At 44.7% G+C, this 144,179-nt stretch overlaps 5 protein-coding genes across 6 annotated transcripts; 1 reads left to right on the top strand and 4 right to left on the bottom strand.

Moving 5' to 3' along the window:
* Positions 1–34,040: 34,040 nt before the first annotated feature.
* LOC126541331 (transport and Golgi organization 2 homolog) lies at positions 34,041–52,288 on the bottom strand. The gene is made up of 8 exons (XM_050188082.2): positions 52,065–52,288; positions 51,700–51,842; positions 50,580–50,705; positions 45,453–45,567; positions 45,282–45,355; positions 42,214–42,370; positions 36,678–36,785; positions 34,041–34,425 (listed from the first exon to the last, which is right to left on the bottom strand). Exons 2-8 carry the CDS (start codon positions 51,839–51,841, stop codon positions 34,296–34,298), a joined length of 852 nt encoding a protein of 283 aa, XP_050044039.1. The 5' UTR covers position 51,842; positions 52,065–52,288; the 3' UTR covers positions 34,041–34,295.
* A 283-nt stretch (positions 52,289–52,571) lies between these two features.
* LOC126541324 (protein HGH1 homolog) lies at positions 52,572–64,500 on the top strand. Its single transcript, XM_050188068.2, has 5 exons — positions 52,572–52,791; positions 55,596–56,022; positions 58,816–58,937; positions 62,861–63,051; positions 64,220–64,500. The coding sequence occupies exons 1-5, from the start codon at positions 52,707–52,709 to the stop codon at positions 64,454–64,456; spliced, it is 1,062 nt and encodes a 353-aa protein (XP_050044025.1). The 5' UTR covers positions 52,572–52,706; the 3' UTR covers positions 64,457–64,500.
* A 4,244-nt stretch (positions 64,501–68,744) lies between these two features.
* On the bottom strand, positions 68,745–79,943 carry PIG-L (phosphatidylinositol glycan anchor biosynthesis class L). Its single transcript, XM_050188094.3, has 7 exons — positions 79,459–79,943; positions 74,949–75,048; positions 73,795–73,885; positions 73,636–73,703; positions 72,832–72,863; positions 72,609–72,739; positions 68,745–69,130 (listed from the first exon to the last, which is right to left on the bottom strand). Exons 1-7 carry the CDS (start codon positions 79,688–79,690, stop codon positions 69,008–69,010), a joined length of 777 nt encoding a protein of 258 aa, XP_050044051.1. The 5' UTR covers positions 79,691–79,943; the 3' UTR covers positions 68,745–69,007.
* A 110-nt stretch (positions 79,944–80,053) lies between these two features.
* On the bottom strand, positions 80,054–132,385 carry LOC126541350 (Fanconi anemia group J protein homolog). Of its 2 annotated transcripts, none has more exons than XM_055076158.2 (22): positions 131,763–132,385; positions 130,378–130,481; positions 126,955–127,136; positions 124,092–124,181; positions 120,178–120,277; positions 115,466–115,564; positions 112,790–112,885; positions 111,860–111,995; positions 110,643–110,689; positions 109,355–109,507; positions 108,128–108,288; positions 105,956–105,998; positions 105,331–105,414; positions 102,860–103,000; positions 99,216–99,335; positions 95,771–95,842; positions 92,296–92,422; positions 90,182–90,288; positions 90,067–90,102; positions 81,288–81,418; positions 80,962–81,068; positions 80,054–80,630 (listed from the first exon to the last, which is right to left on the bottom strand). In XM_055076158.2, the coding sequence occupies exons 1-22, from the start codon at positions 132,337–132,339 to the stop codon at positions 80,416–80,418; spliced, it is 2,928 nt and encodes a 975-aa protein (XP_054932133.2). In that variant the 5' UTR covers positions 132,340–132,385; the 3' UTR covers positions 80,054–80,415. The 2 variants fall into 2 exon arrangements, with proteins under 2 accessions (XP_054932133.2, XP_050044067.2); XM_050188110.3 differs by having other exon boundaries at positions 81,004–81,068; positions 131,763–132,384.
* A 1,870-nt stretch (positions 132,386–134,255) lies between these two features.
* Positions 134,256–142,290, bottom strand: LOC140216525 (regulator of telomere elongation helicase 1 homolog). The gene is made up of 5 exons (XM_072286875.1): positions 141,638–142,290; positions 140,728–140,843; positions 139,803–139,914; positions 135,310–135,354; positions 134,256–134,392 (listed from the first exon to the last, which is right to left on the bottom strand). Exons 2-5 carry the CDS (start codon positions 140,836–140,838, stop codon positions 134,256–134,258), a joined length of 405 nt encoding a protein of 134 aa, XP_072142976.1. The 5' UTR covers positions 140,839–140,843; positions 141,638–142,290.
* Between the last annotated feature and the right edge of the window lie 1,889 nt (positions 142,291–144,179).

Below are 144,179 nucleotides of genomic sequence, written 5' to 3'. Positions count from 1 at the left end.
TGAAATAAAATGGTCATTCAATAATATACGTAATTGTGCTGTCTCGAAGTGCGTTAAATTACAAGAGAAATAATTATACAAACAAAGAGATAAGTCATAAGATAATAATTAGATAAACAATGACGCCAGAAAAGAGAAAGTACGCTCACGCGAAATATGGGTTCACTTCGTGAAACGAGAGTCGTCTTTTTTTCTTTCAATTTTATAATGTTGAACAAAAACATGGACAAGGATCCTGCTATTTACATTAGTTCTAACCGTTCTAGGGAAACGCATCACAAGCATGAATTTAAGATAACTGAATACTCTTCTGTTAACAACATATATATCTTCTCTTTCTTCCCCCGAGCCATACGGGAATGGAGTGCCCTAGATAAATTCACAACTTCACAGGAGACCTTAAAAAAGTTCATTGAACTCACGGCTGCATCAGTCATGTAAACTATAGTCAGACTTGATGACCACCTTTAGTCTGTTATTGATTTACATCATTGCTTCATTGCTCGATGTGTATTCTTTGTATGAATGTATGAATGAATGCTGTGCGATTTGTATGAACGCTAGCAAAGTTGGCGGCTCTCTTCGGTCTATCGTGTTCCGCCTCGATGTGTTTGCTGATGAATGCTTTGATTTCTTGTCTTTTTTACAGCTGATTGCCAGCTTATTTTATTATTGATTGTAACTTGTATTTTCTTGTATATAAGCCCACTCCTGTAACAGTCCCAAGTGGGACTAGCAGTATATTCAAATAATAAATAAATAAGAATAAAAATTCAAGGAACACTTAGTTATCCCTACGTGAATGGACGCGTATGCATTGCGACCACCGCACGATGCTTAGACATTATGCCACAACGCAAGGTCACATGGGTTCGAGTGCATTAACTCTGCGTTAATACACTGTGCCTTAATTAACTACGCCTTAATTAATACCAAGGGTCGTGGGTTCGAGTGTTTTCACTAAATGTGTCGTAATTAACTGTGCGTTAATTTACTTCGCCATAATTAACACTAAATGCCGTGGGTTTGACGTCCACCAAAGGTCAAGAGTTCGTAGCCTTTTCGTACATCGTGTGGTCACGCCGCCAACGCGGAGTTTCCGCTTCATGAGCCATTTAATGCTTTCGCATTAATATAGTACAAAAATATAAAAAAGAGACAACCTAAAAAAACCTGCAGCTTAATGTCCCTATATATCGTAACTTCTAAATGAAACAAACTACGTGATCAAATTCGGTGCGATGAATGCCGAGCAAAATTACTTTTTCAGTTTCCATCTATTAATATAGAAGGAAAGCATCGACATGGCACCGCACGACGATGGGAGGCAGCGTTGCCTAGCTTCGACTCGACCAGCTGGACAAGACGGACCAGCTGGAACTGGTCCACTGAGCGAGAAGGGCAGTTAGAAGGCCGCTGGACTCCTGGACTCAAGGGAGCACCCACTGCAGAGTGGAGGAGTTACCCACGCTCGCGTGCTGTCCTGGATATTCTCTCTTTCGTCAGCTCGTTATTCGTTTCCAGGCAGGAACAGCGCTACAACGACGAGGACGATACGAAGGCACGCATCGAAAAGCAATCAACATCAACAAAAAGACGTTTTCCTAGCCAAGATTAGACTTTTTCTTATTTGTTTTATCGTTATTCCTGCAATTTCTCTCTCTATCACTCTGTCCTTCTCTGTCCTGCTTTTTTTTTTCTTTTAGGCCCTTTTACCTGCCCTCCTCAACTAACCGCCAGATTCTTGGGACATCCTCCCGTAGTAGGTAAAGGTCATGCTCGGAGCAAGCGAGCACGTGTGCGCGGGACCTTTCAGGGGTCAGCGCCAGGCGGTCAGAGCTGGTCAGAGCTAGTCAGTGCGCTCGGCACATATGGCACTGGAATGCAGCGTCGTCCGGTCACAGCCGCCGTTGCCCGTACTTCCACCAGCGACGAAACCGCGCGACTCGCAGCCGCCTTCGGCTTCGAGCTCGCTTCGAGCCAGACCGAGCAGCCTTCGACGCAGTGCCTGCTGAGGCTCAGTCGCGACCTCGCGCACATCTTCGACGACCCGCCGCCCGGCGTGTTCGTCGAGCCCGAAGAGAACGACATCACCAACGTGCACGCAGTCATCGTGGGACCCGATGACACGCCTTACGAAGGGGGCTTCTTCCACTTCGTGCTCAAGTGCCTCCCGGACTACCCCGCCAGGCCACCGCTGGTACGTCTCATGACAACGGATGCCGGAAGGGTGCGCTTCAACCCGAACCTGTACAGCAGCGGGCTGGTCTCGCTCAGCATCCTGGGCACCTTTCCCGGACCATCGTGGTGCGCGGACATGACCCTCGAGACCGTGCTGGTTTCGATCCAGTCGCTGCTCAGCGTGGATCCCTTGGCTAACGAGCCGGGACTCGGGCACGCTTTCGGGAGCTGGCTCGAAAAGGTGACCGGCTACAACGCCACCCTGCGCTACCAGACCCTCAGGGTCGCGGTTTGCGACGCGCTCGAGGCTTGCCTCCTGGGCAACTCGTCGTACCCGCGTGTCCTGCAGCAGGCTGTACTGAAACACTTCGTCGAGCGCTACGCCAAGTATGAAAACGCAGTCAGGGTTCAGCTCGGCACGGACCCGAGCGCTCTGTGCGCTGGTTTGAACGGCGCGCACCGGTACGAAGCGCTGCTCAAGCGACTGCAGGACTTGTACGACCGGGTCTTGAGAAGTGAGGCGATATGCACACAGACGAAAATGTGACAGCGCGAGTGTACCCTTACTATATAGGGGCACTTTGAACAGCAAGACTTCATATGCATGGTGATTCCGGCACGCCTCTTTGGAGCGTATGGGATTTCAACGTGAAAGTGCGGGACGATAGACTTCGGGGGTCTATTTTGAGCACGACAAGGCCAAAGTATGCATAATGAACTCCGAGACAACGTGGAAACGCGCCGTTTACCGCGTCTTATATCCACGGAGATATAAATGCATTTAGAACCATTCCCAAACTGCATCACTGTCACCGTGTTCGATCTATGCCAACAATGTGGCGCCTGTAATCTGCCTTCGCTTTTTGTCTATACGGTGACCTTCGCTTAGTGGTCCTGTCGTGCCTCTGGTTGCCACTACGTGACTGAAGAGCGAAGGCCTCGGTTACGGCGGTCAGTGCGTCTTTGGTAGTGTAAGGTCTGGCGTTAACTTGACAGTTAACAAGCTGGTAATTTGACTACTTTCCACAACAGCTGCCGGAAAACACGTGATAGATTGTTCGTATTCATCGTCACTGCAGTTTAAATTGGGACTATAGCGACACAGTTATCAATAGTATATAATGAGAGAAGCATTTCCCAGATATATGGTCGCTCAAGTGCCTGGGTATCACATATGACAGGAAACTTAATTGGTGTTCCCACATAGAAAATACTGCAACTAAAGAGACACGAGCCGTAAACAGGCGTTCGGGTATGCGAAGTGACCCACTAATCATGATTTACCGTATCTATGTACGAACTAATCTGGAACTTGGCTGTTCTTGTCGAAGGGCAAAATAAAATCCCTTGTTCTTTAAAAGAGGGAAGTTTTTCGACTATGTTTAGGCCTTACTAAATTTCTTGCTAGCAATATGTTATACCAGGAAGCTTGTGTATACCTTCTCTTCACACAAGATTCCGCATGCTTACGGTTGAAACCTACTTAAGAACTCATTAATCTCGTGTGCGAAGTACACAATATGCATTTATTTGTGAACCAGATTCAGTTTTGAGAACGCATGGTCATGGTCACATACTCCATATCTTGTATTCGTGCATAAAGAATTAGCATCTTAATTTAAAGGTTTGTATTCGGGAGATCATACCATTCGATAGGTCCACGTCGTCACTCAAAATTTGATTCGCAGGCATTTTTCCCAGTAACGCACAATTGCTGACCCCAACATATTTGAGTGCTCTTTTACAAGACTATTTGGCCCATTTCCCAATAAAAGTAGTAGCGACTGATGCTCCCCTGTTTGAAGAGAAGTCAGGCATGGGAATCTGCTCACCATCCTTCGACTTGTTTATTTTTTTTACTTCGCCTGCCAGATTATACATCAGGTTTTCATGCCGAACTACTGGCAATAGTTCTTGCTTTATGCTACATTATGCTACAAGAGTAGTTATTGTACACGTAACTGTATTTTCTTTCTGTATGCAGCGCACTCAACGCGTCTACCAATTCGGTAGCTTTGAAAACATTTGATGCATTAGTTCCGCCCCATTTAGGTTTAGTTCATTTAATATGGGTACTAGGCCACTGAGACATTCATCTTAGTGTAATAGCTGATTCCCTAGCACGAGCCTCTTTAGGTGGCCCAGTGGCATCTGTGCTGCCGGCAACTGCGCATATCACTGCGTCTAGATTTAGGCAGTTTTCTTTGACCGAAGACAGAAAAAGCCTCTCACTGGAAAAATTCTGCGGACTTCATGCATTTCAATTATTCTTGGAACTGACAATGGTGTCCTAACCGGCAATTTGAAGCATCATTTAGAAGGTTGCATTGGCGTATTCCACCACTTAATTTTTACTCGCACAGATGTGTTCTGGCGGTATCCTCTTTATGCTACGTCTGCAACGAACCAGAATCCGTAGATCACTGAAAGGTATCTGTAATGCGCAAGAAAACAAGCACACAAGAAAAAACGAAGACGATGACATGCGCTTGTCTTCGTCTTCGTTTCTTCTTGTGTCCTTGCTTTGTTGCGCTGTACAGATACCTTTCAATGATGACCGACTAACAAGCCCATATCACCACCCTCGCCGTAGATGACGTTTTACTATCGTTCTGGCTGTTTTCAACTCAACCAAAACGATGTTTAGAAGTTCTACTTCGTAATCTATAACTGCCTTTATGCACTACTGCTCTACTCTCACGTGGTGCATCGGTATTAGGACACAGCCAGAGGAACGTTTGCCGAGTCATATATGATTACGTCTGCATCGCAAAAAGATCAGCTTATTAATAGCTCAATTTTCCATGACTGGTTTATTTCTTGTTCAATAAAATGTAAAAATTATGAAATTCACATAGCAAACAGACACACTGACAATAATATTAAGGATAATCTCTTTGGAAATTTAACTTACTTTTATTTTACGTCGCCATTTACTTTAGGCATTCTTAATAAGTTCTTGTTACTCTAACAGCTTGTGCATGGCTGACTACTTTATTACGTACTATTTTATTTCATTTATTATCGGTTTTTCACGTTATCGATTGCTTTCTTTCCCTTACTTCTTTTTTTATCATATTGCCACCCGGTTCGAGGCCAGTCCCTCACAGTGAGTTTGTGCCATTAAATAAGGGATCATGATCATCAACATTCGCCAGCGATTCATGAATTCACTCCGCGTTCCTGGCTCACAAAGCGTAGGCCGCGCAAAGTACATTTCTTGCCGCAAGCTTCTCGTTCCGTGCGCCATTGCGGTGCCACTCACCGTTGCCCGGACAGCCGCAGTCATCGCCGCCTTCGGGACTTCGTGACGACCTTACTACAAGACGTGCATCCGGACCATACCGCGTCACCTCTCTTGCGCTACTTCCTTGGCCACTAGTCTGGTGCGGTTAACCTAGAAGCTGCTCGGGAAAATTGTCTCACGAAGAGCCGTGATCTTCAGCACGGTCGCGTCCTTAAAGTACACATTCCTGTCGATCATCCGCGTCTATTGCAAAGGACACAGACTCTTGCAGTTAAACTTCCTCTCAGTGTGTGAATTCAATTAAAAGGAGCCTTTTCGCACTTATACGGCCATCGCAACGGACGCTCTCGAGAGGGGTACGAACATGAGGTCGAGCAAATCAGACGCTGTGCGACCACTTTAAGAAGACGTATACAAAAGATGGCTCAGTACCATTTGCCAGGTAACTACGCAGTTTTCAGTCAGGGAGTTTGGGACATATACACTGACTTTATTATAGTATGGCTTCTCCCTAATAAATCAAGCTGTGGGCATCAGAGTCCAAGGCGTTCACGAAGTACGGCTCCTGTATTATATGTGCCCCGCAAAACGCGATGCTGGTACAAACGCCTTCTCTGGCAGACCGTCATGAACGGGATCACAAAATTCGAGGTCTTACGCAGCGCCTGCTCTCCTCGCGTCTTCGAAGTCTGTGCGAAAAGCATACTCGACCTCAGTGAACTCTGCGACAGCTTTCTGGTCGAAATTCTTGCCACTGCCGAAAAAGAAGCTCAAGCGAACCTCTCATTTTCTTCCATAAAGAACATCGCGAGCGACGTGTGGATGACCCTTCCTCCATTGATGCTGAGCACGTCTCTACAATGGACAGGTTCTTCGCTAACCTCAAAGCGTTGATTCATCGTGCGCCGAGCGGAACCTTCGGCCCTGTGTCAGACTAAGGAAGCCTTCGCGGAAAGCCCGCTGAAAGGCCGCACGTATACACCGTTGCGGTAGCTAGCGCCCGCTCGACGAGCACGCTTTCGAAGGGCAATATAATAGAAAGTAATAATAGCGGAAGACGGCTATATTGTGATGTCCGCCACCTATGGCACAGATTCATCGATACCGGCCCAACAAGTTCACAGCTGGTTAAGAGGAAGCTTTAGCTCGGGCCCAACTCCGACGCGGCCTATTCAAATACATGTAAAAACGCAAAAACGTTTTTCTGAGATAACCCCTGGACCGATTTTAATGAAATTTGTTGCATTTGAGAGAGAAAGTTAAATTCTAGTGACTGTTGGAAGCGGAATTTTCATTTAGGGCTTGAATTTGGTAAAAAAAATTCGAAAATTCAGAAGTTTGAAATAAATAGAAGCACGAAGTTTACAAACTAGTAGCTCTGCAACAAGAACAGATATCGCGGTTCTGTAAACGGCATCCATTAGACCATTTAAAGCGGACATGTTTGATATGTCATTTTACATTTTACATGAATTTGTTACGTTGTTTACAAGGGTTCTGCAAAAGTTGTAATTACGTATGGATAAATTTTTTGAGATTCATGTGTAAGATGTCAAATTTGTCCGCTTTAGATGTGCTATCAGATACAATTCACAGAATTGCGATATCATTTTTTCTTGCTGAGTTACGGAGTTGTAAACTTGAAAGTTTCGTTTTCTGAAAATTTGCGATTTTTGCCAATTTTTAATAAAAAATTGACAACCTAAATCGGCAATTCGAAACCGACAGTCACTAGATTTTAAGTTTTTCTTTTAAATACAACAAACCCCGTCAAAGTTGGTGCAGTGGTTGCCGAGAAAAATGAATTCTCCGTTTACATGTATTTAGATAGGAGCACGCGAGCTAAAGCTTCCTCTTAACACGTGGCCCATTTGGGTCAGCTGTCGGCGGATTGCCCCCGGTGGATTGCGGTCTACGCCATCCTTTGGAAGTCAAGACACGTACCAATATCGCTGATCTTAGAGCTTGCTTCGCGGACAGCTATATGACCAAAATTCAAGATACATATGATATCAACATAGTTCTCATCAGGGCACTCGGTCTACTGTCTGTTCTCAGAGCAACGGACTCTACAGAATGGTACAACGTTAACAGCGCCTGGAGTCTCTGAACCATGGCCGCGATGTCTCACGCGCAGTTTTTCCACATCTACAGCAGCTACCACAGTTGCCGACGAGATTCGTCGCCCGAAGCTGCCCTCGCATTCAACCTGCTAAGGATGCACGCAGGGGATTTCGTCAAGGCATTAGGCTGTTCGGCTACCCCATGGCGAAAGATGGGATTTGCTTCAATCGCACCATGTCTCGGGCGTATACATATAGACTTGCGGGCATGCTAATTTTTCTCTTCACACGTACAGCAGCGTAAAATATGAGCTGCAACACAGTCCCCGTGGTCGAAGGGGCTCCAAGACTGCACGGCGGCGCCGACATATGAAAAATTCGTTAAATAAATGCGAGTAATCGGAACGGTGCCTATAGTTATCTAATTTTTGTATGTCGGCACCGCTACGGTGTCTGGGTACCTAGGGCACCCTGTCGCAGGTCACATTGAACGTTAGTTCACCTCGCCATCTCGAAGCGACGAGGCGTCCTTTGTTGCCTTTGTGTGCGTATCTGACTGATGATCAAGGTTATCTCATTTAACCATTTCAATTTCTTAGTCATTCTTGCAAATTTTTCTCATTCATGATAAACTGACTAGTGATATGGGGCAAATGGGCTGTATATATAAACATTTAAAAGAAGAAAGAATCTCTACGTCGACCTGTAGATTGTGGAGCTACCCGAAAGAATCACCTTGAAGTTGGCAACAATAGAATATGCGCGCTACAAAGCTTAAGATAATTCGGTGTTATTTTCGATTCTTTCATGAGATGGAGTGATGTGAAAGCGCATTCTGAAAAAAGAAAAGTTGTGTTAGTCAATTGCTTTCTTTTCTAGATGTGGATATGCTTTTTCTATAAGCAACCAAAGCTAACAATTTATAACGCCTTCTCTCAATCTAATCTTAGCTATTGCCATGTTGTCTGGCAGGGCATCAAAAACGAACTTTAATCGACTACTAGTAGTGCTACAAAAGAAAGCAATGAGCCATATAGCTTGTGTTATTTATTCGAGCACGCAGTAACAAGTATTGACATATCGGCTACTACTTCCGCGATGATGTGCCTAGCAAAACTGGCGTAGAAATGGTCACTTGGCCAACTACAGGGCGCGTAGTTGGTCAAATGACCGTTTCTACGCCCATATTACTGGCCACATTATCAGGGAATTCGAGCCGAAGGTAGCTACATAACGTGAACATCACGCCATGCCGCCGTTCCGTCGCAACCAGAAATGCCACGGTTTGGCATGTCGGAAAGTTTGCAGATAGAGGCTATGCAGCAGGTTTGCCGGAGCAGCGAATTGCCGAAATGACCGGGCACGCCCGCTCTTCGATTAACAGAATTGTGCAGGCGTACCAAACGGAAGGTCGCTTGAAGAACATATGCCCCGCGAGGACATCGACCGAAAGCGACAACGTTCTCCAACGACGAGCGCGTCGTTGCAGCCGCGAGACAGGACCCGAAGCTGACTGTAATAGCAATCCGCGATGACTTGAGGCTCGCGGCCAGCACGCAAGTGCATCCCCAGCGTGTTGCCAGCAGCGGCCGATGTGGTGTGAGCGTGTGGGGTGCCGTCTCCAAAGAAGGCATGGGCCCACTCGTACACCTGGACGGCCGGTTCTCTGCTGCAGCTTACACAACAGACCTGCTAGGCACCGTCCTATAGTGCCGTATGCGCTCAACCGTCCACTTCGCGACGGCATCTTTTTCTACCAGCACGACCGCGTCCCCATCCACACTGCTGCATCCGTTACTCGTCTCATGGAAGAGAGGTGCATGATGGCGCTGGACTGGCCTCCGCAAAGTGCGGACATGGACATTATCGAAAACGTCTGGGCGGAGATAAAGAAAGCCCTTTCGCGTCAGCCGCTGCAGCAGTGTTCATACACGCAGAATCGCAGAGATTGGCGGCGTGCTCTACCTCTGCCACCACCCTGTACGACAGTTTGGCACGTGGAATGGCTGCCGTCGTGGCTGCGACAGGACAGCCGACAAAATACCAATACTTCGTACTTTACGCGAACGTGTCCACGACTGAGTTTTCTTTCTTCTCTTTTTTTTCTAGAAGTTTACATTCTGGAATAAAGTTTGCTATTCCTTCGTGCAGACGTTCGTTTTATTCAGATGAACGTAAGAGCATGCCTTACTTGCACATCATATGTGCCGCACCGGAAGGGCACGCGCAACAAGGGCGCGCGAGCAGACGATGCTGCGAAATCGGCGGCATACAAGCGCGGTTCAGCGCGCCTAAATTGCCTAAAAAGTTCCACGCTTGCAGCGCCCCGCTGGCGTTGCGGGGAACAACTGTCCCGCTCACTGGCAACCGGAAGCAGTAAGCCTACGCTCAAAACGCTCTCGCCCTCGCGGTATAATATCGCGGTATACCACAATGCGACACCTTGCTTCCACGGGCGGCGCTGCATGTACCAGCGGCCACGCACTCGCAATTTCGCGTTTCAATCCGTGAGCACTGTACGTCTGCTCCCATGTCAGTACAAGAAGTTCGACTTATCTGCACGACGACGACCGAGAGGTTCGGTTCATTTTCCAACCTTCGCTTAGAAGGACAGAGACCTAGGACTACCCGTTAGCGTAATTTCACCATATGTCACATCTGAAAGATGGGCAAAATACCGCGTGTTCCTCATGAAAGCACACATAAAAGCGAAACCAAAGTTGCGAGTACGGAGAAGTGACGAAAAAATTCTGTCCTTCTAGGCAAAGGTTGAAAAATGAAGCGAACCTCGGTCGTCGTCGTGCAGGTAAGTCGAAGTTCTTGTCATTCTAAACGCAAAGGGTGACTGCTACGTAATTGATTCCTTTTTTTTTTCTTTTTCGACTTCTGTGGTGTTAGGTGGTAGTATCGCAACAAAAATCTGGTCACCGGAATGCTCTCCAAGATAACCAGTTTGTCCTGCAAGTATTAAAATACCTTCGGCAAAAACAAGTTCGTCTACTCGCGGGAAAAATGAAGCGCAACCACTAACATATACCGAAGCGAAATTTCCATCTGTGGGCCAGCTAGCATCAATCGGCTCATGAGCAAGTGTCTAAAAGTAGCTTCAGTTTCTCACAACACCGCAGAAAAATGCACCGTGCCAAACCAAAAAAAGTATTAACTTGAGAACAACCGTGGAAGGTATTTCCTTTCGTCCTATAGCTGTCTTGATGAGCACAGCGATTGTTTCTTCATAACGACTGCAGAAAAAGTGTGCCTACCTCTCGTTCGCTGGGAAACGGAAAAAAATTCGCCCTGTTGTTCCTCCCCGAATCGCCACACCACACAGCCGCGCAGGGAGACTTGTTTCCTTTCTTCAGTTTTTCCGAAATTGCCAGTACGTTCGCGGGCACAGAAAGCAAACTTTTCACTGCAGAGCGTCCGAAAAAATTGGCAGTGGCTTAGCTCGGCTATGCCAGGATATAAGGATATACGTAGCGAAAGCTAAGGCATGGTATGGTTAGCCTTGGTTAACTTTGATTGTAAGTTAAGGTTAGTCTGGTTGTCTAGCTATGTTGCGGCGTTTAGCCAGTCGTTCGGCGCGCTGTTCGTCTGTTTCGTGGACGATTCGTTTCCTCTTCATCTCGCTCCGATGTCGATTCCAGGCCTCCTGCTGCTTATCAGAATTGTCGCCGCCCATAGTGCCGCCTCAACTGTGCGTGCGGCGCACGCGAGTTTTCCTTTTTATCCTCCGACATGTATCAGGCATGCGACGCAGCTGGCCAAGCGAGCGGAGGCGAGCGCAACGACGAGGAACGCGGTGTACCGAGGAACGCGGTCTGACGTCATGTGCCTCCTCGGAGCACGGCCACGGCGAAATCACAAGTTCGCGGCCAGTAATGTTTTCGCTTTAAAAACGTGCACGCGCATAAAAGCGGCTCGAGCAGACGAACAGAATGGCAGCCGAAGCGACAAGAGCGAGAGCGCCGCCCGTTGGGGCAATCAATGAATCGACTAAATAAACATGTAAGACGCCGAAAAGGAAAATAGCCGAAAGCGCATTTTATTTATACACAAATTGTACACTTTATTGCTATGTAGGTTGAAAAGATGGAGCCACGCATGCAAAAGTTATTGAATTTTCCTTTGGCTACCTGCAGTGTCATGGCGACGCTTTATTGCCGCTACCGAAACTAGCCCCACTGACCTCTGGTGACGTTTGCACAAGCACCACTACCACAAATGACGCAGGTGACGCGCGCACGCACGTGTGCGGAAGTGCAGCATACATCCTCATTTTTCTAGGCCGTCCGCCAAGCTCAAGTGCGTTATTGAACCAAATTAATGTTTAAAAGTAAATTGGGTCAGAAAATGCGTTGAGTGCGACTTACGCACAACCTGCAGACATCATAGCATAGAATTGTAATTCGAATATACGATAAAACATAAATCTGTGACGTGAAAACTGAAAGACAGAGCCCTTTTCCAGTTGCCGTTTGAGGTCTGTCTGAGTGTCAGTTGCTGTTAGGTGGCGGTACCGGGAGCGATCTTACAATTTTTTTCTTTTTATATTAAGTAGAGTGGCGAGTGTCCCATGTCCGGAATCCGCAGCCGCTTGTGCGCAGGCACGAGTACGAGCAGGTGCGAGGGAGAAAATTTGGGGGCTTTTTCTCCTTGATTGTCTGAAGTTGCCTAGGTGCTACTGATGAGAAGTTGCTTTAAAGGAGGTTATATTTTGCTTCTTTGCTCGTTTTGTATGCGTTTGTCAATAAGCATGTCGAGATTGCTGCTTGAATTCGCCTGTGTGTGTGTGTAGATCGTCCAAATGTTATCATCGTGCTCCTTGGATGTTGCTGGCGAGTTTATTGTGTTCTTTTCTTCTTCTTCTTTTATTATTCTTTTTTTTTTGTAGCAGCGGCAACACAGGAAATTGTGTGATAGTCGCGAGGGCATCACTGAACCTGTGAGATTTACGACGAATCGAATATATTAATGCTTTGGAGCCAGAGCATTACGCCGTGCCCAGTATTGGTTATCAGTGCGTGTGTACATGTGTTGATGCCGTGCTTCTGCTTGGATGTTGCTCGCGCAGTGCAATAGCGGGGACAACTGTTGACAATATTGCGCGCGCTGACCATGCCGATGCGCAGTTTGTTTACGCTCCGACGCTGGCTGCCGGCATGGTGAACCAGATGAAGCAGTGAGCACTGACGCCACATTTGGTGATAGGAACACGCATCACTTGCATTTCGTCGTATCCGAGGCGCGAGAAGCAATTTACATTGCTTCAGGAAACGCTGTGCAAGGGTTGTGCAGAGGTTGTGCGCATGCCTTTGACAACGCTGTGCCCTCGCTGCCGTAAGCCGCTTCGCTCCGTTTCCGACGACGATGGAAGCATTCACGCGGAAAGTGGACACGGCCACAGCGCAAAGGGAGAAGACGACGGGATGGTGGAGCCATGTGGTGAGGCCACAACAATAACGACAAAACGGTAAGTTTTTGTCGCAGTTCAAAGTGCATACCTCCGAGAGCGCAAGTACGACTGCGTAATACTTACGCCGGAAACGTTACGCAGTGCGCGCACTTATCCGAAGCAATTCGGAGACACAGAGTCACTGAGCATATGCGATGCGGAATGAGAAGCACGCATATATTTGCAGATGTGTGACCTTAAGAGGAAGCTTTAGCTCGGGCCCAACTCCGACGCGGCCTATTCAAATACATGTAAAACGCAAAAACTTTTTTATGAGATAACCCCTGGACCGATTTTGATGAAATTTGTTGCATTTGAAAGAGAAAGTTCAGGTCTAGTGACTGTTGGAAGCGGAATTTCGATTTAGAGCTTGAATGTTCTTAAAATGATTTTCAAATATTTGACCGTTTGAAAAAAATAGAAGAACGAAGTTTACAAATTCATAGCTCTGCATCAAGAACTGATATCGCGGTTCTGTAAACGGCATCCATTAGATCATTCAGAGCGGACAAATTCATTATGTCATTTTACATCTTACGTAAATTTGTTACGTTGGTTACAACGGTTTTGCGAAAGTTGTATTTCCTTATATTTAAATTTTTTTATATTCATGTGTAACATATCAATTTTGTCCGCTTTAGATGTACTATTGGATGCAATTCACAGAATTGTATTATCATTTTTAGTGGTTGAGTTACAGAGTTGTAAACTTGATAGTTTCGTTTTCTGAAAATTTGCGATTTTTACCAAATTTTTATAAAAATTTGACGACCTAAATCGAAAATTCGAAACCAACAGTCACTAGATTTTAAACTTTTCTTTTAAATGCAGCAAACCCCGTCAAATTTGGTGTTGTGGTTGCCGAGAAAAACGAATTCTCCTTTTACATGTATTTAGATAGGAGCACCCGAGCTAAAGCTTCCTCTTAAGCACTTGAAACCATAAGCACTTCCTGCTGTCACTTGCGAGGCGTGATGACCATGACGCTAGGCTGTCATTAAAGGAAAAGCACGTGGCCATCAAGTAATTGTCTCGTCTCTAGTTAGAACAAACGTAGAGCAAGGGAGAAACTCTACTAGATCACAGAGCTTGCTGTGGTTGTTAAAAGTTATGGAAAAAGGCGAAGCACCGATTGCGATAGCAAATTAGTAGATAGCTGTACGAAGTAAGGATAGTAGATTTATCGGCCGTATAAATGGGTAAGCATTCGCTTACTAACTAAATTCGCATATCGCTTCCAAGACACACGACAGCTGGTGACGGGTCCCTACGGCGCCCGCCAAAGGTGTCTACTACGGCGTCCGCCTTTTTCATGGCGTGACGGCGCATACGCCCTGCCCTCTAGCGGATTAGTCTCGAAACGTTTTGGAAGGGACGCGCGGCCTGATATCGGGGGAAAGTGCTCCGAAAGAAACGCGCGCAGACGCGCACTGCAGCAAATACTCGTGCCGTGTACCGCGTTGGAGCTCCACTGGTATATAGCTATACGGTGCGGTGCATGCTGAAAACGTGCTGACGGTAGCTCCACTTTAAAACAAGTGGCAACGCCGTAGTAGACGCCACGGTTGTCTCCAACATCGAGAGACCATAGCAACCAGAGGAGAAGAACGCCCCTCCTCCCTCGCCTGACCCCCTGCATCGCGCGCGACAGGAGAGGGCACGCATCCAAGCCGCGGCCCTCGCTCCCGCACGCGAGATTGAACCGCGTTCGCCGGCTCACCCTCACACGCTTTCACTCATACGGAACCTCACGGCGACGCCAACGGCAGAAACGTGCCTGGAGTGTCCATATAATTGCTGTCGCAATGAAAGAAAAACAGTAATTAGTCATGGTTTCAACGCAAAGCAACTGCGTAATGTGGCGAAGCATTAAGTGTATTGCAGTGAAGCGAAGTGAGAATTTTCGCGCGTACAAGTGTAATTTCATCTCAGGTGCCCACCCTAGGTATCCGCGTCAAGCAGACAGCGTATTTCAGTGAGGCGAAGTGAGAATTTGCGTGTGTGCTTGGTGTAAGCAACGTATTATTATCTCAAGTATGCGCAAATTCTCCCGTCGCTTCACTGCAGCTGTATGCTTCAGTGCAGAGGCTTCGGGTAACGCCTGATATGTTGCTTACACTTAGTACGTGCGCAGATATCAGTTCGCTTCAGTGCAATACACTGTATGCTTCACCGCGGAGGCCTCGGGTGGGCACCTGATATAATAATAGTAATAACATGTTGCGCGCACGTAGTACGCGCACAAATGTTCACTTCGGCTTACTGCAATACACTGTATGCTTCATCGCATTGCACAGATGCAATGCCTTGAAGCCATGAGAAATTACAGTTTTCGTTCTTTCCCATAATTTTCAAGAATCACAGCAACCTCTGCGTTTTAGTAGTTTCCCCCATTGGTCTACATTTATTCTAATAAGAGACAAGACAATAGCCTGTTGGCCACGTGTTTTTCGTTTAATCGCAGCCTACAGTCATTCCTCCTTCGGCGAATACAAAGCGTTGCGAGTGGCAGCAGGAGGCGTTTATCGTTTGAAACATGGTTAGAAGACTTATGGACGCACATCTGCAAATATATGCGTGCTTCTCATTCCGCATCGCATGTACACAGTCACTCTGTGTGTCTTCGAATTATTTCGGACAAGCGCGCGCACCGCGTAACGTTTGCGGCGTAAGTCTTGCCTGGTACTTGCGTTTTCGGAAATATGCACTTTGAACTGCAACAAAAACTTATCGTTTTGTCGTTATTGTTGTGGCCTCACCACATGGCTCCACCATCCCGCCGTCTTCTCCCTTTGCGCTGTGGCCGTGTCCACTTTCCGCGTGAATGCTTCCATCGTCGTCGGAAACGGAGCGAAGCGGCTTACGGCAGCGAGGGCATAGCGTTGTCAAAGGCATCCGCACAACCTCTGCACAACCCTTGCACGGCGTTTCCTGAAGCAATGTAAATTGCTTCTCCTGCCTCGGGTACGCCGAAATGCAAGTGATGCGTGCTCCTATCACCAAATGTGGCGTCAGTGCTCACTGCTTCATCTGGTTCACCATGCCGGCAGCCAGCGTCGGAGCGTAAACAAACTGCGCATGGGCATGGCCAGCGAGCGCAGCCTTGTCAACAACTGTCCGCGCGATTGCACTGCGCCAGCAACGCCCAAGCAGACGCACGAGGAAAACTAGTGGATGGCACAAGGCATCATCGCCACAGGCACACGACCCCACATCGCAGTACCGGCACGCCTACAGACAAGCGCATTCAAGACGAGCAAAGAAACTTCTCCTCCGTAGTACCTAGGCAAACCAGACATTCAAGAAGCAAAAGCCCCCACGTTTTCTCTCACACCCTCTCGTACTCGCGCATGCGCACAAACGGCTGGTGATTCCTGAAATGAGACTCGTTATGCTAGTACTTTGCTAGTACACTCTACTACTAAGTACCATTAGGCACCTGAGGTGTGATATTTGCGGAGGCGCCCAGTGTTCTTGCGCAGGCGCGAGTAAGACCGGGTGCGAGAGAGAAATTTTGGGGGCTTTTGCTCTTTGAATATCTGACTTTGCCTAGATACTGCGGAGAATAAGCTTGTTTGCTCGTTTCGGAGGCGTTTGTCCCTAGGCGTGCCGGCATTGCGGAGTGAGGACGCATGCGGGCTAGGCCCATGAGCGAGTTTGTTAACGTTCCGACGCTGGCTGCCGGCGCGGTGAACCAGGTGTGCGCACTGACGCACCATTTGGTAATCGCTGTCTCTGAAGGTACGCTGTACAGACTCTCACGCGCCTACGGCGCTCTACCTTCAAAAATAACATCACTGATTTTCCCGGGCGAGCAGTAGGGACCGTAGTAGACGCCGCGCCCGCTCACTTGGAGCAGTATCGTCGCTCACGTCAGGCTAAAGCTACGTCGGACGTGCCTGCTTTGCTTCCGTTTCGCTAGCTCCGCGGCTTCCGCTTACCGATTTTCGCACATGTTTTTGCACGAATACGTTTACTTCGCTCAAAGGGGACCATTGAAAGATGCTCCTGAAAAGTCACGGACAGCAGCATACGAAAAACCAGGCACGAGCGAAGATTCTGCACCAGGAAAGCAGACCCGGCCTCCATTACGGCCCCTACTCTACGGCCCCTACACAGCGTATGGCAACATCCGTATATACGTATACGTCACGGCTGTTCCTGAAGGCTGCCAGTCGCATTTGCTAGATGTGTCGGTCTGTACGTGTTGTTATGCTGACACATTTCTTAATTCCAGAGAACTGCTTACCTATACGTCAAACGGGAAAGAATTAAGAGACAATTCATTCGCTACAGCAGCACCAAACTCGCTCGTGCAGTTACCAAGGATGTCAACGATGGCGTCCGCGTTTTCGCGAGAGAACTACAGGGCCTATAAGTGAGCGCTTATGCCGAGCACAGCTTTCTCTAATAATACTTCATGGCACACGCAAACTGTAAGTACGATGAAGTTAAAGCAAAGCGATAATCAGTAATAACATCCCGTAATATATGTGTCTGGATAGCAGTTGCCGTTGTTTAAGTGTCTGGACCGCTCATGTTGACTCGTCTCATGATGGAACAACGCGGCTGATATGCGCAGATATGTATGTTTTGCTACGTTCTGACATTATTCAATATCAGTGAGGCGCCGTTTCCACAATATCCGAAGCCAATAACGATCTGTGGCTGTATAAGTCGATGTAAACAAATGCACCGGTTTTGCAAATACGACGCGGAAGGCTGCGTTCGTAGACTTCTTGAGTTTGCGAAATGTGTAATGATCGTGCAAAAGGAATACAAGAAGCGAGGTGCAAGAGCAGACATCAGCGACAAAAAATTCCAAGGCAGCCGCGTTGGCAGACGGAACTCGGCGTATCTTTATCGGCCACGCTGTTAGCGCAACAGCGCACTCAGGCCTGATCACCCAGTCGTCTATGAGGGCTACATGATTTCCAGGAACCAAATGCTGCCCCGGAGAAGCCACTAATAATTAATCGCGAACCACAAAACGCACAACCGATGCAACCTGCGAAAGTCCCGGTACCCTTCCAAAACGTTTCCAGCGGAGTGCGGCAGAGGGCAGCACAGGAACATTAAAAAGAAAGTGGATTGTAAAGACGCCGTACCGGTCGCACAGCATACATGTTCATCCTTGTAGGCCATCCGGCTGGCGCAAGTGCATTATTGAGGTAATTTAATTTCACAAAGTAAAATGCGCGAGAAAATTCGTAAAGTACGACTTACACACAAATTGCAGACATGATAGCACCGTATTGTAATTTGAAGATACGAGAAAACGGTTCTGTTACGCGGAAGCTCGAACACAAACCCCTTTTCCAGCTGCCGTGTTTTGGGTGAGCATGCCACGAAAAATCCTGACCAACTAGAGACTAATAGCTCCGCCGTAAAAAGAATTCTGGGGTTTTACGTGGAAAATTATGGTACAATCCGGATTAAGCTTGAAAATTTCGGCTTCCTTGCCGTGCGCCCAATGCAATGTACACGAGCGTTTTTGCATTTCGCCCCCATCGAAATGCGGCCGCCGTGGCCGGGATTTGATCCCGCGCAGCGCAGCGCAACGGCAAAGCCACAACACGGAAATTTCGTGACCTGTTTGTTGCGTGATGCTTATAAGGTCAATGTCGAGAGCCAAAATGTTTTACGGGCCTCATGTCAGTGTGCATGCGACAAAATGTAAAGCAAGCGCGAAGCACCACGTGAGGCTGTTGGGCACTGTTACGATCACCCAGCGGGGGTATGTGACCTTCTGGCCTCTCCGGCCTCGCTGCGACGAATCGCTTCGTGAAGCAAACAATGTGCCCCCTTCGGACAGCCTACGGCGCCAGTAAGGCGAGACACGTATGGTGTACCGAGTATTGTTAGCTGGTACGCTGTCACCTTCACGGACCAATTGAAGCAAGAAAACTCCTGGAAAAGGGTGTTCTACAGGTGTAACGTATAGTAGTTCGAGTATTGAGACTGATTACGGCCGATTCTGTTGGGAACACACACACATTTATTATGGTGGCTATACATTTATTTCAACGAAACTGCAGCCATCTTGGAAGCTCTCCTGAACCCCAGGGTTGCCTTCCTTCATTCCAAAGAGTGCCATACATGGACACTACATCATCCCCTCAGGGAAGGAAAAATCAGTTTTGCTTAAACACGAAGTCTTTCAGGTGCCTAGGTCGTTGCCTGGATCGTTGGGGGTACCGCTGTGAGACGGTCTTGGGAGCTGCTGATATGGCTTGGCTAGGAGTAGCTATGCTGGGGGTTGGAAGGTCACCGTTACTTGGCACAGCTTCATCATCCAGATATGGCATGTCGGTCGGGTTCTGATGTCGTTCCACTTGAACTGTGCTTGCATCTTTGAAGAAACTTGAGTTGCGACAAATCGACACTCCATCTCTGGATGCTGTGATTCTGGAGCCATTGACTTTGGTGATTGTGTATGGGTGTGGGTCATAGTAAGGCGAAAACTTGTTTGACCTGTCCTGTTTACAGAGGACTTGTTGTCCCACACACAGCTGGTTGTTACTCGTATGCCTCCGAGTGTCGACGTACCACTTGTTGTATGCTTTTCTTTTAGTGTCATTCTGTCTGGCCTCATACTGAGCCGAGTTGTGAGTACCAGCGACAAGTGTCGGTGGAAGATTCTTCATGGGTCTCCCAAACAGAAGTTCAAACGGAGATTTTCCTGTGGAACTATGGGGTGTGGACCTATAAGCCAGGAGGAACGACTGAAGCTCATTAGTCCAATCCAAGTGGCTGACACGACTTGCGAGTATAGACTTCTTGAGGGTGCGCATGAATCTTTCTGCTTCCCCATTAGCCTCTGGCCACCGTGGAGTGATGCGGTGATGCTTGAACCCGAGCTCACTGGAGAACTCTGCAAAACTCTCACTCTGAAATGGTGAGCCATTGTCTGACTTTACAACTTCTGGACAGCCGAACTGAGCGAAAACAGTGCGCAGTTGCTTGATGACTGTAGGTGCTGCAAGAGTGTGTAGGATGCTAACAACTGGGTACTTGGAGAAATCATCCACCACTGCCATGGCATACTTGCCATCAGGGAAAGGGCCAGCAAAATCTAACGACAGTTCAGTCCACGGGCCTCGAGGCAGCTCCTGGATTGGCAAGGGATCTCGATGGTGTACTGGTGTGTTTGCTTGGCATGCCAGGCAACTCTTAACTGTCTGGTCCACCAAAGAGTCTATCCCTGGAAACCACACTTTCTCACGCAACAGCTGTTTTGTCTTGACAATGCCTTGGTGTCCTCGATGTGCAAGATGCACTGCCTTAGTGTGAAGTTGTGCTGGCAGTACTATCCGCGTGCCTCTTAACACAAGGCCTTCTTTGGAAACTGACAGTTCTGTCGCAACGCGAGAGAAGGGCATCAGAGTTGTGGTCTTCCAATCTTTGCTTTGCTGGGGTTGCTTTAGGGCTTTCTTGAGCGAGTTCATCACCGGGTCAGCGAGCGTTGCTTCGGTTACCTCCTCTCTGGTCATGGCACGAGGCAGGCTATGAGACACAATGAAGTTCACATACTGTTCGGCGACAGACTCCATGTACCGATATGGTGACGTGGAGTTTACTGGGTGTCGGGACAAGTAGTCAGATGGGTTACTTAGACCACTAGTGTGTTGCACTTCATAGGTGTATTGTTGAATTCGAAGTGCCAAACGCTCCAGTCGTGCTGAAGGCAGGGAGCGAGGGTTGCCGAGAATGCTGACCAATGGCTTGTGGTCTGTCAGTAGGCGGAATGCTGTCCCATACAAGTAGATGTGAAAATGCTCAATTCCCCACACCACGGCCAGCATTTCCCGTTCAATTTGAGAGTAGCGTGCCTCCACAGGAGAAAGAGCACGACTCCCATATGCTACCACTCTGGTTTCGCTTCCGGATGTCTGCGTGAGAATGGCACCAAGGCCATGAGGAGCAGCATCTACAATGAGTGTGATGTTCTTTCCTGGATCGAAGTAGGCGAGAGTTGTGGCCTCGGAAAGCTTTCTCTTCAGTTCGTCCAGGGCGTCTTGCTGTATGTTTGTCCAACACCAGTCCTCTCCTTTGGCCGTGAGTTTCCTGAGTGGTTGGGTGAGGTGGGCCAAGTTGGGTATGAACCGACCACAGTAGTTAACGAGCCCGAGGAGACTCTTCACTTCAGTGGCGCTGGAAGGTGGTGATGCACCTAAGATCGCAGACACCTTAGTGGGGTCCGGTTGCACACCGTTGCTGGAGAACACATGCCCGAAAAATGTAAGTTCCCGTTGGTAGAACTTGCATTTCTTGACGTTCAGTGTGAGACCACTTGCAAGTAGGCATTCCAATGTGGCCTTCAAAGCCTTATCATGTTCTTTCTCAGTCTTTCCATACACCAATATGTCATCGCTTACGTTGAGCACGTTGGGGATGTTAGTTAGAACCTGACGGATGGTGTCCTGAAACACTTCGGCTGCCGAGTTGATTCCGAAGTTGAGTCTCTTGTATCGGAAGAGCCCAGCATGTGTGGAGAAAGTGGTGATCACACGGGATGATGCGTCAAGTTCTAGTTGGTGGTACCCATCTTTCAGATCGAGTTTAGAGAATAAGATGGAGCCGTTCAAAGTAACAAAGATGTCGTCCACTGTGGGTGTGACGTGTCTCTCACGCTGGATAGCTTGGTTGGCACAGCGCATGTCAACACACATTCGAATGTGCTCGGGGTCATGTGGCTTCGGTACTGCGACAATTGGCGATACCCAGGGGGTTGGTCCTTCAGTCTTTTCGATTATGCCAAGGGCCTGTAGCCTTTCGAGCTCTTTTTTCAGTGGCTTTCGCATAGAGAAGGGAATGCGTCTGTGAGGTTGGGCTACTGGTTGGACACTGGGGTCAACATGGAGGTGCATCTGGAAGTCCTTTAGACAGCCCACTCCCTTGAAGAGGTCTGGGTAGGCCATCCTCGGATCCAGTCTGTTGGTAACGTCTCCCACACTATACGTGATCTGGACTAGTCCTAGACGGGAAGCTGCAGAGAAACTGAGCAGTGGTGCACAGTCTCCAGACACAACATAGAGAGTTTCATGGCCGCTGCTCTCCTTGTAGGTCATGACAACATCAAGCTTTCCAAGTAGCGGTAAAGGAGAACTTGCCCCATAAGCAAATACTTTCTTAGATGTCTTGGACAGCGTTTCCTTGCTTAGATGATTTTTTAAGCTGTTCGAACCGACGACAGACACGGTAGCGCCAGTATCAATTGTAAAACGGACGTCCTCGCCATCAAGTTTGACATCCACCTGTGGAGATCCCGTGACTGCGTGACAGTGAGAGGAGGTCATGAAAACGTGTTCATCACTGTCAGGGCTGCTGTCGCGCACGACTGCGTGTACGGCTTTGTGTGCTGAACGACACACACTAGCAAAGTGCCCAGTTTTGTGACACGCAGTACACCGTTTGCCGAGAGCGGGGCAACTAGAGCGTCCCTTACTGTGAGGCCATGGTTTTCCGCAGTTGTAGCATGTCGCGTTTGCCCGTTGATGGCGCGGAGGCTCACGAGTCCGTGACGGCTCTTTCCCATGGTGCTTCGGCTGATGAGGTCGCGAGGTGCGCTCGGAGTTTACTGCAAGTGTAGACGCTGACGCCGAGTTTTCCTTACACTGCCGGCTTTCTTGCTCGATCACGGAGATGTCGTGCTCGACCTCTTCAAATAACCTGCCTTGTTTGAGAATTCCTTGCAAGTCGAGGTCATGCTGCATGGCATACCGGCGTAGACATGTCGACGTTGTAGACAGCAATATTTGATTCTTGATTTCGGTGTCGTCATCGGCGAAAGCACAGTGCCTAACAAGCTGTCGTAGCCTGGCGTAAAATGCGTCGAGCGACTCGTTTTCCATTTGCTTGGCTTGACGGAAGCGGTAAACCTCGAAGGTAGTGTTTACTCGGGGTGCGAAATAGTCATCGAGCTTCCTACATGCTGCGGTGTAGAGAGGGGTTGCGTTACTGGAGCCACCGGTGCTTGAAATGGTAGACGCAGCTGCGGCTGCGGGAGGATCGGCACAGTATATGTCATACACTTCTTCCCCCACGTAGTGTAGTAGTATGGCCGTCTTCCGGGCATCGGCTGTAATACCGCAGGCTACGATGAAGTTTTCGAAGCGTTTCACCCACTTCAACCACTCGGTGCCGACGTTGTTGGCGTTGTTACGTTTCGCCTACAACGCGCGGTAATGCCGGCGCGGATGCAACGGACGCCGGGGCTTTGTTCAAAGCGGCGGACATTTTGGCCCGTTCAACGCCGCCGCAAAGCCTACCCGCCAAGCGTGTCCAGGCGTGTTTCAGTGCCACGTGTCTTCGTGTGTGCGTGTGTGTGTGTGTGCCCACGCTTGTCAAAGCGCGGCAGCCGGGGAGCGGAGCTCCCCAAGTGAGGGTTGGCGATGCGTCACTACACTCGGTTCAGCAGGTCTCTCGGCTCGACCGTGCGCGCCGTCGTGGGCTCATGCTCCGCCGTCCCGTGACCTTCATCCCGTGACCTTCATCCCGTGACCTTCCCTTTTGGACCGCGACGCCGAGAGTATAAGAGCAGCTGCCCCCGGACGCCAGGAGAGAGGCTCCGATTTGTACTGTTGAGTTACGTGCTCTCCCGTCTCTCCACTTCGGTCGAACTGACCGGCCGCTCTTTTGCTATGTTAGAATAAACAAGTTGTTCTGTTACCAGTCTTCTCATGCTTTGCCGGGACCTTCGGATGCTTCCAGTGCCCCAGGCCGCCAGGCCAACGCTACCCTTGGGGCTTGCGACCCATTGGCAATAACGGGCGTCAGCACCGAGACCCCATCAACTCGTGCCAGCGGTGCGATTACTACAACTGGTTGCCAGCGGTGAGATCGCGACAACGGAGGCCAGCAGCGAAGAGATGCGGTTGACTGTATGCTGAGCAGCACAACGACCATCCGGGAGCAGCGCAACGAGCCCTGTGTGATGACTGGTTGCCTGCAGCGGAACGACTGCGCTGAAGTCTTGGCTGCAAGGTTTGGTGAGTGCGGGACTTTCTTCTTCTGAGTTTTGCCAGGCTTTTGTTAGTGTTAGAAACAGAGCTGGTAATTGTGGTTGTCGTTGCTACCGGGTTAGTTTGCGGCAAGACAATAGTAGGCAGTAGAGAAAGCAGCATTCAGAGCAGCCATGGATTTGAAGTCGTTGCGCAAACCGAAATTGCTGGAGCTTGCGAGAGAGTTGGGTCTGGATGTCTCAGACAAACTCAGAAAACCAGAACTGCTAAGGGCTATTCTTGAGTTAGAAGCTGAGGATGACGAGCTGTCGGAATGCCTTGAGACCATTGAGGAGAGGGAGACGGCAAAAAGACAGGAGCGTGAACTTAAAGAACAGAAAGAGAAAGATGAGCGTGAACGAAAAGAACAGAAAGAGAAAGATGAGCACGAACTTAAAGAACAAAAAGAGAAAGAAAAAGAAGAGCGCGACCGTCAACACGCTTTGGAAATGAAGCGTCTCGAGTTAGAGATGGAACGCGCTCGTAATGGAAGTCAGGCACACGGTGCAGGAGAACGAGTATTGTTCAAAATGACTGACCTGATGCGGCCGTTTAAGCTTGGAGAGGACATTGGTTTGTTCCTGGCTAACTTTGAGCGAACGTGCGAGAAGCAGGGGTTCTCTCGGGAAACGTGGCCACAGCGCTTGCTCACTTTGCTACCCGGCGAGGCGGCCGACGTAGTCGCTCGCTTGGAGAGAGAGGAGGCAGAGGATTTCGACAAAGTGAAATCGAGTCTGCTAAAAAAGTACCGGCTGTCAGCGGAGGCGTTCCGTCGGAAGTTTCGGAAAAATGAGAAAGGCAAGAGTGAGTCATATACAGAGTTTGCGTACAGGCTTATGTCAAACATGCAGGAGTGGCTCAAAGAAGAGAAAGCGTTTGGTGACCACGAGAAAGTTCTGCAGTGTTTCGGGCTAGAACAGTTTTATAGTCGGTTACCTGAGAACGTGCGGTACTGGGTCTTGGATAGGCCAGACGTTAGTACGGTGGCTAGAGCCGCTGAGTTAGCCGAGGAGTTTGTGACGCGTCGGGCTCGTGGAGCTAAGGACGGTCAAAAGGGTGAATTTGGCTCCAAGTTTGAGAGGCCGAAGTTCACGCCCATGAGAAAGCGGTTCGAGACGAGGCAAGCGCGCGTGTGTTATACGTGCCAGAAGCCGGGTCACTTTTCGGCGCAGTGTCCTGTGTGCACCTGAACGTGAGAACGAGGCCTTCTCTGTGCGCTGCGCTCAAGAAACGCCAAAGAACGCCCGACTTCGGTTATGAGCATCATCGAGCGACATCCCTCCGGACAGCGGATGCAGTCCCCTGACCATCGGGATCTCCTTCCCCCGGCGGGGCGGTCTGTTACGTTTCGCCTACAACGCGCGGTAATGCCGGCGCGGATGCAACGGACGCCGGGGCTTTGTTCAAAGCGGCGGACATTTTGGCCCGTTCAACGCCGCCGCAAAGCCTACCCGCCAAGCGTGTCCAGGCGTGTTTCAGTGCCACGTGTCTTCGTGTGTGCGTGTGTGTGTGTGTGCCCACGCTTGTCAAAGCGCGGCAGCCGGGGAGCGGAGCTCCCCAAGTGAGGGTTGGCGATGCGTCACTACACTCGGTTCAGCAGGTCTCTCGGCTCGACCGTGCGCGCCGTCGTGGGCTCATGCTCCGCCGTCCCGTGACCTTCATCCCGTGACCTTCATCCCGTGACCTTCCCTTTTGGACCGCGACGCCGAGAGTATAAGAGCAGCTGCCCCCGGACGCCAGGAGAGAGGCTCCGATTTGTACTGTTGAGTTACGTGCTCTCCCGTCTCTCCACTTCGGTCGAACTGACCGGCCGCTCTTTTGCTATGTTAGAATAAACAAGTTGTTCTGTTACCAGTCTTCTCATGCTTTGCCGGGACCTTCGGATGCTTCCAGTGCCCCAGGCCGCCAGGCCAACGCTACCCTTGGGGCTTGCGACCCATTGGCAATAACGGGCGTCAGCACCGAGACCCCATCAACTCGTGCCAGCGGTGCGATTACTACAGCGTCAGTGGCACGCGCGTCGAAGAAAGGGAACGATGGAAGCATGTTGTGCGCCATACCGCAAAGTAGAAGCTTCGACAATGTGTGTTGGTATCTTCGTTCTGCTTAAAATCGTTGCTTGGCAGCCTTCGCGAAGTTCAGACGCATCCTCGTCGCCATTGTAACGTATAGTAGTTCGAGTATTGAGACTGATTACGGCCGATTCTGTTGGGAACACACACACATTTATTATGGTGGCTATACATTTATTTCAACGAAACTGCAGCCATCTTGGAAGCTCTCCTGAACCCCAGGGTTGCCTTCCTTCATTCCAAAGAGTGCCATACATGGACACTACAACAGGGTTCCCCCACGGACTGAGGTAATCATCACGGTCACTTGACAGGTGCGGCGGCTAATTGCGGAGTCAGCTCAGGAACCCAGACGTGCCAGCCGTTTGTGCGCAGGCTCGAGTAAGAGCGGGTGCGAGAGAGAAAATCTGGGGGCCTTTGCTTCTTGAATATGGGACACTGTCTAGGCTCTACGGAGGAGGTTTCTTAGCCGGTGTTGTATGCGTTTGTCCCCTAGACACGCCGGCATTGCGGAGTGCGGTCGAGTTTGTTGCGCCGCCGCTGGTTGCCCGCGCGGTGAGGCAATGGGCACGGGCGCCCCATTTGGTGACCGCTCTGTACGAAAGGGCAAGGTTCTGACTGGCGTTGTATAAGTCGCGGGTCGCCTATTTCGTCGCGACGATAGATAAAAATTTTTTTACAAGCACTGCTCCAGGAGGGCACATGTAACCGGCAAAAGGAGGCCTCAGGAGAGCACCTGAGGTTATAATAAAGCAGGCGGCGCAGGATATCCAGGGCACCCAAGGGGTAGCGGGGGGATCAAATCTGGAAGCAGGGCGGCCCGTGGGTTGGGGCCGCGGAGGCCGAAGCATATCGGCGGGTGTTCACATAAAAAATTGGCTTACACATACCTCACATCTTACACATCCGTGCCATGGCACGCGCAGGCCTCGGCGAGCCCCAACCCACGTACGGACTAGTCCGGGTTCTAGCTATCGTGTCCTGGAGGCGCCGCCAATAATGCGAAATAATGACACGTTGTTACAATTAGTAAACACACGACTGAGTAAATATAATTACGTCCAAGCGCCGACTTGTGACGATAAGTTCAGCACTACCGCGCCCCGCGACTTCTGCAACACCAGTCAGTTTACCTCTGAACGTACGTCGCACAGACTTTCTCGCGCCTGCGGCGCTGGTTCTGAGTTAGAGTCATCGTTACCGGCGGCCTTTCACCCACTTGCGCTCAACCGCGGTTGCTAATGGCGCCCTGCCTTCTAGATTTTCATTTTATGCGGCCCAGGCACTACTACGGTCGCAAGCTATGATCCGCCACGGCTGACTTAGCCCGAGCGCCGCAGGTGCACGACAGTTTGCCCGACACAGCAGTCGCCAAATCGGGCGTCAGTGTCCGCTGCTTCATCTATTTTACCGCGCCGGCAACCAGCGTCCGAGCGTAACTCGACCCCACTCCGCCATACTCCGCAATGCCGGCACGCCTAGGGACAAGCGCGCCTACAACTCGCGCTAAGAAACCTCCTCAGTAGTGCCTAATTTTATAGCGTCCTCGATCACCCGCACCGGTGCGCACCGGGGCGCCTTGGTGCGCACTTTCATCCTCGATCAACCGCACCGGTGCGCACTGACCATCCTCGATCACCGGAAGCGCACCATGTTGGAGCGGTTTTCCGTTGCCCCGTCTCGCACCGAGAAAATCGGCGGTGCGCCGGAGTGCAATCCCAGCAAGCACTGCGGGACGCGCGACGTGCGCGCGTACTGCCGACTGCAGAACCGCGGACGCTCTGGCCCGATAGCTGCGGTACGTTGCTACGGAGTTGACGGAGTTAGCTAGTGGATTTGTCGACAATGAGAAAGGAAGCGCTGCTAGTTGCCGCAATCGATGAGCATTCTTCAAGTTCGTCTGACAGCGAAGACGACATGCTGCTCGACCTCGTCCAGAAACAGTGTGGTGAAGAGCGGCCGAAAGTGGACAGGTTCATTGAACGGGTCGTCAGGATTAATTATAAAATCCATTGGTATTTGCTTGCAACCAGGTATGTCGGAGCACGCAGTTTGACAAGGTTCGAGCGCTTGCCGCAGATGCTCAGCATCTGCAAACAATAAAATATGCGAGCGCGCGTGTTCGCGCACGCTTTGCGCGCCAGGGGCAAAGTAGCGCTGCATGCAAGCACCCTGCACAGGGTGCAGTTTTGTCCTAGATGTTGACCCTCCGCAGTGCGGCACCACGGCGGGGCAAAGCGCACCATTCTGGTTTCGGGGCAACCCCGGGGCAAGGTGATCGAGGACGCTATAAGCAAAGTCGTATATTCAAGGAGCAAAGGCCCCCAGATTTTCTCTGTCGCTCCCACTTTTACTTGCGCCTGCTCACAAAGGGCTGGCGATCCCTCAAATGAGCGTTCCGTAAGCCTGCCAACCCCTGTCTACGAGGCGGTGTGTTCAGTGAAACAAAAGGGCGGGAGTGAGTGTGTGAACCCTCGCCCTCGAAGGCGGGTCCTTCAACGACTTTGAACGCTTTGATTGGACGAAGGTTGGACGGCAGTTTCCATAACCTAGAGATCTAGGGAGTATAGAGGGGGTTTTAAGCAGCCGTTTTCGGCTTTTCGGTGTGCTTTGTTTTCAGTCATGCTAGACTGATGAAATTTACCTTTCTCTACCCTTCATGTAGATATTGTAAATAAATCCCGTGCTCCTCGTTCTCGAGGAGAACAGGTTCCTGCCTTCCACAAACGTCCTTGGCGTGGATGAGTCGATCGGACGACGGCATGGGCCAGCTTTACCTTTTGACTTGCCCGACCCCAACTCTTACAGCACACACGAATCTGACTTCCTCACGGATAGCAAAGCAGTGCGGCATTGTATCAGACTTAATGAACAAAAGAAGCAATAAGTGTCTGATTCTGGGATCGAATTTTAAGATTCGATTGGTACCCAGCAGAACAGCCAGATGCTTTGTAAGACCACAATCGTTTTACCCCCAGCCTATGTATAAGAACGTCTGAAATTTCGGGTGCAAGAACCCTTGGCCATCTGATTTTCCGAACTTCTTGCCGTGACCGCAAGCCCGTTTTGGCGTTAATCACAACCACCACCAGCGCCATTTTGATTCCCTCGCAGCCTCGAACGGCGCTCTCGCACGCACATCCGCTAGCAGCCGTAGCCACCACCGCGGCAACGCTAAGCCTAGCTGCTTCGACCTTCGCTATTTAGCTTTTTGCCGTCTGTGCCATGTTTTTCATTGAACGAATTCGCCGCTGTCAGCAATGGCACCGACTACGCCTTTGTGGTTCACGCGAATGGCTTCGAAGCTCGGAAAGCACGACGCGTAGCCGAAAGTCAACTTCGCCTCAATACAGAAATGTTAAGTGGTGAAGCATACGCGAAAGTATTGCGGTGAAGCATAACAAGCGTGTGCAGAGGCAGTTGTCGCGGAAAACAGTGTGCATTCCTTCATTACACACGCGTGCACCCGCCATCTCCAGTCGCAGTAAGAGCACCACTATGCCTAATAAATGTACTGGCAGGCCTTCAGAGCTTTTTCGGATGTGCCTGCGGTGAGTTTAGTACTTAAGGGCAGTAAAAGACGTGCATTCATTTTTTCTCCGACTACCCGATTTTTCGGACGTTTTCGCAGCCCCTAGGGAGTCCGAAATAGTGGATGATGACTGTACAACTGACCAAGAGAATACTTCAAATGGCCCGTGGGGCGAACGCGCGTCGGAAAGAGGACGATAACAGGAGGGACCTACGCATTTAGGAATGAACGGGAAAGAAAGCACGCCGCCGCTTCTTTGAAGTGTTGCGTGACGTCGAAATGCAGATGCCCCTAATACAAACCAAAGTAAGCTCTTTAAAGCAGTAAAACGCAGCACCGAGGCATTGTGCACTAGCTGCGAGAGTATGTCAGGACAGTTGAGGTTGATGCACCAGCTGTTAGAGAGAATCTCACCTGTGACAAAGTTCGGGCGTCAATGAGCTTGCTATCCGTTGTTACAAATAGCTCACCTTCGAAAATATTTGCTTCTGTATGCATCTCATTTTCGTTCGTATTTGGGGAATGTTCGACAATGGGTTTTACCTTTTTTCATTTTTTTGCTGTGCCTTTTTGCTAACTCCTCCCTTCTGCTTTCTTTTTGAATAAAATATGCCCTACTCCTTACTATTCAAACTGGATTAGGTCATTTTTTATTTTTTATTGTGCTTACTAAAGAGTGACACCGTCAGGCGACGTGGTGTCAGCCCGTCCTGACATAAAACAAAGTTCTGTGTCACTCAGGAAATTTTGCGAAGGCACGTGGTGAAAACCTGGAAAACTCATGGGATTTGGAAATGTCAACTTGGTAAACACCCTGTAGTTTTATCGGCCGTATGAACTTGTAAACATTCGCTTACTAAGTCAGCAAGCATGGTGTCAAACACGCACAAGCAAACTTGAACACTTCTCCCTTGATGACCGTGCATACTCGCTGTCAAGGCGCTGGAGTGAGAAAGTGCGGCAGCAACAGGAGCAAATTGACCTTCGGCTGCCTCTCACTTCAACGTGAACTAAACGCACATGAAGCCACAGTACTTGTACCCATTCAGTACCCATTCGGCGGACGATGTCCTGCTCGACAGTATATACCAAGTGCACCAAATTCTGTTCGAAACAAAAACGTTCGTCTTGTCCATCTGTGCAAATGATGAACTCAAGCACTAAGCACTAGTCCATCATCTACACAGATAAAGGAACTGCTCATGAAGGCAACACAAACAAACTTGACCTTGAAAGTGAAGTTATGAAGCACCTTCTGGAAACAGTGCTGACTGAGCAGCCCGTCCACGTTTCTACCGACTGCATTTTTACAGGCGTGGAGGTGGCAAAATTCCTCCTCAGAAAGAATGTATATCTTGCCAGCACAGTATTGGCAAATTTTACTGGAGGAACAGCATAAGAAATTGCCAAATAATAGGATATGGAACAAGGTAAATCATGTTCCTTTGTCTACATGGATGGGGAAATGTGTTGTAAAGTGGACACACATTTGTCACATTCCACTTTGTGACACACATGTGCGTCACAAAGTGCAAGCATCGAACATCAGCCATCACTCTTTCGACAGCTTCTGATATTACCCCAGAAGGGGCATGTAGCAGGTGGTGAAGAGAGAAAAATGAAGTAGATATTTCACAGCCACGCTGCATAAAAGCGTATTAAACGAAGATGGAAAGGGCAACATCTTGCGGACAGGTGTGTGTACCATTACAGGACAGCAATCCGTACAAAGAAGTGGACCACTAATGTCTTTGCCCACTTTCTCTATCTATGTGTCACAAACTCGTACATCTAGAACTGGAAGGACTGCAAGTGCACGGATGTTGTAGCAAATGGCACACTCAACCAATTTGAGTTTAAGAACTAAATTGCGGAAACACCCATTGACGCACATGTTGAAGAAACGCCACAAGGGCAAAAATGTAGAGAGCTCGAAGACGACACCAATAAGCCTGTTGCAGTCTCCCAAGCACATAAAGGCGACTTTAATACCACCCAATGAGGTCCAGTTTGACATGCATGGACATTTTCCCGAGCATGTGCCCCTGAAGACTCAGATCAAATGCCGAAACCAAGGTTACAGCGGAAAAACCTGCGTTAGATGCACTATATGCAGCCCATTTTTTTCCCCATGTAAACAGAAACTGCTTTCCAATTTTCACTCGCCTTAAGCCTGATGTATCCAAATTGGCGCAGCCATTCTCTCCTCGGAAATTATAGTTTTAAGTCTTAGTTTATAGTTTAAGTTTTAAGAATTTATATCAAAGAAATTATAGTTTTAGTTTATAGTTTAAGTTTTAAGAATCTATATCAAAGCGTTCCGACGGACACACGCAACTCCTACACGGTTCGCCCGCTCCCGCGGCACATGAACCCCGCGCACCATCAACCCAGAAGGCTGGCACGCGGATCGTTCATCCTGCGCGAAATACGTGATAAGAAGATCCTAGCCTGTTTCGTAGACGCGGCACAGTACCCGACCAGGAAGGCCTTCGTTGCCACCACGATCAATAAGCAAGGTCAAGTCACAAACGCTCTCACAGTCAAGACCCACAAGTCTGAGATAGCAGAACAGGTCGCCATCGCACTCGCTCTCACAGACCCGACCACCACCCACATCTACAGCGATTCACGCTCGGCCGTCAAAGCCTTTCAGAAAGGAGCAGTTGCAAGCCCAGCACTACAAATACTCAATAGATCCGCACCACTGCAGCATCACACCATCTGCTGGTTCCCGGCACACCTTGGAGAGATCGAGGACGCCCCTCGCAATCTCAACGAGATGGCTCACAGGAGCGCGCGAGACCTAACCCTCCGCGACGCCACCTACTCTGGTCGTGACCATCCCAGCGAGAATCGGGACCCTCCCTCCACATACAACGAGATTGCAAAGCACTTCTATCTAGACCGCAGGATATACAGCACACCTCACAATAAGCTCACCAGGCCTCAAGCCCTCACGTTCAGAATGCTTCAAACAAACACGTACCCCACGCAGAAAAGACATCACTACATGCCTGACCTATACAAAACATCATATTTCGAAAATTGCCATAGCACACTAGACGTACATCACTTGCTCTGGCCGTGTGGTCGGACCCATGCAAACAAGGATCAAGACTCCGCCAGGCTACACGAAGCATAACGCAGCACGGACCAGGTGGAGCAGCTCTGGGCTGTCCAGCGAGCCCACGATGCGGCCAGGGAGTTACAACTCCCAGTCCCAACGTAGGAGTAGCCCGCTCTATGGGACCTTCCATCCATCCATCCATCCATCTTGAAAAATTCTTTCATCACCTTAAAATCCCTGCAATAAACTGTTTATACGAGTTTATCTCGACTGTCTTTTTCTCAGGTCAGAAGAAGTTATCAGACGGCAACAGCTGCGATGCACTACCACGCACCAGGAAGGAACGTAGGGAATGCACTCGACCAGGCCACTGTGACGCTGCCGCGTTCGGAAGCACCGACACAACCATATCAGTGCACAAAACCTATACGCAAAATGGCAGTTTCTAGTGGTTAATTTTACGCTCGCCGCTGTCTAATTAGTATTACTTGGTGTTTTCTACATTAGAACAGTTCTGCGGGACATACTGAAGTGATTTGTAAGCATGGTCAGAGTTTCTGCTGGCATTGAGGCACACAATGTGTGCCCGTTGGAACCTACAATCAGCCTCGAAGATCAGTTGTGCACTTCCAAAAATGTTTTTTGCAAGTTTGCCATTGCAGCAACATTCTCACTGTAATTCTAGGCTGCAGTTTAGCAGCCAGAAGAAGTTAAGAAACATGCGCGACGATTGTAACAGCACAGTATACCATTCTGTTACAAGTTGTGCCATTTACTTTGACAAGCATTCTAATTCATCCCCGCAGACACATTGCAACGCTACCTCATTCGTTGGGGGCGGCTTCCGCCCACGAATAAAATACTTTCGATTAGTAATAAGAGCGAACCGTGCAGTGTGAATCACACTTGTTGAGTGGTTGAGCAGCTGGCTGTGTACACAAACAGTGGCGTGCATGCTCAAACATTCGCGACCACCAGTGATCACGCTGGAAATAGCCAGCGCATTTGACTCGTCAATCAGATTTCAACAACCCACAACAGTGCTCATCACCAGTCCTTAAGTGAGAGGCATATAGGAAAACCGAGTGCTTTTGGCTCCACCTCTCGGGGAGACATATTTGTTCCCACAGGTCCAACAGGAGCTTCTGTAACGAAAAATTTTTCATTCAGCTAGACAGTTTCAAGTACAGGCTCCACATCACTAATTTACATTAACCAGCTACGTGCAATAAATAAAAAGTTAGTGGAACTATATTAATTACACACATAACCGTGCAAATTATTGTCTAGAGACTGCCAATCTGTACACTCAAATGGTAACAACCAAGTCACCAAGATTTACATTGCTCCAATTTTAACATTTTCGTAGTTAAAAAAGAAGGTTTGTGCAAAATATAAAAATAAGGGCCTGACCATGTCCAGTTCAACAACACGCATTTATAAAATCTTTAATTGCCAGCATAACAGCAAAGATCTTTATAAACACAGGCTCTCGGCTTCACATACAACACATCACATATATTATATCCTCCCAGAGTATTCAGCAATATCTAAAAAAAGGTGTGCAATTCCACCTAAAAAAGTAAAACACGATAAGTATAACTACGTACACTGGAACACATCCAAGCGAAAAAACGGTGACCTAATTTTGTGTCTAACAAATATCCACAAATTATGCAATGTCGAAGGTGAAGGTCCTTGTCTCCCACACTATTTTAGACTGGATGTCGATAGGCTCCTTCATAGTCTTCTCAATAAACTCGGCCTTGCCCGCACCGTTCACAAAAAGAACAGTGTGTGTCCTGAAAGAAACAAGAAGTGAAATGAACATACATGAACTATGCATTTGTTCACACTTTTCACACATTGTTATCGTTAAGTACCCATAAAGGGTGATCCATAACTAGCAGAAAAAGCTAAGAGCAATAAAAATGTCAGAAAAAGTGAATACCTTATTTTGGCGCATATAACCCGCCATCACGCATAACCAGCACCCCCAATTACAACAGCCTGGAAAGAAGAAAAGAACTATCCCCGTGTATAATCCGCAAAAGTAACTGCATACAACACTGCTCAAATCTGTGCAAAAACAGTCTCCATTCGTGGATGCACGACTTACGTCGTATCTTCAGCCAGCGGCTCTGTTCCCCCCTTCTTCAGTGATGCCGACAAAGCTGGATTCACAAGCCAGATATGACTGCGGACGAATCAGTCACGATATGTGACGTGAATCGGATCACTCAGCAACTAGCCCTCGCACGACCGCGGATAACAGCGTGGACGGAGAAGCCCTCGCGTTGGCAACGCCGATGAAGCAAACACGACCGAGCCGAAAATCTGAACAGTGATTTGGCTTAGCGCCGTATCGCGAAGCGCTTCGCGCAGATTGAGGGAACGCCGCGGAAGTGGGTGACGTATGAGTTTGCCGGTGCCGTGTGTGCTATTCGCTAAGTACTAAATGCAAAATGGCGACCCGTAATGCGAAGGAGAGTGGCAGACCATGACAGAGGGGAGAAGACTGCTTCAACACGCAGGGGCGAGGAGAAGGTGGGGTTCCTTAGGAGATAACGAAACTGAATACCGGAGAACTTTGCCTTTAGCTGTGGCTTCATGGCAGCGCGGCACATGGTGCAGGTTATATGCGCAAAAATATGGTAAATTTGTCACCGGCAGCTGGCGCTTCAGTTGCGTCTCTGTTAATGATGATATGTGGCTCTACCCTTGGAAATGAGTGGACATCTATACGATGTGACAGCAAATGTTGGGCCACAACAGCAGCATCTCTTGGTGACAAAGGGAACTACTTGGGTCATAAGATATTTTCGTTACATAAGAACTGCTGTTCCTCTGTGCATGTCCGTGAAAAGAGCACCTAACAAAAGTACATATATTCAACTTTATTAAATTTTTACATCTGCTATATTTCGGATCATCCGTAAAATACATTTCTGAAAACTAAATCACTTTCATGAAAAAAATTACAGCCGATCTAACAGCAAAGTTCACTATAGTCACCAAAGTTCTCCAAGCCTACACACTCAATACTTCTTACATTGTCATAATAAACTGGTGCACCTTTTTATGCTAATGCCATAGTTCCTTGATAGCTTTTCTTTCTGGTCATAAAACTTCTATGCCAGAGTTTCAGTATTCAGCCTAAAAGTATCCATGACACTGTTCAGACGATGCAAACTTGAGTACATAGTACTCGCACAAGCTGTGTAAGGTGTCCTATTGCATTCCTATAGCATGCATTGGAAAACACAGGAACCACAGCATTCAATCAACTATGACAAATTTACAATTCATTAGACACTACGAACTGTTTGGGGCTCTAATACATGGCAAGATTTCAATTCAGGTCTACTCATGGAGACTAAGTTATACTAAAGTTGGCGAAACATCGTTGCTACACAGCTCTAATACGACATTTACTACTGTGCATTTCGTACTTAGCAGGCAATGAAGTAGAGTGATCACAGGAATTTCACGTTGTGCATTTCGCAGCGCAATTGCTGTTGATCTGCAAGACTTCTTAAGGAATAACTACTCCATATATATATATATATATATATAGTCGCAACTTTTCTTGCAAGGATACTGTCTAGACAGCATAAAAAATTCACTAGAATTGGCTAAACATTCTCACGAATCTGCTGAAAGTGAGCTAAAGAAATATCCTGCAAATTACATTTCATATATATATATATATATATATATATATACATATAAGGAAAATTACTTGTACTTACTGAATGAAATAAAGAAATTATAAATCAATGGAATTGAAACTGGACGAAAAAACAACTTGCAGCAGGTGGGGAACAATCCCACATCTTCTCATTACGTGTGCAATGTACATTTAATTCATGCATAATTTTTTGTACGGAGTGAAATTTGCATGAAGTTTCTTTAGCTCACTTTCAGTAGATTCACAAGAATGTTTAGCCAATTCTAGTGAATTTTTTATGCTGTCTAGACAGTATCCTTGCAAGAAAAATTTCGACATTGGCAGTGATGATGACAGACTACTTTGTTAACGGAGAGGTAGTACCTTGTGCCATAATTGTAGTTGGGCAAGATGTACTTCATCTGGTTCATCAGCCTCAAGTTTGACTCAGGCTCTTGTGACTGCTTTCTCATGGCGTCATCCACTGGGTAGCTAAAAATGAAAACTGCACATCAATGAACTGTAATGTGAACTCTCAAGGAGTGACACAACCTCAATGGCTGAAGCCTAGCCCCAATATCGCCTGCCTTCTGCCCCTCATTCATTTGCACTCTGCTACAATATTTTAGTTTCACATTTCCCACAGAGTGCATAGATACTCCTATTCTGACACAATCTAATGAGTAAAACCTCATTAATATGGATTTCCCAGGACCGGAAGAAAACTGACTGAATTAAGCGAATGCTGAATTATCAAGTGTATTAAGAGAACAATAAACAAATGCTTACTGCATGAACACGCTTATTTACTGAATGAAACAACAAATCTGGCGACCCACCGTGGTTGCTTAGTGGCTATGGTGTTGGGCTGCTAAGCACGAGGTCACGGGATCGAATCCCGGCCATGGCGGCCGCATTTCGATGGGGGCGAAATGCCAAAACACCCATATACTTAGATTTAGGTGCACATTAAAGAACCCCAGGTGGTCAAAATTTCCAGAGCCCCCCACTACGGCCTGCCTCATAATCAGGAAGTGGTTTTGGCACGTAAAAACCCCACAATTTAATTTAAATTTAACAAATCTGGCTTTCATTTAGCACAAGAGAAGTGCGGAAGCTGCAGTTCTTGTCATCACGTAACTGCTTAGGGCTCGCAACGGCAAAGGCCTCGCAACTTCATTTGCAGTGCTGGTGCAAGACCCACACCTTCATTCTGGCGCATGCTTTTCACCGTCGCACGCATATCCAGATTATTTTTTTGCCAGTGAGCGGGTCAACAACAGATCGGCCACCCAACGCAATTTAGCTGGGGGGTGGAATCGCTTTTCATACCCGACAGCTTCCCCGCATTTGTGACATTTGCGCATGCATTGCATTTCAATGTAAAACTATTGCTCGCTGCAACCACTACAGATGAAACCATGGTCATATCGTCGCAATCATGGATGGTGACTACACAGTTCTGCAGGCCCGCAGCGAACACATAGTAAGTGAAAGGAAACTACGGTTTGCCACAACCATTGTCACTATTGAGATGATCACAGATGGTGCCTACGCAGTTATCAAGGCATGCAGCCATTACGCACTGTCATGATGAAAATAAATGAATGTTTGCCACAAGTGCTGCTTTATTATCATGCGTCATTATCAAAGCAATCATGGATGGTGACTATGCAGTTTTGAAGGCTTGCAGCAAACAAGCACTGGTCAACACAAAACACCTTAACCGCGGCAGACAAAACTGTGATTGCTGTTGGTGCTACCGTCACGGTGTCTACCAAGTTGACATATTCAAATTCGCTGAGTTTTCTAGGTTTTCCTTGAATGCCTTCGCAAAATTCCCTGAGTGACACAGAACTTCGTTCTATGTCAAGACGGGCTGACAGCATGTCACCCGATGCTGTCACCTTCTAGTAAGCATGCTAAAAAATAAAAAAACAGAGTTAATCCAGTTTGAATAGTAATGAGCAGTGTTTATTTTATTCAATATGAAAGCGGAAGAGAAGGGCTACTAAAACGCACCGCGAATAAAATATGTTCTAAAGAAGATGCATACAGACACAAATATTTTTGAATATTCCTTTCAGTCACCAATTATGATCGACTGTCAGTACATATGCGAAGCATAGATGGTGCTTGAGACTCTACTGAAAGCAAATCAAGGTGGCAGAATGACTGTTAGAGCATTTTATGATGAGTCATCATAATTACAGAGTAATTAAATATTTCAATATTGTAAAGTCAATCATGCTAGGTTTCTTCATCAAAATGGTTAAATCCCCTGCTCGAATTCAAGAAAGAAAAAATATGTTTCAAGGTTGCTACCGACAGGCCCCACACCAAACATCACGTAGAACATGATAGTGCCTTCACCAGAGTTGTATTCTGTAATGATACATATCACTCAGAAGTAAAATGGAAGTAATTTAGATTATCAGAATGTTCAATTTACCCTAAACTTAATGTCTGCTTTATTGCCTGCTACCACTGCACGGAAAGGGCAAAAATAGGTCGCGTCCACAAATGTGGACGCTGTGACTGAAGGGGATATGAGCTATTTCTATCAACTGACAGCAAGCTCATTGGTATGAGGCCTGAACTTTGTGTGATTCTCTCTCAACAGCTGGTGTGTCAACCTCAACTGTCCTGACATACTCTCAGCCCGCGCACAATGCCTCAGTGTCGCATTTCACTGCATTAAAGAGTTAGTTTTGGTTTGGATGAGCGACATCTGCATGTCGGCGTCACCGAACACTTTGTTTTTTGAGCTCAAGCTCCTTGAAAGAAGTGGCAGCATGCTTTCTTTCAAGTTCATTCCTCAATGCATAGGTCCTTTCTGTTATCATCTTCCTTCCACCGTGCATTTTCCCCACGGACCATTTGAAGCATCCTCTTGGTCAGTTGTATAGTCAACGTCCGATTTTTCGGACTCCCTAGGCGCCGCAAGAATGTCCAAAAAATCGGGCAGTTTGAAAAAATGAATGCAAGTCTTTCAATGCCCTTAAGAGCTCAAATTGCCACGGGCACATCCGAAAAGGCCTGCCAGTAACTTATTACGCATATCGGTGCTCGCACTGTGACAAGAGACGGCGGGCAGACACATGTATAATTAATGAATACATACTGTGTCCCGTGATAATTGCCCATTCCCGTGCTAGTTATGCTTCACCGCAATATCTTTTCGCATGTATCACCGTACAATAAAGCTGTATTGAGGCGAAGCTGACTTTTGGGACCGGCATAATGCAACGCGCCGTGTTTTCCGAGCTTCAAAGCCCATCGCGAGGACCACAAGTCGGCGTCAATGCCATTGCTAACAGCGGCGAATTCTTTCAATGAAAAACATGGCACCGAACGGCAAGAAGCTTAATAGCGAACGTCGAAGCAGCTAGGCCTAGCATTTGCCGTGGTGGTGGCTATGGCTGCCAGCTGATCTGTGTGCGAGAGCGGCGGTTTGAAGCGGCTAGGTAATTAAAATAATGGCAGCAGTGGTGCCTTTGATTAATGCCGTTTCAAACCTGCGGACTGCGAAATGTCCGGAAAATCGGACGGCGAAGGGTCCTCGCGTCCGAAATTTCAGACGTTCTTGCACAATGACTCTATGGGATATGGTGATGCCACAAAGCCGTCCGAGTTATCGGGCGTCTGGAAAGTCGGTCGCTGACTGTACACTGGCAACTCCTCCAGCCGACGGCATGGCATCAAAGACGATTCGTTACGATCCCTATCTGTTGCTTGAGCCAGCAATACCGCGAGTTTCGTTCCCTCTCAATAAAATGACAGCTAATTTTCCCTGACAGAAGCACAAATTCCCCGAGTTTTTTCCTGAGTATTTCCAGACTATTCAAAATCCCTGAGAATTCCCGGTTTTCTCGGTTGGTAGACACCCTGATCATGGATGGCAGAGTTTGCAACTCTGAAAGCATGCAGTCAATGCGGTGTCATGCGTGTTGGTAAACAGAAGAATAAAGGTTTGACAGGCCAAATAGGAACTAAGCATTCCCGCATTCATGTCATTCCCCTACGATTTCCATTGATGGCCATGGTGATGTGGAATCAGCTGCTTTGTTTCGATTTGAACCTAGCGCCACATTTGCTTTTTGGTGTCGCCAATTTCAGGTGCTATAAGGGTTGTCTGAATTAACTGGAGTGCAGCCAAATACGTCCGAATTAACAAGAGTTTGATGTCAGTGAATAACGCATATGCCTGCTGGGACCAGAGGACTACGAATTATCCCATTTTCCCAATTAACAAGGGTCGGATTGACGAGGGTGCACTGTATTTGATTAGGGAGAAAAAACAAACTAAAAACTTTGCTTAAATAGACATTTAAAGAGCATGCATTGAGGTTACATCTGAAATCTTCATTCATAAGATGAGAAATATGGTGTGCTAAAGAATCAACTGACATAGATAAAAAAAATGATACTTGTCCATGCAGCGTCGCTACTAAAGCTCAACTGTGCCAGTCAAGCCCCACATCGGGTGCTGTGGCCCGCATGCGCTGTTGTAATGCATAGTTCACGGCACTGTGGTAAAAAGCCCTATATTAAGTCTATCGTAACTTTTACGTGCTCTTTGTTTTGTGGGCGGTAAAAAGTACCCTTTCACATTATAATTTCGGCATACAAAGTTGTTTAAAACAGCAATACCGTACACTTCCTTTAGGGTGAACCCCGTTCACAATAACAAGCTCTCTGACAAGTCGAACAGTTTGCGAACCCAATGTCATAGGTCAGCATACTGAGTTACCAGCACACTGACATACTCGCTTTCACAGACGTGAGTTACAGCATTATTGAGTGACGAAGGGTGGGAGCATGAATGGAAGTCCATGTTGGTGAGTTTGAGTCGACATTAATATGAACAGGAGTGACCGCTGGTTAATGGGAGTACAAACAAAGGTCAGTGACGCTGATTTTGAGTGAATGCGAGTATGTATGTATGTGAGTGTGAGTGAACATGAGTACAAGCCTGAGTGGGTGCCAGTAAATGCAAATGGAAGCGACTATGAATGCAAGTGAGTGTTGGCCAGTGCGAGTACGCATGAGTCTAACTGGTACATAGCCTGCGAAAAATACCAGTGAGCAAGTATGAGCAATGATCTGCCTTATTCTGCACCCCTATCCCCACTATTCAGTTTCCCAAGAACTTGGACGACTTCTGTATGGCTGACCTTCTTGCAAGATGGCCTTCTCGTGTCCTAAATGAAAGGCAATTTTAAATGATACTTCTCTCAGCACATGATGCTTCCTTCATTCCCCATGTCAGAATGCACAGCAATCTCACTGCACGATGACAGGTTTTCAACTGAGGTCGAGGCTGAGGCCTCGCCACGTAGCTACCCGTCTTCATCACCATTACTCAGAGCTAATATCGTATTTACTCACATAACACTCGCACCCCCCGTATTGGCCATCAAAAATGTGAATTCCTCTTTCCTCTCGTAACCATCGCACCGACGAAAATTACTGCAGCGGCAGTTGGCTGAGTTTTCCTATATCAATATTGGCATCAACTACGTATAAGTTGGGACCGAGCCACTTAATTTATCAGTTCAGTGACTATGTTTACCTGGGGCCTGCAAATAAGGTCCTTCACAATTCCTCCTTGTGTAGAACCTATGCTTGTATTATAAAAGCAAGTGGCTTTTCAATGTAACATTTCGTTTGAGTTTGTAGTGGCTGGTGTGCAAAACCTGACACAAAGCCGCTTCATCTTTTTTTTTTTATATATTCAGCACTTAGAACATCTTACCAAAAAATTTTAGCCGCATAATTATTGCACACCCCCAACTTCACATCAATTTTCCATGAGAAAAGGTGCAAGAATCATGTGACAAAACATGGTACAAGGAATAGCAGCTACAACGTTCACAATTGGAATAACTGCACTGGAACAAAATATGGCAAGCCTCACGACGTTGGGTCGTCCAGGAAATCGTATATCTTCTTCAGAAGTTTATCCTTTTGAGAGAACCGGTTGTTTTGCCTGATGAGCTCCTCAAACTTCTGTTTGCCATATCTGACCTTGGCCCAAAACTGTGGGGGTACGCTGTTGCCAAACGCATAGAAGCCTGAGAAGAAGAAAGGAAGTAAGTCAAGTCAGAACTTGAAAAAGCCATTTCAGGTTTTCTACATATAGTTAATTTAAAGACCTACTGAAATCTAGCTCACAGTACTAATTAGATACTGAACTTGTCTCTGCAAAAATCCATTACATAGTTATGAAGAAGTGTGGCAATATTATCACAGCTGCTATGACTGCTGTACTCAAGGAGGACAGAGTGAATTAGCACCAACACCAAATAATTAGCACAGTGTGTTTAAAATAAATGAAATGTTCCATCTTAATGACATACATAACGTCCTTTTAAAATGAAAATATACGTTGTAGAGCTAAAAACGTCGCGTTGCACGTTTTGAAAGCTGGATGAAATTGTTAACTCTGACAAAAAATGACCGAAACCTGATTGTCATCACAGGCTCGAGAACCAACTTGCACTGAGCAATAATGGGGCATAGATGCTCTGCAGCTTTTCAAGGAGAGAAACTTAAACAAGTGCTCTCTGTTAGCTGGGAATTCTGTGAAGGGAGGGCACTTGCAAAACTGAATACGTTGTTATAGTGCAAAGAACACAGAAAACGTGAGAAAACGAGGATGTGAAGTTTGGGATAGTGGCTGTGGTGTGAAGCCTTAGAAGATAGTGAAATGTGAGGTGCCTTTGTGTTAAGGTCAATGTCCTCATTTCAATGAGGTGTCAAATTAGTCTTAAGAATAACAGAAGCAGGCATAATCTTAAGCTCCTAAAAGAAGTAACAAGAAATTGTAGAATCCCATCAGTGAAATAGAAAAAAAAAAAAAAAAACAAGCGAAGTCCCTCTAAAAGAGTAATGGCACAGCATCTTCTACTGGCCAAATTTTTGCATTAGGTGAAGGTCCAAGCCCTGGTAAAAAGAAAAAGAAAGGCAGGCATCAGAGCACCCAAATGATTTATTTTAATACTTATTCTTGTAAACCAGCTTCAGTTCTGGCACCCAGAAGGCTGATGCAAAGCACTCGTTCATTCTGTCCCTGCAACCCCTGCAGCTGCCATGCGAGAGTGTCGCTATAAGGTGCACTCTGTTCCATGTTTTTTATAGGCAATATCACCATGCCTAGCTTTGATGCTACACTATGTCAGCAAATTTAGCTCTTAGTGTCATGACACTAGGTCGGGCATTTCGAGACCAGCCTTAATATTAATAAAGTGAACATGTCGGGTAGTTGGGTGAATGTCTTGAACTAGGGAATAGCGCAAAAGAAGATGATGCAGAAGAGGCACACACTAATGTTGGGTTGTGTGCCTCTTCTCTGTCTCCATCTTTCATGCTGTTCCCTAGTTCAAGGTTCAATATCAAACTAACATCCTATCTCGCATAAGTGTATCCTAACCTTTACAGTACTTGCTAAGCATCGCACTCTTATGTAGGAGAAGCACATGGTAGTTGTTCAACAACTTCAAGTGTCAGAACTCCTTTGACATAAGTGGCTTTGGTGTCCTTGGTTGTACAGGTTAGGGTGACCATAACTATCTTGTAACTTAACTTACAACTTAACTTGTAACTTAACTTACAACTTAACTTATAACTTACAGTGATACACAATCTCGTATATTACTGTGCTCATCATTTCAACATTATTTGTGAGCCGGCATTGTAAGCTATTAATGCATAAAGCATGGTAAGGAGCTGGCTTTTAAACTAACAACACTGCTTCCTTTCCCACTTCTTCTTCGGATGCCATCTACAACTTACCCTGCATAGCATAAAAAGTTCAATTAATTCCCCTGTCACATGGCACTTGTAATGTCATTCACACTGAATGAGATTACGTCTTAATGCCATTTTTGTTGCTTCTACATGACATTCCCAGATAATGGCATTCGCCCATTAAATGAGTTTCCTGAACTCATGCAGGCGCGACTTGAGTAATGTCAATGACAGGGGCTTGGCAAAAATTACGAAATCGATAACTAAAAATGAAATGTAATCAGAGTAAAGGTTGTCAAAATTGCCGTTATGAATGTTTTAATAATTTTATGATGCACAGCACGATTGTTGAAGTAGTTTGTGCAGCTATATTCTCATTCTCAGTCTCCGACTGGATGCTAGCACCTCTTGTTGGCCATGTTTACAAACACTCATCTGTTTCTTTTTTCTTTTTCATTTCTGCGTATTGTTTTCAAAGTGGAGCCACGCTAAAAAGGCTATCCATCAACCACAGAAGCCAACTCTGCAGCTTTGTCCGCGGAGAATGAGAAGCAAAAAGCGCACTGCACCAACAATGAGACGTGCGCGCTGCTGAAAGTGCGGGAAGCCCACTTCACCGATTTGCGCAAGGCGAAGCGCAACGTGAAAGTATACATGTAGATTTACAAGTGTCTGTATGCGCAAGGTGCAGATAAACATCGCCATCAACGGTGAATGCCATTTTGTATACCCGTGTAGATAGGGAATGCAAGACTGCAACAACGTTAGGTATGAATGTCACTTACTGTGAATGACATTACACATGCCATGTGACAGAGGTATAAAAGTGATCTTAAGATCATAAAGACCTTTTTTGTTAACCACCAACAGTTGTCTCACACGTAGGCTGTTCCTACCAACTCCTCAGTTGTTCATGCATATGCACTCCAGAGCTTTTTCATACATACTAAACAATATAGCATGGTGCTGCTTAATTTCTGAACAGAGTAAGCAGCAAAAACTGATTTTGAGTCACTTCCTTTCTTGAGGCAGAAAACTCAAGTGAAGGCAAACAGCTGCTTGCAATGCATGAGCCTGCTAGTGGTCGTAGGTCTTATTTCGTATATCTTGTTCCCTTCACACTGCTATGTATATAACATGCAACAAAACTATTGAATGGCAACTCGGCTATCTTTCAAGAGACAGCAGCACTAGTAGGGCAGCAGGCACAAGCTCTCCAATTCATGCAGACCTCACCTGGCTCTGTTTTCACCGGTTTGCCCTCTTGGAGGTTGCTGTAGTAACTCATGGAAATCTTCTTCTGAAGAGGCCTGCAACCACAAGATCAAAATGTGGTCGAGTACACTGGGGCACGCATTTTGCACAGAATCTACACTATGCCAATGTGAACAGTACTGTGAAACTTACTTGGCCTCAATGGCGACAAACAGAAATCCGTTGAACTCGTCCTTCTCCTTCATCAGTTTGGTCAGGTACGTGTTCCCATCCACTGCAGACTTAATGAAATCCACCACCAGGAAGCCTGCAAAGAAGTTATATGCCAAAGTTATGACAGTTTAGTTTCTCAACCAATGTTTGCGAACGCGTACCCTCTGGTTGGCAAGCCTTTTTTGGGATTCCTAGGCATAATCCAAGTGTACAAAGATACAAGAGAACGGCAATTCTATTTGACATGTTTGGTGGGAGAGAAGGACATAAGAATAAAACACTTAATTTCAAATATTAACAAAGAACAAAACCAAACATCAAGGAACAACAAAAATGCAGTCAGACACTGCAGCGTGCATCAGGTGGACAAGAGAAAAAGAAAACGTGATGAATGGTTAGAAAATTATAATGGGTCATATCACACTATCACACAAGGGGACTTAATGCTCCTTTAACACTGTCTGGTCAAGAGCTTTTACGTCCACTGCAGTCTTTTCGGTCAGGAACTATCAACACGAGAGTGTTAAAGGCCCTGTGTCGCAGAAAATCTGCCGTCGGCATCCCACGTCTAGCGTCAACTGTCGTTTCAGCAAAAAATCATTCCGAACAATGCCAACCCAACCATGCATACCCACCTACTCAGACCCTCTGTCTAGCACTTAGTTACTGAACTGAAGTAGTTACTGAAGTAGTTACTGAACTAACTGAATTTCTCAAAGTAAAATACGTCAGAAAAATCGCAAAGTATGACTTATGCACAACCTACAGACATGATAGCATCAGCTTGTAATTTGAATATATGAGAAAACATAATTCTCTTATGCGGAAACTCAAAGACAAACCCCATTTCCAGCATTTCTACTATTCATAGACCGGCCACAGCATCCAAGATATGTGCGCGCAAATCTCGGAGGCCACGAAGCAGCACACTAGATTCCTTGCAACATCTCCAGATGGCGTTCGCCTCCATCGCATCACGGCCCATGCAAGAGGCCACGTTTCAACCAGAATGCTCACCTTAATGCATAGCATTCACCACCAGTGTTTTCCGGTAAACATTACGGTTACATAAGCTGCAGTTGCCAGGAAGCATGAGAAGCAGTCAAGGATCTTTGAATGCTATTGCATTCCACTCTCGAAGGTGAAGCTTAAGCATCCTCCAAACTTTTTTGCACATTTTGGACAGCACAGAAAGTACACGTGTGTGAACAAATGCATAGTAAGCAATTTATTTACAAAAATTTTGTTTATTTTTGAGACTTTTGTAACAGTCTAGAGTAAACGGCCAGCACCACCTTGTGGGTGGATCACCGCAGTTCCTCGTCACTTTCTTCGTCAGTTCTCTCATTTGATGTTTTCTGGCCATATGAAGGTGGAATATACTATTCCTCATCAGTAAAAAAAGAAAAGAGAAGGAAGAAAAAAAATATAATCTTCGGAAACTTGCGATTTCTTTATGTATAAAACCTCCGAAAAAAATGTTGCCATTCTTTCTGCACTTCATGCCACAGAAAGTGCACATAAATTTTTTCATGAAAGTGTTGCTGTTGCACGCAGACATTGAAAAGTGCAATTATCAATAGTTGAAAAATATGCCAAAAGGAGCTGCAACAAAGGAAAAAAAACTGCGTGTGCTTGCATCAGGTGCTTCCAATATTCCAGAACCATTATTTTTGTGCATTGGGAGGTGACAAAGCACCACTGCAATATGGTTAAAGGAGAACTTCAATATTAAAACAAAAATAGCATAATCAAACGATACAGTCTGCATTGCTTTTATTTCACATACGTATACCAAATATTATTTCAGACATACCAAATAGCCCTATAGCAAACTTACTTCAAGTAAGGTGTAGTAAGTTGTACCTTTCCTAAAAGCATGTCAATATGTTAAGTCTACTCTCATAAGCACTGTTTAAAACAAAGAACTGGCCCAATCCAGTAATGGCTGACCATCATCAACATTACACTAACCAGCCTATCACAGGACAGTCTAAATGCAGTACAAAGGCCCCTCACAGAGATTTCCAATAACCCTGCATCAGCTGAATAAAATCTATGCCTGCAAACTTACTAATCTCAGCACTCAAGCTTATCCTCTGTTGCCCAGCACAGCATCCCCAATTCCTCAGCACCCATTCTGTTACCGAGACAACCATCTGCTCTATGCATTAGATGACCTGCCCTACTCTACTATTTCTTCTTAGTCTCAGCTTCAAAGATGTGCAACTGTGTCTGACCCATGCTGTTACCTTTCTGTGTTTTAATGTTATGCCTGTCCTTTTCTGTTCCACTGCTTATGTCGCACTGAACTGCGACACAAAAGTGCAATGAACAGTGGGCCAAGATGGAAAACTCCCTTTTAGGTCTCTGTTCTATGCATAGTGCTGAGTCTTCCTGTGCTGAAGTCCAAATGCTGTCACTCTAGGCTGGTTAGTATGGGTCATGTCTGAACTTAATGTTGTGTCATGGCCACCTGCGGCTGACTTGTGAAATTACTCTTTGCTTCATTCTTGTAATCTGCCCCCTCTGCCATTGTTGTAAATAGTATCGTCTCACAACCGTGCGTGACTAGTGGCATTGCTGCAAAGAGTAGTTCTACAAGTTGGCTATAGGTGGCACAACAAAACATTTAACCTCAGCATTGAAACGATCCTTCCAAACTCAAACTCCTCTGCATTGTCAGTAAATACTGCTACATTAGGCATTACTTAGTGGAACAATAATTCTGCAAGAGCAAGGCAGCTGATTCACAATAATAGGTCTCAAAGATGGTTTGCAACAACAGTTAGATACAGAAACAATCATCATTGTCATTTGTGAGAATTGCCAAGAAGGTAAAACATAATGTGGTGCATTGCCTGTGCATATCATTAGACTTATCTAGTTCTAGAATTATAGAAAAGCTTTTTGGAAAGTATGGCCTTTCCTTGTGAAGGCCAGTAAAGCAGCGATTACACATGGGGCAAATTAGAAGCTGTAGTTCTTGACTTTGCATTATTATGCCTGCCAGCCTTGTATTTTTGGCCAGTTTCACTTTTGACAAGAGATTTCAGCCTCGCAAATAGCAGGGGCACCGAGCAATGCTCATTGTATAGCCCTATCCTTATCTCTTGGTTATCAGACTGCAAAGAGAATTCTCCTTCAGCGCGTGAACAATGTTTGCCGACACTTGAGTGGGCTCCAAAGTGCTCAGCACTGAATCAGTAAAGTACACGGAAGTGAAGAACCCATACAAGCAAGCCCCAGTAACAGCACACAGAGGTCACATGCGGTCTCTAAGGCTTTCAGGTGGTAAAACAATGGTAAGAGGGCCACTGCGAAAGCGATTAGAAGAGCATGTAATACATTGCAAAATATGTTTCAATAAATTATGTATACCACTAGACTCACCAGAAAGTGGACTACACTTTTCAACACATGCTGTCAGTGCAAAATTATAAGCGTGATGATTGCACCATAGGCACACAAACAACTGCCACACAGACAATGGCAGAAGTAATATGCTGTGTTTATGACTTCAGCACCTCAACAACATGCATTATTTGGTGTGCACATTTAAAGATGCTGAAGACTGTAGTGAGCAAGTTGAGAACAGCTTCCAGCTCATTCGAGGAGAACAATTTGTCCCGTCAGACTGCAATACAGCAGCTAAGAATTCAATGCCACCTGCAATGTGATGTGCCCAAACTTATAAAAGAGACCATAATTGACAAATGAGAAACTGTTCCAAATTTCACAGTGCAATTTGCATTTCACACTGGACAGATTGCATGAAACAATACAGTGCAGGCAACATATATGTCAATAAGGCTTCTTCGAAAAGATAACTTGATATGTCAACAAATATTGAAAGTCGGGTGTCGTGCGCTCTAGGCACTTCCAGTTACATTGCTACTACTTTAGCTCTTATGGTTCAAAGTAGTGCACCTTTCCTATTTCGATATGCATCTTTGCTTCCTGCAGTGTTTTTATCGGGTGCACAGAGACTTTATGGTCCCCCAGTATATTACGAGAGTTTCTGGCACTAGCCTCCAAAGGATATAACCTCGCCTCTTACGTCAACTTGATGCTAATTTCTCATAAAAATTTATTATAATAGCAATGACTAGTTACACTTATTCTCTGAGGGCTATAAGTTCACTATTTTCAGTTTTCACATGCACACTTCAGAAAGAAGCAATTTACTCGAGAACCCACGGTGCTTGGATAATTAGTTGTTAATTTACCAAGGTTTCCTAACATACCGGCCCGAGCTCAAGGCATTCTGGAATGAGGACGCCTCTCTAAAGCTACATTCACATCATAAAGATGTTTATTTTCTCTCTTTCATAATATATGGACAGTGAGCAATTGACATTTATTGCATCGAAAATTCGGAAAGAAGCTGAATCATCATTTATGGTTATTGATTTAGTTACAACTACTACCATGGACAAACGAAGCAGTAACAGAAAAATACAGAGCAAAATACCTCTTAGGAAAAACAACTTGAAAAGTGCAATTTGCCAACACTACATATCCTGTCGTCAAAGACAGTGCAAGCCTCAAACCCCGCATACAAACCAAAATAATGCCAAAATCTCAAAAAGTGCGAAAGGCAAAATACGAAATAAACCATTCCTGTTAACCACACGTTCACATTTCTTTGTCTGTGACAGTATACAAAGCAAAACAGGCACGGTGCCAGAGTGCTCTCTAACGATCTCTGATAAACGCTCCATGTAATATGTAGGCAGTTCTTTTTTAATCCAGTTATAGATAAAGACAGGAGCATACTGGACACCAATGTTTGGCTATTATGTGTTTCAGGCAGCCAACTTGCAGCCACATAGCTCACTTGCTATGCTGTTGCCCCTTTTCTAAACCACTTACCACTCTCTACATTGCACAAACAGGATGCACAATGTGAAAAGAATCACCTTGCTGTTCTGACATTCCATTATGGCACTCATGCCAGTCCGGCATTTGCAGTGCCCTAGCAGCCACTACCCCCATGTGAAAGCCAGAACTGTAAGCCTCAGCACCCAATGAATGGGCTTTTCTTGAATTCACTGGTAAGCACTCAGGTGGCAGTCACTGTATGTGGCCCAGACGAAGGCTCACCTCGGCCGCGCTTTGTTGGATCCACGCAATGGGCTGGCTGGAGGATGTTGAGCAGCGCAGCAATGCGGCCACTCTTGGACACAGCCATCCACGTGCCTCCTTCACGGCCCTTCTCCTGATCCTGGCCTGAGAGATGACCACAACTGTTTAGGAAAATGCTATTCCATGCTTTACACACGATTCTTAGAAAAGCAGCGCAACTAAAATGCGTTTGTGTTAGTCAGAGAGAAATGAGTAATTTCCTAGACAGCATAGTAAAGTCAAGAAAACTACACTAGATGGCAACCTGCAAAGAGGTAGAGAACATCGGAGGAAAAGGCCAGTATGCTGCAAATACTTAGAGGAAGGTAAATGCATTTTTCACAAGCTCATCTTGAAGCGTAGGCTCTGCACTGGGATTGACAAATACACACCATGTCTTCGACACGCTGATGTGCCCTGTAGAAGACCAGGAGTTTCCCTGACAATGAAAACACCTCGTTTAAAACTTGGTCCTCGCACTGAGGCTCATCTCTTCCATTTTAGTTCTACCCCAGCTGCACGAGTTTCTCCCTTTGGAAGTTACAGTAGCTTACATTTATCTCTTATAAGAGCCATTACGTGAAGGCTGAACTCTAGCCAATAAGCGCGATTGCGATGGCAGAAATGGCTGCCTCTTGGGAAAGCTACTCGACAACAGTGCTTGCATAAATTAACGATAGCCGGGGATTCAGCTTGTCCTGCCTCAACGCAATCGCGAGCAGTTGCCTTTTAGATAAGGTCTACGGCAAAATAATTGCACATGTATACAGGCAGGGTCAGAAGTTTACGGGATGCTAGACCCGAAATAAAAGTACAATATTTTCGGAGCCTGAGCATGCAGCTTGTATTTAAAATGCGGTACTTGTACGGATGTACGTGACTAACATAGTTAAGTACTGTTATAATGGCTGCAAGCGAAAGCTGGGCTGACATTCGACTTTTTTTGCGAAACCTTTATTGCGTAAACTTTTACATATGCATCGAGCATATAACTCGTAGATTAGACTAAATAGGTCGCACTTAAGCGGCTAACTGGCAGTGAAAACGCCGAATGTAGCAATGTCGGCGGAATGCAACATACGTTTCACAATTAATGTACCTCCGACAATATTAGGATCTTCCTCCCAGAAAGACGCTGGCTTCGTGGGACGATGGAAGAACTCGTCCCTGACGTTAACCAGCACCAAGCTGAATTCGTCATCGTCCGGGTCGGGATTAGTGTAGACGAACAGCAGGCACATCCTGAAACGCCGTTAGGGGGATGGTAAATTGCAGACAGCGGCAAAGCACCAGTCATGCAGCCATGACTTCGCGATCGCTAGCTGCCGCAAAGTGTCACGCGATTTGCAAACAGCGGCAAAAGCGCTCCGTTTTCAACACCGAAAGACAGGGTCACGCAACACACGAGATCACATGCCAATATGTGTTCGTTGTCATTGCGACAAACGTCATCCCGCCGCTTACGTGGTAGCCGAGAGAAGACTGCAGCAAGGAAGAATGAAAAGGCCGTGAGGACCAGCGCAAATTCCGCATTTATCACGCGATGCAATCAGCGATACAGCGTGCGACTACCGTTATGCGAGACGAAGGTCGCGCCAAAGTATTGTTATCGTCCCAGAAACGCATCGGACGCTTCTGCGGCAAACCGGCAAGCTTTTTAGAACAGCTGCGACTGACGTGACGGGAGTAACGGGAGATAGACTAGAGGAACGACACTCGCATTGCTGGCTGGAATCAAGATTGTAACTAACGCCAAGCTGTAGTTCTGTGAAACTGATCACTTTACTTTTATTTGCCACATATGAACCATAATGTCAGCCTAATGTTTTAGTTATGTTATTTATTGTCCTTTTAACGCTTGTAAGCAAGCCAAAGGCCTGCTGAATTGATGTGCAGGTGTAGTCATATAGTAATTATTTGTCCTGTGGTTTCTTTGGCGGAAGTGATCAACCGGAAGTCAGTCAGGTGCTGTTGCTTTGCACATAGAAACGTGAGCTGTCGGCATGAGGGCGGCCTTGCACCCAGCCACCCAGCACGTGTTCGCATTTGCTCGTTTTCATTGCCCTGCGTCTCAATTTTCGCGAATGCGATCTATCTGCGATTAGCATGACGCCAGTAAATGAACTGGTTAATTTTTTGGCCAAAAGCGCGCCGACCGAGGCGAAGAATCAAGCCCTTGCATACATAGCAGGTTTGTGTATTCTCTGTTCATAGAGAACCTACCAATGATATCCTTGCTGACGTATTTTGCAGCTCTACGTTTGCTGGAAATAAAGAGTGTCTCCGGTGAAATAGTTACGTGGCGCAATTTCATTGTTGTAGGTGCTTTACGGCCGCTATAAGAATATCCAATTTGTGCTAATTGATATCAATGCTTGCTGCTTGCGAGAATGGGTAGTGACAACATTACCCGTTTTAATGCACGTGTGAGGGAATACAGAAAGATGTCTGCAGGATTGTAAACATTGCCGACAGAGAAATTAGTTGTTTTTGACAAATGACTGCTTGAATAACTAAACCGGATCGCCCAGGATCTTGGCGCAAGCAGAATTAATGCCTTCTTATTCATCTTATTCTTCCTCTGGCTTCATCGGCTTCACGCTCTGTAAATCGCTAATATTGCAGGTATATCTAACGTATGTGCCCAGAAAACTACTTGGCTCTCCTCCACAAAACGCGTAATTTGCATGCCTGGCTGAAATCAGAAGGCTGATAAGGAGCAAGTGAGTGCCCCAACATTTTTGTGCACTGCATTCAGTGCTATATATATATATACCGGGTTATAAGCGTTTTATTGCTAGACACAGCACCACAAATTGCGGCTAAATATGCAATGTTTTCTTTCTTTCCACTTTCGTGAAACCTTACATCCATTAGTTTTGGAAATTTCGATCTGGATGTATCATGATACACCATGCAATAGGAAGTTATGAAAACACAATACAAAAGTTATGTTACAGAGCTCAAAGGTACAAAAAGGTGTTGCTGTGTGTGGTATAAATGGGAACCAAGAATGTGATCCTAGGAGTTTTAAAATCAATTTCTAGAGTGGGAGTGGGCAGCCCCCGATGCTTCTAACTAGCTGAGGTGGAGCCAGTACTTGCCCCTGCTTCTCCTCTGAAAGAGAGCTGTGCCAGCTGGGGTGTTATTCTGTAAGTGTATACATAATAAACATGTCCATTTCGTCTGCTGCTGAAGTTGGGGTGCATGTGAGAAAGAGACAGGTGCTCCCTGCCAATCAGCACTTCAGTAGCAGACGAAATGGACATGTCCACTAGGTGGGCACCTACGGGATACCTCTCCCTGGAGTATGCTCACAGTCCAAATACTTTTGCATTGTTAACGTAATTGCTGGACTAATTGGAGAATAAAACCCCGGCGTTGTTCCTGGCCAGAATATTACTTTTCGCTGAAGTGGTACCGATATCACGGTTTCTCATAAAATTTTTCTGAATGTTAAGGTTTCATATTCTACAACCAGTGCCACAAAGGTATACGTATTGAACAGGATTTGTGCAGCAAAATTGGCCATCTTAAGCTCGCAGGAATTGAGAAGAGCTTCCTGTTCTCCACCATATGCCATTTTAAAACCAACTCACACAACAAGCATGGACACCAGAGATTGGCTGGTATAAGGAAGGAAAAAGCTCGCAGCACAAACACACTTGCAGTAAGAAAAGTTTTGAAAGGTATTCTCACCTTCAGCCACCAAAAATTAATTAATAAATGGCCTCATTGATAAGGCTAGTGCCTGCTGGTGCATTGGCTTATGATGGGGAGGCCAGCAGAATTCAGATATGGAAAAGGGTGGAAGGGAAGGGTATATTGGTCATGCCCCACCACAGCGACCCCCCATGGAGGCACTGATCGAGAGGGGAGGCGGCACAGCAGCCAGGAAGATGTGCCACAGTATGCCGATTTGATACCTTGCAGAAATAAATATTGATTGTAACGAATGAACACTCCTCTTCCCCTGCAGCAAAGAGGGTCATATCACCGCAGAACCTGTGCAATGCAAGGGGACAGAAAATGGACGAGTAGGAATAATAAAAATCTATTGACTGGCACACACTTTCACATTTTTCCCTTTGAGGGGCATTTGTCATTGTGCACCAAATTTAACTATATTTTGCTGTAGTGCAAGCGATAAAAACAAGTTAAAATTGTGGGGTTTTACATGCCAAAACCACAATTTGATTATGAGGCACGCCATAGTGGGAGGCTGCAATAATTTGGACCACCTGGGGTTCCTCAACTAGTGCAAGTGATATTAATAGGCAGATGACAGTGCCAAAAATGAGTGTGCATAGTTTATCAACTCAAATACTGCATTTTGGCGACTTAGATCTCGCATTGTAATCATGGTATCTTAAGAGAATGCCCCAGTAATGAAATGTGAAAATGAAAAGAATGTGTACTGAAAAGTGGTAGTAGATGCTATCCACATAACCATAGCGTGGTGGTACAAATAAAGCGTGATAGAACTGAGACCTCCATCCCGTAGTTTTCTTGGCAGCACATTGCAGCAATTGGCCTGATAGCAACACTTGGTTTCCATGAAAAATAGACCACTTCTGCCTTTCTAATGCACTTTCTGCATGTTTTGCAAGTGTTGGCTAGAAGTCACGGTAGGTATTCATTAAGCCACAATAGATGAGTGGCCGAGCAGTGGTCTTGGAACACGCAGGCCGCACACCATTCACTTTGCGTTCTTATGTGAAGCATATGTGGCCCTGCAGGGTGCTCACAGTTAGTGTCATTAGTGTGCACGCAACTGGCCGGTGAGCACTCGCAATGGTGACAGTTTTTTTTTTTTTTTTGTCTTGGCCTGAACACTTTAGTTAAAGTGGTCTTGTGCCCCACATTAAAAATGAAGAAGAAGAAAGAAATAGGGAAAGGGGTGGGAGTGAAGATGAAAAGTGAAAGTGACATGATAGGATCACATTTGACTACCTTTCACTGTCTCCTACAAGAACAACTAAATTATGTTTGCAGGCCTCCCAGACTCGGAAGATGGGCGTTCTCTCCTGCTCAAAAACTCTGACCTGGTGAAAGCAGTGGCCCTGCTTGTGCAGGATGAAAACACAGAAACCGTCTCAAGAGCGTGCAAGTGCTTGACGAACTTTACGTCTGTCCCAGCCATTTCGGAACACCTTGTAGAGCACAATTACGGCGACCTTTTGGCACACTTGGTAGACCGATTGCTGCTGTCCGAGAGCGAGGACTCCGCGGCTTGGCAGCGTGCAGCCACGCTGTCGAACCTCACCAGAGGCAGGCAGGGTGCTGAAAAGGTCTGGACATTGCTGAACTCGACGAAAAAGTGCGACGACCTCCTGGCGGCGCTTTGTTCTCGCATTAACGAGAGCCACGACCACCTCAGTTTTGTGTTCTCAAACCTCTCTCAGCTGGACGAGGTCAGGAGGTGAGGGAGTCGGGCCAAGCATGTGCAGTGGTCAAAATCGCTGCAGCGAGTGCTTTTGGAACAAAAAACCAAATGAAGCCAACATACAAAGCAGCCTTAAAATGGTGTGCGAGGGTGTATTGGCTGGATCTCTGCTCAAAAGCTCACATTACACTTGCAGTTGGCAGCACGTTTCACATGCTCTACCAATTGAGCTACCACTGTAGCTCAATTGGTAGAGCATTGCGTGCATTGTGCAGGCATGGATTTAGCTCCTGTTGGTGGCAAATCGTCTTCCACTTTCACTACTCTTTCTAAACTTCAGTAAAAAAAACTGTAAATTCACTCTGTGCTTCACTTGGCTTCTTTGTTGGCTTCATTTGCTTGTTACAGTAAATTTACCCTTTGATTCTTTTGATTCTTCTCCCTCATTCTAAAAAGAAACTTGCTAGAGCAAATTTTTGCATCTTACTGTCTGTCACCTTTCTCTTTGCTGTTCATGACCCCGCACTGTCGTAGTGTTTAAAATAGCTCTAAAGAAAAATAACTGTTGAATTCATAATGCATCACCCATATTTCAAATTAGTTTTCTATGCATTTCTTTTCATTACCTCTTTTGTGTCTTCCCGGCTTGTATATCAGTTGAGTGCGCACAGAGATTTCAACTAAGAGGTTCTAGCACACGCAATATAATGGGGCGCCGACTACCCCCTCACATTAATCATTCTTTTGACACACACACACATTCTGAGTGAACATTGTAAAGTGTGACTGGCTTTTGTGGCTACATATTTTTATTATGATTAATATGGCCACCTAGAAAATTCACTAAAGCAGTTGGTGACAACTTGTTGTCCTATGCAAATACTGGTGGCACCTTCCCAATTACGACGCTGACCATGTGAAAGGAGCGCACTTAATGTAAGCGTAGCAGCAGAGACGAGCAGTGGGCTCGAGGTTAGACTGAGAAAGGAAATCAGCCCTCAGAAATGGTAGAAACGTGTTGGCATACACGGTGGCGTTTTGCATTGCTTTACATTTGTATCAAGCGGAGAAAGGTGCTGGCAGTCCCATGTCGGCATTTAGTTGGCAATTGTTCGGACTGTTAGAGATGACCACTGTCGGCTTGTACCAAGTGCTATAATATATAAACAAGGGAGTTACTCCCCGCTAAACCATGGGCCCACTTGTGCTCAAGCTTTGCACAAACACGGTATTTCAGTGTGTTGCACAACCTGCCTATTCTGTACAGGATAAATCACAGCCACCTGTGGTAGGTATACGGCGATGCAGAACAGCCTCAGTGAAAGGAACAGGTTTGCCATCTGTTATCATTATGGGCAGAACATATGTCAGTCCGACGTCGCTGCAAACAGCAGATACTTGTGGGTTAGTCAGTATGGAATAGGCAAGTAGTGCACTTAAACGTGGTACTTAAATCAAATACAGCCCAAAATGTAAAATCTGAGCGTGAAAGAGCAAGTGGTTTAGACGATGGGCCATTTATCCCAGACTCTCGGTTACGCAACATTTGCTACTTTAACCTTCCTTAGAGCTTACACCGCTTGGTTTATTTGACCGCATCAACAGGACCGACAATGAACAGGCAGCCATATTATGAAAACTTCTCTGTGTACACAATGGGCACTTAACGTTATTGGCTGCAGTAGTTCATGTCAGTGGGTTGGTCAAATCAGCGTTGGATGGTGCCAAGCTTAGCAGATATGTGGAGTAGCAATGTTGTCGAATGTATTTGCTTGTACGGCCAGCACGAGTATGGCGCGAGCAACTGCAAACAAATGTTTGTTCACGTTGCCAGTAGTTCGATGCGCCACCAGTTACACCCACTCGGTGCAACGGCTCGTTCGCACTCAAAATTCACACAGACAGCATTTAGCGGTGGATGCAGTTTAATACCATGTCCGCATGTACTTCCTTGCCTGCTTGATCCAGAACAAATCGTCGTTAAATCAGGGTCTGCGCTGACGAAATGGTGCATTGTTAGGGCAAAGAACACCCTGCTGTAGAACACACTTTACGCAAAGCACGCATGCTCTGTTGTCTTCTTGTGTAGGCCATAAATAAAATCACTGCAAACATAATTTTCCACCGTACTTTCGCTACCGCATGAACACAGAGGGTGCATTATACTGTTCTTATTCAGTCATAATAATGGCACAGTGGCATCATACATGCACAAAATCTATGCATCATCTCAGTGCTATCAGTGCCACCTAGGAAGTTTTCTCGGGTGTGCTGACAGGCCCCCCCCCGAGTGCCTCGAATTCCGTGGCATGATGAGAAGCAAGTGAAATTCAGATTTAATCCCAGGAAACTTAGTGCAAAGCCCATAGTAGCGTCTGGTTAACCTCCCTGCCTTTCCTTCTTCCCTTCTCTCTCTCTCTCTTGATATGCCGGACCGAGACTTCAGCTGTGGATAGTTAAGCAAACCAATTACTGATTAGTTATTTACTGTACTAAATAACTTTTTAGTGAGTAGCCTTTCAAAGCTTTCTTGTACAAATGTACCACACTCTATAGCCAGAAACAAAGGTGAACAAGTTCTGGCATTTCTCGACGGTGGAATGGTGTTCGGGCATTGCGAGGTTGGCGTAAAAGCAGCAACTAGACATGCGGTGTTTCTCATGGGGTTAGTGGTTCTTAGCTATTAGAGTTGCGATATTGCAAAATCATTTGGCCACGTTTTCTACTTTAACGTGCACTAAGCTTACTCCTTTGCAAGATGTCCCAGAAGCTTGCTGTTCTCGTTTCACTGGGAAGTGCCTGGAAACTAAAGGTACGCTATTGGTGCAGGTGGTTGCTGGACAAGGCGGCCAGGAGGATACACCAGTTTTTTCCTTTCCTCACCCTGGAGACTTCAACGGTTCGGAAGCATGGTGCGGCTGCAGTACTGCGCAACTGCTGTTTTGAAACCGGTATGCATGCAGTCTTTTTTTTATTTTTATTTTTGCCGTCAGAATTTATGCATTTCAGTTTTTCAAGGCTGGTACGACTTCTGACTGAAACACGGTGTCACCTCTCGGGTACATTCATCAGTAATTCTGCTAATTTGCACTGGCCAAGTAACTGAAGGAATACCAGAGAAAAATTGACTGCTTTAGTCTGGTAGAGTGTTCTTTGGAGATGGGTACACTTGCATTTAATTTGCATATAATGGTCTACGATTAGTGGAAATTGCCAAAGTTTATATTTTTAATTTCTCACTGAGACAAGAGCACCAATGTCTTCAATGTGATGTGATATATTACATGGTATGCAAGGTTTCTTTTTTACCCTATTTTTCACACACACACAAAAAGAAGTTTCTAAAAGCTCCTGTGCCGAGTTTCTCCTTGCTTTTAAAAGCACTGTCATGCGAGTAGGAAAGAACTAGGAGGGATTTCACAAACTATTACAGCGAAATGAGTCGGCCCCACGCATGGTCGTCACGCGAGAGCATGCGGTAGGTTTGATTGCTTGCACTCTGCAGGCAGAGCTGTTGAACAAGTGCACATTCGTTAAAAACTACAGAGAACCAAGCATTCTTTGCCAATGCACGGAGTCTCTGAGATCACCTGTTAGGCCAACTTTCAAGGGAACAACTTCACAAAGAATTGGCTTGCTAAGGCTGGCTGCATGACGTAATGCTCCCTATTAGTTCATTTTCTTCCTCCGTGAGCAATGTAGTCCATCTTTTATTTTCATAGGCAACTAGTAGCTAGCTCCAGACAGGTGCTGTAACATCAGACAGGAATTTTATGGTGGCAGCACCTCCAACCTCTTGCTTATTTCTTCCTTTGTGGCTTATGAAGCTTTAAGAGCAAGATAAGCCTATTTGATGCTCTAGGTATGCTGTCCGACAATCTAGTTTAAGGGAATTACTTTAGTGGTCCTTAGATGTTAGTTACTTTTCATCGACCCTATCTGTTTGGCATTGTTAGCACATCATTCTCGTGTTAAGTTTCATGAAAATTCATACTGCTGGGGCAAGCTACAACAGCACAGTGACAACCATACTCATCTTAAAACAACTATTGGAGCAACTACGAGCAAAGTTGTGTGTGTCCTTTCACACTACAGCACAGTAGTTTACGGGGTGCAAAGCTTTCAGCAAGCTGAAAATCCAAGCTTAAGGAAACAGTGACATCCACAGAATGTTATCTAGGCCTCCCTCTAGGGTAAAATAGTTCATACATATTCCAAGCATGCAAAGACAGACCTTTTGCCGTACTTCACAGTGACCTTAAAGGCTACGCACCTGCCTTTAGAAGCTACTGTCCGTTCATGGATTGTAGGAAGCGTGGAAACAACTCCGTCTGCTCTGTCTTGCCGGGGCGATGGTGTATTGTGCTTGGTACTCAATATGTGGACATACAGAGGCTCTTAATGATCCCCAGCCGCGCACCATTAACCGTGCTTTTTGTGTGTCGTGCAATTTGGTGGAAGGGCATTGGGCCTACAGTGTCCGTGCATGTGTGTGTGTTACCATTGCTGCTACAGTAGTCTTTACGCGGTCCTTTGCCTAATTGCGTGTGAAGATCGTGTGCATTTTCCTTATTTGCATAACAAATGAGGCTTGGCCAGTGCCCCGCCAGTGATGGTAAAACAAAACCAAAAACAGAATGGGGAGCCTGGCTTTGGCCAAGGTGCTGACCAGAAAAAATGTTCACTTGCATGAAAATCCCAATTTCAGATAGCGCACATATAGAGCAGACTGCCGAGCGAAATTTAACATGTGAAAGTACGACTGGATGCGTCACAAAAATGGATGCTTTCTGTGCCAAAACTGGAAAATAACAATAAAAGAAATGCTGCCGTTACCGTTTGCCAGGAGTGATGCTTAGCCCAGAACATTGAGAACCAGCATGAATACTCAGAACGACGTGTAAGAAAATTGCGCAGTTACCATCCCTGGCCGCTTTGGTAAGATTACTTCAGTATATACTGTTGATTTGTAACCAATTTAGCCTAAGTGAAATTTTGTTGCAGTTAGCCTTTGAGCATGAGTTACACATGAGTAGTGCAAGTATGTACTTGTCACGATGGTACTTTACTGTGTCGCATCTTCAAAGTTGTAGTATCATTGTAGCCCTGCCTTCCAGTGTGCAGATGTTGAAGCGAGCGCTGGGATGTACGCTTGCCAACACAAAATGCCTAGTTGTGATGCGGCCAGCACTTTCATTGATTACGGGAAGGCCGAGGGCACTTTGATCCGTGCTCATCTGGTACAGTGACGAGATAACGGGCTGTCGGTCTCATGGCAGTAATGGTGGCAATGAACTTCTGTCAGAGCTGGACACGGTACTGTACGCATCTTTCCAGCAGAGGAAATGCAGAAAGTAATCACATGTAGCAAACACGTTTGAGCAATTCATTGTTTCACACAGACAACATAACAGGTGCACTTCAGTGCAAGTCACAGACGGACGGGACACTGAAGTCGCTGAAGTGTACATGATGCCATACTGACAGTCCAACAGTCTGTCCTTTTGAACATACAGGTATATGCTTAGACGTTGCTCACATGAATGCTGTAGCTCCCACAAATATCAAGGACTGGCTTAGTTTGTATGGTTCAATAAGCAACTAACTAGTAACACGAAAGAAGTAGGGGGCGTAAAGGTCAAGCGAAGCGATGGCTTGGCAGAAAGAAAATCAATTTATGGTTATCAGTGGCAGTTAATATTTAGTTTATTAATGTGCTGTTTTGTTTACAGTAAACATGTATCAGAGGAAAGGTTAAGACAACTTGTCCTCAAACCCACTTATAACAATATTCAAGTGCCAAGAAAATTTAATTGCTATAGCTGATAATTCTCATAACCAAGTTGCACGAAGAAACAAAAAAGCAGGACAGACGTTTTTTTTTTTATTAGACCAAAACAAGTACAGTCGAACACACAACATTACCAGCTTTAATTACTGCCACATTACTGTGAACATTAATGTGTGTTCTGTAGTCGCCTACTATGTACCGTAATGTTTCACTTCCACTTTACTCGTTATAACAATTAAATCTGGCTACTGGGTGTCTGTGCCAAAAGAAAAAGGAACGCAAAATCCTGGAAAAGAAAAAAAAAAGCGAGCTGCCAAGCACACTGCCCATCACATGCCTCTTTCCTATCTCACTTCCACTCCACTGAGAGTTGACTGTGCCCCCCCCCCCCGTCAGCGAGTGTGGGTGTTGGGGCAATTGGCACAGTTGACTCGTGTTTCGGAGGGGTGGAAAAGAGACGGCAGAGAGATGTGCGAGGCTGACGATGCAGCTAAAGTGTGCTGCGTACACAACACCCAGACGGGTGTAGTGGCTTGCTTTGCTTCTTTTCTCTCTTTTACAGTGTTTCCCATTTCTTTCCCTTTTGGCGCAGACACCCAGTAGCCAGGTTTAATTCTTATAACCAATAACGTAGCATGGGAACATTGTAGCAAGCAGTTTCTTTTACCAGAGAACACACACAACAGTTCACAGTGCCACAGTTTCTTCTTGTTGCATACAATATATTGCTTTGAGTGGGTTCAACCGTACTCAAAAGCAAAAATTAACGAAAGGCCATGAAATATTTTCCAACTTCTTACTGCTGGCCACGACGACTTGGTGACTGTGGTGTTTTGCTGCCGAACAAGATGTCAAGAGTTCATTCCAGTGCATTTAGTAAAAGCGGCCTACTGATATTTTGAAACCCTGCGTAACTAGAATTAAAATCAGAGCCCTCTTTTGCACTGTCTGTCATGCCATAAGTGTCATTCTGGTACACCAAATCCCACGATTTTTTTTTCCCCCATTAACGGGCTATTCATTTCACTTAGTGGATTTTTCAAGGACTGCACTTTTCTCATTTTGTACCACCCGTGTCAACAGAAAGCAACGAGTGGCTCTTGAGTCCCGACGTGGACATCTTGTCTCGACTACTCTATCCGCTTATGGGCCCCGAGGAGCTGGACGACGACGAAATGGAAAAGCTGCCCCTTGATCTTCAGTATCTGGGCAACGACAAGCAGCGAGAAGGGAGCCCAGAGATTCGCCAGATGCTCATCGAGGCGATCACACAGGTGCGAGACTTTGTGTTAACCTAAACTATCACATTTTTGCATGATCTCACTGTCACAGCATATAATTGTTTTGCTTAATTGTTTTTTTTTTTTTCTGTTAATTTGATTCTGAGTGGAGGCCCTGGTAAGCGTCCATACATTTCTATGGGCCAAATGTTCAAAAATCTTTTATTTCAATCTTGAAATTGGCTTTCGCTAGGTAATTCGAACTTGAGTAATCAGCGCCCATGCACCTAATGCCTTTGGTGACCCTTGATCGTGACCTCAATAGCTGCAGTGTCTATCTCGGCAGCACTTAGAAGATGCTGCATTTAGCAACAAATCTGTGTTTAGCACCAGTTTTGAAAACCAAGTCCTCAAGATATGTGGCGAAATGCATTGGTGTTCTGGTCACTCCAGTTGCCATAGTGCAGTGTGAACTGAAACATTAGTGCATTATTTCGCCACAGATTTTTGAGGAGTTATTTCTCAAAGTTGTTAACTACAGTATTTCTGCTAAATGAATAGTATTGCTTCATTACTGCTTCGAGAGGCTTCATTAAACCACCCCTGATGTAAAAATTCAGTTATGACCTACACACCCACATTGTGCTGAAATTTCTCTAGACGTTATTGGCACGATAGTACAGGGTATCTAAGCTGCGAATAAAGTTTACGCATGCTCAGACTAAGCCAAAGTGCTGATCCAATGTGATCACACAGATTGCATAGTTGCGCGTTAAAATTGGTGCAAAACACATTTTTGCTGTTCAGTATTGTTCGCGTGCTACGTACCAGCATGCAAGCCGTGATCAAGGAGACCCTATGCTGCCTCATCGGAGGCGTCACATCTGGCATTTCTTTACATAGACCCCGGCACATTCTCATTTTTTTCCCTTCACATTAGTACATCTATAATGAATATAGGATCTCACAAGGGTACCTATATGTTGCGTACAACTGTTATAAGCCAGACTTGTCTGCAATTTCAGCTGATACAAAATTAAACGGACACTATAAAAAAGTGCTAGAACCAGTATACAAGGACATAGACTTGGAACGTCTTGAATGACAGTGTTTGTATAAAGTTGTGTCGGATTTGACTTTGTTGTAATTTAGTTTGACTGTATTAGCTGCACTGTTTACAAATTGCTAATTGCTGTTGCCCCCCCCCCCCTTTCATTTGCAGCTCTGTGCCACGAAAAAGTGTCGAGAGCACATCAAGAACTCGGGAGCCTACTACGTGCTAAGAGAACTGCACAAGACAGAAGGCTGCCGCCCTGTGGTGGTCGCATGCGAGAACCTCGTAGACATCCTCATTAGTGACGAACCCGAGCCTGGTATGGAAAACCTGAAGGATGTCGACATACCCGAGCACCTTGTGAAGAAATTTGAAGCCTTTAATGAAGAGCTGCTCAAAGAGTGAATGACGACTGAGCCTTATTCATTAAAGGAGTTACCGATGCGATATTTCTGACTCTTCATTTTTTGTGTGCACTGGAGGTCCTCAACCTCAACACCCTAGACAGTGCCGAGCTTCGGAGCACCCCAAATGAGTTACTCCAATATCTTTCCAACAACCTCATTTTCATTACCCTTAAGGTGCATGTGTCCCAACTAGAAACCGGATGTTTAGGCCATAAAGAATGCTGTTTTAGGTGCCCATAACAGGCACTAAAGCTGTCGCATAAGGCCACATATAGGCACCAAATGCTATCCTTTAGGCATCCATAGGCACAAGTAGCAGCTTCCGCTGTGCAACTGAGGATTAATTACGATTATATTGAGGAATACTAAAGCCCACTAACCCCCTGTTTACTGAAATTCACTATTTTCTCAATCAAACAAAATGAGGCAAGTTGCGTAGGTTACAAAAATTATCAGAAATTGAATGTGCCTACACACCATGAGAAAAGTAATGAAAGCAGTAACAAACAAGCACATCTTATAATGTTATGGTTTTTTCTTGGGCCTTTTTTTTTACTGAGTATTGGTTTGTACAGCAGAATTCTGTTAATTCAATTCTGACTGAAGGTTTCGGTCGGCGCCCGTGCATTTCTATGGGCCCGAGCTTACATTATTTCGATCCTAATATTGCCCTTCGCTGGATAGTTCAAACTTGATCAGCATGCACGTGCCTGACCCCTATGGTGACCCACATAGCGACCTTTCGCTGGCTGCATCTGTCTCGGCAGAGCTTAGGGGACAGCGATTGCATTGAAACACGCATAAATCTCCCATCGAAAACACCTATTTTTAGCCTGCCCTAGGAAGATTTTCGAACAATAATGGTAGCTCGTAAGGTCTAATTACGGTGTTTACTCAATTCTAAGCGTTCCTTCTTTAATTATTTTTTCCCAAGAAAATTGAGCCAGAAACCGTGTTCGCGACGTGCATGCTTTCCAGCATAACACTGCTGCAGTGCAACAGAACTGACTTAGAAAACTGGCCGCCACTGTGCAACACGTATGAGACCCTTGCCCATTTTTCTTGCTAAAAAATTGGGTGTGCAATAAATTTATACTTTATCCCTTTCAGATGCCATTTTATCCCGTTGATTGAGAACTTGCTTTCACCATATTTATTTTGAGTCTTCAAAATCACAGAAAGTGTACAGCTACAGAAAAGATTATGAATTTTCAATTGTTTAGCGAATTTTGTCACATTTACAGAATGTGGATTCCATGTGAAAACTCACCACAGGAACTTGATATGAAATATGAGAACAAACTGTTTCGTGTTTTGAAAAGCTTGAAAAGCACTTATCCACCCACTTAAAAAATATGCCTGGTGCATGACATTGCAAAAAACAATGGAAGAAGTGAACCCGCTACATAAAACATACTGACAGTGAGTAAAAACACCCAACCTACTACCTTCCCACTCATTTTGCTAAAACATTGCGCACATTGTTCAAAATTGCAGCACGATTCCAAGTGTTTGAACGTGTATGCAACACATTTTAAATATTACTTTCATCAGTGCTTTTGCTGTTGATGCACTATCTTGCTGTACACAATTGTGTACACAGTGTATAAAAGCATTTAGAGCTTTATCTTTAAGTTAGTTTTCTACTTTGGGCAAATAGAAAGTTTGCACACATTTCATTAAGAGGCAGGTTAGATTTGGGCATTTATTGACAAATGAATCAGCAGTGTGTTCTCACGTTCATTTTCTGCAACTTGTTTATGGTGATTCGACCAACCAGATAATTTAATCCATTTCGACGGTTCCATTAGGGTCAAATTAACGGAAGTCGACTGTTACAGAAAAGGAATATTCAACATCCACTGAAGCTAAGAGCCCATATTCTAGGAGTTATTTATCCGAATTGTTGTTAATCATGGGATTTCTGCTAAATGAGTAGTATACTTCATTACTGCTTAGAGCACCTTCGTTAAGCCACCCCTGATGCAAAATTGAATTATAATCTACACACCTACATTGTACGGAAATTTCTTGAGTTTTTCTAGAAGTTATAGGCACGATAGCACAGTATACCTAAGTGAATAAAGAGCAAGCTGAAGTACCAATCAAGTGAGATCGCATCAATGGCATAGTTTCATTTAACGCTGGTGCAAAACACATTTACGCTGTTCAGCAAAACGGGAACTTGGGAACCTTCCATGATCCAACACCCTCTGGAATTCCAGAATGCTCACTGGTCAAAACCTTCAGGTCTTTCATTACCAAATGGGATTTTAGTGCAAGGCAGGTTGAATATTTGAACTATCAGCAACAGGTCCATTGGGGATGGTGGCAGACTTTTCCTGAACGTCCTAAATGAACCCCACATCCCTGGTCAGAGTTACGCCCAAGCATTACAGCTTCTCGATGATGTCAGCTAAAAACAAAGCATGCACAAGTACACAAAGTCATCTTCAAGTGCATTGTCACGTAGCGCCGTTTGAGCCCTTTTCCGCAGCGATGGTCTCATCTACAGCAAAGCTGTTAATAAGAGCCTTTACACCAGCAAAGTGTTTATAGTAGTAATCGGCTGGCTTCAGCTAAGTTCCCCAGCGTTTTGTTGAAAAACTGAGAGGACCAACAGTGCATTTTTACAGCTAGTTTGATGGCGCATCTCTCCAGACTGGTGTCACTTTGGAACTGCGTCCCAAGTGGATAAGCCTGACAATTTCACCAGCTACAATTTGTAAATTGCAATACATGCCGTAATTAGGAAGTTAATTATTGAATTTTTGTTAATTCGTTCAATATGCAATTGATTTTTTGTGCAAGTAATGTCAGCCTCTCTCAGCAATCCAGCTGAAGGACTAGAAAGGAGTATGGCATCTTCAACAAGCGATTTTTAAAAATGGCATAAAACAAAAATGATCACCCTATATAGCCCGATAAGGACGTAAGGAAAAAAAAATAGCCATTTTGCCTAAAGTTCCAGTCTCTGGTCAGAATGTAGAAGGTTTGTCACGTGGGAGCCTGAGACGGAACCTTGGGGCTCTAGCTGTCTGCTACATGGAGCCAGGCGACAAGTAGCAGCACAGAAGACGATAGAGCGAGTGGCAAAATGTGGCGTGTTCTGCTCCCATGTGACCGCCATCTGCAGCACAACTACATACACCTCTTGGAAACAGAACCAAAACACCCCTATGCCCGTACATAGATTTAGAGATAGCAATGGCAGTGTCGCTTGGCTTAGGTATCTATTTCTGTTATGGCCATCAATGATTTGACCTGTGAAATTTTTTAACAGATTGTACAGCCTGGGCCATGTCTATGTGGTATATATATATATATATATATATATATATATATGCGCCTCTCTCGCCATTCCCACAGCTTCCATGGTATTCCACTTTTCCACCTGGCCCGGCAGTAGCTCAGTGGCTATGTGATTGATGATCAGCGACTGATGATCACAAGCTCGATCCCGGCCACAGCGGATGCATTCCAATGGGAGCAGAATGCAAAAACGGCAGAGCACCGTTCATTGGGTGCATACTTTAAGGAAATCCAGCAAGTCCAAATTAATCTGGAGTTCCCCACTATGGTGTGCACCATTAAACTGTGGCTTTGGCACGTAAAACAGAGGAATTTTTTTTATTCGATTCTTTCACTCAGGAATCTTGTGTAGCACATAATATGCCTGGCTGAACTACAGCTTGTGCAAAACAAGTGGATGGGGTGTTTCACTGCTAAGAGCAAATTCTAACGGGGACAAAGTAGCAGTAGACATCTGTGTGCCCAGATTACGACGCTTGTTGTGGAACTAGACATTCATCTGGTTGCGACAAAGCGCCAGGAAGGAAGCTCACTTGTTGCGTCAGTGTTGTATACCGGTATTGGTTGTGTGACGCCATTAGAGATGGCATTGTGATCTGTAGCCTGTGATGTGATGTATATAAGTTCACTGTGCAATAAAGTTAGTCGGTCGTCGGTAGCCCACGGCGGCGTTCACATGTCCAGAGTTTGTTGCTATCGGGCTAGCGGCCCCCCACGCTAAGACACCAAAGTCAGGATTCACCAGTTGATTTAAGTTACTCCAGTCCCGGCTTTCAGTGTGGCAAGCCAATTTCATCAGAAAGCAAGCTTTGCAGTCGAATAATTGATCATGAAGCTTCCTTTGTGAGGAATTGAGGGATTGGGCATCGCTACAACTTCCTTAGCATTTTTTGCATGCAAACACCAACCTAAAACCTTTTTTACAAAGTTACACTAGACTGACATACACGACAGGAAGTTCCTTGAAACATACGGAAAATATTGAGCACTTTATTGTATCAACTCCTTCAAACACAGTTGAACATGATACAGCTCAACCAGAGAGATCAATTGCGTAAAAAAGTAATAACACTAACCTATGGCATCAGACAGCACACAACAGTGCTGGCCGCTTGGAATTCTTGAGTACTAGTATTCTGCGACTAAAGTGGACGCAGCCTCGGTACTTGGTTGACTACGGGAAAAACAGCAGCGTAATAGGACGGAGAGTGTTTGCCTTTCCAGTAAGACTCGCTCATCAATTGTCTTTGTTTTGGTCGACGGTAACTTCTGACAGCGTGTTGACGACCATGTAGCGAGAGAAGCAGCTGTACAGGTGACGGAACCACAGCATCTGGCTCTTGTGCTTGTGAAGCGCAACCTGCGAAACCCACGGCATACATTTGGTTCAATGAAGTCTGGCGAGGCGTACACAACGGCACAGCAGCACTAGATCCACACATCGTGGGTGCAGACAATTCAGTACACGACAGACAGTGGGCCTCGTTGATTTGTCGTTCGGGACTGCTCAAGGCACCACCTTCAGCTAATGAATGCTGGCATATGCAACTTCTAGGACAGTCCGGAACGACAAATTGATGAGACCTAGTGTGAACAGTGATAGCTAAATAGATTAATAACGTACGGTACAGGACAAGTGGAAGGAACAGATGAGTGCACAGGCCGTGTTGCTACATTCCAAAGAAATTTCACCTCTTTCGCATTTGGGAGTGGCACCCAATTTATGTTTTGTATTTTACCCAGCTTGTTTGTTTCTCTGTTCTCCTTTCCAGTGCCTTTACACATTGCCTTATGCACAATAAATGTTTGGTACAGAGTTTCATCCAATCCTTTGGTTTGTGCTGTCACATTTATGGTTACAGTGTTTAGCATGTACCAACCAGTGTAAATGAGAAAATTGCAGAGCAACATGAAAAACTCCTGATACAGCTTTCTGTTCCTCAATATGTCCTACATAAAAGTTTTTCAGAGCGTGAAAGAAGCCCGCGAATAAACACAAAGTGCCTCGAGTGGCCAGTCGCGCGGCAATTTTGCATTTATTCGCAGGCTTCTTTCATGCTCAGAAAAACACTTATGTAGCACGTATTGAGCAAAAGAAAGCTGTATCAGGAGTTTTTCATGTTGCTCTACAATTTTCACATCGACGCTATTCATCTAATTATAATATTTCAGAAATTTATTGATTAATTAAGGCTAATCATGTAATTAGGCAGAATGCAAAATAAATAATCTGAGTATCTCCAAGTGACAGCAAACATAAGCTATGTGACATTTGCATATATTAAAATCTTGGTGCATGATAGTTGGGCCGCACCGTATAACGAAGCTTGTTTGTTGATGGCTGCGGACGTGTCACTATTGCAATCGTATAGCGACACTCTCAAAAGAAGATATCTAGGATTATTTGCCAATGGACAGTGTCCACGGCATAGCCCCTCGGCGAAGTTTGTCATTTCGAGTGTTCAAAAGTCACCCCCAACTCCCAGTTTTCACATGTACCATATATAAGGTGTTTCGAGGGCCCTTGACTCTCTTTTTCCAAATTCAAGGGTTTTCAAGGAGGTGCATTGCGAGAGCTGCACTGGGCCTGATTCAGTGCAGGTCAGCAGCACCGACGCAAAACAGTGCTGAGGCCTTTGATATAAAGGGACCAGTCAGTCCACTTTTTCTGCCACAGTCCCGCTGTCCCAATGTTGCTACATACTGGCCAATTTTCCCATCTCCTGCGAGAGTCAAGCTCCAATCCAGTTAGGCATTGGCAAATTTCTCTATCTGCTTAAGAGGAAGCTTTAGCTCGGGGGCTTCTATCTAAATACATGTAAAAGGAGATTTCGTCTTTCTCAGCAACCACTGCACCAAATTTGACGAGGTTTGTTGCATTTAAAAGAAAAACTTAGAATCTAGTGACTGTTGGTTTCAAATTTTTGATATAGGTCATGAATTCTTTATTAAAATTTGGCAAAAATCAAAATATTTCAGAAAATGAAACCATCAAGTTTACAACTCTAACTCAGCAAGGAAAAATTATATCAGTTCTGTGAATTGCATCTGATAGTACATCTAAAGCAGACAAAATTCATATGTTACACATGAATGTGAAAATGTTCAGTAATACAGAAATAAAGCTTTTGCAGAACCACTGTACAGAACATAACAAATTCACGTGATATAGATTGAGATATCGATTTATCCGTTTTGAACGATCTAATGGATGCCATTTACAGAACTGTGATATCTGTTCTTGAAGCAGAGCTATTAATTTATAAACTTTGTGCGTCTATTTCTTTTGAACATGCTAATTCTTTAAAATTCTTGTAACAAAATTCAGGCCCTAAATCAAAATTCCGCTTCCAACAGTCTACATACATTCTGGGGTTTTACGTGCCAAAACCACTTTCTGATTATGAGGCACGCCGTAGTGGAGGACTACGGAAATTTCGACCACCTGGGGTTCTTTAACGTGCGCCTAAATCTAAGCACACGGGTGTTTTCGCATTTCGCCCCCATCGAAATGCAGCCGCCGTGGCCGGGATTCGATCCCGCGACCTCGTGCTCAGCAGCCTAACGCCATAGCCACTGAGCAACCGCGGCGGGTACTTCCAACAGTCTGTAGAATTTAACTTTCTCTCTCAAATTCAACAAAATTCTTTAATATCGGTCCAGGGGTTATCTCAGAAAAGCGTTTTTGCATTTTACATGCATTCGAATAGGCCGCATCGGAGTTGGGCCCGAGCTAAAGCTTGCTCTTAAGTGCTCACATACGAACCTCTTAGTTGTGCTATCTCCACTATCTTTTTTTCGCAAACGCAATCTTAATGGAAAGGACAATATTAGGAAGGAAGGAGATTGCACATGCTCTCTTCTAGTGTCGGCACCCTAATAGAAAGAGAAAATGTAACCAAGGCAGAAATTTGCACACACAGACTTTTCCGGCAGTAGAGGGGAAAGCAACATGTCACACAAAGGTTCCCTGCTAGTTCAGCCACATGGCCAGTGCATGCGTTTTGAGAATAAAAAACATCCACAGTACTAAATGGTAAAATTGTGGAGTTCTGCCACATTCTGCCATCAAGCCGATGCTGTAGCAGAAACTACAGGTACGATAATATGACAAACACGAAGGACGTAGGAATGGCCTATGAGGCTATAAGTTAAGAATTCTGTTTACTGACAAACTTAAACCTTGATATAAGCCTCCCCTTCAGTGCACATGATCCCTCTTTTAAGCCATTGATGACACCTAAATGTGGTCACTGTGTCAGTGTAACCTTTGCGAGATGCGACATTTAACGTGACATGTGAACACATGAATTATGCACGGTAATAATAGTTTCCTTTCCGACTCTTAACTTGGCATGCTTTGTCACTGCTGGTATTTTTTTTAAAAGCCACATTATGTGCTATACTACATTATGCTTTCCCAAATAAAGCCAACATCCGATATATACACTACTGGTTCTTATTCGTGACTGACACACACTTTATGCTTTAGTGAGAGCTGATACCAGCACTTTTCTATTCTGAAATCTTCTACGACCCGTTGTTAGACTGACAAGGTGCCGCTTCTACTTCACACTGGAACCTGGCATGACACAAGTTCCACTCGGGGCAACAGAAGCCGAGGGCTCAAACAAGAGTGGACATGCAGTGCTCACACCAGTCGCTGAAGCCATCACGGAAGTTTCTTGGGCGGAGGGCATGTATAGTTTTGCCATGAAGTAATGTCACGTTACAATGGCACTGATAACACAAGCAGGCTCAACCTTTAAGTGTAGCTGTGAATTCAGGTTTTCAGAGTAAGTTTCAGAGTTGCATAGTAACCCTGAGATCAAACTCACTTTGACGAGGGACACCATGCTCCAGGGCAGCACGTAGGCGTGCTCCGAAAGGAGGTAGCTGAGTGGCACGTCCAGTAAGCCAACGTACTTTCTCAGCTTGTTCACCGACTCGAGTACGAAAAGTCTGCAGCCTTTGTTTTGGGTATGAAAGAAAGAGGCAATCAGGGAAGTCTGTCTCGACAAACCTTTCCAAATTTGTGACAGTGCATTTGTCAACACCTACCTGCGGGAGCGAGGTCCTTTTTAAGTATGCCCCTAAGAAATAAGAAGAATGATGCATCATTCATCACACAGTTGCACTAAAACCATACAAGATTATGCAATTCAGTGCAAGCTGAATTTTACTGGTTTGGGAATTAACTATCACAGGGCGCTAATAGATGCCAAGGCCATGATAATGTAACAATTATAGTACATTCCAATCCTATTCCTTTTCTGCACTTTGTCAGTGGCTTTGGTTGTGCACTACATTTCTTATCACTACAATTAGCTGGCCATTCAGAGCAAGCTAACGTATATTACTCTTCAGGAATTTACTACCATGAGATGCCAACAGATGCCAATGCCATGGAAAGGATAGACGAAATCAAGGCCAAGATAATGTAAAGATTCTAGTATTTCAATTCTATTCCTTTCTACGCTTTTGTCACAGGTCTGAGCAAGGCTCTGCCTATGTTATCACTAGGATCAGCTGATCGTGAGCAGTGGATGATAAGAAAGGAATACAGATTAGTGAAAAGAATAGTTTACATTGTATCTTCCAACTTAACTTTCGTTTTAACTGAAATAAAATAGTAAATTTGCTGCACTTCTTTTCGATTCAGAGATAAAGGAGCATGAATGCGAAAGGAAACACCTTTCTGGCTGAGGTTTAGACTCGGGCATGCCTTGCTGCCTCGCTACCAAGCCAGAGAGCTAGTACTTTATGCATGATATACTATAACACCACATTACTGCTGCACACCTTTATTGCACATACACTCAATATGTGGAAAACGTGTTTCTGTACTTTGGCATTAATACATACACGACACCCTTATGGACTGCTATGTGATTAAGGTGGCCGCTGACTCCAGACTGGTCGAACGTGATGACCTGCAAAGTGCAAGTAGTCTATAAACGTTTGCAATGATAAGAGGTGAAGTGCTGGCTTCACTACTGCGTCAATACAGCCGACTAGACTTACAGAGTCTATGCCGAGGCACTTCACGTATTTCTGCACAATCCTGCCCACAAGGTTTGAATTCCACATGCACTCTGGATCATCAGGCATGTTGCTGGAAGAGAAAACAGAAAAGGAATGTCAAAATAACGACAGCAAGGCTAACTGCAAAAGGTAATGAACTAATGATGAAATATCAAAGCTTACTAAATGGTGTGCTGATGTAAAGGGCTATAACACCATAATGAATTTTTTCCCATTACTGTTTTCACAGTTAAACATGTCGTATACTAAATTGTACTGTTCAGATGTATTGTAGCAAGGTACACGTTATTTGTTGTTATTATGCAATACGTTAAAATTGTCCGAATTATAGTGTCGTTGTAAATGATATCACTGTGTAGGTCACCATGCAAATCCTACACTGCAAGTGTTTGTACTTGAATTTCCAGGGGAGGCTGAACTTTTGCCATGGTGTGATGAAGTTCAACCTCCCTCCCTTGGTTTGCAATGTATTCTATAAAATGAAATAACTTTATTATAATTATAAATACAGCAGTGGACATGCTCCATGCACAAAACTGCACTTCATCTGCCCTCTGTGCCTCCGCACTCCAAAGTGTAGTTCCCGAGCGACGCTGATATTGAAAGAAGTTATAGAAGTACATGTTTCTAACTAATCGACTCAATGGAAGCTTCATTTAAAGATCAGTGACACACAGTGGGAGAGACTCCCCCCCCCCCCTTCCCTCCTTTGTCAGAGTAAACAACTGACTTGTGTTGACGCTCTTGTTCCTCCTCATCAATCAACCAAACGAGTTTTCCCCCTACTGACATCACACTCATGACCTTGCTGATGTCGCAATGTGCAAAGAGGGGACCAGAAAAGCCCCGACAGGAGACTGTTTTTTGAATTTGTGGCTTACCCGCTGCACTAAGTGCTGCCACGTTTGCCTAAGCTGGTCTTCAGAGCATTTTGCACAAGATTCATGTTTACTGAAAGTGTGTTCAAAATGCCAGATGTGGTTCAGGAGCCCGTTAAGTCTTCTCTTCCGCCAAAGATGACAAAAATGGCTTTGAAAAAATAACCTACCAGTCTGAAATTATTTAGTTTTCCTCCATTAGTGCCTTTCCTCACAGCCATTCCCACTGCCTTCAGATGATTAAATGACACAAACCTGTGTTGTACTATGATCAAGTTTTCACTTGGGATCCCCAACGAAACGCAGCTGCTCCATAGTTCTTCCTTCCTTTCACTACCTTGGTGGTAGTAGTTGCCTGCAAACATTACCAACACTGTGTTAAAGTCGACTGCGTGCAGGTTCTACAGTGCACAGTAAAGCCACATCAAGGTCGGCTCCTCATATTGTGAAGCTCTCTCTGCAGACAAGATGCGTATCTGAAAGCAAGATGAGCACAGTGTAGTGAAGCACCTAGTTGGATATGGCAGTGGGCCTAAAGTAACAAACAAACATGTTCACTGTGGCAGCTCTTTCTGAAGTCCCCGTACCTGCGCGTGAAGACGCATCAGTGAGTCACTTGTCACATTCCTCTGGGGCATCATGGCCCACAGATGAGTCACCAGGGAGTTGTGCTCCTTGGAAACTTCCTCAAGGTGCGGAGAGATGGCACCACAGCACGTCGAACCAGAAGCATCAAGAATTTTCCTTCTCCATCGATTTCTAGAAAATATGTCGATTTTGCGCAGCAGAGAAGCCCTACACAGCAGCACAGTGGGAATAACTGGCATGACCTACACTGCAGTGAACATGTTGCAATGACCTCACTGTTCTGCACCTTTTATTTCTTTTATTTCTTTTTTTAAACGTGTGGTAGAAATTTTTTTAAATGTGCTGCCAAGCATTAAAGGAGTACTGACATGACATTTTCGACTTGCCCATACTTTGAAACGTTAAATGAAGTCCAAACCTTCTAAATCCTAGAAAAAATACTAGCAAGAGTCAGTTCGCCCTAGATAATTTTCTACACACAGTGGATTCTCGTTGATACGATCTTCAAGGGAACTGGAAAATAAAATGTATCTGAAAATCATTATCCAAAGAAAGTTCCGAAAAGTATAAAAATACGTGTACTTGGTGACCAACTCATAGCAAAGGTTTGTATGGCATCGATGGATGCTGCTTCGCATAACACGTTATACGGAGCAGCATCACTTGACACCACACAAACCGCAGCCAACCCAATTTTATTCAGCAACGTTAAACTAGCTTGTCAGTTTGCGTTGAACTTTCTTCTTTTCAATGTCCATTAAAAAAGTTCCGGAAGAAAAAAATTATGCAGATCCCAGGCACTGTGGGAACCGATGCAAGCGAAGCATTCCGTGCTGGATGCTATGATTGACGATAAATTAGTGGTGATGTTGATGGCTAAAGCTTAATTTCTTCAACGTTTAGGCTAACATGAGAGTGGTGAGTTGATGTTAAACGTTACCTTGCGTGCACCACTCCCGGTTGTCTGCATAGTACACAGAACACACAGGGAGAGGTGTTTGCCTGAGGCATTGTTGTGCACCATATATTATAACCACCGAGATGGTTGAGTGTTGTTATTGCCTCACCTGGCACATCGCATTGTGGCAGAAGAATTAAACTTGAATTGGATTATGGGGCTGTACATGCCAAAACCACAATCGGATTATGCGGCATGCCGTAGTGGCAGACTCTGGATTAATTTTGACACCGTGATGTTCTTTAAGGTGTCCCAAAATCTAAGTGCATGCGCGTTTTCTATTTTGCCCCGATGAAATGCCGCTGCTGCAGTTGGGATCAAATCCACGACATCTAGCAATGCCATAGCCACAAATCTACCATGGTGGGCACAGAAGTGTTGATACGACGATCGACCGCTTCTATAGTGTCTCCTGGACTATGCGGTACGCTTTAATTAATGCGGCGCTGCTTCTGCACGCCCTGCCTAAGTTTCCCGCTTGACATACTTGCATGGCTTTTATTTTTCAGAAATAGCAGCAACGTACTGTCGACGGCCAGGGAGCTCCAGAGGGCATTGTGCACATTCGATGCGGTGGGTGAAAACGAGGTTCTCCCGTTGCCTTTCCTCTCTGACTCGCGGCTGTCATTTACATAAGCACTCTGAACCACCCCCTGATGCAGTGTGCGAGACAGCAGCAGCAGAAGTAGCAGCAGCAGCAGTGAGAAAGTCAAAGGAAGAGACGAAGAACGCTTCGCTTTAAAAAACAAGCCACCATTTCCTTACTGAACTGAGCAGCGGAGAACCACCAGTCGGTGTGGCCGCAATGCTACAGCAGTGTTTTACTGCCATCAGCGTGCCGCGTGCGTTATTCCTCCAGTGTGGCTGGGGCTTAACACGTTCATGAGTTGCTGGAATGTTATTTAAGCTAGTACACTGGAATATAAAGCTAACACCTTTAGAAATACCAGCAAAAGCTCACTTCTACAGTCGCATTATCCAATATCATGTAAAAATGCAATTTCAATAACTGTATGAAAATACACTGCTCCTATTGGATGTTGGCCAGTAAAAGATAACTGTATTGATCCAAAAAATGTAATATGCAGAATCGTATCAACGAGATTCCACTGTACTCGTTTCTATGAAGTGATCAATGGCAGTCAAACAAGATGTCTCCACAGTCTTCTGGAGCCCACATCTTAAGAAAGGGAGCTGTCTTTGTCTGGGCCACAAATAAATTTCAGTACTCAAGTATAAACTGGTTTCGGTACTTAGGTGGTGAATGCATCATGATGTCATGACGTACAGGTTTACTCCGTTCGTGCGACTGCTGCATGCGAGAGCAGCGAGAAAAGCATGCAACACTTGTTTAATATTTTTTTATGAGCAATGTAGTCTAACTAGCCTTACTGCTACACAACAGCAGTGAGTTTTTGTCTGTGTCATTACATTGCAATAATGTCGATGATACCTGCCATGGGATTTCTAGATCAAATTTAGTACAGAATTAAAAACATTTCAAGTGTTTTCCAACCTCCCAAGTTGCTGTCACCCTTTCATATGCAAGAAGCATACAGCAGAGTTTCTGAAACTTTAAATAAAAACGTGTGCCAGTACTTCTTTAACATTCCTAATCTGTGCAACAGTGACTACTACACGAGATATCAGGAAAAGACAACTCTGTCACAAGAAGGCTTCTACAACTTCGAAAACGTGTGTCCGTACTCCTTTAACCTTGTCTATTGAGAAAATATATGGCAGTACAAACTTGTGTAAATTATGTCGCAAGTTGATGCATAGATAGTTGTCGCATGACATCGCGACTGCAGCTTTTCACAGTGCCAGCACCCGAACATGGAAGTCGTGATGACATCAGTGCACCATGCTGTCACAAACATGGTTTTGCTTTTTGATGGGGCACATCTGTCATGCTATCACGTTTGTTGATTACACAGCTTGCCAACATGCTAATACACCAAGATGGCAGCCACGAGGACGTCAATGCAAGCCGTATATGCATAAACCAATAGGAATGATTGTTTTACCTGGGCTGAAATAGAATCACATCATGCTGGAACTTGTGAACAGTAAATGCAAATGTCAGTCTCAACAATTACGATGCTTCCAAACACAATCTAATTATTTGCTAGAAAGTCAACCCTGCCCAGCTGTTGCGATAAACACCAGAAGCGTTGGTGGCTGTATTACAAGCTGTAAACACTTTGTAGCAATTATTTACTTTATGTCATGCAGCAGAGCTTGATGTGGACTTGTTGGTCTGACATACGTGAAGGAAAAACAGCGCTAAAGAGACGAAGACGAAAAGAACATACATACATTGTACCTGTTCTTTTTGTCCTATTTTCTTTGGTGCTGTTTTTTCTTTAATATGTTACTTTATGCACACATTCTCAAAGCTACAATGTGAGTGGAACATATCAAGAGAATCTTCAGTTCACCTGCAATCAAAAACAGAAAATATGCTTCTGGCATGCTGCTGCAATGGCCCTTGGATGCGCAAGAATTAGCTACTCAGCATAAGTTCATTTATCGGTACTTCTGGTAGCTGCTACTAAGAATGCTTTTCATTAAGCACTGAAGCTATCCTGTTAGCTACAGCAAGGTCTAGAATGATTTCGTTTACAAACAAAGCTTGAACTGTAGTGGCAGTTTCGCTCAATCCACATACTACTATGTGCCCATATCACTCTTGCCATGAGAATTAATGCACAAAACGATGCTTGAGCACGACTTCCAATGAGACAAGTTTAAAAAGCGCTCGCCTTAAACATCACCACTCGGAGACGTTGGTTGAATCGGGCTATCTTTTACTGGCATCTTGTATACCACTGGTGCTGTTTAAACGCCCACTCATGTAATTTCCTGGTACATACACGCATACACCCAGCTGAGAAAGCGGGTCACGCGAATGTCGACGTTTGTAACTAAACATGTCGCGTGGTATGCTCAGTACTAAGCCGACTTCCAATTACTTCGCTAGTTTGTCAGTTTACAAAGTATTTTTCAGCCCTTCTGGACGAGCGACGAGTACTCTGCGGCGAGCAGTGCATACAAACCGCGCCCACTCCGACATTCCTGCATCTTCCGAGGTCGTCGTCCGTAAGCATTGGCTCCAATACAGTCAGCTACGAGAAAAAGTCACTGCACGCAACACGCACACACCGCGTAGAGGCACCACTACAAAGCACAGCATAACACAGCGCGCCGGGGGCTCACCGTTGGAAAGGCACAGGAGATGGAGCTCGCATTTCCGCTGCAGCAACCCGAGCACGGTCGGACCAAAGAACATGCACTCGTCGTCCGGATGCGCTATAACAAGCAGCACCCTCCCTACAGAACCAATGTTCTTGCGCGTCCTCAGTCGACACACGTTGCACACGAACAGGTAAAACAGAAGCAGCACCGACACAACAAAAACAGCGAGCGACAGCCACCACCCGTATTCCATGGCCACCGGGCTCGGCGCGAAACCACTTTATCTCCGGCCTCTCGTCGTCGAAGGAATACGAGGCTCGGACGCTACGTTCATCGTTCGCTACGCTTCGTCGAGTGGCATAACTAATCGGCGCGTGCCGGTAAAGGCTCTGTCGCTGGCGAGCATCGGTTTGCCGCAGCGAAGAGAGCTTTCGAAGCAAAACATTTGGCCACACATGCACGCCGAGGTCCTTTCAAAAAATGGCTGCTGGACGTCATTCACGTTGCCAGACTACGGTGGCTACGGGCCAACCGTAGCGAAATGCGCGTAAGCAGTGCAAGCGCGCACAGAAGCGACGCACACGTAAAGTGCGACACGAATTCCTTGATACGAAAACACAGTGGATACTCTTTATTTGTATACTGCGTCCAATAATCGAAACAAAGCGTTCAGAATCAACATACAAGACAAAATTACACAGATTAATGTTAGAAATTTATACCACGATTTGATGCAATTCTAAAATCGATTTAAAAAAAATGATAAGAAGCTGAACCAACGAGAAGCAAAGCTTCTGGTCACAGCCAATATCTTAAATGTTTACAAATATTCACATTCTGGGTAAACCATGCACATTTGTACATCTGTATGTATGAGTTACTTCAAATGACGCAGATCACAGTCACTGCTGCAAGAATGCATCCACAAGACATGTCATTAGTCCAATGTGACTACAGGCTGAAACTGCCAAGCCCATGTCAAGACATGCTTGACATGAACATTTCTTCACTGCTATCATCAGAGAGTTCAAAGGGCTCTGCTTGGTCCACGGACATGCTTGACGTTTCCCCTGCTGGACAGGACAACTTCCTGGCTGCGTTCATTTTAGACTCCATAAACGACTTCAGGGAATCAATGGCTTCATTGTAGCATGGAAAGCACTGGAACTGTTCCCGAATCCACTTCGACAGTGCTGCAAAAGGGAACAAAAAGTATGGTCACTTGAGTGTAAAAACTGTTCCTGCTTAAGCCTTAGCTAAGTAAATGTTCCCTTGTACAGGCATTATAAATAAACAGTGCAAACATGGAACGACGGCTAAATGACACAGGATACAGCTCTTGTACAGATATTGATGCTGCAGGTTTTGTCTTTCCTGTCATAAGAAGCAGTTTCTGTTCTTAAAGGGACACAAATCAAAATGCTAAACCAGACTAGAGTGGTTAAACCGCCCTCTCAGAGGCCTCTCAACAGAAAAAGAAACAAAACCAGGCAAACATTTTCATTTGAAATTTCACTTCTGTACCTACAGAGTTGCCATGCTGTCCTTTCGTAACCAGCTTGTTACCTTTTTGAAACTTTGGTTGCTGCGAAAAGCGATGGTCTATTATAATCAAGGCACCCCAGTCGTCCCTGCAGAAACAAGAGAAACAGGGAATGGTGAGGCAAGAACAAATTGTAGGCATTGTAATTCGGTACAGAGCCGTTACAACTGATTTCGAGCGAAGGCATCTCTTTTGCAGTGCATCAGAGTATTGATTAATAAGTGTTTACGTTAATATTTATGCCACATGGACTATTTCTTTTGCATGGACTATAACAGTGACGTCTACACAAACCAAAGCAAGTCACCTGTGCCGAATGCATCTCCCCAGGGCCTGATTAAGAGCACGGAACGCCTGCGTCTCATACCAAGAATTTCCATTCATCACTGGCCTGCCAGACCTCAGCTGCTGGTCATTATACTTGCGTTTCAGATCAACCTAAAAGAAGAAGAGCAGGCATCCATAACAAACCCTGCGTTCCATATGCAAAGCAAAGAATAAGGACAGCACAGTGCACAGATTTTATCTCATGCAGTGTCTGAGACAGATGAGTGGGAAACAAGTTCGACATACAATTAATACCCACGCACTTTTAGAAGATAACAACAATAATAAATAAATAAGATCCGAGACGCTTGAAATGTCATAAACTTCTATGCTTTCTTACAGGGACAAAGAAAGCAAGCACATATTCAATGAAACAAAAGCAACAGGCCAGTGTTTCATGATGCATTAACACCACTTTTACCAAAAACATAGCTGCCACTATGAAAATATAGTACGAGCCACCGTGACATAACATGCACTGTTTATATATGATAAGTTGTAGCCAGCTACTGATAATAAAGTAGATTAGTATCTCATATTTCAACATATTTCAGCTTCTGGGTAGGGGTCCAAAAGTGTTTGTGCTTCCTGTATGAGCTTCTGAAAGGCAAGAAAAGAAAGAAAGAAGGTGAAAGAAAATGCCATTTGGTTACTTTTACCAGATTTTTCTGCAGAGAACTGATTGATGCTGCATGTTCACACCAGCCAGTCAGATCTATCTACAGGGATCTGGTGCCTGCTCCAAGCATGCCTTGGACTCAAGGCAAGCTATAGTGCCCAATCTTAACCTCTTAAATAGCTGGCACAGCTTCAGAGACCTCCGTCGATTACTACAGCAATCATGAGTGGATTGAACTGTAGAGCAATTGTGCGGCCCCTTTCGTTGCGCTTTTCTCTGCAACTAGGTCGCCTTCTGGGACAAAATAAACACTATGAGGTTTCTAGAATGGTAATCTGATGTTCTAGGTTCATATAGTGTTTGGCGGCACTGGTACAAAAGCCACACCCAGAAATTGGCAACCCAAAATTGAAAATGAAAAAGAAAAAAGACATTACTGCAGATAAAGTTGCTGCAGCTTGTCTGAGCTTGGATTCTGAATGTATGGTGAGGAAGATGACTGCATTCACAAGCGTGCTGCCGAACCGAGGCTGAGAAACGGCAACAGGGACAGTGGTGAGGACCGTACGGGCATCATCAAGTGTGTGAACAAATAAATGCATCATGAAAACAATAGCGTTCTCTGTTTTGGTGCGAACAGATTATGGGCATTATGCATGGCTGCAGAAACTGGACTAAAACGGCTCGTTCCTGCGTAAGAACCACACCTCGTCAAGATAGCAGAAAGTGCAGCCCTTGCAGAATTGTACACGATGTGTTGAAAGTCACTAAAAATTTTATCTTATCTGAAGATCAGACTCAAAAATTCTATGTTGGGCCCTGTCATAATGCACTTAACACTGCATGTAAAATGCAATGTAACAGGAGAGAATTGTACCACACATTGAAAAAATCAGGGTCCATATAACATTGTAATCATTCCTTTCACTTTCATTGGCTCAAAAGTTGCCATTATCACTGGGATCAGCCACTCAGCACCACAAGCAACTAAGTGAAGGAAAGGAAGTGCTGGACAACAACAAAGTGTCACAACAGGTTGGGTTGTCGTTGGGCCTTGTGTGCATGTGATGTGGACCAATCAAAGAAGGCCCAGTATTGGTGGCACTATGTGATAGGCTGCAATTCGGCCACGTCTGGGTAGGGCATGCCTAAATGCGTGGTGGTGGGACAGGCAGCCAGCGAACAGGAGATGGTGGCCATCAGCCAATGAGTATAGGTGTGGCTGAGGTCCCTCCAGCCACTGGACCTGATGTCCTCAGCGAGGTCTGTGGCTTTCTGGTGCCACAAAAGGTCTGAAGCCGACGACCAAGGCAACCAACCAGGACCCAGTGAGCAGAACTTGGTCTTGTGCTAGCGGGTTAGTACATAAAGCAATAATCGTGGCATTTACATGATGGACATAAAAAATTGACGGAATGAACCCTACACTCTCGACAGGTGAGTGTAGTGACCCATCATGAGTGTAGCATTCGTCCCATCTCCTTTCACAGAGAAGCTGTGAGCCTCTTGGTTGTCGGCATCTTTTGTACCCGTGTCCATTGCCAAAAATGTGGCCCGATCTCAGCGGCAGTGCAGTGCCAGGACCAGTGGCTTGGCTTGTAACCCCGTAAGACAGAGGCTTCAAGCATTCGGCAAAGTGAAGCGAACAGTGCATACATTCTTGGGAATCCCGCATACAGCATACAGAACAGCATTCTTTTCAACCAAGAACAAGCATAAAACAAGCATCCGAGCCACATAATTGATGATAAGGTGCTTCTGATAACAACGCAAAGCACGCAGCCCTACTCGCCTATGTTTCCTGGTAAAGATACCTGTTGCACAAGCTGCCACAGTGACAACAGCTTGGGACGTGGGGAGTGACGTCACTAGCCTTTCATATATAAAAGAACCAGCCTAGCAACTGATTTAATTGTTGTTGTAGCACCACTATGGGTATACAATGCATAGTTAGGACTCCCAAGAAGCAGCGTGAATACAGGGAGCAACAAAGGGAAAACAAAACGGCAATACAACCAACGGTGGCGTGCTGTCAAAATTACCATTACTGCTATACTATCATTACTCTAAATTACCATTACAGTAAAAGCTCATTAATTTGAACTCTGTTAATTCGAACTTGCAGATAATCCGAACTGACGCCCTGGCCCCGCATTGTCTATTTCAATGGAAGAAAACTCCTGATAATTCGAATGCGTCAGTATCTACAATGGTTAACTTGAACTGAGAGTCCCTGGTTTAGAGCCCTGGGTTTACAAGGTTAGCGCCATCTCTGTGTCTGCGAGTGCAACTTCATGGCTGCGGCGAACAGCTGTTTCCATAGCGCATGTGTGCACTCTGTCTTGCATGTGCCCGCGCCATTCGGGTAGTGCATGCACACGTTGCTGCAACAGCTACGCTTCTGCAGGAGACAAAGAACTGCAGTCCTTGAGCTCAGCTGTAGCGTGCGTTGGTCGTCGTAGTCCTGCTTTTGTTTGTGCCGTGGTGGGTAGCCAGTTTTTTGTGTCACCTTTTTTGCTGCCTCCGCGCTTCGTCAGTGATGCCTCATCGACTGTGCCAGTCACGGCAAGTCGGGGAAAATACTCAGCAAAGGACTTAAAACGAAGATGAAGATGTCGGAGGAAGTAGAACGTGGTCTCATACCCAAGAGTAAAGTTGCAAAGAAGTACGACATCCAGAAGAGCATGCTGTCAACCTACCCGACAAACAAAGAACCAATCATTGAAGCGTTTCAAAAGGAGAATATGGAGCCCTCGCGTAGAAGGCTACAGACATCAGCAATTTTGATTGTGTTAACTCTGCCCTGTAAATAAACGTGTTTTGGAGCATAAATGATGTCATATATTTCGACATTAGGGCTCGCTGGTCACATGAATGCATGTTGGTGCTTGTTTCTGGCGTACAACTGACTGATCAATTAATTCTGTTTGCCGTTCGAGCAACATGAACTTAATGTATGAAATCACTTGCCACAAACGTGTAGTAGTGCCTAATTTGCGATAACGAGCCCAAAGGTGGCTTCTTTGGGTTCTGCTCATGCAGCGTGGCGTCATCGTTGTTCATTCTAGCGCCCGCCCATCAATTCGAACTCCGCTAAATTCGAACAATTTTATGGTCCCCTTCGAGTTCGCATTAATGGGTGTTTACTGTACTACCATTACTCTAAGCAATAAAGCATTGCAAACCCCCCTCACCAGTTGTAGTGGTAGTTTTCAACAGCCTCGCTGGACATCCACTTTCACAGGGCCGGGGATGGCGAGACAATTTTTCTTGTGTCTGTTGTTTGTTAATGTTGTTTGTTAATGTTGTTTATTAATGTTAATGCTACAGTTACTGCTTCAGGACTCGCTGGATGTAAGCCAGGTCCAAAACAACCAGACCACTCTTGCCTATCAATGTGAACTGACATGTTCACATGAACTGGCGGTGAGAGCATCAAGCTTTTCTTTGTCCCGGCTTGTAAACCGCACTACTGTAGTTTGTACATGGCAGTTCACATGGTAAATCCTATAACCTTTTACATTGGTACAGACAGCATTGTTGTATTGCTGTGTTTTGTTTATGGGCATGTTTTTTTTTTCTTTATTGTTAATAAGCCTGCGTGTCTTTCCTGACGACCTCCCTGCAAAGCACTACAGAGAAAAGCCCTATGGAAAATGAAATGGATTGTTAGAAAAAACGGCCTCTGCTCAGCTTCCCACCAAAGTGAGCTGGTGACACGAAGTGGCTTAATTTAATTCTGTGGTATTACGCACCAAAACCAAGATCTGATTATGAGGTCCGCCGTAGTGGGGGAATCCGGTAGTTTCAACCACATGGGGTTATTTAGAGTGCACCCAATGCACGGCAATACAGGCGTTTTTGCATTTCACCTCCATTGGAAAGTGGCCGCTGGGGCCAGGATTTGATTTCATGACCTTGAATTTAGCAACATAACGCCAAAGCCACAAAGCAACCGTGGCGGGTACGGAGTAGCTTGCAACCTGTTGTGGAAAAAAAAAAAATTGTGCGTCTCACCTGCTCATTTCTTTATTAAAGTTTATTACTGCTGTCACCTCAAGTTATTTTTTCAGCTAACCAATGGCCATTTCAGAATCGATGCCTCAGATATCCTTGCTCATTTTGCAGGTTATGTCACTCGGAAACAACACAGCAGAACAATAACACGGTTAACTTGAAATAATGTTGTGAGTGATGCTGTATTACAAGATACACTTTCATTGTTTGAAAGTCACTTCCCTTACTCTTATTTTATGTTATGTATTTATGGTAAAATTGTTCTTTTATTGTTTGTTCTCCTGCAACATGCCCTTCTGTGCCTACCCTGCTATTATCTTGTACAATATTGCAGCCTTCACAAATTTAAAATTTTAGGAAGAAAACACCAAAGATGATTGGGCGAGTTGGTATTGCACTCTAAAACTGGTACAGCACAACATAGAAGGGAAGAAACAAGCCGAGCCAGCCAGATAAAGGAACAGAGCACTGACTTCCAACCGATCTCATAGCAAGGACTGGCGGCATGTGCGTTAGCGTGCCAGCTTTGTGCCTATCTCCACAGGAATTAACATTTCTTGATCAGTTTAACCTTGCATGACAGAATTGCGCGTTCTGTGACTCATGATGGTGTAGCCTTCTATTGGCGTGACGCTTTGTGAAGTGTTGTGACGACATGTCCCGATGCTTTCTTGTAGCTATATATTTCGTGCAACTTGCCAACAAACCAGCTGGAAGTCAGCGCTTTATCCTTCCTTCCTTTATCTGGCCGGCTTGGCTTGTTCCTTCCTTTCTATGTTGCGCTGTGCCAGTTTCAGAAGTAAATGTTACTCTCCTTGAAATCCCCATAGAGATCCACGTGTTCAAAACCTCGTTTTAACGAAGTGAACTTGTCCGGCCAATGGATATAACCAAGTAGATTCGTTCCCAAAACCAAAAAGTACCCGACTGTTGCGTGCCGAGTACATTGCTTTCTGCGGGGTTCAACACTCGTTCACTGCAGCCAGTTCAAAACTCCCGCGTCCTCGCTTCGAATACGTTGTCGAGCAACGATGGTCTTTTTCACCACCGCACGTAGCTGCACGCCTTTGCACAAGAAGCAGCTCACTATCGCACTTCTCCACTGACCTCTCTCTCTTGCGTGTGCCTGGCTGCGCGAGACGTGCAAGAATGTGAAAGACAAGCAGCGGTGTGAAAGGTTAGTGCATTCACTTCTACTGCATGCCACGCAGGCAGGAGCAGCTGGGCATGGCCTTCGAGACCTCGATATTCTATGGCTTATCTGCTGTGCCAAACCGCAGCTACTACTACTACACGGCGTCTGCTATCATTTCCCCGACAATAATCCAGACTTTTTTTTGCAATTTTAACACCTTGAACCAATTACCAAAAAAGTTTCAGAACGCATGCATTTTGCTTTTCGGTGATTTCAATTACCCCCATGTTGACTGGTCAAATTATTCTTGCATAAGTACGAGTCATACATGAAGTACAGAATTTTTGGATGTTTGCCTTAACTTTAACCTTTTACAGATAACCGAACCAACACGTGTAACCCATGATACTGCAAGAAGCCTAGACCTCATATTAACCAGCCATCCCAAAAGCATGTCTTCCGTTAGCTACTTGCGCAACATAAGTGATGATAAATAAGTTCACACTGCTTTCTCTTTTTCACCTACATTACATCACTCAGACCAGAAAATCATCCGCGTGTGTGACAAAGGAAGATATGCCACAATCAACACTGAATTAGCTGCATTTTGCTATACATTTGAATCAGGCTTTGAAGATCACTTGATACAAGAAAACTGGTTGTTTTTTCCAAGATAAAATGAACGACCTTGTAGCAAAGCTTATCCCGACAATCTCACTTCGTGCTAATCACAATAGACCATGCTTCACGAATGCACTTAAAAAGCTAGATAACAAAAAAAGGAATGTCTGCTGCGCTCCGCTAAACTAAGGCCTGAGAATGAGGATCATCTGCAACAGCTTTGGCAACAGCAGCCGATGGATGCGGAGGGCATTTTAATGAAATGAAAATAGGTGCAGCAACGTCATTGGAGAGCAGGAACATGAATGCTGCCAGTGCTGAACAACGCTCATATTGAACTGCAGGTGTGTGCAGGAAGTAAACTGCAGCGACTGCATGCTGTAGAAGACGCGAACACTGCTTGTCAATATCAACACCGGCCTCCTTGGTCGACACAGCGATCACCCGCAGTTTTGAAAAGAAAGGCACCTGTAGTGCCAAAAGCAGATTTTGAATTTGTCAGAGCCAAGATTTGCGTATAATTTGCCTAGAGTGGTAAGAGAAAAACATCCTAATAAGCTGACATCAGAAGAAAAAAAAAGCAATGCAAAGGCAATTGAACGTGCCTTACAATGTGTCCAAACTAAAGGTGTGCGATATTCGACACTTCGAATATTTGACTTGGATTGGTCAGTGTTCGATTCGATTCGAAATATACTTTTACTATTTGAAATATCCGAACTCCCAACAATTGCTGTTGTCAATTTTATGTCAGCTTCGCCGCGGTACAGCCGTGTTATGCAACAAAGCATACAATATGTACTGCGGTGAAGCATACTTTCGCTGCAGTGAAGCACATCAAAACTACGATGGGGGCACTGTCGCAGGGGCGCGGCTGGTGCTCATGGTACTATCAGCTAAAGTACCAACACTGTGCTGCCTCTTCATGCACCTTGAGAATGCCAGGCAACAGGTGGAAACCTCTGCCTGATGCTAATCTGGCTAAGTGCCTAAAAAAGTGGCTTCCAAAGGAAACGTTTGACCATTTAGCAAGTTTGGGAATGTTTTTAGATCTCGTTCTAAAGTAATTGAGTACCACAAGGATGCTTCAATGGCAAAACTTGATTAACAAATTGGCTATAGAAGAAGCAAAAAAATTTCAGCACCAAGGAAACCATATATGCCCTGAACCTTTTGAAGAACCACCTTTTGAAGAAGCTCCTTCCATGTCAGTACTGTGGAAAGACTTTGATAAGCTCATCAATCAGCAGCAATATTTACTGCCACAAGCACAGGTTCAGATATATGCATGATGAACTTTTGGCCCAAAAAGAAGATCCAAGTGAGTGGTGATGTGAACAAGGTACCCACTGTTAGCTTGCGGAGATACCTGCCGATACCAGACACTAGTGTGTCCAGTGAGCAGCTCCTTTTGGTGTATGAAGGAATTGTGATGTTGAGCAGCTATCCTTCCTTCATGACAACATTAAATAATGGCGGTTAAGATGCTGGCAAGGAAAAGTGTCGTGCTAGAGAGCTTTGTTGACCACAAAGCATAATATTCCAGTACATTATTTGCTGTGCAATAAACTTGCTTTATTTTTTTCACACTTTTGGTTGGTGAAAAAAATTGCTTTTGCAAAACCAATAGTACTGGTATCTGAAAAATATTTGATTCAATTTGTACTTAGTTTTCATTATTCTAATTCGCTTCAAAATAGAAAATTCTGCATTCACACACCCCTAGTGTGATAAAGTCAGAGAGACGCCATCTTGAATTAGACTTTAGCATAGTGGTACCGTCTCTGCCTTTCACTTGATTCCGAATGTCAATGTACTTTTTATTTTTTTTTAAATCCTAGGGTAGAGGAAATATTACAGATAGCCAATTTCACCACATTCGCAAGCCAGCCACAGCTTTAGCCTAGCTTTCTGTAGCAGCGCTTGTTTTTACTGCTGACTGCTAACAAGAAATCTCGTGCTCACAATAAAGAGACAATCATGAACGTACATTTTAGATATTTACATGTTATTTACATATTATCGAGCCAAAATAATACTGCAAACAGTTACTTTGTAGTCTCTATCTGCCATGTGGGAACACACTCGGTTTAATTCAACTGCAAGTAGACAACACTTGTATCGCCGCATGGTGTTATGGCTGAAGAGGCGGGACACAGCGATGGCCACACGGAGTTAATGTTCAGGGGAATGCCACAGCTTGAGAGATGGCCGATGTCCAACCGCTCTTACTTGTTTTATTACAGTGTGCTGACACAAAACTCTTGTGAGAAACCGTTCCTTGAGAGATACCTTTTACATCCAGACATACAAAAAAAATTGTTAAGGGACCCTTTAATAAATAAACAAACATAGGCCATGTCTTACCTGCATATCCTTTACATTTGGAAATGGAATGCCAATCTGCAACAGTAAACCAAAGTGCAGCTTAGACCCAAGATTGTGAACACAGTGCAAAGAGACGATTCCATGACTATCTTACCGTCACCACAGCCCTTGCACTGTTGTCGGCAAAGTCTAGGCCTTCGCTCACTTTGCCCCGACACACCGCAAGCAGGAGGGCTCCTCCCCTGTCATCGTCATCGTAGCCTGATGACGAAGGAAAATATGAGGACACTGTGCGGCAACTGAAGCACAAGAAAATGTCACTGGAATCATGTCAATTTTACAACATGGAGAGAGACAATGACAAAAGCTACGAAAGCCTGAAACAAATAGAACTGAAGAAAGAAGCCTTTCGCAGTGTAAAATTCTTTCTGCAAATAGTGCATATGCAAAACAGAGTGCAGTCATCACAAAAAGACCGGCACAAAGTTATAGATGACTAAAGTTGTAATGCAGTTGAACTGCACGTAAGATACAACGAATTATCAGATATAACAAAGTAAATTATTATATTTACTTTATTCTATTCTAATGGGCCCTTGCTTTCCGGCAAAATTTGTTTAAAAAGTCACGTGCACATTAGGATCAAGTATGAAATCGAACCTGCAACAGTGACAAGCTATTGTGGGTGGCATTCAAGACTGCTGTAATACAAGCCAATCCACACACTGGCTGCGACACTACCTGTGCCCACTTGGAAAGTATGTTAGGCTGCCATAGTCTGCAAGGTATTTATGCAGTATCTAAATTGCCACGGTCAGCACTGAAGATGAAATGCCATAGGTTGTTTATACAGCAGACGTCCGTTAATTTGACTCCGGTTAATTCAATCTTTCAGTTAACTCAATCCCAACCAGACATCCCGGCTGGAGGCCATGCATATCTATGGGCCCAAACTTTCATTATTTCGATCCTGAAGTTGTCCTTTGCCGGATAAACTGAAGTTGACCAGTCAGCACACCGTGCCTGACTCCTATAGGGACCCCAGTAGTAAGCCCTTAAATGGCAGCGTCTGTCTCAGTGGAGCTTAGGGGACAGTGAATGCATTGAACATGCGTCATCTCTTGTCGAAAACGCCTCTTTGTGGCCCATATGGGAAAGATCCTTAAACAATAATCGTACCTCACAATGTCTGATTACAGTATGTATCTGACTCTTAGGTGCGCCTTCCTGTTATTAAAGAAAACTTAGCAATAAATTTTCAGAATGGGGCAGCAGGACACAAAACCAAAACCGCCTTCACAACAGTCGTATGCTTTACTGAATAACCCAGGTTATTGTGCGGAGCTGACTTTGGGAAACCGGCCGCCATCAAGCAACCATTCTTTTCGCTAAAAAGTCGAGTGCGCGTTAAATTTCCACTTTGTTTAGGAGATTTAATGCCATTCCTAGGTTACTTTTCTACGTTGGACACATAGAAGGTGGGTGCCCGTTTGATTTGGGAGCGTCTTTGAATAGGGCAAATACGGCCAACTGAATCGCAGTATGTTACGGCGTTTCTTTTGAATACCATTTAATTTGACCTGCTGGATAATTCGATCAATTTCGGTGGCCCCGTCAGGGTCGAATTAACGGAAGTCGACTGCACATTGACAAAGAGGCTACTGACAGCGGCGATTAGTGATTAGTGTTGCTCAGATGCACCAAACTCTTTCTTCCAAGTGAGAACAAACTGCCATTGCTTTCTCTTTCACAATGAAAATCTGGTAAGTGAACAGTCAAGATCATTGTATTTTTCATTTATGGCTGTGTAAATAAGGTGCCTGCTACAACTGAGCGCGTACAGTAAATATGATAATTAGTATTCTCCTGCTGTAACAAAATTAAATATGTGGGATCCAAAGTGGTATCAGTTACAGCAAAGCAAATTTTTGTTTGCACGTGGTTTTCTATGTACCTATACAGTTGCCGACCATTTTTTCGGATGCCTGATTTTTTAAACTTGCTTGATTGTATTTCAATGTACCCTCTGGCATTGCTACTTGCAGTAAAAACAATGTATAATGGTGGCTGAAATTTGGATGCCATATGGTGTGCTGCTTGATTTTTCGGATAAGACCCATGCATGTGATGCTTTAAATATAGCAGCTCTGTAAAAAGTTGGACCATGTCAACTTGGCACCAAACTTCAACTTTACCGAAAAACATAAATAAATATTAAGTAAATAAAGACAAGCATACTACGCTATTGTTATTCTGGCGGATAATTACCATCACTGTATCCAGAGGCATGGTTGAAGTACTCAGTCATTGTGTAGTCAAACGAGTTGGAGTCTCCCTTCTGAGGTTCTACAGCAATGTGCTTTAGCCTTTCCAGCCTGTCCCACAAACCCGTGTTCTGAAAAGTTCAGGAATACCAGAAAGTGTTTAACCCTATTTCTACAAGATCTGATAAGCAGGGAGAGAGCAGTGAGATTTCACATGTATCAAAAGAAGACACTGTGAACATACATGCAAAAGCAGTTCAATGAGCCCTGAAAAATAGTTTGCATGTTAAATTCCATAAGCAGGCTTTGCTACGCATGTTCACGATCATCAGAGAGTCTGGAATCGAGTGCTTGGAACCACTGGCCAGGAAGCCAGGCCCTTGTAGAAGCAATAACACATGGCACGACTGGCGGTGAGAGTTTTCAACTATGCCTGCTAACCATGCCTGCTAGAGAGCCTGCTAGAAAGCCTGCTAGAGAGCCTGCTAAATAAGGACAATTCTGCAAGTCGCCCGTTCTAACACAAAACCAGTGCTTCTGCCGATATGGAAATCTGGAAGATCGTGCTAATGGTGGTGTAGACATGGTGCCCATTGTCGGCTCGGATTGTGAAGAGATACCTGCCGATACCAGACACTGGTGTGCCCAGTGAGTAGCTCTTTTCGGTGTCTGAAGGAATTGTGATGTGAAAGAAGCTGTTACTGCTCCCTGCACAAATTGAGCAGCAATCCTTTCCTTCATGACAACATTAAATAACTGCGGTTATGATGCTGCCAAGCAAAAATGTCGTGCTAGAGAACTTTGTTGATCACAAGGCACAATTTTCCTGCAAGTTATTTGCTGCGCAATAAACTTGCTTTCTTTCATACCTCTAGATGGTGAAAAAAAAGAGCACTTTTGCAATATCAATAGTACCCGTATTATAAAAATATTATAAAGATATTCTATTTGATTCACATTTCAATTTCATTATTCGAATTCGCTTCAAAATTGAAAATTCGATATGAGCACATATCTAGCATATATACTTTTGCATTGTTTTCACACACGCATGCGTAATCCTTATCACAACATAGTAGTTAACAAGAATATGGGGAACTGAGGGGCTTGATTTTTGTTAGTACCAACCATATGAACCACATGCAGCAATCATATTATACTGGGTGCACGAGGTATTCGAGAGCATAATGATGACTTCAATAATAGCAATGATATTGCAATCAAGAATTGAAACATTCATTCCCAATTTGACAGTGTTAGTTTTACTGCTGGTTCTTTTATTGACTGATTTCAACTTCCATAACAGCTGCATGCTCGAATCACCTAGCGCATGTTAATGTTAGGTAGCACTTCCCCAATAGCAGCCATTACAGTGAAACCTAGTGACTACGAACAGCATATTAAAAAAATTTTCAGATTAATGAACATTTCAGAAATCCCCTGCTGGCTGCTTATCATTTCAATCTAAAAGTATTGCAGTACTATGAACTTCAGAATTTATTTATTTATTTCATAATACCCCTAAAGGCCCCCGAAGGGGTATTACATAGGGGGAACCGAAACATGAAGAAATGCGAGCTTTGCGCGTTACGGAAAAAAACAACTAAAGTACACAAAAGTTATACAAAATTTTTACAAAAGAAAACACAAAAGTTATACAAAAGTACGATACCTAGGAAAATACACAAGTAAAACAATATACGAAATACATTAGTCAAGTGAAACTTAAATAGAAGATACAAAACTGCCTGAGAAAACAAATTAAGGGAATTAAATAGGCACAATGTAAAAGAATGTGCCGACCTTTTCAGAACAATGATCCTGATTCAGTTTTTGCTTCACGTTAACAATGCCTCAGTACTACAAATTCATGTTCCAAGATCTGGGGATTCTTAGATTACAGTGTACCCTTCATCGCAGTTAGAGCTGTAGGTTAGCAGACGACAGGGTGCAGACAGCGCACGCCATGGCACAAGGGGTTGGAAAACATGAGACGACACAGGAAGAGAAAAACACTGGAGGGGATTACTTTTTCGATATCAGAGGCGACGATGTGTAAGATTTGGCTAGCTCAGACAAGCGTCACCTAGAAAAAGAGCCGCAACTCTTCCCTCTCTAGTGCATCTTTCTGTGCATGCCTTTTCCTTCTTTTGCGGTTCTTTCTGTGGCTGTTATGCGCATGGAGATATGCAACGTCCAAGCTCGCAAGGATGACACACAGCCTATCCTTTCCGGACAGTGTCAGTTACACGCGCTTGTGCATTGGAATAGTTCAGGTGTCTGCCTCAAGCAAGACAGTTGCAGTCTTTGCGACAAGGGATGTCAAAAAAAAAAAAAAAAGACACTGCACTTTGGAGGCGACATGGAGCTTCCTCTTTGTCGGTGGTTTCGTAGGTGTCATCGTTTTTTTTTTTTTTTTCGCATGCCACTGCTGGTATATACGGTGCATTGATGGTGTGTAGTGGCGAAATCTGTGGAAAATGGCAGCAGCGTGGGCCGAGAGCCAACACTGACGTTTTCGTAGACGGCCCATACTGTAACAACTGATGCACTGAAAGTTTGATAGGTGGAATGGCTAACTTTGGAGCTTTCACTATAATGCCCTTTCAGAATAAAGAACAATTTGCCACGGTCCCCTAAGGTTCATTATATTGAGATTTCACTATGATGTGTTTTAACTTTTAAGCATTCTGTGGCTGCTTGTCAGTTTTCATCTATGTAACGCAGCCCATACATAGCTGCATAGTAGATTCATGTAGGGAACTAGGGACATTGAGGGTGACATGGCCACAGAGGTTCAGAGCTGGCCCTGTAGGAGCAAGCACCTCCATTACTTGGAAGTGGCACCTAATGATACCGAGCACAGAATGGTTGGCTGTTGACTCTGACAATCAGTGGAGCTCTGCGGTGGCCATAATTGGCTTTTCAGCATTCCCACTCATAATGGCCTCTACCTGCTGAAGAAATTCAAGCACCTGAATGGCAACTTACCAATGACAGCGCTTATTTCTGTTTGCACCATGTGATAATTTGCCATAAGCTGTTGCATCAACCCGAAATCAAGAAGGTGGCAATCTCCAAGCCACTGCGGTCTGTGTGTAAGGCAACTAGGACAGCTTACGGCTCCATCTCCTATGTCTGACTGCACCCTGGAATAAGTGTCCTGAATAGGTGACAGAGGGGTTTTTGTGAAGATGTAATTAAAAGCCTAGACAGATGAAATGAGAATGTTGATGTCTACAGCGATTGGAAGCCGTGCCCTCAAATGTGTCGCGTACCCATTAGTAGTTGGCTCATGAAGAATATACTAACTATAGGCATCCGCTCGCACACGAAATGCATGCGCAAGTGCGTGCGAAAGCATGGAGAACCAAACTTTATGCTCTAGCCTCTTCCCCATACCATCTCAGTGACACACACCGCGCACAAACAAGAGATTTATCATTCTAAAACTTATTGGCCAAAGGGAAAATCACTACCTGCCATCGCTGTGACAACTTGTTCATCATCCCATATGACGGGAAGAAACATAGCACTCCATAAGGGACAGCCTGGAAAAGAAGAGAGCAAGAGAGATTTATCGCACAAGTTATTGCTTGGGCAAAATTCTTTTTTAAGGGAAAGTCAGAAAACAAGCTCATTGCGCCACCTGCGTCATAGAGCAAAATTACAGCCAGCTGCTGGAAAGGCCCCCATACAGTGACCATTCCCTTCCAGGAGAGGAGGAATAGTTCATAGCAAAGGTGTTAATTATAGGAGTACTGACATGAAGATCTGTTGCCCCGCTTTTTCCGCTTCTTTGGGTAGCTGTTGGCATTATAATTATATAGTATGAAACCTCATTTCCATGAGAGTGTCACAAATGAGTAATTAAAACACCTTTCCAGCGACCTGTTCAGAACACGCGCCAAGCGTAATGTGGCTTTGGACGTGAAAAGGAGACTATATTCACTTCAACGAAAGAGGAGGTGGCAGTCGTGTGGCATGATAAACAGCTCAAGGATGCACCAGTCAGCCCGGCACAGATATTGAAGGCCATACAATGACCAAATTGTCAAAAGCTGCCAAATTGACCTCTCCAATTCTGCACAGGGGAACCCGTTCTCCCCTCGTGTGTTATCAAGTGGCGAATAGACTTGGCTTTTGGTAGCACAGTCATAGCATGTGTGTACACGTCAGAGGCGTCTGGTGCCACAAGATCACCACATGGGGTTTCAGCAACGTGAATAGACTCCTTTCTCAAGTTCAAAGCCATGCTGCACTTGACACGTTCCGCACTGGTACATTAAAACATTGAAAGGTGACATAAGTGACTATTTGTTACACTTTTGAGGCATTGAGGCTTCATGGTGTAATTACCGAGTCAACAGCTATACAATAAAGACATAAAAACGAAACAAAAATATTGCCAGTACAGTAAAACGTCATTAATTCAACCCGTGCTCCGGTCCCGGCAGGAGTAAGCATCATTTAATAGAATCAAGCTCTCATTCATTCGGACACATTTGGCCGCACATCGGTTAACTCTCAGAGCTTGGTGAACGCAGAGCGCCACAAATATGCAATGCAAAAGAGCAAGAACGGCGCTAGCATCCCACCGAAGCAAAGTGGCGGAGTTTGCATCGCCATAGTCATCAGCGGAAATCGTACGTGAATGATAGCAACGCTGGAACACTTTGCGCCTATTTGTGCCTTTAAAGCCTTTATTGTTGCATTTACCACCGTGCATAACAATGCGTAGTCCTTGAGCCTTCATAATTGCATAGTCACCATCCACGATCGTGTTGACAGCCGCCACAGTTTCGTCCACAGCAGTCGTGGCAAACGGTAATTTTGTTTTTCCTCCGTGCGCATGTCGGCTGCTTTTCATAATGGCGCAGTTGGTGTCCGTGATCGCTTTGATAGTGACAACTGTTTCTTTCGCAATAGCTGCGGCTAACAGTAGTTTCGTTTTGACTTGGTACACTTGTTAGGCCACGTGCCTTCAGCACTGCGTAGTGATGATCACGACAACAGCGACCACGGTTTTGTCCGAAGCGGTTGCAGCAAACAGTTTTTTCTTTTTGACTCGGTGCTGTTGAGAATGAACAGCGTCAGATATATTGCGATGGACAGAGCATCTGCTGGTGACCAGCTCATTGGGATGTGTGCATGGTAGTGAAAAGCCTGTCTCAGATGAACCTGTCCGCCGCGGCCATGCTGCGAAGGAAGTTGCGAGGGCTTTGCCGCTGCGAGAGCCAATCAGTCACAAGATGATGAGAACTGCAGCTTCCGCACTGCTTTCATGTAAAATAGAAACAGGATTTGGTCTCCTTCAATCAGTAATAAAGGCATGTGGATGTAGTAAGCATTTTTTTTACCGTTTTCTTGATACCCTTGATAATTCGACACCCGGTTAATTCGGACATGTTATTCGGTGCCGTGAAATCTGAATTATAACAAGATTTTACTACACTCACTTAGAAAACATAATAAAGACATAATAAAAAACAATCACTGAGGATTGCAGAACAACACACTTGCACACACACAAGTGGAAAGGTCGTCAAGAGACAGCTGCACACAGGGAGGTGTTTGAGAAGTGGCAGTCAACTGCGAGGCCGTGGAACAGTGCAAGGCGAGCGCATTTGTATTAAGCATACAAAATTGTCACACCGTCACACCTCATAATAATAAAATGGGTTATAATGAACTAATGGATCTAATGAAGCAATCGTAATTCCCCTCAAAATTCTCATGAAACCAAGGTATTTAAGATCTAGTTTTAATGAAGTAACAATTTACTTTCAATAAATATAACAAACCTTTTTCTAGTGAATATGAAACATTTTCTAATCATTGTGCACCGATTAGGTCGAAATATGTCGACCTGCTACACTGCTTTTAACTGATCTGGTTCAGCAATTCAAGGCTGCCACAAGGATACCTGTAGAATTTGTTCTCTTTCTTTATCTCCCCTGTTGCCATACAGTTTACATCACTGCTCACAAAACTGAAAATAAAGAAATGCAAGTAGCACTGAAAAAAAAAAAAAAGCAATCATACAACAAGGCATATGAGTGGGCCAATCGGTACTCCCAGACAAAGCATGATATTAAAACGTAAACGACAAGGCAGACAAGAATAAGCTCTAGCTACTGAGTTTTCTTACGTGAAAACAGCACGATTTACATAGGGTAAGGGGGTCACAACAAGAACTGTGCTGCACGCTCTGTGATGGCTGTGCTTGTTCTCACACTTGCACATACATACAGGGTGTCCCAGCTATCATCCGCCAAGCTTTAACAAAAACGGAAGCCTTCTATGTGCATTAAATCAATTCCATGCCATTAGCAGTTGCATTAGCAATAGCATTAGCATTTTTCCATCATGTGTCATAAGCACGCACGACCGCACGCTTGAGAACCATCCCAACATGACACACTGCAGGGCTTTACTTTCTCACCGAGTTCATTTAAGAGTGCTGTCGTTACTGTGTGCGGGCACATGGTCGGGTGGTGTATTTTTTTTATTTTTAGGGTTTTCTTTAACATGCAGAAAAAAAAGACCCGCGCAAAATATAGTGTGGCGAAAACAATTGAAATTGATGTTTCTGAATTCGCTCCAGTACCTAGTATTGACACGTCTGCTGTAAATATAGTAATTAAAATCTTAGTTAATTAGGGAGTAATTAAGTAATTAGGAAGAGCATAAAAGATATGCCACAGTTCTTCTGGTTGCTGCTAACAACATGGAATCAATGTCATCCGTATTGAGGATCTCCTTGTTCTTAAAGACTTGGTGAATGTTAGCTGGGACACCGTACATGTAGCCACATTGTCCTCACTAACAAAATTCAGCTCGGACCTATAGCTGGGTTATGTCTATTCAGCTATCCCTGGCTTCAACTTGCACTCCGAGTCTGGTAAAAATTGGAAAGCTTACCCGGCAGATGTCCCAAAGAATGGACCCTATCTCATCCTGAAACTCGAAAGTCTCCGCAGTCCTAAAATTGGCAGTGAGATTTACTTTATTGGGACCAAACGCAATGCCTCCAATCCATACCTAGATGGGGAAAAAAAGCAGAAGGTGTATGTCAAGTACTGTAGTGCATTGTTGTAGTGCTGCAGCGCTGCATGCATGCATGTAACCGACATTGATTGACCTTGATTGCAAAGAATAAACTTTGTATTTGCTCTAACAAGGATCTACTTCCATTCCCAACTCCAGTTCTGTGCAAATGATTCAAACAGCTCCCCTCAATTCACTACGTTGGCCTCTTATACGCAGCACACAAGATGAAACTCCTTTAGCAGTTGATATTCAGTTACTGATGACCTCAATGGCGTTAAAACTTCCTGGGTACGAAATTCACTGCCCTGACGTACTGTACATACTTGTGTATAAGCTGCCACCGCGTAAAGCCCGCACCCCCCACTTTCATACGCAAGAACATGGAAAAAAAAAAAACACGCCAAAAGCGCACCTATTCCCACAAAGTGCTACAAGATGGCGTCAGTTAGTTTTTCCCACTCACCGCATACCATTATCATCATTGTTGCACGTAGACCTAACAGACTGAGTGAAAGCTTCGCTGGCCAACTGCCCTGGCAAAGCACCATGAAGAAAAAAAAAGGGGGGGGGGGGGGAATACAGAAGAACCTTACCCATACGTACAAAAAAATATGCAAGAAAAAACAGTTACCAGAAAAACGTACGATCTGAATTCACTAAAAAATTTTGCAGACTAAATTGTAGTTGATTTCTACGTAATGCAAAGCATTGTGTGAATCATTGCAGCACGAGACACCAACACTCGCCACGCTGGTGGGGCCCGAGTGGCCGGAGACACGCATTGGCGTTTTTGCATTTTGCAGCTTCGGCAACCCCCTCATGTCTGCACTCCTTGAATTCGGCCTGGGAAAGCAGCTTCTTCAAGTGGGGCATTTTAACGAGAAGCTTTGGCGTGCCAACTCGGCACAAATCGTTGTGGCACGAGATGCCGACATGCCTCAATCAGATGGACCCCCAGCGACCCAAGATGCATTCTGTCATTTTCCAACTGTATAGTGTTTTAAGACGGCAATGAGAAACCAAAACGAATTCAAGCTGGTGGGCAACGCCAGAATTCAATGCTGTCAGAGCAAAACAGGACGCTTAATTGACGCTACCTGCAGAAGGTAATGCCAGCATGTTTGGCTTGTCGCCTATTCAAAACGTGAAGTGCGCTTCCAATAGAACTACCACAAGCACTATGACACAGATAACTAAAGATGCTTAAAGCTATAGGGTCGGCAACGATAGGTGTAAATGCGACGTGTGAAAACCCTCAAGGAAATTTTCAGGCAGGAAACTGAGTGCACGCTGGTGCTTTCATGCTACACCGGCAGGTGAGTACTGCAGGGAAGCCACTGTGGCACACGGCTACTATGCACCTCGTGCCTTTTCTTGCTTGCATGGGATCTAACGAATGAAAAACGTATCATACCATTGCAGTTGGGCGATGTACTGAATGATGGTGCCAAAAGATTTGTTTTAAGGGAACTTAGCAAACAGTAAAAAAGAAGTGTAACTGTATTATGCCATTTAGTGTGTTCTTGATCATGAACATTGGCACCAGAAAATTATATGTAACAGAATCGTATCAAAAAGGTTCTACAGTACTCGCTGTGCTCACAGTGTCACTATATATGATCAGGTTTGACGAGCGCCTAGCCATTGGTACGTCTGCTCCCTTGAAATTTAGGTCCTAGGGTTCTATTCGGCAAAACCACAATCCGATTATAAGGCACGTCGCAGTGGGGGACTCCAGATTAATTTTAAAGGGACACAAAAGGCAAATATTAAGTCACTGCACACTGCTCAAAAATCATACTACAAACCTCGCAGCGCTTCTTTCGTGCCAAGAAAAGACTTAGTTTAAAAGAAAATCGCATCTGAAGGGTCCGCATATATTTACTGCAATTCAATTCACCTGCTTCCAAGCGGGGAGTGGTGAGGTTGTACACGCCATTATCCGCACTTTACTGCCATTGAGGAGCACAATGCCACCCAACAGACAGTGCTGCGTTTCTTTTTTTCCACAAAAAGAGAACAAGCCAAGACAGGGTGCCAGATTCGCCACTGCAGCTGCTCTAGATCAAGAGGTGTGGACCGTTCCAGCATCCCACGACATCACATGGACGTGGAACTCTCTGCTACTTGCAGTTTGTGCGAGTTTACTAAGCCAGCAAACCAGCGCAGTGCTACGCAATAACGAAACTACTGAACGAAAGTGCGGGCGGTGCAGAGTCTAGCAAAAAGCAAAAACAAAATATTTCGACTACCCACGTTGTTGTCAAGGGTAACGTACACGAGTTCCTTTTTCTAAAAATCGAATAGAACTGGACAAGTAGCATTTTTTTTTGTTTTATAATGCAATGCAATGATCTTTTCATTATGAGTGGCTCAGTACTAGTGACAGAATAATAATGAGATCTGCCTATGTCATCAAGCTAGTACTTGAACGTCCCGGGTGAGTTTCTAATCGTGTCTTGCATTTACCTCAATTTTTCTATTACTAAAGGCCCACCCACATGGAGCGGTTTTCTGCCGAAAAAGCGTTGGCGTCTGCTCGGAAGCCGGCAGCCAGAATGTAACTATTTGCCACCAATCAAACCGGGCTTGATATCGTCAGCTGGCAACCAGTTGCCAGCCAGAAGTGGTGAACGCAGGATGTAGCACAGACCAATCAGGGCTTGACTGCATCCAACTTCCACTTGCCAAAATATGACGTACCTAGCCATAAAATGAGTGTGGCCATGAAAGCTACACATGTCATACAGAACCTCGTAGCCACTACACCCAATCCCAGTTACCACTGCACACTGTGAGCAACTCGAGCGATTTTTTCGCCTTCTGCAGTCTAGGTTCTGAGGAAAAACGGTCAGAATTGTCAAATTAACAAGAAAGCTAAGTAATAAGTAATTCTCCATGTCACCACTAAATAATAAATGGTCTGCCTGTAAAAATAAAGCAGTTTTTGTTTTCATTTTATGGTGTAACAAACCATGGCACTTGTAACAACACTGAATTCATGGCAGCTGCAACCTGGTTTTTGCTGTATGTGCATGCAGCTCAACGAAGGCACGCCGCCGTGCCGCTGTGCCATGGCTCGCCGCCAAAAGTTCGCCAGGAAAGTTTGCTCCTTATGGGTCGGCCTTAAAGCTCTGTTTGCGATAATATTGACACCTTAGCCGTTCTCGAGCAATAATCTCTCACTTTAGCTTGACTTAATTTTTGCCTTTAGTGTCCCTTTAAGCATCTCGTGTTCTTTAACATGCACACAGTGCATGGTGCACGAGCGTTTTTGCATTACACTCCTATCGGAATGCGGCTGTCGCAGGTGGACTCAAACCCACGACCTCGAGCTCAGCAGCACAGCACCATCGCCACTGAGCTATCGCAATGGATACATCTGCTCCCTTGACCAAACGAAGCCGTCCTTAAGGAATCAGCATTCTTTGAAACTCAGTTCACAAACTCCTGCATTAAACAAGTGAGCCAACAAGCACTGAGATTCAGCACTAATATAGAATGCTTTTTCTCACCCCCTCACGTGGAATGACATGATTGGCCTGCAGCTGGCTCTTGAAGGGCATGTCCAGCTCGGACTCGAATGACTCCATGGGCGTTAACGTTCCTGATGCCACAATCAAGGAGTGCACCTTGTCCTTTATGTCTGACATGGCCTGTTTTTTTTTTCGGAAATGAGGAAAAGAGGAACGAATGAAGGCAGGGTTGCTCCTCTTGGTGTGCAGCCATGCCAAAGTGGTCCGAGCACAGCATGGTCTGACACGGGCGTTTGTTAGGTTTCAATATACAGTAGTATATCATTGATACAATCTTCGCAGGAAACGGAAAATAAAACGTATAATGCGAAAATCGTATTATCTAACGCAAGCTCCAAGAAGCATGAAAGTAGGCGTACTCGGTGACAAACTCAATAGCAAAGGTTCGTGTGGCGTCAAGTGATGCTGCTCCGCATAAAACGTTATGCGGAGCAGCATCACTCGACGCCATGCGAGCCGCAGTCAACGCAGTTTTATTCAGCAATGTTGAAATAGCTTGTCAGTGCGCACTGAACTTTCTTATTGTCAATGCCCACAAAAAAATTGTTCCACAAGTTAAAAAAAGAAGCTGCCGTTCCCTCACTCAACTGAGCAGCAGTGCGTCACCAGTTGGTATGGCTGCACCGCCGCAGCAACGTTTCACTGGTGGCGGTGCACTACTTGCATATTTTCCTCCAGTGTGGTTAGGGCTTAACACATTGTTCGTGGGTAGTTGGAATGTTATTTAGTGAGACAGAAAGAAGTACAAGCAAACTCACTTACAAGTATTACAACTTTTGAAAATAGTCAAAACAATAAGTAATACCTTGGGTCACTGGTCGCCTGAACAGACGAATTCTGGAGTGGATATGTGCAACTGGGTATATATGCTACTGGGTATGCACCCACTTTTGGTGAATCCCCGGAATGGATGTGCCAAAGTGGCACAATGGGTGTGAAAGCTCACATGTATTTAGATATGTATAGCACACTTCTCTGCACTTACACTTCTTACCAACATTCTTCCCTCGACAAGCATCACACATTGACTTAGTCCTCGTGACACAGGCTGCTAACAGCTAGAGGCTGTGCTTGCACCATCCGCTACTGCTGCTACCTCGCCATCTCAAAAAAGCTTCGCGTCTTTTACATACGAACATGGTGATGGATCTGCATGTTTTTTTTCCCCTATCAATCAGGACGCTGTTAGCGGTACATCAATCTGGTTACAACCTCATAGCTATTCATGCAGAAAATTTAGCACTAAAACCAGACAAAGACGCAGGGTGAGAACACAATACGAGCAATTACTGTCAGCTGAAGGTTTATTTTGGAAACACAGTCGACTCTGAATAGTTCAACCCTGATAGGACCAACAAAATTTATTGAATTATCTGGTGGGACAAACTAAACAAAACATGGAATAATTGACAAATGGCTGATTCACTTGGCAGTATTTATCTGATTCTGACCCGTCCCAGAACCAAACGCACGCCCGCTTTCCGTGTATCCGAAGCAGAACACTAACACAGAGATAACAGTAAAGCGTCTAAACTAAGCAGAACTCCAACGCGCACCCAATGTTTTAGCAAGGAAAACGGGCAATAGTATTTCGCATGTTGCACAGTAATTGCTGAAGTCGGCTACGCCGCAATGCATGCGTCTTATGCGGCAAAGCATACTAACGCCGCGAACGTGGTTTTCGGCTCGATCTTTTTGGGAAAAAAAAAATTCAGGATCCAAATAACGAACGTTAAAGCCTATAGAAATACACTAACACCCCCCTCAATCTTTAGCAGGGTTCGAAAAAACTGAAAAATTGAATTAACCGGAGTCGAATTAACGGAAGCCTACCTGTATAGTGAAACAATTGCATGTGTGCTTACATACGGTGAAAAAGACGAACAATAGACAAGGCATGCTTATTTCTTTCATCCCTCTTTTTCTGTCTATGTTACATCATGCTGTATAGTCATTGCTACGAATCTACACCAACTTGCACACCGTTCGACCATTACACTTATTAATCGTGACTTTAAGCAAGATGATCAGATCAGTGTATTTGAGCGTACGTGATCAGGTCACAAGCTGCACAAGCATGAGGTGACCATCAAAAGAACAGACTAATGGGCTATAGAGGTGAACATGCAAGCCCACAGTATAGTTGCAGCAACATCGTGAGTTGATAAGGATGCTCACTTTATAGTTCTACGGTGGGGCATAAGCACGTCACCGTTTTTCAGTGTGTTTTCAACAACAGGCACAATTCATAAGATGTGTTTAATAAACTTCCTTAAGATACCTTTTTTTTTCTGCAGTATGTATGCGTTCTGTTGTGCACAAGCTCAGAAATGCACCAAGTTCTAAGATCTTCAATCAAATAAAGAACCATTTTTTGGTGGGAAACAGTGAAGCACATGAAATGCACTTGTTATTGGGAGCCACCAAAGCACAGATATGGAAGAACTCACAACAGCAGGGTTGAGGCACCAGAAGCTCAGACTATGCGTCCAGGTCACATTAAACGCGCTGCCACCTGATGACCGCCTACCAGCCTGACAAAGACAAAAGCGTAAAAAAATGTCATCAGAACAACATCATTAAAAGCAAAGCCTTTTTAAGCATGTCAGAATGCTGGCAGAAAACAACTGCTCTTTTAGAAGTAAATGCCTTTAACATGAACCCTGCTAATTCTCTGATAAGCTAAGGTTTAGGAACTTTTGATTGATTCTCAATGATTAAATTCACTTCTCTTAAAAGGCAAGCTTTTGATAAGCCACACAAGTTTTCACAGTTCCTTTGTGTTCATCTCGAAAGCAGTCTAGAGTACAAGACTTTTCGCAGCACCAGTTTGTCTAAAAAATTGTACGACACATGTCACGCTATTAAAAAATGAACGATTTAGAGATGCCCCAAGAAAATCTTCCAGGTGATTCAAAGAAAGATGTTGCAATATTCAGCAACCATCGCAGAGAAACACGGAAGCACACAACAATACAAATTGCACTATGAAAATGCATCTTCAGCTGACGAACAGTTGAGTCTGCTCTAGGATTGTCCACGAAATTTAACAGGCTCCAAGCAGCTCCCACGCACCTCTGTCTGCTTTTTCTTCGAAGGAGCCTTCACCATAGCAGCTCTGGAACAAGAAGAACGAGTCACTCAGTGCAATTAAGAAGTCATGAATATATTACATTAAAAGAAGGTCTGCAAAAGTAGATAAGTCTTCACTATGGACCTATGCACCTCGCATTACACTGAACGACAGCACCACACGAGCAACCATATGACAGTGCAACAAAATGCCTTCACAACATACGACATGACCAGGATTGCTTAGCATGGCTGTCAATTCCATTCCTATTCCATTTTATGGAATGTTGCAGAGGCATAATTCTATAGCTTTTTATTCTATGAGCTCAATGTCTGAAACGAGTAGCCGATGCACTGTCAACTTTTGCATGTGTTCTATGTCGAAAGAAGCCACTTACTATACAATGTTCCTGGGCTGCATTATTGGCTGTAACAAGTAAGTCTGCCCACTGAATGTCTGCGCCAAAGAGAAAGGAAAACAAAATCTAGGAAAAGAAAATGTGTCCGACAACTACGATACTCCCCAATGCGAAATTTGAGTGCAGCTCAACATGTGGTTTCATTCCGCACTATACTGAGGCAAAGAATTTGACACCAAAATCACCGCACCGACTGGCAGTGGGCCAGTGCCGTCACCAGTTTTGCAGAGGAAGGGGCAGTATTGGACACTGGCATGTTGAGTGGCATCAGAGCCAGCTGTGAAAGAAGACGACAATGAATGCGCGAGCAGTGGCATGAGTGCGAGGGGCAGTATGAGAAAACTGGCATGAAGAGTGGCAAAAGATGCAGCTTTGGTAGAAGACGACGACGAATGCGCATTGACGTGGTTACACCGAGGGACACTGGCTCTCAACCCAAGAACAAGCGCCTAAGAGCTGTGCTCTATGTGTGGGACAGTGCACTGCACGCAACTATTCTCAGCCACCTGCGGCATGTGTGAAAAATGCACTTTCTGTTATTGCAGACAGCCGATCTTATATGCGAGCACAACCCAGCACACTCTGACCTCAGTGGGCCCAACCCACGGATTGCCAAGATTCCAGCTTTGATCCTCCCGCTTCCCCTTGGGTGCCCGGAAGATCCTGCACCGCCTGCTATATCATAATCTCAGGCGCTCTCTTGAAGCTTCCATTTGCCGATTTTATTTTTGCAAGCCAATTTAACCACAATGCATATCTGTATTGCGGTGAAGCTTACTAAACCACATCGACCATTATGGAATGCATGTAAGACCCATGCCCTTGCTTGCTTATGGGCCATGCTTGAAACAGACCTAAATTTAAGAGGAAGCTTTAGCTCAGGTGGTCCTATCTAAATACATGTAAAAGGAGAATTCGTTTTTGTTGGCAACTACTGCACCAAATTTGGCGAGGTTTGTTGCAATTAAAAAAAATCTTAAAATATAGTGAGTGCTGGTTTCGAATTCTTTATTTCGGTCATCAATATTTAATTAAAAATTGGCAGGAAAAGAAAGTTTTCAGAAAACAAAACTATCAAGTTTACAACTCCATATTTCAGCAATGAAAAATGATATCACAATTCTGTGAATTACATCTATAGTACATCTAAAGTGGACAAAATTGATATGTTACACACGAATCTCAAAAAATTTAGTAATGTGTAAACACAGCTTTTGCAGAACCCTTGTACACAATGTAACAAATTCACGTAATATATAAACTGACATGTAAAATTTGCCTGCTTTGAATGAACTAAGGGATGCCACTTACAGAACAGCGATATCTGTTCTTGATGCGGAGTTATTGATTTGTAAACTTCGTGCTTTTATTTTTTTCCAACTTTCACATTTTTGAAAATCTTCGTAACAAAATTCAGGCCCTAAATCGAAATTCCACTTCCAACAGTCACTAGAATGTAACTTTCTCTCTCAAGTGCAACAGATTTCATTAATATCGGTCCAGGGGTTATCTCAGAAAAGCGTTTTCGCATTTTACGTGTATTTAAATGGGCCACGTCAGAATTGGGCCCGAGCTAAAGTTTTCTCTTAAGGAAAAAAAATGCGCAACCTAGTATGAACATATATATATGCTAAACGCTTCTCTAATGCTGTCTAAACGACGACATGTGCAGCTTATAACAACACCCTCTCTCACTTTCATTTCTCTCTATATATATAACTGCAAGCAGCGCATGATGCTATAATGTGAAACTTACCTGAAATCCCCTAAATACTTAAGATTGTCTCTGTATATAAAGTCGAGGATGATGACAAGATTTTGCAAAGTCGCAGATGTCGCTGCATTGACTGTGGGGCGAAGGAGCTCCGGATCTTTATCAGGCCCTTTTTCAACAGCTGTGATGACAGTAACAAGGTTCTAAGGAAAAGAAAGAAACAATTAACAGTAATCAACAAAGAGCGGTTGCACCGAACAACATGTCAGGTAAATGTGGTGCGGGCGACTGCCACACAGGGGAAAAAAATGTTTTAGACCTGACCGCAACAGGTGCGAACACCTTTCGAGAAGAAAAATGTACTACATAGCAGTTATTTTCTACATCCACCAGGTATCTCACAATTTAAAAAAAATAGCTGCACAAAGCAATGTTAAGTTCCTTTCAGCACCCAGTAAACTAGGCAGTTTGTGTAAGATAACAGATCCCACAAGGAATCTGAAGGGTGCATGTCAAAAAAATCCCAGAATGAATTTCATTGAGTGCAAAACGTATGTCATCTATCGTATCATGTTGTCCTGTAACCGATATTACGTCAGGAAAACAGGACGCTGCATAAGTTAATGGCTAAGAGAAGCTAATAAAAGGCTATTAAAACACCACATGATGGTTTTCTTGCACTATGTTGCCAGAGGGGTGGGTGCAAACACTTTTTTAATAATGCAGTTATTGCTGGCAGAAACAAATGTGAAGTCGCTCGCTTAATAATTGAGGTCTAGCAAATTCACTATTACGGTGACTCATGTATCAGTAAAGCTTCCTTAACCTTGACTGACAAGGAATTTGCAACGGTTTGTCTTTTCTGAGTTTTTTAATTGCTCTGTTTGGTTCTTTTTTGGTTTTTGATTGTAATGAGATTCACCTGATCTGCGATGCCATCCCCTGAAAGTAGCTTTGTTTGGCTTGCGAAGAAATAAAGATCATTGTTGTCAGCAGCACCTGTGTGTCTAATGTGCCTTCTTTTGTCCTCGAGTTTCCCTGTGCTCAACTACCTTTAGCCAAAATGTACAGATAAGCTCACATCGCTACTCTCGTTGCATACTTCGGATTGTTTTAATTAAGAAGGCTACCACCTAGCCCCCTGAACGTTGCCTTAGTGGCATAATGAACTTGTACCTTTAGTGCCATGTTCATGTAAGAACATTGTGAAACCTGTCCATGGTACGAAGATTTACCCTGATGGTGTGTGTGTCTCTTGCCAGGACCAACCTTAAAATCCTTGAACCTGTCTGGACTCAGGCCAACATCAGTCATAAAAGCAAGGATCTCAGTGCCAGCCCAGACTTTTCCAGACTGTTCAAAGCTCTTGTAGTCGTTCAGGTGGTCCGAATGTTGCGTTATCCACAGACTGAGCTTGGACATCTGCAATGTGGGCAAGGTCATTGTACAAACAGGAACAGGTAGGACTAACACAGAATGCAATTTGTGTGACCTGAAACCGGCACAGTCGATTAAAGAGATGCCACAGCGAAGGGTTCTGAATTAGTTTTGACCATCCGAGGTTTATGAACAAGCACCAAAATTTAAGTACCACATGAGTGGCTTTGCATTCTTCCCATATTGATGTGTGGCTGCTATCAAACCCTTGACCCCGTGCTCAGCAGCTCAGCTCCTAGTTTTCTGGAATACGCATGCGGAAGGTGGGCCTGCCCCTTTGACTGCAGCCGATCTGGTGGGGCACCGAGCGGCTAGACATGCACATTGTTGTTTTTGTTAATTTGGCATGGTTACATTTGCGCTCCTCCAATTCGGCCTGAGTCAACAGATTCTTGCGGGACAGTTATGACGTGCCCTCTTGGCGAAAATTGTTGCAGCACGAGAAGCCAATGCAATGCGATGCAAACCAAGATGCACACAGTTGTTTTAAGGAGGTGACGGGAGACCGAAACGAAATCGACCTGGCGAGCAATGCCGGCGTACGATGCCACAATGCCGCCAGAGTGAAACATGACACTTGCTTTGCCCATCAAAAGCGTGCAGTACGCTTATAACGGCACCACGCCCCACGTGCTGTGAAACAGATAGGTGAAGGTGCTTATTGGCCATCCACACCAATAAAGACGTTTTACTACACTGCACGCTACTTATCGCTATAAGGTTGGTGCTAATGACCGCGAATGCGGCGTGTGGCTACCCAGGAGGAGATCCGCTGGTTGAGTGTCGAACAAAGTCTGCAGGCGGGTTGCGCACACACCCAGCCGGGATGGATTTGATTAATTGCAGGGCATCTTTCCGCAAGCACGCCGTGCTGGCAAGCAGGTGTTAAAAAGTGAAATGCACTGCTCTACTGTCTGCCATCCAAGTATGGAACCCTTTCTCGACACGAAGAAAAGCTCTAAGCTATCAATAACATTCAACATCAAGTGCTCGTTGAAAGGCGGTAACACTAGTGCTGCTACATGTCCCTGCGTTTAGGACTTCTTGGTCAATTATAATGAAGTGAATTTAAATAAATAATCGCTGAAAGCATCCACGCAGCCATAAGTAAACGACTCACCACTCTCGCAATGGCATTGTGTTCCATGGGCATGATCTGGATACGCTCTGAAAGAACATGGTTTTTATTTGATCAGTTGCGAGCTAACCCAGTTTCACTCGCAAGCAAAAAAAAGAAACATTCTTTCGATGAAGAAAAAAGAAAGAACTGTCCATGTTTGTCAGCGCCCGAAAGAGGATTAGATAGCCTTTTGTTGACGTTTACTGCCCGTTCTGTTCAGACCAGTGGATGCACACAGCTGCTCAGCAGAAATGCTAGAGTGCACACAACGCTCAAGCCAGCAGCAGAAGACGGAGCACCACGTTGGCTCGGCTGCCGAGTCAATTGAGCAGAGCGTGACAACGCCAAACAGGTTGCGCATTGCTCGCATCTCTGGAGGCCTTCTAACAAGCTTACCAAATGAGGCAAGAGCCTTGTCAGCTTAAAGGAAGAAGACAGAGAAACACAGAATCAGTTCAGACTGATAAAGCACTTTTGGAAACCGTTATCTTTGTGAAGTTTGCATTCAGAGGTTGGCTATCAGAAAAGAAAACGAAAGTCATAGTTTCATATTCAGAATTTCGTGCCACAACACCAGCGCCGATACGGCATGATTACGTGAGAAATTCTAAAATGTTTTTTTTTTTTGTATTTGGGTTGTTGTTATTCAGTAAAACTTTTTAAAATGTGCTAAGGGCCGTTTTTGGATCTTTTAGAATACAATGTATTCTACCTTCGGCGATAAAAAATTAACTAGGTTTGGGCAGATGCCATCCAAATCTGTAAAATCACGGCGTGTTGGTGCAGGAACTTCAAGGCACTGGTGCTGCCTGTGTTAGATTTTGTGTCTTTTCTTACTTACCACGCCTCTTCTCATGGTATTTTTTTTTTCGGTATTGCACAAAGGTTATCTATAAATACAGCTCAAATGGCTTTTTTTTTTTATTTAGTGTCTTTTATTGTTATTTTATTATTGCTGGTGCAATGAAATTCTCTGTTGACTTCAACCCACAGTGAAGATTGTTCAAAAGCAAAGAAGATTGTTTATCACTACAAGTGTAAGCTCAAGTAAGATAATACAGCTGGCAGGCACATCTGTGCATTTGAGCAACACATTGAAACATATGGTACGTTATCTTGTTTTTGTTTTTTGTGGTGGTTGTGAATAGAACATTTCACCTCGCCTAGACAGGAGATCAGCGTGTGTGAATGCCACAGCATTAAAAGAGGCGGCTCACGCATTTCCTCCAGGTCCATGATGATGTCCCGAAGCTGGTCTTGTGTCACTGTAATGCTCATCACTTCCCTACTAATATCTTCAATGTTGTGCGCTTCATCAAGAACCACGACAGCATCATTCAAATCAATGGACAACTAGGAGGAAAGAAAAAAAAAAAGAAGTTTAGAAGACAGGAGGCAAATGGAGACAAGTGAGTGCACTCTAAAACTGGCATTGATTTAAACACTCATTTACTTGGGAACCCTCATCAGGGCAGTCACTCGTCACAACAACAAGGAAGCACCATAAAAACGATGCAGCAAGGCTGACAGGCACTTTCCAGTACAATACGTGGTCTGATCAGAAATGCTTGCATGTGTTAATGTTTTGTACCACGAGGCAAAGCACCATTCGGAGCCTAGGCATGGTAAAACGTTCTGACAACTCGGAGTTCTCGAGTGTGCGCCTAAATCAATGCACCACCGCGGCTGGGAATCGAACGTGCGACCTCACACGCGGCAGCAGAACATCATGGCCAATGAGCCAAAGCAGAGGGTATGTATTGCTGCCGAGATGTTGCCACTTTAACGTAGGGCACAAGTGGCAGCTTTATTCATTAAAATTTTGTCCTGGGTCATAGCACTCTACAATTCAACATTACAACTGATAATGTACCATGACTACATCAGTATAAGCAATTGTAATAGTGCCATAGAAAAGATTATCAAGACGACAGTGCTGCAGTTGCCGCCTGTTACATTCAAAATATTTGTTGCCATTACAGTAACAGGTGTTGTCTATTGTAGCTACGTATATTCCTACTTAGTGCCTGGCCAGACTCTTGTAAACATCAGCAATGAAGCATTTGCATTAGAGAACGATGCAGAGAACAGGGTTTGAAGAAAAAAAAAGAAAAGCAATGGCATGTGCAGGAGCAGCTGTCTCTTACACACTTCCTGATGACTGGATCGATCAGGTAGTTATACGGGCAGAAAATGATGTCCGCACTCGGCATCAGGTCTAGACTCCAGTAGTAGGGGCAAATCTGAAAAAAATGGGAAAGCCATGCTTCTGTTCACAAGTGCATTCGTATACAGTGGAACGTCGCTGATATATTCCTGCTTACAACATTTTCCTGGCTTTTACACTCTGAAATCCTGCTCTCATTTAGTTCTCATAGAGTCATGCGTATATTAGCTTTCTACTTGTTACATTTGCCTTCCCAGTTGTTACGTCTAAAACCAGCGATGGTGCACCATAAATGTGGCATTGTCTGTCTGCAGCGCCTACATTCACTGTTGCAGGTCATAACTGAAAACGGCCACTTCCCTGGTTTTGCATTGTTTGTTTAAATATTTTCAATTTAGCTTGGTTTCAACAGCTTGTTCGCTTCCTGTTCAACTTCAAGTATTTCTTATGCAAGCATAGCTTTTTGTGTAATCTGTAGTGTTGCTGCAAGCGTTTTGGGACATTACAGTTCCTCAGACAATGCGCTCATTTCCTGTGGTACCCTAAGAAATGTATCAACGGGGTTCTACTGTAGTCAGACACTGTGATAATCAAGCACACAAGGCCACAAATATAGTTCATTACTGAATTCACCAAGCTGTTACGATCACGTCCAATACTGCTAAAGAAAAAGGCACATTGAGTGTGCTGAGAGAAAGGAAACTTTAATCAAAACAAATTCAGAAAACATTTACTGAAATTTTATCTGCAAGTTTTTCTTGTTCTGGACACTTCAATTCGAGCACTTATCCAAAAGTTCAACCTGACGTTGTTGAGGCTGCCAAAAGCCCAGACAATAACGTTTTGACAAGAAAGCTCCAGAAAATCAAACGTGGCCTTTGCCTCCCTAGTTGTCATCCTTGGCCGAAACACATCATCACAGCATATGAGATTGCTAGCATTTTGCACACGTGAAGTGTCAAAGCCGGCCTGCAGGAACTATGACCACGGCATAGTCGGCTCAAGTTTGTGTTGCCATGACGCCTGAAAACCATGCAGTTTGTTGGCACCAAGCCATAGCCACCAAGGGACAGTGGCAGGTAAGAAATGAGCCCTGCCCTTCGCCATCACTTGAGCTGTGAGATGAGCTACCATGCCATGCCACAAAACAAAGGAATGCTCTTACCAGCAGTCTCATTACAGTGGAATCAGTCATTGTCGCATGCTTCCAACAATGACAAGCGAGCCTTCCAAGAAAGTTTTGGAATGCGTCTGATATTAAAGGGCAGCGCCTCACAGATGCTATCCAACACATAGTTTTGAAATTCACCTCATAAGAGCAGAGTTGTTTGCAATCGAATGCTACCCTTGCAACTCCTTCAAAGGCCACCTCTCTATTTTATTCTTCTTGCTGCACTCGAAACTCTTTCCCCGAGTTGACGCACAGTGACGCCTGTGTCAGTACGTGATATGGTATCAGCATGGCCTTAGAGATTTTGTTACACAATAAGTTGACCTTCGGAGGCTGCACAGTAGAACCTTGTCCATATGTTTTGGAAAAGAATGTGAGAAAAAACATACTAAGTGGGAAAATGTATGGCCCAAAGTCGCTAAAAAATCTTGGCAGACAATTGTCGCTGACATCTGCTCAATTCGAAGTGTTGCGCGAAACGCTGCAGCACGAGACACCAACACACACAGAGCCAGCGGGGCTCATTCCGCCTGAGACATGCAGCGTTGTTTTCGCTACTTCAGCAAGCCCCCTTATGTCGTTTGCGCTCCTTGAATTCAGCCTGGGTCAGCAGTGTCTCTGGGCGGGGCATTACGGCGGGAAGTCTTCATGAGCCCAATTAGAGAGAATTGTTGCGGCACAAGCTGCTGACGTGCATTGAGCTGGTTGGGCCCAAGCAGCCCATGACAAGCTTTGTTGTTTTAAGACGGTGATGGGAAACCGAAATGAAATCGAGCTGGTGAGTAATGCTGGAATATGATGCCACCAAAGCAAAACATGATGCTTCTTAGTGCAACCTGGAGCAGGAAACGGGGGCACGATTGAGTTATCACTTATTAAAAGCGTGCAGTACACTTCCAATGGCACTATGCCACGTGCACTGTGAAACAGTTAGGTGAAGATGCTAATCACAATAAGGTTGGCAGCAATATCTGTGAATGCAATGTGCGGTGAACCATGAGGAGATTCACTGGTACCAGGAGAGGAGACCGAGTGTGTGCTGGCATTTTCATGTGACATGGGCGGGTGAGCACTGTGAGGAAGCAGCCGTGGTGGGTGCCTGCTGCTCTCGACCCTGCGTGCCTCGCACCTCTTGTTGTTAACATGGGATCTAGTGGCCGAAAAATGCATCATGCGATCACAGTTTGCCAATGCACTGAACGTTGCTGCTGAAATATTGTGTTTTCCAGGAACATATTAAGCAGTAAAAAAAACTGCATAGGGCAATTTCTTGTGTTCTCGACCACAAACGTTGGCACCAGGAAGTTGCACGAAATTGGATCGTACGAACAAGGTTCTACTGTAGTCAGGACACCTATCCTCCACCTAACCCATTCTCCAATTTTCTTATTTTCCATCCCTAGATGGTGCACCACTTCATCATTGAACATATTTCTGTTTTTACTCTTTCTAGAAACGTTGCTTAGACAGATAGGCCAAACCAACCCCGATCTTTCTCCCAATCTTGACAAGCTCTTCCAAGTCGTATGGCTCCATTGCCGGAGTAGGGGGCGCCCTCTTCATGTTGCTGTGGAATCTGCAACCCTAAAAGAAATATTCATCACATGCCATCAGACAGCCACACCATGAAAGAAACCAAAAGCTAAAACTAAAAAGAACTTAAATGTTTCACATTTGCAAACCTGCCAACCCATGAACTTTAAGATTGGTAAAAATCCCACAGACACAATGCAGGGAGGACGGCATGCATTTATTTCTTTAATTTGCCCCGAGAACACACCTTCTGTGGGATACACACACACTTTATTATAAACAATGAATAACCTTCAGAGGCAGCACACGAGCAACAAAAAAACTTGTAACAGCAGAGACCGACTGGCAACACGCTGTTTTTAGATCACAGTGATTTTTTCAGCAACATTGTTGCTGATGTCACCAGCTTCTAGAACTTGTCTGAATAAACATGCTCCCAAGCAGGTACCCCACAAGGGTCCTCTCACAATCGTAAGACTTTCTGGGGTGTGGTTGAAGGCCGACAAGCAAAACTTTTTTGGTACTAGAATGTATTTGTGTATAGTACAGTCCGCCCTTAAAGGCAACACCAAATTAGTATTAGGACTGGTTACAGCTGTTTTTACACAAAGGTATAGTGAACCATTCTTGGCCATTACGCATCTACTAATGTGTCACACTGAACACTGTTTTGCTGTGAAGTTCATGATACACAAAACTTATGTTGATTTAAATACTGTGGGTCGTGCTGCATGTTACCAGTACCAAGAATTCGATGGCCCACTGCGGTGGCATGGTGGCTTTGGCGTCGCGTTGCTAAGCTCGAGGGCAAGGGACCAAATCCCGGCCGTAGCGGCCATATCTTGATGGGGGCGAAACGCAAAAGGCCTTGTACCACGTACTGGACGCACATTAAAGAACCTCAGGTGGTCAAGATTAACCCAGAGTAATAATGTATCATGCATAAGGTATCAGTATGCTTAATTTATTCCTTTCGGGCCGCAATATTCCTGTCTGTTAAAATTCAGCTCCAGCATGCACCTTGCATTCTGTACCTACCAGAATGAAGCATACTGAATAATAAATTTTGAATTTTTCTGCGAGCTGGGCATAAAGTCCACAAATGTAAACTTGACTCCCTATGCCTGAGCTCAAAAAAAAAAAAAAGAGCATTTCACTTATGAAAACAATGGGGCAGGCTCACCAGGACAAATATTTTGCCCATATACACTTGACAATTGCCAGCCATTTAAGCAATTTCCCTTACACACATTTGTACAGTCAAAAGCAAGGAAAGAAGTGAATATACAGCACATGATTATGAACTGCCTCCAGCAGCAATCAACTAGGAGCCATATTATGTAAGGATTCTTCTTTACTTCTATTCATCTTCTGCACAAAGGCATGCTACCACGCTATCCAGGATGAAGGGCAAAAGAAATGAAAAAAAAAATGGAAAGAATTGTTACGTAAGATGGCTTCAGGCATCAACTATGACTATGGTACTTTTTGTCTTTAACACGCTTCACCAATACGATTAACCTTTGCAGGACAAGTCTAATCCGAACCACCATGACATGCATGCAACACGTTATAGTAAGTGGAATAATTTTCATCAGTCCTTGTGCCTCCAAGGCATTATCTTGCAGCGGCAAAGCTTTGGCAACGGCGGCACGTTAAGCCTAGCGCACCCACACTCCATCTTACGCACCCACTTGCCGGTTTCCTCGAAGGCAAGCTTGTGCACGAGCAAGCTTCTTGGCCCCTGCACGCGAACGAGCACATGCAATTCAGTCGATGGTAGACTACTGAGACATCCAAGCTCAACCTCCTCCAACTTTTATTCAAAAAGGTGCACTGAAACACTTTTTGAACAATGTGAGAGAACGTTCCCAGACTGCAGACAATGCTGCCGTGAGCTTGCGAGCCAAATATTGTTCCAAGCCAAATATTTCAGGCAGCCCACAATTTTGTATAACAGATTGTTTGCTCTCTCCTGCAGCTTTCCAAACACCTGCTCTTTCTCAACCTTAACAGCCTTAAGCAACATTAGCTATGATGTTACATGAACTACGACAACCCAAAAATCCAGTCAATGGGCACGTGCATGCATGCCCTTCCAGATCTGCTAAAAACTCAAAAAGTGGAGGTCGTTAATGCATCTCAGGTTTCAAGAAATGTTGTCGTAGTGCCTCTTCAAAAACTGTGATCAGTTACTCTTAAGAACATTCATGGAGGACCTCTAAAGAAAACCTATCACTTTCAAATTTATTATTGGTGATGCTTCCAGATTGTCAGAACGCCATTCGTGAAAAAAAAAAAAAAAATGTATGCTCCTAATTTTTATTTATTTTTAAGTTTTCTATTTGAAGTCTGCCCAGCAGCACAGACTCAACTTGACGATCACTCAAATTGAACAATCAGGTACTATATTTACTCAATTTTAAGGTCACTAAAATATGAAATGCACGTTAGAATGGAGTACGAAATCAAAATTGCAATACATGGTGCCCAAGTCCCACCCCCCAAACTCTAAGGGTATGCTTTGCCATAATGTGGGTGCTGGAAGCTTTTGCTAGCACCAAAAATTTGACATCGAACGCCACCTAAAGCTCCTGTCAAAATCTTAGGTCCAACGGTCTTAGAGTACTGATAAATTATCTCAATGGCAATGCAGTTCCGTACTGCAGGCGCTGGAACTTCGTCACGGTTGCTAAATATTACTATCATACAATCCAATCCATTCCAGAGGTCGTTGCAGCTGTAAGAGGAGATTCTTGAAGAATGAAAATAAGTGTGTGCAATACAATCGAGAGCATTGCATCGTCCATTTCTGGCCGTGTAAAATGGTACGCACGTTACAATCGAGGGCAGGCTAGAAACAAGTAAATATGATACAGTTAAACGTTGATAGAAATAAGTCAGTAAAAGCGTCACTTTACCCAATTGTAACAACATTTATTTATATCGAAATTTGACCTCTTATGCAAATTATTACAGTTGCCAACCAATTTTTCTTACATGCAAGGGGCCATAAAAATTTCCACATTATCTGGCAATATAAAAAAAAAAAATAATTTCAATAACAAAAAAAAAAAATCTCTTTAGTTGAATTGGAGAGTCGGCGACCAAAGATACAGTTTTACGCCGTTCAACAATATCTTCACATCGACAGCACGAAGCAAAGCCTACGAGGCCTTCGCGTCTAATTGCCACCACACGTGATAGGCACCCCTGGGGGGCGATGCTATCAGAGGTCCACTGTCCACACATTCTAACCGACACAGCATCAAACCTGTCGGATGCCGCAAAGAAAACTTTGCTCTCAAATTGCATGAGATCGAGGCAACAGGTGACAGCCCATTGTTCACGCCTGCCATGTTTGCTGTAAATTTGTGGCATTGCGTGCACATGTCATGTCCGAGAAATCGAGCAAGATTGAGCATGGCATTCGAAATTTCGCTAGCCGTTACGTGCTGTTTTTATGGCATTGGTTCTATGAGTAAAAAAAAGTGTAGTTTCGTCCAAAAGGAGAAGCACTGATAACAATAGCACTGTGTTGGGCAACTAACAAAGGTTCGTAGTTTTATTGGCCACATAAATTGCAGTAAACATTCCCTTACAAACTACATTAACAGCATTGTGGCACAGCAAACGCTTCTTCTGCCTCTTATTAACGTTTCTCTGAAACTCGAGATGATGTGTCCTACAGCACTAAACGCGTAGTTAGTTCCAAAATAGGGTGCACAGACAGCATATGCTCCCGCTCATCCCCTTTTCACGCGTGGGAAGGCGGAATGCCCCAAGCCGCCAGCCTTCTCGGCTCCCATTCGCACGCTTTCCCTCACACTCACAGCACAGGTGCCTAGGGCCTCATCGCACTTGGATTTTATACAGAACATCAAGGCAAGAAAGTTTTGTGGTCAGATGATTGTGTACAGTACTAGTACTGCTAATCATGTTTATCAGACACTGCTCCACTTCGGCAGCCGCTCTCTGTCATGCTGCGCGTGATTTCGGGAGTGCGTTTGCAAACATGTAATTCAACTATTTGACCACCTGCGCCCGCAGCAGTTTCCATTTATTGCCTCGGTATTCAATCTGTGAAGCTCTCGCACCGTCACATGGGAAGGGACAGTGCAGTGTTGGGTGTCTGCAGGCATGATGACTTCACTGGCAACTTGCCAAGATAGACTACCTGAATGAGGAGAATCAGGGGGAGCCAAGAGCCCTGATTTATTGTTAGCAACGACCAAATGAAGCCAACAGGCAGTGAAGCTGCTGAAGAAAGCATAAGAGAAATTAACTGTAGCTTTATAAACTCACATGTAGAAATGTAATTCATCTGGTGAACCAATGACTCACATTTTCCCTTCTTACTCAAATTTAAACATTTTTGGTGTGGGTTATACAAATGAAAATACTGCATTTGATAACTACATGCAAAGCGTATGCAACGTGACACAATTCAAGCAAGCGCATGATAGTACAAGCAAGCGTAGCAGCCTGTTTACAGTGACATTTGGTGTGCTGCTCAAACTATGTACTAATTTGTAAACGATTTCTCATTTTCAATAGGTATGACCTTATTGAACATGATGCTCATTCGTTCCTGTAAAGGCTGCTAGATTCAAAACACTTCACTCGAAGAGCCTAAGAGAGAAGCAAGTCAATTCATAACTGACCATGTCGTCAAGCAGCTCTTTGCACAACTCGTTCTTGTTCGGCAATTTCGACACTCTTGGGTGGATGCAGGTCCTCTCACGACTGGACAGGATACACATCCTGGACAACAGACAAAGATGGTTAGGGTAAGGATTATACTACACGAACTGCACTGGTGCGCTACAATGCACACACTAAGCAAGCGTGACAAAATGAAGTTCACAATTTGTTTTTTGAGCGATTAGCATTCCTCAGTATGCCTAATACACTTTACGTGGGCTAATTTTGTCTCTAACTGTTTTACCGCCAACATCGGTAACTGTGCAGTCCATGGTCCACCGGATAGCACATTGGGCTGCTGTGCTGACGGAAGGGGTTCGAAACCATTGGCCCAACTTGGGTCACTGGGTATTTGTCACTGAGTGTGCGCCAATCATTAATGATAAAAAAAGATCCTTTATTATTTCTCCTGTGCTGGGCAGAATTGAACCTGCACCGTACATGTTTAAACAAGCTTGTCTAAATATATATGTTCACACACGCACCACGTGCACACTTCGCAGTCACGGAGCTAGATGGTGCCGCGAGTCCAGTGCATGACGTGTTACGGCATTGGGAACACAGCATGTCGCTACACTGCTTTCAAAGCTAATCGCATTAATGACAACATTCATTGTGAGATGGGTTCTGTTGGAATCTTAATGCGTTAGCAATCTTAGCGTACTTCACGTGGGCTATGTTTGTAAGTACGTATGCATCTAACCATTTTGCTGCCTACCTGGGTCACTGGGTAGTCTAATGGGTAGCGCATCAAAGTGCCGTGCTGAGGCAACAGGGTTTGAAACCAACCGTCAGACCAGCTTGGGTGGCTGAGTAGGCGGCAATATGTACATATGCGCCGGTCCTCAATGAACCTCTTTCACGCCAACATGGGTCACTGTAGATGCGGGACTGGGTAGGTACCACTGTCTCAATGAAACTCTTCGACGCCAACATGGAGCACTGGGTATGCATGCGCCACTCGGTCTGTGGTCTTCCATGAACCTCTCTGATGCAACCTGACTCGCCGGGTATGTGCCAGTAGGTGTGTGTCACTCTTCAATGAATGTCTTTGAAGCAAGCTTGGGTAACTAGTTATGTGCCCTCTACAATGACAAAAAAGATCTCTTCAATTTATTTCTCTGATGCTGAGTGGAATCGAACCAAAGTCACAAAGGTCCCTCAAGGACAGCAACCTGACGTTTAGCAGGCTGCGCCACAAATGTACTGCATAAGTGATTTTTGGTAAGCGTAAGTGGTTTGTGGTAATTATGGGTAAGTGTCCAATGAACATCTTGCCAACTATGGCCACTGACTATGTGCCACTGGGTGTGCGGCGAGTGAGGGAACAATTCTTAGAGTTCACAGGCCCCTGGCACTATGCTTCTCCTCTCAGAAGACACAGGTGGACTTCTTGGCAGCGCCTCTAGATGGCGCAGCGTGTCCAGAAAGAAGCATGCGAGAGAAGCTCATTTGCCGCGTGACACTATGGTTAGTGTAACTGCAGTTATCGCTAAACACGGTTAGCACAGTTACATAGCAGGCGAAATGACAGTTAGGTCGCTAACCATGGTTGACTTCAAACCGAGCTTGCCGACCTCTGTTTAGAGTAACCAGCATTTCACAAACAGTCAAGATGGCAGACGGTACATCAACAGAGTGTAGCATGTATCCCTTGCAGGTGTTTTAAAGCAGTGTGAACTGATTTGATGCGACCATGAAGGCCATGATAATCAGTTAGGAAGATACTCTGGTCATTCTGTGCTGAACCACTTGGAATGTGCACTTCTGTATGCCTAGATGATGCTACTTGTCATTCGACCATTTGACCATCTGCATCCACAGAGGTTTCACTTTATTGTCTTGGCATTTCTTCGCAGTGGCAGTGAAATTTCGTTATACTGAAGTAATGTATAAACACACTTCGTTATAGAAGCTTTATAAACATGGCCTTCTATGGACAAGAAGTTAAAATACTTCATTATATTTAAAATTTTGTTATACAGTATAACCTTGTTGATATGATCCTGTTATGTACAATTTCCTGGTTCCAATTTTCGCGTTCAAGAACACAAAAAATGCCCAGTACAGTTATTCTTAGTTTTTACCGGTTCATCCTTCCTGGAAAACACAATCTTTTGGCGCCAATGTTCATTAGATCGCCAAACTACAATCATGTGATATGTTTTCCGGCCACTAGATTCGATTTAAACAAGAAATGGCGCGAGGTCCGCACATGATCGAGAACAATAGCTGCCCACAACAGCAGCTTCACCACAATGCTCGCCTGCCCATCTCAGGTGAAAATGTTTGTGCGCACGAAGTTTTTTACCCTGGTACCAAAAAATCTACTCCCGGGTCATCGCACAACACATTCACAGCTATCACTGCCAATCCTATTGCGATAAGCATCTTCACTTATCTGTTTCACAGCGCATGGGCCATAGTGTCGTTGGAAGCGTATTGCACGCTTTTAAAAGGCGATAACTCAAGTGCACCGCCTTTCCCTACTGCGGGCGGCGCAAAGGGAGCATCATGTATCGCCCTGGTGGCAATGTATTCCGGTGTTGCCCACCAGCTTGATGTTTATATTCCGGTGAGTCTTAAAACACAATGCAATCGGAAAACAACAACGTTGGTAAAAATGACAACGTGCATCACGGGGCCACTTGAGCCCCACCAGACTTGCGCACATCGGCGTCTCGTGTTGCAATGATTCACACAACAATTCGCATATAAAGTAGATGTGATTTACAGTTGAGTGATTTTTTTTTTTTGTGATTTCCGATCGTACGCTTCTTCAATTAGTACGTTATTTCTCGCATATTTCACAAAATGTACGAATGAGGTTATACTGTATTGAAGTTCTTTATATTGACTGTGTGTGTGTGTGTATAATTTTTTTTTTACTTCAATTGCGTTTCGGCAGCATTTTAGCTTATAAATTAAGAATGTTTTGTGCTACAAAAAGAAATTTTGCACACTAAGAACGCTAGTTGGTTGCAGTGTCCTTTTTGTGGCATTGTCGCGGACATGAACACAATTCTCCCATTGTTTTACAGTGCAGATGACACACTTCACCATTCCAGAACACCATACCCATGTTAGAATAAAGTCAGAATTAAAAAACACACATACACTAAGACTTCATGTGATGTTAAAGCATCTCAGATGGTCAAGATTAGCCTGAAGGTAATGGACAGGACAGCAGGGCCTTGGTGGCCATACCAGCCCCACCTCAACACAGAGTCAATCCATTCCTTAAAAGCTTGCGGTATTGGATTGTCATTGCACAGCAGGATTCTTACATTGCTTCAACATGTGGATCATAAATGAAACTTCTTTTCTTTGGCCATCTCTTGCATTAAAATGTTCATTTCTCAGTGACAAAGTCGTCCCTTGTTTCAGAACTAATGCTGAGACATTTTTAGGATCATAACCTATCACTATGAAAACCTAACGTTTGCTTGCTCTTTGATGTTCCTTTAGGAACAGACACCACGCGACATACTTTCCTCTGCGACAAAGACGTGCTACCCAAACTTTTACATCCTGCATGATTCTGAGAAATCATGTGGCTCTTCGCCAAACTAGGTGAGAGACAATGTGAAACTGAAATCACCCTGTAGATAAATATCCCATGAGTATTTATTCCCTGCATAATTCGTTAATACACACAATTACAATATTACTGCTGAGTGAGCAATTGTTTCCCAGTGTAATCCACATTGTGTTCAATGTTGAATGATGGCAAGTTTAGTATGATTCTAAACAGGAACACACAACCGAGATTTCAATGTCTCTTTTACTCCTACAACAATTTAAAAAATTGCTGTCGGAAGCGCTTTTGTGAACTTTTGATTTGTGGCATTGAGAACGAGCACCAACGTCTCACCTGACATTGCCATAGTCGGTTTTCTTCAGCTCCTTCACCACCTGTGCTATTTGCTTGTGGGTTCTCGTGCCATAGTAGATGGTGGGCACCCTTGAATTGAAAAAAACAAAAAAACAAAAAAAATATATATACAGCAAACGTCATCAGGAGAATAAATTATGCTTAAAGAGTATTGACATGACATCTCTGCATAAGATTTTTTCTTATGCTTGCCTGTGTTAAATGGAGGTTCAAGCCCTTTAATCTGTAGAAAAAAAAACATTGATAAGCCTCAGGACACTTTAAAAAAGTTTACCGTAATACTTTTACTTGTTTCTATGAATACAAATGAATAGTAGTTTCGAAGAATATCTTTACTAATAGTTTCAGTAAAAATGAGGGGGATGCATCATGATGTCATGACATTCAGGCTCACTCTATTCCTGCAAACGCTGTGGGTGCAGGAATATTCATCCAGGAAAAAAAGGTGCAGGAAGAGAAATTCATCCTGGTCCGGCCCGGGTTCCGGACCAGGACGAATTTTTCTTCAACTGCGAGGCTTTGCTTTTGAGGAACCCGTATGGGTTTCCTTTGTAGCATTTGCTACGAACGGGTGGATGTCTGTTTTTCCCTTTATTAACGAACTAATCTAGATGAAATTTGTAGCATACAAGAACAAGAGCTAAAAACTAGCAATTAATGGAAGTAGACTTTTTATTTGGACCATAAGTCTTCTTATAATAAAAATTTCCGATAATCAGAAAGTTATGAAAAAAAAAAAGGCACCGAGTTCATAAATCTGAAACTCAACAACGAGAAGCAATGCGACTTCCGTTAATATGCCCCTGATAAGACCTACGAAAGTGATCAAATTATACGGCAGGTCAAATTAAACAAATTGCAAAGAAAATGACAAAACACACAACTGATTTCGCAGTAGTTACCCAATTCTAACAAGCCCCTGAATCAAACGTGTGCCCACTTTCTATGATTCCCAAGTAGAACAATAACGTAGAAATGACATTAAAGCTCCTAAACAAAGTAGAAATCTGACAGGCACCCGATTTTTAGCAAGAAATATTGCTGTACAATGGCGGCCAGTTTTTTTTTTTTTTAATTAGTTTCGCCACACAGTTTCTTAAAAGTTAGCTTCGCCGCATAGCTTCCCGTGTTATACGGTAAAGCATACATAAGTTGCGGAGGCGGTTTTGGTTTCTTGTACGATTTCACAATGCAGGCAATTTTCGGCCCAATTTTCTTTTTTTTTTTTGAGAAAGAAAGGCGCGTGTTAGAAACGGGTATATGCCATAAACAGCCATTAATGAGAAGAAAGGGGGTTTAACCGATGGGCCCGATTTTTATTAGCCATATCATAAGAAGCCAACTAACCCCGACACCAAGGGCAACACAGGTGAAATTACTCGTGCTTAATAAATGAAATAAAGAAACGATAAATTAATCGAAATGAAAGTGGAAGAAAAAACAGCTTGCCGCAGGTGGGGAATCTAGTTCTGCAGTTTTGATTTAAAGAAGTCCACATGCCTCCCATGCATGTACACTTGCATTTTTGATAAGCAAAAAAGAAAAGAAGGAATGCCCCCAACAATGAATTGATTATTGGTGTGCATTCTTTTATGCGCAAGCATTACCAGTGAGTAGCAAAAGAGATCGACCATCGAGCGCAGGACAGAATGCAATGCTCCACTATTTGTTGTGCCAATACAGGAATTGCACTGGACCTGCATCTATTCACTACACCCTTGCAGTCTTGTTGTTATGATTCCAAATATATGCTAGTGGTCAGTCAAAGCAGCAGAATATAGGGTGATCTAAAAGTAAAATAAAAATAAAAGTTTCTTTATTAGAAAATATACACCACAGCTATATGTACTTGTCACAGAAATGCGCAGGAAAAACATGAGATGCTTGTTTTATAACAAAAAAATATCACATCAAGAGTACTGGTTACATTTGTTACTGACAGGTGGCACTTCAGCTGTTCCGCCACTTCCCTAGTGTCACAACAGAGCCACCTCTTAATGACAACTGTAACTATTCTGGCTACAAGATTTTCAGTTGCAAAGAAAAATCCTACTTTTTTCTGTGTATTTCTGCGAGAACATTTTGATATGGTTTATACTTTTTGAACTGATTAATATTTTACTTTTTCTGTTACTCCTGAGTCACCCTGTACATCATTCCTTGGATTTCTATGGTCAGATTGGTTTCAAGCTAGCCATCCCACAGACAACCTCAACTGGACATCTAGCTTAGTGATCCACCCAAACTTACGAACATGGGGGCATGGTCTTCACCCTAACTTGCTTTTCTCGTACATAATGGAGACTGACCTGGATTCTGCATTGTAGGAGATATTAAAAGGAATGAAGTGCTCGAATGTTTGTTGTTTCTTTGTGTAATTCCATAGAGAACAGAGTCATTAACCAGCACATCTGCAACGATAGTATAGGTGGGCAGCAAGTACATCTTAAAGAGCTATAATAGTTGGCATTCAGCAACGAACACATCCCGCAACTTGGCTGCACGAGATCAGCTGCCCTTTGCATTAATGCCTTTGCATCGACAGTGAAAGTCGAACCACCACCAACCACAGACCACAAAAAAGGGCGAAAGAGCCTAAGAAAGCTATTCTCTTTTAACAGAGCCGTTAAACAGCAACAGTAGTATAAGTGGGCAGCAAGTGCATCTCAAAGAGCTGTAATAGTTGGCGTTTGGCTTTGCATTAACGCCTTTGCATTGGCAGTGAAAGTCAAGCCACCACCAACCACAGAGCATGAAAATGGGTGAAAGAGCCTAAGAAAGCATTCAGTATGCACTTTAAAAGACATTTATATACCACCTCTACTACCTACAGACAACTCACTTCTCCAAAGGTTTGTCTGCAATCCCCTGAGGTCCTTTGGATGGAGTGGAAGGCTGTGTAGGAGGAAGCTGCTGCTGCTGCTGGTATAACTGGTCAACAACTGCCGAGATGCTTGAGGCACTGCTCGTTGTTGGAATCTCCTGCTTTGGTGGTGCAAAGCTTGTGACACTATTAGGTACAGGCTGCAAAAGGAATCAATATCTACATAAGTAAAAGCAAGCTAAGCTTGCTCACAAAAGCAAACAAAGTTCGGTTCAGGTCAATTGTGCCTCATAAACAGCATCCTACACTCCATAACTACTTTGTTTAGCACAAAACAACGGACACAAGAAAGTCTTTCTTGTGTCCGCTGTTTTGCACTAAACAAAGTGGTTATGGATTCGCACCAACTAGCCCGCCAACACATTGTGCTATCCTATACTCCATTTCATGTTTAGCAGGCAACGCATTCGAACATACTGCATTCCGACAACGCTCTCAGCAGCGTGCCAAATCACACGGCGACGCCTCTGACCAGCATTGCTCTGACCCTGCTAGAGAAAGAGCTCAGAAGAGACCCCTCAATGCCGCAGGCAAAGAAAAAAAAAACATGGCGGAAATTTGTGCGGAGGCATGCGCAGGCGCGCATCACCAATTACTTCTGTTAGTGAGGGGTGTACTGTACAGTCAATGACCGATTTTCCGAACCCTCAATCTTTCGGACATGCCCGATAATTCGGACGCCTTCCCGGCACCGTCATGTACCTCGTAGAATCAGTGTACGAGAACGTCTGAAAGTTCGGACTCAAAGAAATTTCGCCGTCCGATTTTCCAGACTCTTTACCATGACTGCAGGTCCGAAATGGCATTAATAGAAGCCACCACCACTGCCATGTTGATTACTTCGCTGCTTCCAGCCGGCGCCCTCGCACGCAGATCCGTCGTCAGCAGTAGCCAGACCGCGGAAATGCTAGGCCTAGCTACTTCGACGTTCGCTACCAAGTTTTTGCTGTTCACTGACATATATTTAATTTAAACAATTCAGCGCTGTTAGCAATGGCACCAATTCCGCCTTTGTAATTCTCGCCAATGGCTTCGGAGCGCGGAAAGCATGACGCTTTGCATAACGCAGTTTCCATAAGTCAGCTTCACCCCAATACGGCATTCTTAGGCGGCAAAGCATACCAAAAGTTCGAAGGGGCAATTGTTACCGGACATGGTATGTTTCCTTGAATTATACACGCGTGCACCCGCCGTCTCCCATCACAGTACGAGCACGATGCGCCTAATAGGTGCACCGGAAGGCCTTTCGAGCATTTCGGACGTGCCTGTGGCGATTTGAGCTCTTGGGGGCAGTAAAAGGCATGCATTCGTTTTTTTTCCGGACGTTTTCGCAGTCCCTAGGGAGTCCGAAAAATCGGACGTTGAGTGTAGTTTGCAAACACGTGTGACTAAATCTTCTGGAACTTCCCACTCATGTCCTAGCTCAGTGTGCATGCGCCACTGCGGGTAAGTCCTCCATTCAATTAGTTTCCTTCAATTTGAACTTCTTTTATTTCGAGCAAGTTTTCAGGCCCCTTCAAGTTCGAATTATTGAGATTCGACTGTACAAACGAACTGAGTCATTAGGGCAGGTCCTTCTAATCATCAAGTGACACATATATGTGCTCCGCAAAAAGCGTGTAATTTATTATAAGGCCTTAAATATGTGCATTGCTACCGATCGCAGCGACGCCACTGTCCTGAGTTTTCAGTTCCCTGCTATGTAGCGGGCACATGTGACAACAGTTGGTCAACCTATACGATTGGCTACCCATGCTGCATCATTGGAAATGCTTGAAATATGCCGCTGCATTAAGCTTATTTTTAACAGCGTATGTATGCATAGTAATTTGTGTACCCTTAAAAATAACTACACAAATGTAATAAATCTAGATGCTTCAACTAATGGCAACCTGTAGCCTGAGAATGGGTTGTCTGTTACAGCTCTGGCAATGGGGCAGCCAATGCGGCACGGAGAGGTTCTCTCATCAGAATAGGAGCAGCGATGTCTTGTTTGGCAGCAGGAACACGAATGGTACCAGCGCTGTATTATGCTCATCTTCCACTGCCGATGTGTGCAGGGAGTAAACTGCAGTGACTAAAGTGGAGAAGACGCGAGTGCTGCAGGTCAGTGTGAACACCAACCTCCTTGGTCCTTGCAGCGGTCACCCGCAAGTTTTGAGTTTTGAAAAGAAAGTCGCTTTCAGCGGTAACCACAGGTTCAGCATTTTTCAGAGCCAATTTTTAGTATATATAATTTGCCAAGAACAAAAATAGAAAAAAATATCCGACAAGCTGAGATATGGAAAAGAAGCATTGCGAAGGAAATCGAATGTGCTTTATACAATGTGTTAAAACGTCCGTCAGAAAGCTGCCATCTTGAGTTAGACTTTGGTGCAGTGGTGCCATCTTTGCCTCCCACGCTGAAAGTGTGAATTCGATTCCCGGTGGATTTACTCTTTCTTCTTTCCCCTCCGTATTTATTATTGATTTATTTATTTTGTATTTTATATTTATTTTATTAGCGAAAACGCTATAAACAGCCCGCTTCACTAGACTGCTGACAGCTGCAAAGAAATGTTACGAGCATAATAAAGAGACAATCGTAAACATGCGCATCAGATATTTTCACGTTACAGGGCAATTATCAAACTGAAATAATACCGGAAACAGCTGCTTTGTAGTTTGTACATTGTGTACACACTCGCAGCGATGAGGCGAACACCGATGGCAGCATCCATCTCTTATCGCTTCCTCTAGCATTAAAAAATAATAACAATAAGCCAGCGAACATCGTTGCACAATGCTGATGCGCCTGCATCCGCCGTACGGAGTTCATCTTTAAGTTTCACTCCATGTAGCCCCATCTTAACGACAAGTACGGTGTAGGAATGACACGGAGGAACACACTTGGTTAAAATGAACTGGAATCACTGCTTGAAGGAGACGGGACATAGCGATGGCCGCATGACGTTTTTTTAAAAGGGGGAACGCCATGGCTTGAGGGGAGGGTAATGCTTAACCCCTCATACCTACGTTATTATAGCGCGCTGACACGAAAGTCTTGTGAGAAATCATTCCTTGAGAGATACCCCCTGTGTCTAGGTGTACGACAAAAACTGTTTCAGGGACCCTTTAAATGTATGCCGAAAAGTGACTGGTTAACAGAAAAGCAACCTTAGCCACTACTGCTGCCACAATGAGTGGATTTGATCCCGAGAATGTTTAATGCCAACAACCATAGCTTGTTGCTACTGCAATTATGATATTGTGGTCAAATTTAATGCGCGCACAGACATTTCGTAAGTCTTTCAGTAAGAAATATGCATATTAGAAGCGAGTAAATATAGTACAATGCATCACAGAGGCAATATGGCTAAATACACTGAGGGCATGGCTCACAATGTTCGTAGATTGGCGTATTTTCTTCGCTGGCTTAAAGTCATCGTCGTCGTCATCCATAGGTGGACAAGAAGTTCGAACAGGCTGCACCTTCGCTGGTTCACCTGCAAGTTTTTGCAAAGCATAGTACTCATGCCTCAATACATACATGGTGCATAGTGAAGCAAAAAGCACGACAGCAATAATAAAAATTACTTGGCATTTATAGCTTGTGGGGATCGCACGCGCATCCCGATATCTCCGGAGCGGCCACGCGGTTATCACGCGATAATCACGTGCTCGCTCGCGGAGGGTAGCGGGGAGAGGGCACCTTCGCCGCTCCCGCTGCTCCTCGCGCCTGGCCGCGAGGAGCAGCGGGGAGACTCCCTCTCTGCCGCTCAGGGAGAAGCGCTATTCCCCCGATGCACCGTTGTCTTTCGGCTGAGGAGCTTGCGACAGGTCGCATCTCAATTCAGCCGCTGAGACCGCCGCACGCCGTCCCCCTGTTGCGCCCGGCCTTCGTGTGCGACTGACCGCCCCAGGGCCCGAGCGCGGATCCACTCTGGGTGAGCTGAACTCTTATCAGCCTCTTTTGTGGTTCCCACATTGTGTGGTTTGTTTCACCCCAGACGTGCGGAATGCTCCGCCGCTGTGGTTTTTGTGTTGTATCTGTATGTGTTGTTGCTGTTGTTGTCAGTTGGTATCCTTGTACTCTAAGGTGAATAAACACCTTAGGTCGAGACTCACCCTGTCCCCCCTGGCCTGAACCCGCCGTGGTCGCAACTCACTGCGAACCGCGGGTTAGGGGTCACAGCTCTGACTGCTAGGGCTGCTGCGAAAGTGCTAGCGAGCGACTGCCGCTCCATTGGCGCTGTGCGATCCAGAGAAGGGTCAGGTGCGCACGCGCGAGCCTGAGTAATACCCTTATAAGCTCACCAAAACTGACCACAGCCTTTGGGAAAAGTGCACGGGCCACTACGCGTGTGACTGAGGGCCACAATTAGCTACTGATTACTTTCAACAATCTGACTTAGTAAGCAGACCGATTAGCAAAACCTGTGGAAGAGAACACAAGGAAAGAAATTTATAGGCCCTCATCAACAACACCTTTCACAGTTCACGTTTTGCATTTGGGACACTAGAGAAGATGCACAGCATCAATACTGCTTGCCAGCGGACTTGAAGACTGCGGGTATAAATACACAACAGCTATCACAGCAAAATGTTATTGGCAGATGAATTAGTGCTTCCTTTTCTTTTTGTTCTTTGACGTGAAAAAATTATCATCAAATCAGAAAAGTACAGGAACAGCACAGTGCACGTAAGACAGCTCAATATGCATCTATGGTCCCAAGCCTGTCAGCATAGAATAAAACAAAGCGACACAAAAAGCATTTTATACAAACCAGCTGATCCCTGTTTGGCAGGTGTCATCCGGCTTGCCTGGATGACGACCGTCTGCTTACTTGTCTTCAGCTCAGGCAATGACAGGATTGTGTTCAGGTCCAGTGCTCGATTGGTGCAGTTGCGAACGACGACATATTTTGCGCCTGGCTTTGGGGACGTCGGCAGCATGCCTCCAAGGGCCACAGGAAGATGGGCAGCTAAGGCAGGGGGTAACGTAGGCGACGGACTTGCCGAAACAGACGCCTGGCTTGTTGAAGCAACAGCCTGGCTCACCATGACATGCTGACTTGATACCAACATCCCCTGATGGTTTGACGGCTGGATTGCTCCACTTGACGCAACACGAGATGGACTGTTTGCCTTTTCAGAGAGCTTGCTGGCCACTGTCACTCCTGGTTCGCTTGCTGCCATGACAGAATGATTTGGGTGTGTGAGGGGCTTAACAGTTTGTGGCAATTGTTGCTCCTTCAATGGTGTGGCAGAGCTCATGCCTCCATGCACCCTGGAGCCTTTGCTTGTGGCGCTGCCCAATGCCACAGCTGTGTGTCTAGGATCGTTCAGGGGAGTGCCTTCCATGTCATACTGCCTGGCTGTGAGTAAACGAAAAAAAAAAGAAGGCTAAGATACCAACGCCCGAAATATGTGCAGTCACTATCAGATTAATTAGCTGAATCTGAAAGAAAGAGACTATTAGAGTTGACGAAATAGGTACAATACTAGCGACTCTACCAGATGGCGAATAAAACTTTAGCTCATATAGCCAAACTAGCAGCTCTAACTAAGCTGTCAACTGGCATGCTGGTTTAACTATTGTGAATGACCTATAGTTTACAAGAAAAACAAAAACTGACACTGCGAATGATTCCCGAAGCCCCGCTTACAGATGGTTTGCACCTGCATCACTGCCAGAAATTCTGGGACACCGGTCCACCGGAGTGCCACGGGCAGCTCAGCTGACTCGGCAGTGAACAAGCACGAGTGTGCTTCTACTGATGTTCTCGCTGGCCACGGTTCTCTGTGCTGTGTTTGTGTGCTCAAACCACAGCAAAATGACAACGAGATGGGAGTCAGTGAATACAAACCTCTTCTGAATGTGTTGGGCCCACTTCATGTAGTGCAAGCTCGAAAACATATTTTCCTACTAAAATGCCGAGACACCGTGCAAGAATAGCACAATAGGGAGGCCATCTAAACTGTGAGAAAAGAGGAGTCCAGGTTGGATGCCGATTCTTCTGCTGGGATACGGCGGGCACCACGAAGGCCCAACACGCTAGAATCGTGCAGAAAAATAAAGCACTACTAAAGATGAATAAGTCTGAGGCTTATGTGGTGGCGGTGGATGCGACGGAGTGAATCGGCAATGCAGTAGGAGGCCAGCACCTACCGGAAGACGGCGTTAGGCTTACCTCCCCAAGCAGAAGTGCTTTTCCTTCCTGGGCCCCTTTTGTTCACAGGCTCTTGATCCAGTTGCTAGTGAACTAATTGTGTGACTAAAGGGACTTAAGCAGCTTCATCTCTCTCAGTATTATGAAGCTCGAAGGGTAGACAAGGTTTATGATGATGTCACCGTGCGCTGCTTCAGGTAAAGCATTAACGTCCGTTGTCATGTTGGTGCCCGACCGCAGTGTGTATGAGTCCACACCGCGACACCGTTTCTTTGTAGCAAACGTGCATGGATCCAATTAGGTGAGAGATAATATGCCGTGTTAAATGGCTCTCCTTTAGAAGCGGGCGACGCATTACACCTAGGTAGCCTCAATATCTCCAAAAACGCTTAGATTCAATAACTGGGTGAACAGCACTGCACAGAACAAAGCTGTAGTTATGTCTTTTGACATGAACTGTTGTTTATTAAGCGGTTTATGATTTGAAAATCACAGCAACATATCCCACACAGGGAGCGTGGTCGTCAGACATGGCCAACTCTGACACAAGTATGGGTAGCGTTAATAGCCGTGCATGCATAACCATGCATAGCAAAGTCGGATGTCCAATATGGCCACCGGTCCGACAGGGGAATGGTCCTGATGTCACATGCAAGCTATGTATAGCAGCACACATATCACCAGGTAACCATCTCGCAAATGTCAACAAATTATTTGCATGTGCCAGCATGGAATGAAATTATTTTTAAAAAGCTAATACACACACACGCATACACACAAAGAGAGAGAGGCCGAGAAAAGGGTCAACCAATTGGTTGATGCTAAAGAAAACAAGGTCGATGTACATGGTGGTTTAAATGATTCAATGGGTCAATGTTGATTACATCTCTCTATTCTGTCCCATGCTGTCTATTTTTCATGCTCATTATTCCCTCGTTTGGTATCTTAGTCATATCATATTTAACATGCAATTACATTGACCTTGTCTTGTTGGCAGTGACACTTTGTTGAAACTTTCTTTTTTCAGTATTTGACACTCGGAAATTAGCTTCTTGCCTTGGTTTTCTTGTTTCACTTTCACGCTACCGCAAAGCAAAGGGCCTATTATCACAAAGTGCTTATGGCGTCTGCAAAGCACATGGCCAAGGCTCGGGCGGCCACACTAGTGCGGCCAGCGGCTTTCCGTTCTTCCTGCTTTTCCGACCCAGCTCTCCTCTCTCCCAAACTCAAGTACTTTGTGCCGTCTGGCAGAGGGCACGGCATTAAAATTAGATGGCACTTCGTGGCGGCACAGCAGAGGGTGACAGCGGCACAGGCATTCACATCCCACCCTGTTTACAGCTAATTATCCTCATTTCTGCATATATTCTTTGTTGCTGACTATTGCTGTGTTTTCAGCATGGAAAAGAATCATTTGATACCCCTGATGCCATTTTCACATTCATACGACATCTACCAGTCACATAGCCAACCATGTTTTTTTCTCGAAGTGGCTGTAAGATAATGAGATCCCAGATACACCAACCCTGTGGGAAGACTGCTAAGAACACCTTGTCTTCAAAAACAATCATCTAAAGAAAATGAACTAATAAATGCCTTTTGCTGTTTATTTACTGTTTCTGCTCAATGGTCCCAAATGTGAAATTCTATAACTCCGAAGTTCTTTCCTGTAAAACAGCAAGAAATTTCCCATAGAAATATTTTTCTTCCCTTGACCAGTACTTCGCATGTAGTGTCCTCCTTGAAAAAATATGAAATGTGTTATTTCTTTTACTCTATGAAAACATTGAATAACAAAACTTGCCTAGGGCAAGAGTTATTCTCACAACTCATTATAAGTCCTGAATAACATTCTCTCTACGCATGACAGCAAAACTAATGTAAACAGAAAAATAACATGCACCAAGTGCTCAAACTTGGCAGTAGGTGGCAAGTTGAGCCATAACATGTGACTCAATTACAACAAGCAAAGGAAAGGAAACTGAGCCATGAAGGAGTAGAATTTGTCCGTGACGATACTGGCACAAATTGGTAGGACACGTGCAGACAAGAGCACCTACGCAGGGTGAACAGTTACGAAAGGCTATGGACAACACATCGAGGCACCTATATATGCAACAAAAATGTAAGTGGACACGGGAAGGCAGAAAGTGAGACTTGCCTTGCATTTCCTGCATCATCTTTTCCACCTGAGCTTGATAAATTTCTGAAATGCAACAAAAGATAGGTCACTGAGCAAAGAAGGGAGTCAGTGGTGCACCACAACTATCACTGGCAAACATCTCATAAAGCCTCGTAACATGCAGATGAACAAAGAAGCCATAGCCGAGCGTGCCGTTCTTATGGGCTACTTCTGTTGTAGCAGTAGTAGGAGTACACTTCTTTCTTGCATACATACGCAACAAAAGGACCCGAATCAAACGGTGCTTTTTGTACCTGACAAAGGCTTCTGCACTCATAGTTTGCAATAGATACACAATTTACGCACAAAATAACATGCGATGTATTATTGTAGGACAAAATGAAAGATAACGAAGTCAGATGCGAGACACAACAGCAACAACCACAAAACTAATGATAGACAGTTCTCATACAGAAGCAGAAAAAAAGAAACACACAAAATGCACTTGCGCCTCTGCATGAGAAAAATAGTGTATCTTAAAAGTCAAATATCATCAATACTGGCTAGCGTTCACAAATAATTTGTTTCTCAAACAAAATTTCTATAGCCAGATTTTTAAAAAGCTTTTGGACAAACACCACAGTAGTCACTTTCTAAATTGCTCATTAACCATATTTTCTGGTACTGCATGGTTTGTTTTCAAATATTTATCAAATAGTTTTTGGTATTCCTTTAATGCACCTGCCCTCTAGCAGGATAAAGCTATCTTCTTTGTGTATGAACAATGTATTCTTTGCACCTCTTTTAGCAATTTATATTATCTATGTGTGGCTTGCTTTCGACAGTCGATACGTATAAGAAGTGTAGATGTGTGCAAGCAATCAAAACTACCATTACAGTTTTCATAACAATGCCAATACAGTGAAATGCTTCTGCTGTGGATGCCTCCACAACTAAATTACCTCTGTAACAAGGCATGCCATACGTCCCAGCCAAATTTCATGTCTTTCATATGTACCGCATATGCCTCTACAGAAAAGCCAAAGCAGATTTGCTTGTACAATCATGGAATTTAGGCCTCCTCGACAGCTGATTTGTTGCTTCACAACAAATGGATGTATCAGTGCTACCCCTGCCCTTTGCAGCCTCCACTGAGCTGCAGTGCTGAGTGGTTGTTAGCACCCTCTGCTAAGTTGCAGGCCTGACCACGACCTTGGTGATGTGCTCCTCAGCAGCTGGGGACCGAGGGCCAAGGGTTACATGCAAGATTCATAAGGGAGGCAGTGGCCAAATACTGTGCCAGGGAGGCAAATTCCTTTTTTTCTTCTTTTTTTAAGTTCAGCGAAACTTTCCGATATGGTTGCACCATGAATAATATAGCCCACTGGCTCTCAGTGTTCATTTCTTATTTACTTATTTATTATTATTATTTTTTTTCAGTTTCAGGTCTCGCTTTAAGCCTGAAAAATGTAGTGGCCTTGATGAGGCTACGCACTTAGGTGCACAGAAACCTGATGACGTAACTATGCTCCATGATACCGTGTACAAGCTGGCGCGCCACCACATTGCCGAACGTTCCAAGTCTGCTGTTACCACTGGTAGATTCAATATTTCATGGGTGCACTTTAAGATACAAGGGCGAATCATAGTCTTCGCCCCTATTTTCTTTCTTTTTAACCAAATTACAGCTGCAACTGCAAAGTCAGCATATCCATTCCCAGTGGTGGACCTTTCTTGGACCGGCCCGGCCTGCAGCACGGCGCTGCTGTCAGTTGTTGAAGATGACGGTTGTGCTTCACAAGTCCACAGTGTATGAGTAACAAAGTGTGATTCGTTTTCTATGGAGCAAGAGATGAACACCCAAGGACATCCACATGGAAATGCAGCCTCTGTACGGGGAAAGGTCTCTCGCTTCGAGAAGCGTGAGGTGGTGGTGTTGCGAGTTCGCAAAAGGCCGCGAAGACTTGCACGACAATAAACATTTAGGGAGACTGCGTGCGTCGCTGACTGACATCTCTCAAATTTAGTGCTGCGATGGGGCAAATGTCTGAACCGATGTGGAGACTATATGGAAAAATAGTGTAAGGTATGTAGAATAGTATGTATATTTGCAAATACCTGTATGCACCTTATTTTTGCTAATAAAAAATAGGGGCAAAGAGTTTCCGATTCACCCTCATATACAGCCGTGCCTACAATACACTGCAACTGCGCCCGCACGTCACAGCTGCCCACGTTGAAATTTAATAAAACTTGGTAAATCATTAACATTTAACTGTGGTGCGATTCCACAGTTAATGAAAACTGAGAGAATTACACCCTTACACAAAGGCAGCACACACAAAAAGGTCGGAAATTACAGATAGAAGCATTAGAAAAACATTTGTTAATCATTATGACAAGCTTCTTAGATAAGCAGGGCCTTATGTCGCCGCCAAAAGTATGGTCTTCTAGAAGGCCATAGCATGCAAGCTTTGTTAGATCATTTTTCTGATATGCTGAATTTGGCTTTCGTGAGCAGTGAGATAGCCTGTTCATTTTTACTTGTTGAGCATAAAGCGTTTGACAGTGTGTGTCCCACTATTTTGTTAAAAATGCTTTCGTTGCTTGGATTCAGAGGGCACTTTCTACTTGGAAAATTTTTCTGCAAGGCCAGCAACAGTATGTCTCCATAGGAATATTCCGAAGCTCTCTCTCCAAACTAAAGGCTGGGGTTCCACCAAGATCAATATTAAGTGCATTGTTATTTAACTTATAGCATGTCAATGATCTTGCCAACGCTATACCTGCTTTTGTTTATCAATAGCATCAAGTTTATCCAGATGCCATTTCCACTCTGCAAACCGGAGTTATAAAGGCAATGGACTGGTGTGCAGCTAACTATAATGCTTTAAATGTTCCTACAACAGCGATTATTTCGTTCCATAACCACCCTTAAAACGTATATCTGACTGTTCCATAAGATTTACACACATTTCATTTGTTCACTATGCAAACGTGAACCTGTGAACCTCAAGTCTAACTGCGAAATACCTTGGTCAGTTTTTTGTCAGCAACCTTTCGTGGAACACTCATCTAGCTCGCATATGTCAACAGCTGTGTATTGTGCCATGCATCATGTATAAGATACCTTTTGACCATTACTGACCTGAAAGACAACTGCACATGCTTGAGCTTACAGCATCATTCGGTACAGCATGACGGCATACAGGCATTGCTCAATTTGATGGCAAAACAGAGTGGACCGTCTTTTGCTTTCCTTGTTAAAAATTATTGCCTATGATATAAATATCTGTAATCAAAAACATCTATGTTGCGTACTGCTTTTGCCTGATTTCAATGCGATGTTGACAGAGACGGTTGTTTTCAGGTACTTTTGGGTAAGCTGCTTTAAGGGTGCCATACTCTGTTGCTCGCAGTCTTAAACCAAATCAATGCTATTGAATCCCTAGGTGTTCAACTAGGCATGGAAAAAGGTGAGAATTTTATATACGCTTCTTTTTTAATCGACTGCCACAAAATGTACTTGATGCTGATTCCAAGAACAAACCTAGAAAGATCCCTAACGCACACTTCTAATTAACCACAATTTTGTGCTTCACCTTGTCATGACACATTTATATACAATCATGTCACATACCTTTTATAACTTGATCTTTTCTTGTGAACTTTGCCATACTTTTATACTGTTTCCCTTCGCTATTTGCTTTGCTGAAAGTTTCAACTTAGAATTGCAAGCATCACCTTGTGTTTTCTCGCTGACTGCCAGTCAAGCCCTCTGTGGCTTTGGCAGGCCTGACTGACGTATTTTGTCTCATTGTTAATAAAGGTATTATTATTACTATTATTACAATGGTCTGTTATCCCTGTTTCAGAGAACATAAGTATATATAAAAATGTTTCAAGAGAGTATTTCTAGGAAAGTTCTGATATCGTTGACCTCCTTTCTAATGCTTCTTGCATCTACATCATTGCAGACAGAAATTATTGCATAGACACCTGGAATTTACCTCACCAACATTGTAAAAAAGTACAAAGGTCTTCTTTTTCCTCTGTAGGCAGTCATCGTGACCAACAAATAGAAATATTGAAACACACAAGAAAGGCCACTTTTAATTTTGTTTTTTAATCAGCTTGGCAAGCAACACAGGTCACAACAAAAGACACATCTCTACAATCGAGCACCCTGCCACTGGAAGGCCAAACAAACTTCCATTCTTTTTCTTTTGGATGACAGCTGAAGGCAGCCCCCTGTACGTGCGTTAGGCTATGACTGCTATGCATTTGATGCCTTAGGCCAGCAATATTGGTACACAAGGAGCCATGTATGAAAACGCCGATGGCCTTGACACATGCCTACCAAGCCAGTGTCGCACTCCAAAATAGCAACTGCTGGGACATGGCACATCAGACCTTAATCAGAACACGTTGATAATTGTTGATACCGTTGAGCAAAACAGCACGAGTTCTTGCAACAGCGAGGAACATACGTAAGAGAGCATTCTTCCAGTAAAACGTGTGCTCTTGCGTACCCTTCTTTTTCTTCTGCCAAGCCAGGCATGAGCACAGCAGGGCCAGAGTCTTTCCACTCCCCGTGGGCGATTCGATGAGGCAGTTCCTTCCATTCCTCAAGCCCTGCAGGACCTGGAAGGCACGGTGGAACAAAGCACTTGTGCAATGTTCTTCCAATTTAAAGTGACAGGTATACAAATTTAAAATCATCCCCCTTTGTAACCAAAAGAAAGTTGCGTTGTTTGCGCTGTCATTACTCTTAATTTGCCATGATTCCAACCATTGCACACCAGTCAACATGGGTTTATTTAAAGTATATTAGTAATAGACACCCCTATTACTTGGGACAAGCTGGTAAAAAGCCACAGGTCTGCACGAATGAGAACACAAATGACAAAACAGAGTAAAATGAAGCAATACCTTTCTTGAAACATAACTATGCACAAAGACTTTTCTAGTAAAGCTTTTTAGGTAATGTGACAAACAGTCCTAAACACAAAAGTGTCGTCTCTTATGGCAACTGACGTGTGCGAAAAAGAAAAGCTCTATAGTCAAACGCTTAGGTCAACTCGTCTCTCACCAAAGTGTTTTACCAAAAGTCACCTAACCTTCATGATGGCTTGTATCATGTTTTGCGCATCTACATGCGCTTTGCATGTAGATGATGTAGATGAGGGCTATAAAATCGGCTCTACACCTACAAGGCAGCTCCTTCCAGCCGACGAGCTGCATCCTGTACTTGGACCTTACAGCAGAGCTGGTGTGAGCAACAGTGGTGTTCTCAGCCTTCCTCGGAGAAACTGGCCCGCGTGCGATTGCGAATGTTGAGCGCAAGTGTGATATGTACGAATGTATCAGTTCATGTGCCACCCTCGTCATTTGGAGCAGCCTGCTAGGCGTATGGCAAACGTCACCAGCACAGATTAAAGAATTTTTCACGCTCACCTTTATGATGACCATCTTTTGGGATTGGTACGGTGTGTGTGGAAAGTATACAGCGTGCGACTCGATGTAGAGGGGCTCCTTTTTGGCAGAGTTCTCCGCTTCCACGTCCATCGTATCTTTAAATCAAAGACCATAAAAAAAAATTAAGTTAATCGATACCAACACTAGCAGGGCGCTAGTACGAGCTCTTAGTTTGTACGACCACTGCACTGAACTACCACAGAATGAAGACGGCCCCATTTTGGCAGAGGTCTCCGCTTCCACGTCCATCGTATTTTTAAGTCAAAGACCATAGAAAAAATTAATTAGGTTAATCGAAACCAACACTGGCAGGGCGCTAGTACGAGCTCTTAATTTGTACGACCACTGCACTGAACTACCACAGAATGAAGACGGCCCCATTTTGGCAGAGGTCTCCGCTTCCACGTCCATCGTATTTTTAAGTCAAAGACCATAGAAAAAATTAATTAGGTTAATCGAAACCAACACTGGCAGGGCGCTAGTACGAGCTCTTAATTTGTACGACCACTGCACCGAACTACCACAGAATGAGGACGGCCTTATCGCATAAGTGAACATAAAAAAAAAAAAAAAAAAAAGCTGACCAACCATTTTGCATGCACGCATTTGGCAACGGCGGAAACATGCATGCAGGTGACACAAGCAACACACGACGCCCGTATATGAGGGCATATTCGGCAATACGCTGGTGCGTTACTGCTAAAGTTTACTGTCAAGCGGGCACCGACGAACGCGAAATGACACACGCCGTCACCGAATTCTTTTATTATTTTACTTCGAAAATGTACAAATTCTATCGCGTCAACAAAACAGCTCCTGGAAATTAAACAACTACACAGGCCCCTCCAACAAGGGCGGCAGTGATGGAAACCAACATGGACTTGTTTACCTGACGCTTTTCGACTGGCAGCCGTCAAGCGCCAATTTCTCCAGATCTCTAACCGCTGGGTTGTGCGGGCATTTTAACCATCGATAGGATGTCCGCCGTAGAATCAGGAAGCAGCCGGAAGCGGTCGGTTAAGTCATAACACGCAAAATCAGCGCGAAAAATTGCGCGCCACAGATATCATATCACACGGGAATCGTAGGCTGCGACCATGGCTGCGACCGTGGATACAAATGACATTGCATGCGACTGCGCTCAGATTGGCTCTGTTCTGTCTTCGCAGAAACCGTTTCGGTTTCGGTCGCAACTTGTGCGCGCCCAGTAATTGAAATGCGATACTCGGACTGCACGGCGGCCGGCGCTTTTTCTTTTTGCGCCACCGGCGAGCGTTGAGGGATCGCTAGTTGGGGGAGGTGGGGGGTAAGTCACAGTGTATAAAAAAGAAAAAAAGAAACTCTCACTTACATGTAATACAAAAATGCATCAGCTCAGTGTCTCCAGCGTCCAGCAGTGGTGCAAAAAAGTGCCGGCCGCCATGCTGTCCGAGTACCGCGTTTAATAGCTGAGCACTGTGCATGCTTGTATAAAATGCGTTCATCGCAGAGGCTGTATGACGATCAGGGCCGGTAAAAAGAAAAGGAGTAAAAGCTTATCAGGACTCTGGTGCGAGTTAAAGCCCCTCCATCCAAGCGCCACCGCCGCACCTGGTCGGCGGAAACGTGTACGGAGGGGCTTTAGTGCGAGTTAGTCGGTTCGTGATCTTGAAGCAAACCTTCACCAGCGCGAAGAAAACGAGACAAAGGACGAGAAACACGAAGGAACAGTATACTCTTTAAGCACCATCTGCAAGATACTTATTTTATTTCACCTTAATTTATTAAAAAGAAATTGCTGACAGTTCCTTCACCGCCCGGTTCATGGCCGAGCCCCCGCAGTGGGTTGCACCATTTCACCAGGGAACAAGAGCACAGACGAAGCGCTGTTTCCAATTGTTCATTTTATTTAGTAAAAGCAGCCTCGAAGCAGCTTGACCAGTCCACCGGATGATTATCCAGGCCGCTTCTTTGTGCATCTCGCAGAAAAGACGGCGCCCATCAAGCCACCATCCTTCGATCTTCGTTCACCGAAAGCCCCTAGATATTTTCTGCTAAAAATTACCTAGGGAGTTTAGCGTCACCCTCTTACGCTTTCCAATGCGCAGACGGCACCGCGGGGCGCGATAGGATCTTACCGTACTTGGTCTTAATTTATACGGAACACTACGGCAACGACGACGACGGAAATAAGCCTGGAGTGTGTCTACGATTGCCAAGAAAAGTTGTATTCTTGCTAGATGTATTTGCGGATCAGGATCGTTTCCTCAAATCTTTCTGACCATTATCGTAGCCTCCTCCCTAGAGTGTGCTCCTCACCAACTCTTGTGGTGTACTGTGATAAACGGAGTATACTTTTCCTTCACTAAGGAACCATCACGTCTTTCACGTGGCAGTGCCTGTGCAGGCCAAGGAGATTCTTTAGCATTACAGACAGTTCAACCTGACGGGTGGGTAGGACCGGCGGGAAGGCTAGGGAAAAATGATCCTTGCCAAGGGAGGTGCACTTTCCGGCCCCCTAAATTAAATATCCTGGCAAGCTTTCCTTTTTAAAGCCAATAGCTTTCTTCGGCTCCTTTGCGCATTTTTGTGGTCGGTGGTTGGCAGTTGCTGGTTGAAGGCTGGAATAAATGTGCCCACACAAATAGTGCACGTGCACATATTGTGGAACATGTGCTGCTACCACCAGAGACGTGCTGGTTAACGGCTCTGTTCTCGACAGAATTATGCAATGAAATGACAAACCCTACCTAAATATCTCCATGCAGTGCTACAAATGCCCCGTTGTTAAGCGCATCATTCTTTTAATGAAATTGACAGTCCAATGATTTTTGCACAAATTTATTTGTACTTTCCCCGCTTTGTTGTACATTTACCCATGATATCCTCAGCTTATTAGATTGTCCCATCTTTGAGCAATTGCGACTTCTGAATAGACTAATTGACTTGATCCACTTATGTTCATGGTCTTACCAACGTGGGTCTTCTCCAACCTTATTGCACAGCTATATCTTTTGTCTTTTCTATTAGACAGTGGCCTTCAATACTTGCTCCCACTACTGAATAAATTTTTTTTATGAAGCAAAAAAGGCCACCAGAGACAGCTCTCCATACAACACACCAACTCAAATTTTCGTGGACAAAGTATACTGTCGATTAAAACCATCTCTACCACCTTGAAACCACTTATGAATTTTATATATAAACCAGTTCAATGACCTATGTTAAGATTAAATACTGCAGATTCCTTATTAAGAGTTTTTGTGGTCTATGGTACCCTCTCCCTCCCTCCCCCCCAAAAAAAACTGATTGTCCCAAGATATCTAAAATTACCTTCAGCAGAAACACTGTGGGCAGCTCCAGGGGTATTTCTTTTTAGGATTCTGAGAGAATGAATACATTACAACCCCCTTTTTCTCATTATGTATAAATGGTTGCTTGAAATAAACCTA

This window comes from Dermacentor andersoni, chromosome 3 (genome assembly GCF_023375885.2).
Source record: "Dermacentor andersoni chromosome 3, qqDerAnde1_hic_scaffold, whole genome shotgun sequence".
NCBI lineage: Eukaryota > Metazoa > Arthropoda > Arachnida > Ixodida > Ixodidae > Dermacentor > Dermacentor andersoni.
This window is presented reverse-complemented; position numbering and strand designations above follow the sequence as displayed.

What these genes read in the sequence shown, in the direction of transcription:
- LOC126541331 (XM_050188082.2), bottom strand. Translation starts at nt 51,841, where the DNA reads ATGTGCCTGCTGTTCGTCTACACTAATCCCGACCCGGACGATGACGAA. An exon ending in TTTGTCGCCATTGAGGCCAA is followed by an intron (nt 45,356 to 45,452) that starts GTAAGTTTCACA and finishes TTGTGGTTGCAG; the next exon opens with GCCTCTTCAGAAGAAGATTT. An exon ending in AACTACAATTATGGCACAAG is followed by an intron (nt 34,426 to 36,677) that starts GTACTACCTCTC and finishes TGTTTCTTTCAG; the next exon opens with GACACACACTGTTCTTTTTG.
- LOC126541324 (XM_050188068.2), top strand. Translation starts at nt 52,707, where the DNA reads ATGACGCCAGTAAATGAACTGGTTAATTTTTTGGCCAAAAGCGCGCCG. An exon ending in CAGCTGGACGAGGTCAGGAG is followed by an intron (nt 56,023 to 58,815) that starts GTGAGGGAGTCG and finishes CTATTGGTGCAG; the next exon opens with GTGGTTGCTGGACAAGGCGG. An exon ending in TCATCGAGGCGATCACACAG is followed by an intron (nt 63,052 to 64,219) that starts GTGCGAGACTTT and finishes TTTCATTTGCAG; the next exon opens with CTCTGTGCCACGAAAAAGTG.
- PIG-L (XM_050188094.3), bottom strand. Translation starts at nt 79,690, where the DNA reads ATGGAATACGGGTGGTGGCTGTCGCTCGCTGTTTTTGTTGTGTCGGTG. An exon ending in TTGATCATAGTACAACACAG is followed by an intron (nt 73,886 to 74,948) that starts GTTTGTGTCATT and finishes TTTCTCTTCCAG; the next exon opens with CAACATGCCTGATGATCCAG. An exon ending in GCAGTCCATAAGGGTGTCGT is followed by an intron (nt 72,864 to 73,635) that starts GTATGTATTAAT and finishes CTTATTTCTTAG; the next exon opens with GGGCATACTTAAAAAGGACC.
- LOC126541350 (XM_055076158.2), bottom strand. Translation starts at nt 132,339, where the DNA reads ATGGAAGGCACTCCCCTGAACGATCCTAGACACACAGCTGTGGCATTG. An exon ending in TGCCAAACAGGGATCAGCTG is followed by an intron (nt 130,482 to 131,762) that starts GTTTGTATAAAA and finishes AAAAACTTGCAG; the next exon opens with GTGAACCAGCGAAGGTGCAG. An exon ending in GGGAGATGCATTCGGCACAG is followed by an intron (nt 81,069 to 81,287) that starts GTGACTTGCTTT and finishes TTGTTTCTGCAG; the next exon opens with GGACGACTGGGGTGCCTTGA.
- LOC140216525 (XM_072286875.1), bottom strand. Translation starts at nt 140,838, where the DNA reads ATGGACGTGGAAGCGGAGAACTCTGCCAAAAAGGAGCCCCTCTACATC. An exon ending in TTGGCAGAAGAAAAAGAAGG is followed by an intron (nt 135,355 to 139,802) that starts GTACGCAAGAGC and finishes GTTGCATTTCAG; the next exon opens with AAATTTATCAAGCTCAGGTG. An exon ending in GATGATGCAGGAAATGCAAG is followed by an intron (nt 134,393 to 135,309) that starts GCAAGTCTCACT and finishes GCCCTCTGCCAG; the next exon opens with ACGGCACAAAGTACTTGAGT.